Source organism: Patagioenas fasciata, chromosome 21 (assembly GCF_037038585.1).
Source record: "Patagioenas fasciata isolate bPatFas1 chromosome 21, bPatFas1.hap1, whole genome shotgun sequence".
Taxonomy (NCBI): Eukaryota; Metazoa; Chordata; class Aves; order Columbiformes; family Columbidae; genus Patagioenas; species Patagioenas fasciata.
Window position 1 is genome coordinate 1,242,651 of NC_092540.1, and position 125,949 is coordinate 1,368,599.

Sequence of the window (125,949 nt, forward strand, 5' to 3'; positions counted from 1 at the left end):
AAAGCGCCCAAGGTGGCTGGGATTCAGCTGAGAGGGAAAGAGAAAACATTCTGGCTTTGGGAGGACTCCCTTGGCCCTGTGTTTCTGATAAGCCACGGCCTCCCACGCTGGCTTCAATGGGCCCCGGGGATGGAGCAGTTTGTGGAGGGTGGGGAATGGCTCCAGCTGCACCACCGGCCTTGACCTCCCTGGGCTCCAGCTCTGCTGGGGCTCCCTGGGGAGCAGGTGGAGCCGCCAAGGGCAAGTGTTTGCTCTTCATGGGGGAGACAGCGGGTTTGCTGCCTTGGTCTGGGCATGGGCATCAGGAGTGTTTGCTGGGGGGCTGGTTCCCCGCTCCCATCCCAGCAGGGCAAAGAGGGGCAGGAGGTCTGTCTGGGGACAGACTTATCAGCAGGGCCTGTTGCGGTAGGACAAGAGGTGATGGTTTTAAACTAAAGGAGGGAGATTCAGGCTGGACATGAGGATTAAATTGTTGGCCCTGAGGGTGGTGAGAGCCTGGCCCAGGTTGGCCAGAGAGGTGGTGGATGAACCATCCCTGGAGACATCCCAGGCCAGGCTGGACGGGGCTCTGAGCAACCTGAGCTGGTGAAGATGTCCCTGTCATGGCAGGGGTGGGATGGGGGAGCTGGGGAGGTCCCTCCAACCCAAACCATTCTGTGATCCTGCGAGGGAGGGAGCGAGGTGCCGCCAGCCCAGCACCCGCCTTCTGTTTGCTCCTCTCCGGCTAGCGGGGCCGGTGTTTGGATAGCGATAGCAGAGGTTGCCAGCTGGTGTTTGCTCGGCGTGTTGGCTTTGTGAATGTCAGGCTGCGAGGTGCAGCGATGTGATCCTGCTCCCTGGCCTCCGCCAGCAGCTGCGGGAACGGTTCACGGGGTGCGGCGCGGAGGGGGACGGCGCCCGAGCCCCTGGAGCAGCCCGTGCTGCAGAGCCCGTGCACCGGGCTGTTCCCCCCGTCCCGGGACACCCGCGCTGTAAAGCAGCAATTCCAGCCCCACCTGCGGGGTTTCTTGGGGTTTTCCCGGTAAATATTTGCACTCTGTGTGCCCGTCCCAGAGCCAGCACCCAGCAGAGCTTGGTCATCGCCACCGGGTCACCCTCTGGAGCAAACCCCAAGCTGCCCGTGGCCAGCACCCGGGGACCCTCCCGAGTCGCCGTGGGTGTGGGTGGGCATTGCTCCTCGAGGAAAGTTTCTCCTCTGATGATGTGATTAATTCCTCCCTCCCACCACGGACGCCCGCAATCGCATCTATATCCGTGCCTCCCCACTCCCCGTCGGCTGTAAAATATTTATAACCCCCTGCATTAGGGCTCTTCTTCTTCTCCTTGCCTTTTTTCTCCTTCCATGCCTTCCACCCGGCCCCCCAGCTCCGCGGAGCTGTGCCGCACCAGGAACCGCTTCATTTCAATGTAACTCAGTGAGCGGAGAAGCTGTGAGGAATAATTTAGATTTTGCTCAGGGAATGCAATGCTTTTTTTAATTGCAGTCATCTGCATCTTCTTAGCAATGTATTATTGATGGTTATTATTCAAATAAAACAGTTGTTTCTTTTCGTTTTCTCGGGGATGCAGTTGCCAGCGTTTATGGTTTTATCGTCTGTTCTTAATTTTGGGAAGAAGTCACCTTTTCATCTTTTACTTTTCCAGCCACCTTTGCCAGGTCTCTCCCCGTGCCGGGGGGTGTTTGGGGGCTGAGTTCTCCCCAGCTTTGCCCTGCGGAATCAACACCAGCAAAATACCAGCAATGCCCCCTTCATTAGGTTGCCCAGGGGCCCAACGTGCGGTTTTAACATTGGGTTAGGGGAGGCTTAGGCTGTTTGGTACTAGAATGCTGAAGCCTGGCTTTGTGTGGCAAAGCACGTGGGGGTGGAGGAGATGGGGCTTTGTTGGGGCTCCACATGGTCATGGTCACCCAGGCTGGACCAGCGGCATCTCCAGCCCCGGGGGAGATGCCTCTGGCACCAAACAGGCTTTTTCCCTCCATCTCTGGAAGGAAGGCACCAAAGTGGGACTCGGGAGCCCGGGTGCTCCTCCGCCTCCCCAGCTCCGGGACTGACAGCTTGCGAGTGATGGAGAGCGGCTCTCCCGCGCTGTCACTTCTCTCTCTCCTCTCTTTCAGCACTACCCACCGCGTTGTCACTGCCGGCAGCAGGGACTTTCCTCAGTCCCACCGAGGTCCCGGAGGTGTTACCGTGATGCAAACACCGAGTACAAGGTTCCTCCTTGATGTGAGGAATGAAACGAGGTCAGAACTGGAGGGAGAAATGTTCATTTTGAGATGGAGCTGGGGATCCAGCTATTTCCCTCTGACTCTCCAGAGGGGACTGAAGGGTCCCCCAGATCTCAAGGGGGGATATTTGTGTTGCTCTAAGCACAGGGTGCCCTGGGGGTGCCCTATGGAGAAGCAAGGAGCCCCCACCGTGCCAGCAGCCCTGGCGAGGCTCCATCGCATCCCCGCGACAGCATTTCCCCTCATCCTGCCCACGGGTGCTGGGGAAGCAGCAGCTCGGAGGCTCTTCCTTACAAATATTAGGGGTTTAATGACACGCACTAATAGACCCAGAGCCTGTCGTGGCTCCGGCTCCGAATGGGAACGTGTAGGGGTGGGAGAGGAAAAGCACCGTCAGTCACAGGGCTCCCAGGGAAAACACAGCGTGTCTGGCAGCTCCAGGCGGCTCCGTGACGAATTCCGTAGGTAAGCGAACAATTCTGTCTCCTAATTACATTCATAAAGCAAAACCGGGCCCAAATTTCTTCTCTTTTGCTTTTTATTTCCAGCCCCCCTCCCCTGATGAAGTAGCTGCTTAATTAGAAATTAACAGGGCTGTTAGAGTAACTGAGAGCAGAAATGGTCTAGGAGAGGTTTATTAGCAACAGCACGGCAATGGGTTTATTAGCAATGGGTTTATTAGCGATGCCATGGCTGCGGGATTTCTCTGGGCTGCAAAGCTGTGGGGAGCTACCCTGGAAAAGGGGAAAGCCCAGGACCAAGAGAGGCAAAGCAGGGAAAATACAGAGGGAACTGGTGTGGACACAACGGGACCCTCCCCAGGGTGTGCTCCCTGCTCTGAGCACGAGTCTGAGCCTCCCAACAGGCACCTGCGGGCACTGAAGCTCAGCAACACACGGGGCTGGGCAGAGAGAGAGAAAAGGGGAGAAAGAGGCAGAAAACCCCCCAGACCCCTTTTGCACAGCTGCAGGCGTCACCTGGGAGCATCTCACGGCCACCCTGCGGTCCCCCGCCTGTCCCTGCCCCGCGGGAGGGGACCCGAGCAGCGGGACCCCCCGCCAGCCCCCATCATTTCCAACAAAGCCTCTCCCACAGCAGCGACTGGGGGTTTATTTATCCCTGAGCACTGAAAGTCAAATTACTGGCACTCTCTCTCCCTATATTTAGCCCTTGAATGGAGAGAGATTTTACAGACGCTCGACGCTGCCTTGTGCTTAAGAGTCAGTCAGTGTTTCCATTAGAAACCCTGGGGTCCAATCCTGCGCTCTGCTCCCGGCACCATGACAAAAACCTTCCCCGCTGACTCCAGCGGAGCGACTCTGGGTTTGTACCCACGGGGATGAGATCAGGATCTGGCCCCGGGTTTTGATGGGTTTGTAACTTGGCTGATACAACTTGCCTGATTCAATTCATTTTGGGCTAAAACTCCACCTACAAGTTCCCAGCCTGGGAGACATTAAAGGCAAATTATTGCGAGGTTTTGTACTGGTTTTAAAGGGGAATCGTCAGTTAAGGCTGATTTTTACAGAAGAACCTGGTGGACTGATCTTGTCTATTTTGGGGTTATCTATCTTACGGTGCTGCTGGTCTGTTCTAGGCCAGGCGCTGCTCGCTGCTTTGCTCACGGAGCGCCCAGCAGAAGAGCATTTGGGGAGGAAAACAAACTATATCAAAATATGGATAAGAGCGGAGGTTCCCATCCCTGGCCGTGGGCCGTGGTGCTGCCGGTCACGGGGGAGCCTTTGCTCCTTTTCCCAAGCAGCTGAGAGATGCGACCCGGTCTCCTGCATCGCTCTGCCTGTGTGCAACAGGAATCGAGTGGGAAGAGCCGGCAAAGAGGGTTGAGCAGCGCTCCGTGCACCCCGGAGCCGGGAACATGAGCTCTCCGGCCGTGGAAAGCGAGGTTGTCCCTGTGCCACTTTGCTGCGGCGCATGGGACGTGTCCCAGGCGATGGTCCCGCTCCCGCTGCCGCCCCGGCCAGCCTCTGGGCCTTTCCTCCATGTGCTTTTCCTTAAATGTCAAATGGAAGGGGCTTTCAGCTCCGTGTTTATGGTTGCTCTCGCTGTAATGGAAACATGGCAGGCAGGGGCTGCTGAGCACCAGCTCTGTAATTGCAGCCTGCCACTGCATAGGAAGCACGGTTTTTGAACGCATTTTGGCTGGTTCCTCCAACAGCAAGTGCCCGGGCTGTGAAATCTGCCTTTTCCAATCCCAGCCGAAGCCCAAGGAGGCTGCAGATTCTCAGCATTTCTGAGAGCGCAAATTGCCCTGTTAACAACAGGTTCCCGGAGGCAGGAAGGCTGATTTCCTTTCGGGAGTCCAAATCCAGATGGTCAGAGATTCCTTCCAAGCTCAGAAAAACCTGTTTTAAAAGGCTATTATGTCTCAATGGCAGTTTCGCATCCCAGCGCAGTGGAAGCACTGTCTGCCGTCTGCACCGCCATCTATTTTTCAAGCTGTTTGCCAGTCACCTCGACCCAATGTGGTCAGCACTGTCTGCTTTCCATTTTCGTGGAGGGGGAGCCGGGCACCCGCTAAAAGCCGTGTGTTTGTTCCCATTTTCTGCAGTGGGCGAGACACGGAGCCGAGAAACGGAAGATGCTTGAGCTTGTTTCGGGATACAAGGCTTGCTCTCATCATGAGAGTCTCCAGCCTTGGAGTCTTTTACGTTAAGAAGGAATAACCCAAAGCCATTCGGTTGACTCCAAACAGCTGCCCGTGCACCAAAACCGCGCGGGCCGAGCGAGCAGCTCCGCTCCCTGCCAGCCGGATGGCAGCGATTTTACCGGTGCACGGTTTGGGTAGCGGCTCTGCAAGGCCGGGGAGGAACTCCCCCGGCAAAGGGCCCAAAGCGCTTGCTGTCCCAGCACAACCGGCCTCCTGCAGCACCGCGTTGCCCTGGGACTGCTCAGGAATGCAAAATTATTGAGGTGCAGGCCCTCAAGGGGGGAAAAACAGCGTTACAAGCACTAATTAGGGCTTGTGCGTGCACAGATGTTCCACTGGTTTAACTTGAACCGGGTTGCGTGCCCAAACGTGGGGCTACAGACAGGATTAAGGCTGATTTAAGGTTGCCTACACCCGGCGCTGCTGCACCGGTGCCGCGCCGTGCTTTCGGTTCAGCCGCAGCGTTTCGCACGCTTCAGGCACGTTTTGGTGAAGGTTTTTCTCCTTTTTGCTTCTAAAATAAAAGGGTGAGGGTCGGATCTGCCCGGGCGAAGGGACGATTCTTTATGCTCAGCCCTCTGCGGCTCCAGGAGCGCGTGTCCCCCTCCCGAGTGCTGCTGTCACCCGAGGGACAGTCGCTCTTGGGGGATGTCAGAGGGCTGTGCCCCGCAGTTTGTGGGGCTGGGCACACCCCAATGGGCACACACCAGCCCCCCATGATCAACCACAATGGCCATGGGGAACCCCAAAACCACAGAGCCCATGAGGAACCCCCAAACCACAGTGCCTGTGAGGAACGCAGATTTTGCCACTGCTCACGGTGCTTTGGAGTGGGAGCCGCAGCACTGGAGTGGGGAGGGCTTTGTGCATCAGGATACCCCCGCTTCTTAGGGTAACTGTGCTGCCCTATGCGGGGACCCCCCCTGCCTGGGGGTGCGTGCACCTCGCTGCCGTGGGGAGGTACCCACGCTGTTGGGGGGTACACACTGCAGTGCCGTGGGGAGGGCCCCACGCTGGCTAAGGGCTGCATGCACAGGGGGCCCCCATGCTGCTTGGGGGTGCATGCACCACCCTGCCCGGGGGGGGGGGTGGTGTCCCCAAATTATCTGGGGGTGCATGCACCGTATTGCCATAGGGGTCCCCATGTTGCACACACGGTTCTGCCCGGGGGTCCCCGCGGTGCACCCACAATTCTGCCTGGTTGGGGGGGTGCGGACCCCGCCCGTTCCCTCCCGTCCCCCTTAAGCAGCCGACGGGGCGGGCCCGCCACCTTAAGAGAGCCCCTCCCCCGGCGGGCTGGGACGAGCCTTCCTCGGCCGGGCTCTGCAAGGCTCGGCTCGGCACGGGTTGCCATGACAAGCATTTTCTCCCGCTAGCTCCGGGACCGCTCCTCCGCCGCCCCCCCCATCACCCCATGGCCAGCCGAGGGGGCTCCGCCGCCAGCCGGGCGCCGTGGGGGCTTTGCCGGTGAGTGTGGGGTGGGGGTCCCGTGGGTGATTAACGGCTGTTTGGGCAAAGCAGCGATCGCACGGCCCCACCCGCGGCGGGTGGGGCCGGGGGTTTAAGCACCCGCCGCGGGTGGGGCGGTATTTTCACCCACTCCAGTCTCTCCCAGTATGTAGCGTTTTGTGTACTGGGGTGCAGCAGGTGGGATTGGGAGGGGGGGTTTCCCGGGTGGGTTGGTTGCCCCACGGTCCTTTTGCGTGGGTGGGGGTGTCTACGAGGCCCCCAGTTTCCGGGGGTGGGTGGGAACGCGCTCCGGTTGTATCATGCAACTTGTTGCCTGCCCTTGATTGGGGGGGGCGTGGGGCTCCCAGTCGCGCGTGTTTTTAGAGGGCAGCGTGTTGTGGCCATGCAAGGGGGGGGTAAAGGAGAGGGGGGCAAGATGCGACCACCGTCTGGGTGATGCCACCATCCATCCCAGGCCACGCTGCAGCTTGGCACTGGTGCTGGAGGGAAGGGCGGGGAGGGGGGAGCGCTTTGCGGCAGCCCCAAGGACAGAGAGGGGGAAGGTGCTGCGTGGGTGGCTGTGCCCACCCGTGGGGCAGCGAGGGGTGCTGGTCCCTGCCCGGAGTGGGGTGAACCCGGGCGGGGTGTGCGTGGGGCCCGATCCGGACACGGGAGGGGTGGAATGGCAGAGGGGAGCGAGTGGGGGGGGGCTGCTGGGTGTTTGCCCACGCCAGGGCCAGGCACGTCCCCTCCTGCCTGCAGCAACTGGGCTGATCAAACCCACGGGAGGAATGCAAAATTAAAAGAAGGTAAAAAAGAAGCAAAGCAGAGAGGCTGTGGCCCACATGGGCAGCAGGCAGAGCCTCTTCCGCCTCCTGCCTCCAGTGCTCTGCCTGCATCCCAGCGCTGCCCGTGCCATGGGCTGCAGCCTCCCGGCGTCCGTCCTGGGGGGACACGGCCGGGATCGTGCCCCTCGGGGGTTCTGGGGGAGCCCGCGGCACTGGGGGGTTGTGTGGGGCTGGGTGGTCCCTCCCTGCTTTGCCGGAGATGTTGAGTGGGGAGGGAGCAGAGGAGGGACAATAGGTTATTGTGCTCTTATCTCTGGAGACCTGAGGTTGGGTGGGGGTTTGGATTGCAAATCTCAAACCAGTGCAGCCTGTTTGTGCCCGTGGACAGGCAGCCCGGCCAGGACAGGGGCAGCGGGCTGGGCTGGAGGTGAGTGCTCAGAGCTGGGGCGCCCAGAGCTGTCCTGGGGCTGGGGGGCACCATTCCGCGCCCCCACCTCAAGCGGGCACGCCGCCTGTGCTGTCGGCTGCTCCGGCGGGCAGGCTCTGCGCCCGCTGCCTGCTCTGCCTGGCTCCAGACAGTGTCCTCAATCTTTCGCTTCCTTGAGCACCGAAACGCACCTAAATTATTTAATCATGAGCGAAGAGAAGCTGACGCCCCCGCGCTCCGCCAGCCCCACCCCGCAGTGGCATGGGGTTCCCTTCCCGGCTGGGTGTCCTGCGAGCTGTGCCCTCGGTCACCCCAGGAGCTCCCCCTGTCCCTGGGGATGGCACGGGCTGGGTGCGGGGTCAGGGCCGGCTGCAGGTGCCCCCCAGCCCCAGGTAGCGGGTGCTCTGCCAGGGCGAACGGAGGGAGCTGGGTGGTCTCAGAGCCTCCCAAAACCTACGTGCCCTTTGATCCCCCAAAGCCTGTTGGCAGCGGTTGACTCAGATATGTGGGTTTGCTGCCCTGTGCCAAGGCGGGTGCTGCACAGGAGGTGCCTTTGCCAGGACAGTGGTGCCAGCAGAGCTGGGCACTGCCCGGGGCAGCGCGGTAGAGCTTCCCCGTACCCCCACACCCCTTGGGGTGCAGGTTTGTCCCACCCTCGCCAGCGGGGCCGCGAGTGCTGCCCAGGGAGGGGACACGGGGGACCTCTGCGAAGCCTGGGCTCCCTCCCCGCGGGAGGGGAGGTGGTGCAAGCGCTGCAGGTAGAGGCTTGAGAGGGCAAAGGGTGGTGTTGGGCGGTGGTGTTTTTTTTGGTTGAGATGATGACGGAGGGAATTCCCTGCCGTGGGTCCGGCTCTCGTGCGCTCTGCGTGCGGAGAGCCCTGGCTGTCGGCGTGTGCCGCGGCCGGAGCGTCACCTTGCGCCCCAGGAGCTGGGACCTGCCCGCTGGAGCCCCCCGGGGGCCGGGCAGGGAGGGCTGAGCTGTGGCACCGGTCCTTGGGCAGGGTGAGTAAGAGCAGGGAGGGACGGCTGCTCCTCTCTGCTATTGTTTTGCAGCAGAAAGAGCTGGGGTGGAGCTGTGCCTGGAGTTCCCCCTCTTCCCCAAGGCCTTCCCCGGCTGCCTGCGCTGGGAGATGAGTCTGCTCCTTCCCTGCCTGCGCCTCGCAGGGGCTGCGGGTTCCTTTGGCTTGTTGTTTTTCCTTTTTCTTTTTTTTTTTATTAATTCCCTGCTAGGCCCCGAGTGGAGTTTGCCCGCAGTGTCTGCTCACGCCTGTTGCAGCAGCGCTGGAAGGAGCGCAGGGGTTTTGGGGGCACGGGGCGCCCGGTGCTGAGCTCTGCAGCAGGGACTCGCTGCCGATGCTGTTCGCTGCTGCTCCCCCGGGAAGGACCGGCAGCTGCTCCGGTTCCTCCTTGCCCAGGGCCCCTCCCTGCCGGGGATGGCTGCGCCACGCTTGGCAAATCGCCGCTGCTCTCTGAGAGCCGGAGGAAAACCTGGGTTAAACCCCCGGCGAGCGTGGGGCGGGAACCCCGCTCTGCTGGGGGTGCAGCCGTGCCGGGGATGAGCTCGCCGGGCAGGGACCAGGCTTGGGGTGGGAGCCCGGGGGAGGAACGCGGTGATGCTCGGTGTGACCGTGGCAATGGGATGCAGATCCGTCAGTGGGGAGGCGGCTGCTGCAGTGCAGCACCTCCTGGACGATGCTCCCCACCTCGGTGATGCTCCCCAGCCCCTCGGTGCTCCCCACCTCGGTGATGCTCCCCAGCTCCTCGGTGCTCCCCACCGCCCATGTCTGGCTGGGGACTCCTGGGAGCGGGTCTGGGCAGGGTGAGGGATGCTGGGCGATGCCTGTTGGCTCCCTGGAGCCCTCCTGCTCAGGGTGCATGGTTCCAGCAATGTTGTTTCTGTTATACAGGTGGAGATGTGGTGTGCAAAGGAGGAAATAAATCGGTGCGGGTGAGCTGGGAATTTGAACCTGTCCCTCTCCTCCTTGGGCTGTGCCTGGGAGGGGACAAGGACCCGTCCTGTGGTGCTGGGGAGAGCGATGCTCCTGGCTGGGGAAGTGGTGTTGATGGTGGGAGGCTGGTCCATCTGTCTCCAGCCTCCTCCTCTAAGATCAGTCCCTGCGATGAGCAGTGAGCGGCTGAGGAGAGGGCCAGGCAGGTGACAAGGTGACAGCACCGTGCCCCTCTCTGCCCAGAGCTCTCGGCCGGGTTTCTCAGTGGCACTGGGATGGGGACGGTGTTTCGGGGTGCAGGCCCAGCCCTGGGGTCCCTCAGTGCAGCTGGATGTGGGAGCCCCATTCCCTGCCACCACCTGCCAGCGCTTTCTGAGCCCGAACTAATGAAACACTGACTTTGATGTTTTAATTAGTTGCTTTTGGCTTTAATGCAGAGGGATAATAGAGTTTCCGTGGACTTATAAAACCTGCCCCTCTATTTGTTCATTAGAAAAAGGGAAAAAAAAAAAGAAGCAGCTAACCCTGGATGGAGAAAGGAAGAAAGCAAATGCCTGAGACATGTGGAGCACATGACAGCCCTCTGGTGTGTCACCCACCTGGATGGTGACTCTTTTAAAGCACTAATTAAGCAACTTAGATCCTCCGAGAGCTCTCTGTGAGTAACAGATGAGTTGGGTGTCCTCCTGCATTTGTGAGCTTCGGGGAGGCGTCTCGGATTTACCCGGGCAAGCTGATGCACAGCGACGTGGCCCTGGGGGGTTGGGAATTGGGGCCATGGGGTCCTGGCCAGGAGCATCATCCCTGTGCCCACAGCACCTTGGCAGCGAAGCGAGGGGCTGGCACCGCTCTGGGATGCGTGGACATGTCACCGCAGCCCTGGCAGATGGAGGGGGACGTGGGGACCCTGGCGCAGGCGTGGGCTGGGATGCCAAGTGCTCCCGGGCTGGCTCGCGGGGACATCTGTCCTTCTGCATTGTGCCATCCCGTCCTAAGTGCTGTATGGAGCGGGGGGAGCCGGGCTGGGGAGGGGGCGCCGTGCAGCTGTGCCACCAGCTCCGCGTGGTGTCCTCGGCCAGAGTGCTGCGGTTGGATCGCTCTGGGCACGGGAAGGATGATCCTGCCGGGCAGTGCCAAGGGCTGGCTCGGGAGAGCTCCTGCGCTCAGCAAACCCTTCCCTCCCTACGGCACGAGGGTCCGCGGTGAGCCCGTGGGGACGCGCCGGTCCCCTGACACAGGGAGTGGGACAGTCCCCTGCACCCCCGCCCATGGCGGGCACCCGAGCCGGGACATGGCAGGTCCCCAGGACAGGGGCTCCTTGCCAGGGCGGCAGGAGCCAAGTCAAAGCTTTGGCCGGTTGTCCGTGTTTTATGCTGACGGGGAAACTTTTGCTTCTACGCTTCCATGGCAGGGATGAGTCGGCAGCTGGGCTGAGCCGAGGTGCCGACAGCCCGAGGAGCCGAGTGCTGCTGCTGGGGGGCAAGGCTCCATCCCCCCCTTTTCTTGGTTTTATTTTACGCGCCACCCGTGCGTTTCCCCGGGGCGTGCGGGCAGCAGCGAGCGGCCGCTGTGCCTGGGCAGCGCGGCGCGTAGGAGTCCCTACCCGGAAGAGTTTGTCCGGCGGGGCCGGGGAGGGAGGAATCCGATCCCTCCTTTTCCCAGGCTGGGATCCCTGCTCGCTCCGCGGCCCCGGCCGCTCCCCGGCCTCCGCTCCATCCCGGCGAGGGCTCCGCGCCGCCGATCCGCCACCGCTCCACAGCCGCTGGCGTCTCCGCTTTGTCTCCTGGAAAGGTCAGCCCTGCCAAACTCACCACCATCCGTTAAGGGGCCGTAAATAAGCCAGATCCTTCTGCCGTGGGGCCGTGGCAGCCGCCGGCTCCTGGGCTGGTCCCGGCATCCTCCTCTTCCTCACCAGGGAGAGGAAGGGTTCGTGTCGGCGGAGGGATTGGTGATGCCAGGCGGGCGCTGAGTGCGGGGTCTGGGGGGTGGTGGGTGGGCTGAGGCCCGAGGCATTCGCTGCAGAGGTAAAAGCGGCGAGCCAAGGGCTGCTCACGGGCTGCTGCCTTCCCCCAGCTAAAAATAAGCTGCCAGCCCTCGGGGTGCTGCCTCTGCTCCCACCGGGGCCGGGGGTGGGCAGGGGGCGAAGGCGGAGGGGATGGGATGGGATGGGATGGGGCGGCGGGGGAGCTCGGCTCCGGGGTTGCAGGGCTCGCCTGGGCTTGGCGTGACCTTTGCTCTTTGAGCATCGGATCCAGTGATCGGATTTTCAGGTCTGGGCTCAGATTTCGGACAGAAGGTGTCTGATTTTCAAGCTGGTTTCCCGAGATGCTAATTAAGGACCCTGCTGCAGCAGCCGGAGCTTTACTGTCCCTTCGCCACCTCTCGCTTGCCCGGGGGGTGCTGATGGCCCTGGCCAGCCCCCCCCGGTGTGCCCTCGGCTTTTCTTGCCCTTTTTTCCTGCTTGGAAATGCTGATGCTTCGTCTCTCTCTGCTCCAGCCCCCCGGAGCCGTTGTGGCGCAGTGTCACGGTGCTCCAGCTCTTCGTCTCCCTTCCCACTGTCTCAGCTGCTACTTAAAAGTGACCCCGGGTGGTTTGGGCACTTGGCTGCTGCAAACAGGTCTCGGGCTGCATGGATGGTTTTTAACGGGTGTTGGGAAAGCCGCTGTCTCGCTCGTGGCATCTTGCAGGCAGCTGAGGGACACGAGGGCGAGTGAGAAGGTGGCTCAGCCCTCGAGCATCTTCCCATCTCATCCCCTCTGTGCAGACGCTGACGCTCCCACTCTGGCGTTGGTTCTGCACTGGGCTGTTCCCCGGGGGGACGATGGCTCCAGGCACAATCTGCTGGCTGTGAAATTCAGGGCAGGGTGTCTCATGTGCTACGTGGGGCTCCCAGCTGAGCGTGGCACCTGTGTGTGTGCCGGGAGAGCCGCCTCGGCTGCGTACGGACCCGTGCCGTGCTGTACCACTGCAGCTCCGGCGGTGCCGAGCGTCCCGGTGCTGCCCGCTCCGCAGGGGCTTTGTGCCGGTGCTGGGCTCTGCCGTGGGCACGTGGCTGTGCCGGCAGCGCGGCCCCTGCCGTGGAGACAGCCTGGGGGTGACCCAGGCCGGGAGGGAGCTCGTGCTCCAGCGTGAACCCAGGTTAAATATTACTCCTGCCTCTGGAGCGGGGAGGCTGGTGAGAGCAGGGAGAGGTTGGTGCGAGGAGGGAGTTTGCAGGGAAATGGGGGCCGGCTGGCTTTGCGGCTGTGCCGGGGCTGTTTGGTGATGCCGGCAGCCGGTCGTGCCAGGCTGGTGATGGAGGAGTGCGGCCGATCTTCCCTGGGTGTCCTGGTGCAGATGTGGCCGTGAGTCACATCATCCTGGTCAGGAAAGCACAGGGACCCAAAACTTTCATTGGAGCAGCTGCGCAGGGTGCTGGTGGCCCCGGGGCTGGGTCCCCAGTGGGTCCCGCTGTCCCCAGCCCTTATCGCATGGGAGCAGGGCTGTGCTCACCACTGGGGTGCATCTGCAGAGCTTGGGGGACCCTTCTCATAGCCAGAAACCCCCGTGTCCCAGTGTGAGCTACGAAAGCTCCACAGCCTGTGTTTTCCAGTGTGACTTGTGCCGGTTATTTTTAGTTGTCCAAATTAAGCTCGCCTAAATGATGTCTTTTGAGGTTTATTTGAGGGAGGAGGCCTGAAGTGGTGTTATTTCCCAAGTGACGAATTGCTCTATAAGCTGACCCCAAATGGACTGTCCAAAAAAGCGAAGGGAAGGACCAAACCAGCTGACTGTTTGGGCAGCGCTTCCTCCCCGAGAGCTGCCGGGCACCTGGGGGTGTTTGCCGAGCGAGCCGGACGTCTCCTGGGGGAGAGAAAGCAAAGCAGCCAAGACTTGCTCACCTCCCCATGGGGGAGAAACCAGCCGAGCCTCATCCCGCTCCCTGCTCCCGCGTCCCCAGGGATCCGCCGTGCAAACGCGTGTCGGCTCCGCGGGGCATTCAATCCACAGGCTGCTCTTCCCAGGGGCAGCTTGAATTATTTGGTGTGTGCTGGGTGCCAAATGGAGCCGGTTGTGGCTCCCGGAGGAGACGGCTGTTCTGCCTGATGGAGGAGGAGGCTGGAGCGGTGGGTTGGGGGGTTGAGGTTTGCTCTGGAGGTGCCTGTTTTGGGGACGCTTGCCTGAGGGTGGTGGAGAGGTGGCTGCGCTGGTACCCAGCACATGCTCAAGCGTTGAGTGCAGCTCGTCCCTTGGGTGCAACCATGGGCCAGGGCCAAACCCCTTCAGCAAGGTGCTCCAGCTCTGCTGCTCAATTCCCTTGCGCTAACTCCTGACCCGCTGCCTTTCGTCTCTTTGCTTCCCTTCTTGGTGTTGTTTTCCCACTCTTTCCATCTCTCCCCATCCATGCCCGCCATCTGCGGACACACTCGCCTTCTGTGCGCCCGGTTGCACTTCGCTGGGCACCACTTTGGGTGTCGCACAGCGCCGTCACCCAGCACTGGCTGCAGGAACGGCCCTTCCTCCTCCTCCTCCTCCTCCTCCTCCCCGCAGCACCGGGGTGTTTCTCTGCAGGGCAGCAGCCGGGGAAGCCTCTCGCTCCTGCAGTTGAACGTGAAATGCATCAAATCCTTGCAAGATGTTGCAGACCGCGCTTTGTGCAGCACGGGGGGAGCTTGTGCTGCGTGCAGGTGTCCTCTGCTCTCCGTGGGCAGATGGAGCCTGGAGGTGTTTCCTGCCCTGCCTGACCCTTCCATTCAGGGGACTGTCCCTTTTCCCTTTGGAAAGGACAATGAGGGATCCTCCCTTCCTCCTCCCGCTCCCCCGGACGCAGCTGCCCACGCTGTTTCTCAGCCCCTGAGACCTTGCTGTGCTCCATCCCCGCTCGAGGTGATCCCTTTGGGGAAAGAATCGCTAAGAACGGACCCAGAAAAGCAGGCGGGGGGGGGGGCTCCCCAAATCTCAGCCTCCAGGACTGGCTGTGGGGGGCAGAGCAAGTCCGAGTGGTGCTGGGGGCCCCCGAACCAAGCGATGAGACTTGCTTTTTGCATTCCCACTGTTATGCAGAGAGCAAACACCACCTGCCCTGAGCTTGCCTGGGCTCAGAGGATGGTGGGAAGGCTGATGGAGAGGATGGTGAAGGACCAGCCGGGGAAATGTGGGGGCAGAGGAGCCCGAGCCGTGGGAGCGGAGGGGATTAGAGCTGCTGAAGCGCCCTGGGTAGGACGCTCGGGGCAGGGGGTGGAGGGGGAATCCTGCCCACGCAGAACCCAGGCACCGAGTGGGTTTTGCCTTTTCCCAGCTGGGTGACGAGCGGCTCAGCGCCGGCAGCGCGTCCCAGCACCTCTGTCCCCGCACCCCAGCACCAGCGCAGTGACACTGGGGAGCCCCTGGGAGCCGGGTCCCATCGCCGGCCGCTCGCTTTGCTCCCCGCAGATCGCCTCGCTCTGTTTGCCTGCCTGCTGCGCTGCTTATGCCAACAAAACGCCCCTAACACCCGGATTGCGGCGGTAATCTCTGCCCTATCGCTGCTAAAGCTGCTATTATCCCCAGATTAGCGGTGGTGCTTAGATACCCACCTGTATAAATGCCGGTGATAGGCAGGGACTGTTCCAAAGCCGCCCACGGCTCCTGCGCCTCCGGGTGCAGCCAGGACAAAGTGGCTGGTGTCCGGCTGTCACCTCGGGTGACCCCGGGGCCGTGCCGGGTTCCGCTGTGCCACGCGGGGCTGGTTTCTTCCTCTTGCTTTGGAGGCTGGGCGGAGATTTTGGGGGCTGGGGTGATTTTGCTGTGAGATTTTGCTCACTGGGGTGGGTGTGCTGGGTGGTGTGGGCCCCAACGTGCGGTGGGGTGTCCTTGTCCCCGTCGCCTCTGCTCCCCATCGCCTCTGCTCCCCGTCGCGTGTGGTCCCTGCTCTGCAGTGCCTTTGCATGGACTCAACCCGAGCTTTGACCTCTTGGCCGGATTGCGGTATTGGTGGCATGGCCGTGGCTCAGCTCCGGTTTTGGGGAGCGGAGGGGATGGTCCCCAGCTCCCACTGGGAGCAGCGCACACCGTGCCTGTGGGGACATCGGTGCCGGTGCCGTCGGCACCAAGCGATGCAGCAACCCCTGTGGCCGGGCGCTGAGCCAGCCTCTCCACAAGGGCTCAGCATAGGTAGGGTGACTTTTAAATATATCAACACTTAATTAAAGCACGTTAACGGTTTTACAATGCATCGACACCCAGCGCAGGCAGAGGACCTAATGACGCCGGGAGCGCGTTAGCTGGCTGTGGGTTACCTTGGGGCTGTGGCTGGCGCTTGTGGGAAGTGCAGCTCTAACAAAGAAGCTTTGAGCAGATCAGGTGCGTGTTTTCCCTGTGTTTTCCCCGTATTTTCCCCATCCAGCGTGACATGACTGCCCCTGCACCCCCTGCCCTGGGCTGGGGCTCCGGCTGCAGGATGTGGGGGACGGGGACCCCGGGACCGTGCTGTGACACTTTGTCCCACCCCTGGCTCGGATCAGCTCTTCCTTCCCCTGCCCCTCCCCGTGCTCTCCTGGCCCATCTGGCTCTCTCCTCGTATTTATTGGGACATATTTTCCAGGCTCTGATTTGCCTCTTCTGCAAAGCTGCCGCTCTGCCCAGATTTGATCTCCTGATGATATCACGGGCTTTGCTCTGCAAGGGTCTAATTTGGTGCCCGGGATGCGAGCTTTCTTCTCTCGTATAAATATTGCCTTTCGGTCCTCTGCGTCTCTCCCGCTCTCCCTCCCTCCCTTTAATTAGACTTCTTACTGCATGGAACAGTTTGCAGTTATATATGGAAAACAGCCTACACTTTCCCAGGAGCGGGGCATGTCGGGAAGGGAAGCGGCGCGCGGCCGCCGCGCTCTCCCTGGGAGCGCCCGTGTTTTTCCGATCGCGGACACGCTTTTTGCCGCCTTTATTTTGTTTAACCCTTTGGGGCGGGCAGGGGGCTCACGGCCCCCGCTGGTTGCTTCGTCTTCACCTGGAAAATCCCCTTTCTGCTTGGATTTTTAAAGGAAAAGGCTGGGCAACCTTTTCCTGTGGTCTCAAACTCGCCTTCCCCTGCCTCAGTTTCCCTCGCTATGAATGAGAGGGGGACTTTTTAATTATTATTATTATTATTGGTGCTGCTTTGTGGTGGTTTTTATTTGGTATGGGCTCTTCCTGCTCACCGAAGCGGGGCAGGATGAAGCCGCTCATCGCGGTGCTTTGGCAGAGGAGGTTGGTGCTGCGCTCACCCCGGTGCCTCCGTGGGTGCTGGGGTGCTGTGGGGCTCCATTGCAGCGTCACGACACCCCAAGGGCTCAGCCTCTCCTCCTGGCCTCCAGAAGCAGCAAATGCTTCTCCCAGCGCTGCTGGGAGGAAGTGACGGGACCTATTTTAAGCCCCCGGGGATGTTCAGGGTAGGAATCCCCTGTCCCTGTGTAAGAATGCTAAAAATATCCCGGCCGTACCCTCGTGTCCTGGCCGATCGCTCGCTCGTTCCCTGGGTCTTGTTTGGCTTGTGAGACTCCCTCGTGCTCTGTAGGTTGGCTTTTGCCTGCTGGTTTTTGCTTTATTTCAAGCCTTTGCTTCCTGGGCAGGGTGCAGAAAGGTGGGCGCTGGGATCCCCTCCCTGCTGTAGCGCTCAGGTGTGGTGCTGCCTCGGTTTCCCCATCTGCGCGTTGTCCCTGCCAGGGAGGTGCTCGTGGGCTGCCCTGCCCGCTGGGCGCCCGCAGGGGCACCTGAGCTGCCCGGAGCATCCCTGCCTGTCCCCTTTGTCCCCTCGGTTTAAATCCCATCCTCGCGCCCTTCCCTGCGGCTGCTCCGGCCGCTCCGTGTGCCGGAGGCTGGGGGGCTGCAGGTGTCGCGTTTGCTGGGGTTTGCTGTCTGCGTGCTGGCACATTCCTCCGCCGCCGCGCTACCTTGTAAAGCACAAAAGAATAATGAGAGGAGCTGGGGTGATTTAGTGCAGGCGCCGGGAGAGAAATACCAAGGCCTTAGATGGAAACATTCCCCTTGACAGCTCGCCTGGAGACTCCCTCTTTTTTTTTCCCTCTCCACCCCTCTGAAATTCCTGGGCTCTGCGCTTCTCTGTGCACTCTGTGCCCTCCGTGGCCCGGGGAAGCCCCAGGGGCAAGGGCAGATTCCTGAGCCCCTGACACGGGTGTGCAGGTGGCTTTGGGCACATGGATGTGTCCCGCTTGGGTGGCAGGAGCCGGGGGCTGCCCTGGCAGCGGGTTTTGGGGAGCAGCGTGTTTTGGGGAGCAGCACCACGGCTCACCGCATCCCCGGTGCTCCACGCCTCCGCAGCGCGCCCTCCTGCCTCCAGCCTCTTCCCTGCCTTTCGCTGGAGCTAATTGCTGCCTTGGGCATGCAAAAAACCCAACAGTTTTCCTACCTTTGTTAAGAGGAGGTGAAATACTCACACAAACGAAGCTGCGGCAGCTGTAATTAGCGGCTGATGGCAGCTGCTGGCGTTCCCTGCGGAGTGGCCTGCGCAGGGAGATGCACTTTTGGAGAAGGTCGCCTCTGTCTTTCACTTGTGCTTTCCCCGTGGCCTTGACCCCTGGTGACATCCCTGCTTTTGGTCCCCGCAGCCCAGCGGGAGGCAGGAGAGGAGGAGGAGGATGGTGTGAGGGTGTAACGCAGCTCGGGGCGGGATGGTGCTCTTTCTTCCTCGTCCATGGTCGCTTCAGCGCCGGTGTTCGTGTGCTGTGCACCCTGCGTGGGGACGAGCGTGCAAACCTGGCTGGGGGGTGGCAGCTTGTTTGGGGACATGAGCCCTGACCTGCGGCGGCGCTGGGCGCGGGTGCTGGCGGTGGCTGCGTGCGTGGAGCTCACCGCGTGGCCCTGCCGCGCTCTTGGCGCCCGAGCGAGCGGGGACGCGTGTGCCTCGGCGGAGGCGCGTGGGAGAAATACTACGGGCTCTGCCGCCCGTGGGCTGGTGCAATTCATGCTGCAGCAGCAGGGGAGGGTGGGGAGCTGGTGACGGTGACACCCTAGGGCCGGCAGCTCCTTCCCGCGCCTCCGACAACACGTGTCGCTCCACGGCAGGGACCGCGCGTGACAGCGTTACACGTTGCCTACGGTAACCGGGTGCTGTGTGTGTGTGTGTGTGTGTCCCCCTCCCACCCTGGCGTCACCTCCGGCGTCCCAGCGCGCAGACGGGGGGTGCGGAGGAGTCGGCACCGCGTGGGAGGTTGGGAATTTGGACTTGCGGCCGTGGGGCCGGTGGGTCCCCCCACGGGGGTGCGGGAGGAGGAGGGGCTGCTGTTCCCGGGTGCTGCCGCGGGGCAGCCGGTGGGGCAGTGCAGGAGAAGCCCTGAGCTCCTGCTGACCCCACAGCGAATTTCCACTGGAGTTGGTGTGTGAGCGGTGAGAACGGCGGATCCCGGGCTGCGGCGTCTCCCCTGCGCTGTGCACCGCGACTCGCTTTCCCTGGCTCCGTGTTGCTGCCACCGAGCCGTGCGAGGCCCCAGCACTTCCTGGGTGTTTGGCTGCTTCCATTTCCAGCTGCAATGCCCTGGGGGGCACGTTTAGTCCCCAGAGTCTTGCAAAATGAAGGCTGGGAGCTTCTTCTCCCGCTGCATTCCAAGGAAAATGAGAAGGTATTGCAGTGGTTGAGGTTTCTCTCATCCCAGGATTTTGGCTCGTGCGTTGACCCGTCCCCGTGTGCAGCGCCCTGGGTGCCGCGGCTGTGGGGCGCGTGTGGCTGGGGTTTCCCACTGGGGAGGGAAATGCCGCCGTCCCCTCCCCGGGGCGCAGCAAAGGAAGCGGATGCCGCGGTGGGAAGAGGCACCAGCGAGGAGGTAACGTCCTGTGGGTGACGCGGTGCCAGCCCAGGGGAGCCCCAGTGGGGGACCATGGCTGGTCCCTTCCTCTCCCGAAACACCCTTCGCCAGCAGCAGCGCTTAACACGGCTCTCGCGGTGATTTTCCTGGCAGGTGCAGCCACCCCCATGGCTTTTTGGCCGCCTCTCCCATCAGAGCATCGCAGCTCCCAGCAGTGCCGGGGTCCATGGGAGGAGAGCCAAGAGATCTGCAGCATCTCTCCCGGGGTGTTTTTGGATGAGCGGACAGGGAAAGGTGCTTCAGGGCCATTACTCTGCTTTAATTGGCTCCTTTGGCTTTCGGAGCCCTCGTGCCCGTGTAAGTCGGTCTGTCCGTGCGGCTGCGCTCCGTGCTTGGCGCCGCTTCTCCACTGGGGACCCAGCTCAGCTTCAGGTTTCCAAAGAGAACGAGAACGTCTGAAACCCAGGCCAGGGAGGGGAATTTCGGGGTTTGAGGTTTGGTGGTGTTTTTTTTTTTCCCTCCCCATTTGGCAACATAAACAGCGTCCCTGACAGCTTTACACTGAGTTTGCCATGGCAACCTACAGCAGCCGTGTGCTCCAACACCCCAGCCCGGAGCAGAAGAGGAGCCGGACCCGTCGGGTGCTGCCCGAGCGAGGGCTGGCGTGGGGTGGGGGTGGCGCCTGCCCCATTGCGGCCGGGCAGGCCTGGAAAAGGTGATAAACTTTGATCCAAATAACCTGAGGTTTGCTCAGTGGGCCTGATCCTGCCCGTCCGGGTTTGCGGTTCTGGGCAGGGCTGCGTGTTGCTTTTCTTTGCCACGGTGCTTTCTACCCTGGGTGCTGGAAGTTAAGCAGGAGCTTGGTTTTCTCCCTTTTTCATGGGTGAAATAACCCGTGAGCTCGGTCAGGGTTTGTTCCATGTCTGCTTATCGGCCGGGGTGCCCCCATTTGCCTGCGGGGTCTGGGCGGAGTGCGCTGAGCTGCTCAGGGATCAGAAGTGGCATCAGCAGGACGGCTCGTGGCTTGGCTGAAGGTGCCACATGTGACGTGTCCAGCTGGTTTTTCTTCTGTATTTTCCTTCTTGTCCCTCTCCGAGCAGCCCGCTCTCCTCTCCCCCCCCCTCAAACCCAGCGGGTCCCTCTCCTCGTGCCGGCAGCCGCTCCGCTGCCCGCGCTGGGGGTGCCGAGCGCCCCTGGGCTCCGTCGCTGGCCCGCGGCCGCTCTCCCCAGCCAGGACGGAGGTGTAATGGAGCCGTTTATTATTCCGGGCAGGTTTGTCTGCAGCACCGCATCGGCCTCGCCGCTCCTCGCCAGCGCTCCCTCCTTCCCGCAGCCTGCACGCTCCTTCCCCCGGCTGCCCCCCGCTCTCCGGGTCCAGGGGGTCCGTGTCCTTCCCCACCGCCACCCCCCAAACGCCTCTTTGCCTGCAGGGACCCTTGTCCTGCTCGGGGACGCGGTTTGGGATGTGCCAGAGCGCTGCTGGAGGATGGGGACGGATCCTGCCCAGCCTGTCCCGTGCCAGCACAGTGGGGCAGAGAGGGGCCAGGAGCGGGTCTGTGACCCCCGGGCTGGGGCTGCAGGAAGATGCTCCACGCAGGTGGCAGGAACCTTCCACGGTCCCTCCTGCGTCCCCAGGGCCAGCGCTGCGGGAGGGAAGGAGCCTCACGCCTGGGCACAGGCTGGGGATGATCGGTGCCCCGTGGGCTCCTTCAGGGGTAATTATGGGTTTGGCCATTACAGCATTAATTAACTGTCTTTCTCTTAACCTCTGAGCTCTCCTCAGAAGATGTTAGTTGCTATGAAAGAGGGGAAAATTAGTGTGTTGAGGTGGGGGGAATTATCCTCTTTTTCTCTTGATCAGCAGGAGTCTACTTAATTGGAGCTGCCGTCTCCTACCTCCCGCTGCTGGCAGCTTTCGTGCCTTTAAATGATGGATGAGCTCGGCTCCGCGAGGAGCTGTGGCGTGACCGGTCATGGGCAGGGATGCTGGTGCCCCAGCCGGGGCTGTGATCTCTGCTTTATGGGGCAGCAGCAACGCTCTGCACCGAGAGTGCAAATTTGGGTGCCCCAGGAGCAGCGGGGGGAGCCCGTCCCTGTGCTCCCGTCCCTGTGCTCCCGTCCCTGTGCTCCCGTCCCTGTGCTCCCGTCCCTGTGCTCCCGTCCCTGTGCTCCCGTCCCTGTGCTCCCGTCCCTGTGCTGCCTGCGGCTGCTGGATGGGACCCTCCTGTGCTGGTGGCATCACTGGTGTCCCTGGACTTCAGTTGGTGCCTGTTGCCTCCTGATAACGCCGAGAGCCGCCCTGGGTGCTGCTGGTGGGAGGGGAGCTGCTTGCAGGGGGGGGTTTGCTTTTTGGGGGTCTTGCTGCCCCAGGGGTTGTGAAGCTGGTGTGAGCAGGGCTGGAGCTGAGGCTGTTTGCTGTGGGGTGGTGCTGGGACGGCTCCGTGGTGACCTGGTGCCCGTCTGTCGGGTTGGCGAGGGCTCGTGCATCCCCTATGGGCCTGGGAAGCAGCAATAGGCGTTTTCCATCCTTCTGGTCTTGTCTGGCCACTCGCTATGCTGCCTCTGGACCTCCGTCTCGGTGCTAATGCTGCCTGAGTGGCCATTCCCCTTTTGTTATTCATTTAGATCGCTCTAGGAAAGACTTCATTTTCTCACCCTAAAGAGCCTCCCTTGCAGGCTCTTTGCCTCCGCAGCGCTGGAGGGGAGCGGGGAGCATCGCTGCTGGCAGCCAAGCTGGGTGGCACCTTGGCCAAGAGAAAACCCTTTCCCACTGGAAAACCCTTTCCCCGGGGGCCGTGCTGCTCCCTCGTGCCCGGCTGGCTCGGGGACGCTGCCCGTACCTGCGGCAGCGCGGTGAGCCGGCGCTCCGGCCGGGACCGCAGCCTGCCGAGGAAGCAGCTGTTTTCCGCTGCCGAGATGTATTTTTAAACTGAAGCGAACGGGAGCGTTTTTCTGGGCCGGGCAGCTGGGGTTGAGCGAAGAACCACCTGGACGCCCTTCCTGCCCGGCCCCGTGCGCTGCCGGAGCTGCGGCCGCCGGTTCCCCCCGCGGCACAGCCCCTGAAACACCCTGGGCTGTACCCAACCCGTCCGAGCTCCCTGCAGGGCCAACTTCTGCTCATCCAGGTTTTTTGGTCAGATCATGCTAATCCCCGGGGCTGGGTGAACAAGCTGGCGCCTCCAAACCCCATTATTTCTGGTGGGTGCTGGCTCTTGGGTGCACTGCTCCTGCTCGCCCGTCCCATGGGGTGTGTGTATTTATTAACAGGCCTCCTAATGCCGGTATTCTTGTTTCCCATCCTTGTTTTTGCAGCTCCAGTTGCTGTGGTATCCAGGGAGCCCTCCTCCTTCTGTGGGAGATGCACGCTGGTCGTTGCTAAGGTCGCCTCCGCGGTAACATGCACATCCTGTTTACACCTTTATCCGGAGAAGTTGGGCTTGGTTAGAGGCACCCGCTGCACCTGGGCAGTCCCTGGGGAAGGGACAGCGCCGAGCATCCCCCGCCGGACCCTCGAGGGAGGGCACTGAAGGAGCCGCCAGCCGGTGTCACCGTCACCGCACCAGCGAGATGACGAACAACGTGGCCGACCACCACCCCGCGAACTCGGTTGCCGAAGGCAACCATGAGGGGGACTTTGGTTGCTCCATGGTGGAGCTCAGGAACCTCATGGAGCTGAGGAGCGCCGAGGCGGTCGCCCGGCTCAATGACTCCTATGGCGGCGTGCAGAACGTCTGCAAGAGGTTGAAGACGTCGCCAGTGGAAGGTAAGTGACCGTCCTGTGGTCTGCGAGGTGGGACCGCCTGCTCGGGTCCGGCTGGAGCTGTGCGAGGTTCGTGCTGCTGGCTGGAGGGTGGCGGCTCAAATCGCCCTCCTGGCGGAACTCGGAGCCTGGTCCTGTGGTGTCCGTCGTGAGTCTTGTGGGAGATGGCTCCCTGCATCTCAGCAGAATGGTCATTTAGGGTAATGAAGGAGGAATAAAAAGAGAAGCAGCATCTTCCTGAGGGTTGCCCTGAGGCGCAGCCCTGCATCCCTTGGGAGGATGGAGCGAGGTGGGATGCGGGGCTGACTGGCCAGAAGAGGGGTGCATGGGGGTTCCTCTCCGCTGCCCCTGGTTAATGACTTACAGCGCTAATGACTTACAGCGCTAATGACAGGGCTGTGTGCTCTCCGGTGAGGGCGAGTGTAGAGGTTGGAGCGTGGCTGGGCACTGTGGAGCTCGTTTGCGGGGTGTCAGCATCTCGGTCAAGGGATGGGCAGCCAGGGGGTCGCTGCTGGGGACAAGGACGTACCTGTGGGCTCCCCGGATCCGTTGGGCTTCTCATAAGGACCTGGCTGGGTGCTTCTGAGCATCCCAGGGCTGAGCGGTGGCAGCGATGCCTGCCTGCGGGTGGCAGGTCAATGTTGGGAGGCTTTGGTGGCAGGATGTCCCCTCTCCTCCCTGTGGCCTGCGCTGGCACTTTGGGACCCTGGTATCGAGGGGAAAGTGCTGGGGCTCCCAGTGCTGCACCCCTTCCTTGGCACTCACAGGGGTGCGGGGGCTCAGAGCCCCTGCGTGCAGCCCCGAGCGTTTACCTGGGGCTGGGACGGCGCTGGCAGGATTTGGCTGTGCGCGGTGGGGACGTGGCTGCCCCCGGCCCTGCAAACTCGCGGGGTATTATTAGTGCCGTAAGCTGGGGATTAGCGTGTTTCCCAGCTGTGAGCGGGACCGGGAAGGGGAGACAATATCGGGATGTCATTAGAGAAGGGGGGGGAGTCCCGGTGGAAATACCAAGTCCAGGGCGCAAAACAATGTGCGTGGCCCTGCCAAACTGGGAGCGCGTTGTTCTGGGGGTGGGAGGAGAGGAAGGGGGGAGCGAACCCGAAAGGCTCTGCCTCGGGCTGAGGGTGAGGCGGGGGCTGTCCCGCCATCCCAAGCCGCTTCCAGCCTCTGGCTGATGTCGCCGTATCTCATGTCCCCAGCGTGTCCCTGCCTCACCCTCTTGCTCCTTTGCCTGTCCCAAACCCCATCCTATTGAGCCCAGATATCAAAAAAGGCTTTGGAGGAGCCACGTTTGCGCCGTCCCATGCCCCGTGGCAGCATCCCACGTGCGTCCCACAGCACACGCCGTGTCCACCCGGGCCCTGGCGCCGGTGTGAGTCATGCCGCGCTGCTTCGCCACATTTTCCATCCGTCCCGCCGCAGATGTGGGGCGGGAAGTGTTCCCGCGTGGGCTGGGAGATCCCGGGATCATCACGCCGGGTGGGGACGCCCGGGCTGCTCTGCCAGCGCGTCCCCTCCCTGCAGCCGCGGGGTGTTGTTGCAGCAGGAACGGGGGTGCATGGGGGGCAGAATGGGATTCATCCTGCTGCGTCCCCCCAGCTGGGATGCAATGGAGCTGGTGGGGAGGCCTCAGTCCCCCGGGGGGGCAGTGCTGCCAGGCTGCTCCAGGCACCGCGCAATGTCCGGTGCATCCTGGTGCATCGCGGGAGCTGGCAGCAGCCCCACGGCGTCTTAAGGTGGAGAGGGTGGGGGGTCGCTGTGGGGCTCGGTTACTGCGGTGCTGGGCAGGGGAGGCCACTCTCACCTTGCACCCCATCAGCTTTTTAATGGCTTTAATGCAGGGGATGACTGGGGTGTGGGATGAATTGTCACCTGCTGTCGCTGGCCCCTGCCCTGGCATGGGAAGGCTGCTGTGCTTGCAGTCCCCGCCACCTTGGGGCAGGGGCTCCCCCTTTTGCTCCCCCTCTCCGAGGCTGCTGCGTGCAGCTGGGGGGAGCAGCAGCCCAGCTCGGGGGTGTCCTGCCCCTCTCCTTGCTCCCACCTCCCCCTGTTTTCCACAGGAGCAGCCCCGTGTGCCCCCCCAGCTCCCCACTGTCCCAGACCCCGCGGCACGTCCGTGGGGCTCGGCCGAGCTCGGAGACGCTCCCGCTGCGCCCAGTGGCTCTGAGCGGCGGCGGCTCCTCCGAGCTGGCAGGAGCAGAGGGATCAGGTGGCTCCGGCAGCTCCGAGCGCCGCTCACGGTGCCAGATTTACGGCTAATTTGATGCAGCATGTAAACAAGCCGGCCAGTGCCAACTGGCATTAACTGGCACTCGGGCGCTTCGCGAGGCTGCGGCAGCGGGGAGAGGCGGCTCGGCGTGCGCGCTGTCCCCTGCCCCGAGGTGACAGGAGCAAAGCCTCGGCTGCTCCTCGCCTGCACCTCGTGCACCCCCTGGAGCTGCTCCTTCCGGAGCTCCCGTGGGTGCTGGTGGGGGTTGCGGGGCAGCTGGGGGGGGTTTCCTCATCTCCATCTCTCCCCACTCCAGGCCTGTCCGGGAACCCGACCGACCTGGAGAAGAGGCGGCAGGTCTTCGGCCAGAACTTTATTCCTCCCAAAAAGGCCAAGACGTTCCTGCAGTTAGTGTGGGAGGCGCTCCAGGACGTCACGCTGATCATCTTGGAAATCGCAGCCATAATCTCCCTGGGCCTGTCCTTCTATCACCCTCCGGGCGGTGACAATGAACGTGAGTCCCTGTGGTCCCCGCGGCGTGGTGGGGTGCTCGGTGGGGACTCTGCAGGAGCCTTTGGGACAGGTGCTGTCTCCAGAAGGTCACCCCCTTTGTCCCTCCACCCTGGAGCAGATGAGCTCACCCATCAGGTGGTGGTTTCTCCCCATCCTTGGGGTCCTTGGCATGGTGCCACCCATCCCTAGGGACCTGCGCCGGTGGCCATGTCTGGACACAGTTGTCACCACGATGTGACTCAGAGCTGCTCTTTCGGCTCCCCCAAAAGATGCTCGGAGACCAAGGGGCGTCACCCACTGTGTGACTGAGCGAGGGCGTTGGGCGAGTGTCCCCTCCATGTCCCCGAGTCGCTGGAGGCGCAGGGAGACGGTGACTCACGGGAGGGTCACGCAGCGCAGGGCGGGCCGGGTGCTGCAACTGGAAATAGAAACCAGTTGTCCCAGCTCCCACCCCGGCTCCCTCAGCCCAACCTCTGCCAAAAATGAAAAGTGAAAAAAGCCTCCGGGGATGTAGAAACGCTCCTGAGAGCAGGGGAAGCCCTTGGACCAGCCCAGGGAGCAGTAACTGTCTTCCAGGCTCTGCTCTGTGTGTGTCACTTGGGGAAAGCGGGTGTCTCTGTGCGAACGAGGTTTTCCGTCTGACCGCAGTGTGCGGCCAGTCGACGGGCGGCGTGGAGGACGAGGGCGAGTCCCAGGCCGGCTGGATCGAGGGGGCGGCGATCTTGTTTTCGGTGATCATCGTGGTGCTGGTGACCGCCTTCAATGACTGGAGCAAGGAGAAGCAATTCCGGGGCCTCCAGAGCCGCATCGAGCAGGAGCAGAAGTTCACGGTCATCCGCAAAGGGCAGGTGATCCAGATCCCGGTGGCTGAGATCGTGGTGGGAGACATCGCGCAGATCAAGTACGGTGAGTGCAGGTGGCGGTGGTTGGGTGTCACACAGTCACAGATGGTTTGGGGTGGAGGGACCTCCCCAGCTCCCCCAGTGCCCCCCTTGCCATGACAGGGACATCTTCACCAGCTCAGGTTGCTCAGAGCCCGTCCAGCCTGGCCTGGGATGTCTCCAGGGATGGTTCATCCACCACCTCTCTGGGAACCTGGGCCAGGCTCTCACCACCCTTAAGGCAACAATTCCTTCCTCACGTCCAGCCTGAATCTCCCTCCTTTACTGGGAGATGCTCCCGTGCCGGTGCTGGATCCGCGCTCCCCTTGCTGCTCGCCAGCCCGGAGCTGGAGCTCTGCGCAGCTTTGTGTTGCTTTAGCAACCTGCTGGTCTCAAAAATGACTCATTTTCACAACCATCTCCTTGTTGGTGAACACCTCCTCAGCAAGGAGACGTCGCCGTTGGGTGAAGTAGGTCCTGCTCCTTGTTTACTGGGCGGGCTGCTCCCATCAGGAAGGAGGTTGATTCAGCACAGGTGGTTTTCACACAGGGCTTTTTCTGCCTGGGTGGGTGATGGGGTGGTGTAACGGTTTGGATATATTGGGAGCCTTTGAGAAGGACCTGGTGTTGATTCAGTAAAACCAGGTAAGGGGAAGCACTGTCTGAGAAAAAGGCCTTAAAAAATGTATTTGTACACCAGTGAAGATTTTGGAGCTATTTGATATCATTTTTAATACCCATCTGTTGCGGCTTCTCCCTCTGGATTTGGTCTGAGACTGAGTTTTGGGTCATTTTACTGGCACACGAAGCCGCCTCCGGTGCCGGGGCTGACCCTGGACCTCGCTCCTGTCGCAGGTGATCTCCTGCCAGCAGACGGGATCCTGATCCAGGGCAACGACCTGAAAATAGATGAGAGCTCGCTGACCGGGGAGTCAGACCAAGTCAAGAAATCGCTGGAGAAAGACCCCATGCTGCTGTCGGGTGAGGATCCCGGGCTGGGTTTGGGAGAGGGGGCTGCTCCAGGGTGCCGTGTTGGGGACGGGATGGGACCCGCGTGTCCCGTCTCACCGTGGCCGCCCCGCTGTGCCAGGTACCCACGTGATGGAGGGATCCGGCAGGATGGTGGTGACAGCCGTGGGCATCAACTCCCAGACCGGAATCATCTTCACCCTCTTGGGTGCAGGAGAAGGAGATGAGGAAAAGAAGGTGAAGAAAGGTAAGGAGATTTATCAAACTTGCTTTTTGCCTTTCTCCCTTTCCTGGGAAGCATCTACCACTGCGCAAGCTACACCCACACGTGTGGGACGCGGTTAGTGCCCGTGACGCAGGCAGGTACGGTGAGCTCTGGGGGGGATCCCTCCCCGCTGCCCCCCAGCAGTGTGGGGACGGTGCTGCGTGGTGGCTGGAGGTGACAGACGCTGCCGGAGCAGCACGTGGCCCTTCGGAGCAGGGCTGTCCCCGGGCTGTCCCACCAGCCGCACGGTGAGCGGGGGTCCGTGTGCTCAGCCCCCCACCCTTTCTCTCTTTGAACAGGTAAAAAAACCGGAGCCCCCGAAAATCGCAACAAAGGTAACCAGCCTCTCCATCCTTTGAACCAGCACCACACTAACTACCGAGCATTCCTCCTTCCTTCCTTCTTCTCATCAGTCTGTGCTCTTTGCTGCTCCGGCGGGACTCTCGCCTCGTTGTCCTGGGAGAGGGTGCAATGGTCCCGTGGCCAGTGGCCCCGGCCCCACCGCGGGTGTGCGGAGCTGGGATGGGGCTGGCTGGTGTCCCTGCATGGGGCAGAGCCTTTGTGCAGGGAGGACAGGGCTCTTCCAGCAGCCTGGAGCTCTGCCAGAGCATCCCTGTCTTGGGACGAGCTGCATCCGTGCTGACACGAGCCACAGCTGTGACCTGGTGGCTCTGAAGCCCTCGTCCCCACCAGGAACTGCCCGTTTGCAGGGTTTGTTTGGGCACGGCTGGGGGAGAGATGTGGGTCCCCTCCTGCTGTTTCTGTGCTGAAATGTCCCCTGGGGCTTGGCCAACGTGACAGTTGCACCCTCTCCTCCCATGGCCTCGACTCCGTGAGCGTCTCCTCGCCAGTGTTTCTCACCCTGTTCTTTGCAGGCTGTGGAGGAAGCCCATTTCTGCACCGCTCTCTCCACCTCTCTCTCTCTCTTTCTCTCTCCTCTCAGCAGTTTGAGTTTCCCTCCTTCCCGTCAGACTGTGTCCGGGTGCTTGTTTTGTCCGTGTTGGCTCTGTTGTAACCGTGGAGGTGTCCGATGTGGAGCTGCTGTGAGCTCTAGGGTGTCTCGAGCCATTGAGTGGAGTCAGCCAGGAGGGGACAGGTCCTGGGGTGTCCCTGGGCAGCTTTGGGGCCACTGCTGCTTCTCCAGCCCTGACGGCTGCAGAGGAGCCTCCTGGGGGGGTTCCCCACCCTCTCCAAAACTTCCAGCTGCCCTGGGTCTCCCTGGTGCAGACCTTCAGCTGGGCTAGACCAGCTATAGCGACTGAAAGCCTGGTGCTAAAACCAGGGTGGACGGCTCAGGGCTGGGATTCAAGGAGCTGGCTCATCCCTCTTCAATCTCCATCTGAATTTCTAACCGTCCCCCTCCATCTCACCCCCTCAGCCACTCCCCTGGCCAGCGATTCCTGCCGAGCCGCCCACAGGGAGTTGTGGAGGCACCAGGGGGACCGGGGATGCTCACTGGGGACCGGGGGGACTGGAGCATCTCTGGGTTCAGCCTACAGTGCTCCCCATCTGCTGCAGGGTGTCAAACAGCCCATGGGGAGGCTGGAGGTGACCTGTCCCCACCCCAGAGCCAGGCCAGGGCGTTTCTTGCAGGGCTGTGACCAGGGGTCGCATCACCAGTGTCAGCTCTGAGGATCCTGTATCCGTGGGGCTGGGGTAGAGGGCAGAAAGCTGCCCCGTAGAGAGGTGGCAGGGCAGGGACACGAGGTTTCCATGTGCTCAGACGCGTGTGTCGTCGGGAATGGTTCTTGTTCTGGGATTTCTCTCTCTCTCCCACCACCATCTCTCTCAGTGGTCTCCTACAGGTTTTCCCGGTCTCTCCTATTCACACGTGGTGTCTTGTTTTGCCCTGGGCTGTAGCTAAAACTCAGGATGGTGTGGCCTTAGAGATCCAGCCCCTGAAGAGCCAGGAGGGGGTGGAAAATGAGGAGAAAGAGAAGAAGAAGGTGAAGGTCCCCAAGAAGGAGAAGTCTGTGCTGCAGGGGAAGCTCACGCGCCTGGCGGTGCAGATCGGGAAGGCGGGTGAGTGGCCTCCGGCACGAGATGTCACCCAGCGGCACGGGGAGAAGGGACTGTCCCCTTCCCCTGCGTCCCCTCACCTGCCGCTCTGTCCCGTCTCCCAGGGCTGATCATGTCGGCCATCACGGTCATCATCTTGGTGCTGTACTTCGTGATCGACACGTTTGGGGTGCAGGGGCGGCCCTGGCTGGCGGAGTGCACCCCCATTTACATCCAGTACTTCGTCAAGTTCTTCATCATCGGTGTCACCGTGTTGGTGGTGGCTGTGCCCGAGGGGCTCCCGCTGGCTGTCACCATCTCCCTGGCCTATTCTGTGAAGGTGAGGCCACGACGCAGCGAGGTCACAGGGGACAGGATGGGGAAGTTCAGGCTTTTGGTTCTGACTCTCCTGCTCGTGGTGCCTGTTGCAGAAAATGATGAAGGACAACAACCTTGTGAGACACTTGGATGCGTGCGAGACCATGGGCAACGCCACTGCCATCTGCTCGGACAAGACGGGCACGCTCACCATGAACCGCATGACCGTGGTGCAGGCCTACGTGGGGGACACCCACTACCGCCAGATCCCCGACCCCGAAGCCATCCTGCCCAAGGTCCTGGACCTCATCGTCAATGGCGTTGCCATCAACTCAGCCTACACATCCAAGATCCTGGTGAGCTGGAGGGCCACAACCTCCTTTCTTCTGGCCTCCCCGCTGCCGGCCATCCCTGCAGCTCCCATCCTGAGGTTGAGCATCACTTTTCCTTTCCCTCCTTCCCCTGCAGCCACCCGAGAAGGAAGGGGGGCTTCCCCGGCAAGTGGGGAACAAGACGGAGTGCGCCCTGCTGGGCTTCGTGCTGGACCTGAAGCAGGATTACCAGGCTGTGCGCAACGAGGTGCCGGAGGAGAAGCTCTACAAGGTCTACACCTTCAACTCGGTGCGCAAGTCCATGAGCACGGTGGTGAAGAACGGCAACGGCGGCTTCCGCATGTACAGCAAGGGAGCCTCCGAGATCATCCTCCGCAAGTAACTGTCCTCCCTTGCTGCGTGGTCCCCTCCCCGTCCCCTGGGCTTTGGGCTCTCCGTGCACCGCGGAGCTGTTCTGGGGGCTGTGGGGTGAAGGGTGCCCAGCCGCTGTGGAGCGGGGAGGTGAAATCAGGAGGTGCTGCCATGCAAGGTGTTGAACTCTCTTAGATTGGCTGTAGGGAGCTGGGGAGGGGGCTGTTTTGGGGCTGGGGAGTGGGTCGCTGAGCTGACAGCGTGTGCCACCAACCATCTCCCTCACCCTCCATCCCGGTCCTCCGTTAGGTGCACCAGGATCCTGGACAAGAATGGAGACCCTCGGGTGTTCAAGGTGAAGGACCGGGATGAGATGGTGAAGAAGGTGATAGAGCCCATGGCCTGCCACGGCCTGCGCACCATCTGCCTGGCCTTCCGCGACTTCCCCGCCAGCGCCGAGCCCGACTGGGACAGCGAGAACGAGATCCTGTCCGACCTGACCTGCATCGCCGTGGTGGGCATCGAGGACCCTGTGCGGCCAGAGGTAGCGAACCCCACGCCGTCCCCAGCCCCGTGCCTGCGCCAGGAGCCCCTTTTCCTGCTGCTCAGGACCACGAGCCCCTTATGAAAGCGGAGCAGCTCCTCTGTCCACCCCTGCAGTGCCCTGCGCTGCCAGCTCCCTGCTGCGGGCACTTCTTTCCTATACCCGGACAAAATGACCTGGTGTTGGGGCATTTCCACCCAAACTTTCCACCAGCTGCTACAGGGGGCTGTGCACAAGCCAGACCGGTTCCACGTGCGGTTGAAAGGTGGTTGGAGACACCACGTAAGGGTGCAGAACCGGGGTGCCCTGTCTGCACCCCAACTCTGTCCTTGTCCCCCAGGTGCCGGATGCCATCCTGAAGTGCCAGCGGGCAGGGATCACTGTCCGGATGGTGACGGGGGACAACATCAACACCGCCCGCGCCATCGCCACCAAGTGTGGCATCCTGCTGCCCGGGGAGGACTTCTTGTGCCTGGAGGGGAAGGAGTTCAACCGGCTCATCCGCAATGAGAAGGGAGAGGTGGGGGAACAGCCCGAGTCCCGCTCTGCTCTCCAATAGCCCCAGCGCTGCCAGGCGCTGAATCCCGCTGGGTTTTCCTTGGATAAACGCAGCTGGTCCCTCTGCTTGCTGGGATCCTCAGCCAGAGCAGCCGCAGGGGTGTGCGGGTGTTTGGAGGCCAAGGCGCTGTCCTGTCCCGCTGGGGTTGCTCTCCGCTGGGGCAGAAGGTTTTTGGGGGTCCCATCTCTCTCTCACGCGTGTTTTGTCTCGCAGGTGGAGCAGGAGCAGCTGGATAAGGTCTGGCCCAAGCTGCGGGTGCTGGCGCGCTCCTCCCCGACGGATAAGCACACGCTGGTGAAAGGTGGGTGCCCCCCAGCTCTGCGCCTGCCGCATCTCACCGGTGTCTCGTTCTGCTCTGCCCGGCTGCCTTCACAGCGTAATTCCTGCTGCGAGCCTGCCCATGGGGGTTATTCTCTCTGAAATGCTCGTCTCTGTTTCAGGAATTATCGACAGCGCCGTTGGTGACCAGAGGCAGGTGGTGGCGGTGACCGGGGACGGGACCAACGATGGCCCGGCTCTGAAGAAGGCCGACGTTGGCTTTGCCATGGTACCAGGCTGTGGGCTTTCCCTGGGGGTAGCTTTTGCTCTCTGGGGTGGGAAACTAACGGCACACTTGGCTGTTCTCAACACTTAAAGTATTTCTATCTGAGATGGATCTTGCAAATCCCAAGGGAGCTTCTCCAGGAAAGCACCAGGGACCCAGCTCCTTTCAGGCATCACTTCGGTGCCTTTAATTACTGCAAAGCGAGCGCCTCTGTGTGCCAGCGGTGGGAACCGCAGAGAGCCCAGCTCCTGCAGAGCAAACCGCGTCCTCCTGGGGTGCTGCAGGTGTTGCTGGGGGGGCTGTGGGGCTGCCATCCACTTCACATGGGGTAGAAGGCACCAGGAAGGCACCGGGGCTTCACGATGCCAAATGCTTTCCTCTTATTTAGAGGTCACAACTCTTCCTTGCAGCAGAGATGCCCGGGCAGGGATGCCCGTGTTTCCTGGTATAAGAAGGGCTCTGTGTTTATAAGCTGTTTCCCAGCTTTGCTGCACTATGGTCCCTTCTTGGCACTTGGTGACAGGCTGTAAAGCTGCTGGTGGCTCAGAGCTGTGCTCCAGAGCCCACCCGGGGTCTGTCCTTGAAATCTTCACTGTTCTGGAGCCTCCACTCGCTTGGGTGCATTGGTGCACCCACAGCAGCACTCGCCATCCAACGCAGGGCTGGCTCCGGGGGATTTTTTCTCTCGACGCTGTTTCTGGGCAGCCAGCAAGCGTGGAGCTCACCCCGTGACTCACCCCATCGCTTTCTCCCTGCTCCTCAAGGGCATCGCGGGCACGGACGTGGCGAAGGAGGCTTCGGACATCATCCTGACGGACGACAACTTCACCAGCATCGTCAAGGCGGTGATGTGGGGACGCAACGTCTACGACAGCATCTCCAAGTTCCTGCAGTTCCAGCTGACCGTGAACGTCGTGGCCGTCATCGTGGCCTTCACGGGCGCCTGCATCACGCAGGTGCGGGGCCGTGGGGCTTGCTGGGGGGAGAAGGGAGCTCCCGCGGGATGAGGAGTGACGAGAAGGGCAGTTTCAATGGCACAATGTGGGTTTTTTCCCCTCTCTCTGCAGGACTCTCCCCTGAAGGCTGTGCAGATGCTGTGGGTGAACCTGATCATGGACACCTTTGCCTCCTTGGCCCTGGCCACGGAGCCCCCGTCCGAGTCCCTGCTGCTGCGCAAGCCCTACGGCCGCAACAAGCCGCTCATCTCGCGCACCATGATGAAGAACATCCTGGGGCACGCCGTGTACCAGCTCACCATCATCTTCACGCTGCTTTTTGCAGGTGAACTCTCCGGCCTCAGGGAATGGTGGGGGAAGAGGAAAGGGGCAGAGTCCAAGCCCCATTCCTCACCAATATTGGGGACCCCCATTGGCCAGGACAGAGCTTATTTAGTCCTGGATGGGAAGTGGAGGGGTGTTAAGGGAGAGGATTTACGCTCAGGGTGCGGGGCTGCTCCGGACCCCTCTGGGTGCAGAGGCCGTTTTAGCCAGGGCAGCAGCTTTTCAACATCTTTAGGGAAATAAGGGTTCAGTGGGGTTAGCATGGGGACTCCAGCTGGGTCAAGGGAGCTTCAGCAAGAACCTGGGATCCTAATTGCACCTCCAGCAGCGCAAAGCAGAAACGAGGAGTGGGATCTCATTTTCCCTTCCCCATCCCCTCCCCAAAACGCCTGGTCTGCTTAGGGGAGAAGTTTTTTGACATCGACAGCGGCCGAAACGCTCCGCTGCACTCCCCGCCCACCGAGCACTACACCATCGTCTTCAACACCTTCGTCATGATGCAGCTGTTCAATGAGATCAACGCGCGCAAGATCCACGGGGAGAGGAACGTCTTCGAGTCCATTTACCGCAACCCCATCTTCTGCACGGTGGTGCTGGGGACGTTTGCAGCTCAGGTGAGGCTGCGGGGACAAGCTGGTGGGGCTGGGAGGGGACCGTGCTGCAGGTGGGACCTGTATCCGCTGCAGTCACTGCCCACAGCTCTGTCCTGTGTCCTTGTTCGTCTCCAGCAGCTTCTTGGTGATGCAAAACCTGAATATTGGGGTGTAGAGTATGTGAAGAGATGCCAGAGCGGGCCAGCCAGCGCACCTCTGGTGTCCTGGGCAGTTCCTGGCCTGGATGTGGGGTCCTGCTCCTCTGTGATCCCAGGGAAGGGAGGAAAAGACGTGTGGCCAGCGGAGATGTCTTCATTCCGTGGCTGTGCAGCCCATGGAGCTCCCCTTGGGTGACTCGTTCTCTCCTGTGCTCTAGATCATCATCGTGGAGTTTGGTGGGAAGCCCTTCAGCTGCTCCGGGCTCACCCTCAGCCAGTGGTTCTGGTGTATTTTTATTGGAGTGGGGGAGCTCCTCTGGGGCCAGGTAAGAGCCAGTCTGAAAACAATAGTATTTGCTTCCACACCGCAGCCCTTCCCTTCCCACTCCCTCGCTGCCCATCTTCTCCCCCAGTCTTTATTCCAGGCAGCTCTGGAAGGGGGTGATGCCCCATCGTGGCACCACAGCACCGGTGAGAGCCGGAGCTCCCTGAGTGACCGGTTCCCACCCTGCTTGCAGTGGGGCACATCCACAGAATGACTTGGGTTGAGAGAGACCCTCAAGATCATCGAATCCAACCGTTAACCCAACCCATGTCCTGAGAACCTCATGTCCGTCTGTCCAACCCTCCAGGGATGGTGACTCCAGCACTGCCCTGGGCAGCCTGTTCCAATGCCCCAGAGCCCTTTGGGGAAGAAATTGTTCCTAAATCCAACCTCAACCTCCCTGGTGCAACTTGAGGCCGTTTCCTCTGCTCCTGGCGCTTGTTCCTGGGGAGCAGAGCCCGACCCCCCTGGCTCCAAGCTCCTTTCAGGCAGTTCAGAGATCAGAAGGTCTCCCCTCAGCTCCTGTTCTCCAGCTGAACCCCCCAGGTCCCTCAGCCGCTCCCATCACACTTGTGCTCCAGCCCCTCACCAGCTCCATTCCCTTCTCTGCACTCTCTCATGGGTGCTGTGTCTCGCCTGCACCCTGGCATCTCTCATCCAAGCTCATTGCAGGGATGCTCTGGTGGTGGCTCCGTGCTGCTGCAGCCCATGGGCTAAGGAGCCGCTCTCTCCCCACCTCTCCCCAGCTGATCTGCACTGTCCCAACCAGCCGCCTGAAGTTCCTGAAGGAAGCTGGACACGGCATCACCAAGGAGGAGATCCCAGAGGAGGAGCTGCCTGAAGATGTGGACGAGATTGACCACGCGGAGATGGAGCTGCGGCGCGGGCAGATCCTCTGGTTCCGGGGTCTCAACAGGATACAGACACAGGTACCGTGGGGCGGCGGGTCCAGGGGGGCTCTTCCTTCTCTCTCTCTTTCTTTCTCTTTCTTTCTCTCCAGGGGCTCTGTGTGGAAAGAGGCGACGGCCGCTGCTCGGAGGATGCCATCGCCTCCTGGGCTAGACTTCTCCCACCACCTGTGCCTTTGGTTGGGGAACCAGGACAGCCTGGTTGTTGGGGACGGCTCGGGCTGTGGAGGCTCACCGGGCCGTTGTGGCGCAGGGCAGTGTCCCGCGGGCAGGGGGCTGGATGTGCTGCCCACGGGCCCCTCGCACAGCAGAGGAGGGGGCTCAGGAGCTGCCCTACGTGTGGGACTGTGGAAGCTGCTCCTGGTCAGTGCTGGGACGCTGCTCCCAGGGATCTGCCAGCAACAGACCCTCCTGGTCTCCCCCTGGCTGCTCTGTCCTCCCCCATGGCCCTTTGGCCAAGGGCTCTTGCCACCCCTCCCTGCCAGCTCTCTGGAGCTCTTGTCCCTGCAGCACAGAAGGGGGGGAGAATCAATCTCTCTATACGGTTTTTCCATATGTTTCTCTCTGACTCAGTTTTTCCTGTAAGGGTGTTTTTTTTCCCCCAGACTGCTGGCTGGGCAGGGCAGGGCGAGCTCCCTGCACCAGGTCCCTGTCCCTCGGCTTTCCCCGAGGCCAGGGCAGAGCTGCCCCGTGGAGGGGACACTGTGAGTCCCCACTGGCTCCTGGCCCCCAGGGCTGCTGTGTTACCTCACATTCCTCTTCCTCTGGGGCGAGCACAGCAGCCGTGTTGTGCCCTGTTAACTTTACTTCTCCTCTGTGAGATGCTGCCTTGATGGTTTCAAGGTGAGGTTCAGCCTTGATCCCCACCAGCTGGGAGTGGTGGGGGGCCCAGGGCAGCGCTGCCCGCTGGGGGTGCTGAGCTGCCAGCTCATTCACAGGAAAGATGCCCTGGGAGCATCGGGCTGGTTCGGGAGCATTGGGCCGCTTGGGAAGCGGTCCAGATGTGTTGCATGCTTGGTAGATACGAACGGCTGCAGTACCGGTGAGCAGGTGTGCAGCCGGAGCCTTCGAGGTGTCTCCGTGCAGCTGCTGGGGACCTGGGCTGGAACCAGCTCTTGCAACATGCAAAATGCTCCTGGACGTTGGGATGCCCTGGAGCCTGGCTGGTGGCTCCTTTCCTGGCTGCGGTGCTCTGCACATCGAGCAGAGCAGCCGGCAGGTCCAGCCCGAGTGTTTTCTGGATTTCTGTCCCGAATCAATGTGTTTGAAGCGAGAGCCAAGGACTCTTCCCCACGTGGGGAAAAGATAGTCCCTCCATGGTGGGAGATGGAGCTGCAGCGTGTGAAATACCTGCAGGGTGAGCAGAGCTGCCGGCGGGTCTGGAGGGGTGTCCCAGGGCTGTGTGCTCTGCCGGTGATGGGGACAGGGACAGGGAAGCCACAGTGACTTGTGGCTGCTGCCCGGGTGCTCCGGCCTCGCTGTGCATCCGCAGGGGCCAGTGGCCCATCGCCAAGGGGCTTCCTGGCTGCATCCCTGCCAGCTCTGCTCCCCAGCCCTGCGCAGAGCCCGCGAGGGGCAAAACCTCCTCCAGCCCCCAGCTGCTGCGGGAGCTGCGGCTCCGCGCTGTGTCCCAGCGCTCGCCCCCTCGACCGTACATCCTGGGAGGCTGAGACACCAGAAACCCTTTCCCAGTGCAGTTTTCTGGACCACCGGCTTCCAGCTCGCACCTCTGCCCAGCCTCTCTCTCTCTGCTCCTCCTGCAGATTGTCGGATAACCTGAGGTGTTTCCTCTGTCGCTCCCTCCCAGCGCAAATCTCTTTCTTGGTGGTGGGACGGTCCCTGCCCTCTCGTTCCTTCGAGACGTGGGGAGCACAGGGTGGGGGGCGCTCTCCTCCCCACCTCTCCGTCCTCCTCCTTCCTTCCTGTCTGTGTGTCTGCCCGCCCTCCCTGCTCCCTCGTCCCCATCCCCTCTCCCTGTCTCTGGCCGGGGCGACGCTATCTCACTCTCTGGTTCTTTGCAGATGGACGTAGTTTACACATTCCAGACCGGCGCCTCCTCTTTGCAGGGAGCCCTCAGGAGACAGCCTTCCATCGTGAGCCAGCACCACGATGTAAAAAATGTTTCTAGCCCAACCCATGTAGCTCTTTCCTCCGTCAATTCCACTCCCACCACTTCTGCTGTTGCTGCTGCTGCTGCATCTCCTCCTGCGGGCAGTGAGTGATAGTCTATTACAATGCATGATTCTAATAACCACAGAGAGCACCTGCACCAACCTAACCCAGCCTGTTCTCTCTCCCTCTAAACCTTGACTCGCACACTGATTTCCAAAATGAAGGATGGGGTGGGGAGAGCATTTAAAAAACCAATAATTTTTATACTGTTGTATATTTAACAAGTTGACGATACTCTCTGGTCCTTCCACCCCAGTCCTTGTTGCTTCCTCCATTTGTACCTCTTCTCCTCCTTTGCAGGGCTGGTGTATGAGCGCACCCCCACGAGGGTGCAAAAATTGGCAGCTCTTGTTAAAAGAGCAACTAAAAGCATTGCTGTGAATAGAAAAAGCAACTAAAAGCCGCTGTTTCGCGGCTCTGCCCAACCCCAGGAGCCCCGGCAGGGCAGGGCTGGGCTGGGCAGAGGCGCCGCTTCCCAAAGCTGTGCGGCTCTTTGTGGGCCGAGCGGTCGCTGTGCTCCGGGGAGCGCTGAGCCGCGCTGCCACGCTCCCTGCACGCTCCGTGCATTGCACACAGACCAAAAGGTGCATTTATTTGCTCCTGGGAGCCCGGGTGGTGTGCGAGAGCAGCCGGTTGCTGCGGCTCAGCTGGCGAACAGTGACACATCAGAGCTGCTGGTTTGTAAGCAAAGCAGCCTCCCCTGTCCCGACTTGCATGCGGTGCGGGACGGCGGAGCGAGCCCGCGCACGTCAGTGTGCCCCTCGCTGCCCCGGAGCCCTGCGGGGACGGCACGGGGCTCCATGGGTCCCTGGTGTCCCCGCCGCAGCAGCTCCCGGGTGCTTGTTCCGCGCACGCTGGTGCTGGGCGGGCGCAGAGACACGCGGCGCTCTGCACGCAAACAGAGGTGGATGAGGCCAGTGGCAAAGCCGGAGCCTGGCGTGGGTCTGCAGCCCAAGGAGAAGCCCCTTGTGGTGCTGAGCCCCTCTCCGCGCTCCCGTGAGCTGCGCAGACGGGCTGGCGAGCGCGGGTTCTCTCTGCAGGGCTGTGCCAGGCTGTGAGTAGGTAGCGTATCTTTACCGGATAATTGGCTTTTTTTTATTGCACAGTCATTTTCTGTGTTCTCTTCTTATTAAAGAAATACCCTTGGTGACTTGTTGAATAGCTTTCAGTTTCCACTGTTTATACACTGTGGGAGAGAAGAGAGAATTTCTGATAATTTTGTTTTCTCTCTATTTAGCCGACACTGATGCTCGAATTTTTTTTGTTTAACCCCGAAGTTCCCGAAGCAGCACAGCTGCCTTCTGCTCCCGGCCGCATCCGTGCACCACCAAGGCTTCCTAATCGGAAGAAGACCCGCTTAGAGGGGTCTCAGGGCACTGGGCTTGGGTGGACAAGACCAAAATGCAGGATTTTTTGCAGTCTGTGGATTAACGTTCTCCCCGATTTGCAGCAAGGGAATAGATCGCTTGGATAGCTTGTGCCCTTCCAGGCAGCAAACAACTCTACCAGGAGCTAACCCAGGCCGCTAAGTCTTCCCTCGGTGTTCTGCCTGGACTTCTCTCTGTTTCTCTGCCGCTTCCCTTCCCTCTCTCCAAGCTCCGCTTCCCCCCATATGGATTAACGGTGTCCCTCTGTCTTCCACTGCACTTCGGTGGGGCTGGACCTCGCAGCCCCTCCTGCTCTGTCCCTCGGGGATGGAGGAGCGGGAGGTCAGGGATGACCCTCGGGACGTGCCGTGCAGCGCTGAGCTGGTCTCCGTGAGGGTCCAGTGCTGGTTTGAGGGAGCTGGGCAAAGCAAACCAGGGTGAATGGTGGAGCCTTCATGCAGAAGATGTAATTTCCACCTCCGTGTGAGCAGTGGGGTTTGCCCAGCACGTTGCGGTGCTGCAGGGGTGGTGTGAAATGAGAATAAATGCCAAACTTGGAGGTTATGCAGGTTGCAAAGGTTTCAGATGGAGAGGAGGTGGAGCTGAGCTTTCAGCTTGCTTGGGGAGAATTTCATTTGTGTTTGCACTGCCTGGCTCATTCAGAACACATTTCCTTGCTGTTACCTTCCTTTGACGAGGGAACAGCTGAATTAATTTATCAGCAGTTGCTGGCAGAGATGGTGAAATGGAAGAAAACCTGGGGAAGGCTGCAGCACAAGTAGTGGTGGAGCTGCGGGCAGGGACGGGGCAGGGTCTGGACTCAGCAGTGTTGAGGTGGTGGGGCAGGGACAGCGTCTGTGGAGCTGCTCCTTCCCCTGGGCTGGGACCAGACTGCTGAGTTGCTTTGGCATCACAGAGGCTCTCGGTAGCTTGTTTGGGTTGGTTACACTTGGCTTAGTTGGTTTTGCACACTGATTTTAGGGGTCAGTGCTTGCAGTTGCAGTTCTCAAGATGCTGATGATGTGACAGATGGGTGGAAGGTGGCCCGCTTGGCGCTCTCCCATGTGTTGTGCATCCACGCCAACCACTGCATTTATCCAGGATCTTACTGTGTCATTGGTGCAGCGAACACAGCTCCGAATTGCTGTTCCCACCTACATCAACTTTCCATTTTCGCAGGCCAGCTGGTGCTCGGGCATCACGGGGGTACCTGGCCCACGCTCAACTCATGAGTGTCTGTCATCCAGCTCCCGTGTGCGTGCCAGGGCTGGTTTGTTCCCAGCAGGATGTGCCGGGGGTGCCCCGTCGCTGCCCCACGCGGTGCAGCACCACCTCTCCGAGCCAGATGGAGAGTGGACTCAGGGCATCCCTCATGAGCAGGGAAACCTGAGGCATCTTGCAGGTAAAACCTCCAGGGTTGAGGCATGAGGCTCTTCTTCTAGTGACTTCTCCGGTTTGGTTTTGTGAGTGCCATTGGTGCTGAGCCCAAAGATCCGCAGGAGGCTCCCGCTCTGGTTGGTGACTTTCCTGCCAGCCTTGCCCGTGTCCCAGACCGAGGGGACGGTTTAACCCGGCTCATCTCAGCAGGGGAAGGGCTGTCGCCTCTGCTCCCCCACCAGACCTGCAGCCCCTTCGCCAAGAAGCGGCAGAACACGCACGTGGTTTTATTTGCAAGGAGATACTGAATGGTTCTCCCCGCAGCAGCTCCGCGCGCTCCTTGGCTGGGTGCTGAGGAGGCTCTTGGGGTGTCGCGCAGGGACGCTGTGGGGGAGCACCCCCTTCTGTGGGGTCTGGGGATCTCCCTTCAGCGCCCACAGGGACACTGACAGCAGGCGGGGGACGTGGGACAGGGCTCCGCGGGGCAGGGATAGAGCAGGACGGCTGGCGCTGCCACGGGGACATGTTCCTGTCCCCCTCACCGCCTGGCATTGCTGAACAAAGCTTCATGGTGGTCTGGAGCGTTTCCTCAGAGAGGAGTTGAGCAGATCTGGTCCAAAATAAGCTCTGCTTAACAGAGCAAAGACTTCTGTTGCTCCTGTAAAACACGGGAGAGCTTGTGCGGGATGCCCGGCGCGTTCTGCCGCACGCGTGCGGGTTGTCGAGGTCGCTCTGGGGCGCGGAGCTTTGCCGCAGCCCCTGCCCCAGCCTTGGCTGGACCTGGCGCTTGTCACCCATCCCACCAAACCACTGTGACTCGGCTGCGAGGGAGGGTGAGGTCTGGAGGGGCTCAGGGCTGGATTTCCAGAGGAGCCGGAGGGAGCAGTGAATCCACTGCTGCCCACCATCCCGACTTGGTCTCCAGACCAACCCATCGCTGCCCACCATCCCGACTTGGTCTCCAGACCAACCCATCGCTGCCCACCATCCCGACTTGGTCTCCAGACCAACCCATCGCTGCCCACCATCCCGACTTGGTCTCCAGACCAATCCATCGCTGCCCACCGTCCCGGCTTGGTCTCCAGACCAATCCATCGCTGCCCACCGTCCCGGCTTGGTCTCCAGACCAACCCATTGCTGCCCACCGTCCCGGCTTGGTCTCCAGACCAACCCATTGCTGCCCACCGTCCCGGCTTGGTCTCCAGACCAACCCATTGCTGCCCACCATCCCGGCTTGGTCTCCAGACCAATCCATTGCTGCCCACCATCCCGGCTTGGTCTCCAGACCAATCCATTGCTGCCCACCATCCCGGCTTGGTCTCCAGACCAATCCATTGCTGCCCACCATCCCGGCTTGGTCTCCAGACCAATCCTGCTGGTGCTGCGGAGGCGGCAGAGCCGTACCCCGGTTGTCCAGATGGGCTCTGCACCTCCTGCTCATGGCACGTTGAGCCCGGCTCCTGGTGGCTCTCACGGGAGCGCTGCAGGGCCAGGCTTCCAGCAAAGATTGGGACTGTGTTTCGTGCAGAGCACCCAAAAGAATTGGCTGCCTTTGGAAAGCGCTGGATCTCTGCAGCATGTGGGTGTAGGGAAGGGTCCCGGAGCAGCTGTGAGGGGACGCTGGCACGGAGCTGCCTTCCTTCTTGCATGTGTACCTGGTCCGGTGTCAGTGGCCATGGCATCCACTCGGACCTGCTGCTTCACGCGGGCTTGGAAAGTTTGTGACGCCTTTTTAAAGCCCGCTCCTTTCTATAGGCCTGAAGGTGGCACAGAACACACACACATCGCTCCCCCGGTAGCGTTTTTTGCCTTGAAGTGAACCCACTGTTTGCCTAACCCACCTCTTTTTTGAGTTGTAGTTCCACTTTTTATGTCCTCGTTTATGCACACAGATACGCGTGCGCACACGTAACGACAACTAATACATTTTGGCTTCCATCCATTCAAAGTGATCTGGGTTTTGGTTTTTGTTTTTTTTGAGGTTTTTTTGTGTCTTTTCTTGCAGCTTCTGAAGCCGCCCCATAGTCGGTGGGTTCCCCATCACACACCTAGTGCCTGAGTCTGCTCCATGTCGGCCCTCCTAGTTCACCGTAGATCTCTCATTTTGACTCAGTTGTCTGTTCAGTGGTGATGTTGATGTTGTTGTTGTTGTGCTTTTTTGTTTTACCGTGTCTTGATTTGTTGTTTTATTTCTCCTGGGAGCTCTGGCCTCTCGTAGCCGCTACTGACCCTTCTTTTGTTTATCCCGCACGCTCCCCGCTCCGGCAGATCAAAGTGGTGAATGCGTTCCGTAGCTCCTTGTACGAAGGCCTCGAGAAACCCGAATCCAGAAGCTCCATCCATAACTTCATGACTCACCCGGAGTTCATCCTGGAGGAAGACGAGCCTCGAACACCATTCCTTGACGGCGCTGAAGACGACCCTGAGACAGACGGACTCAAAAAGCGAGGTGGGGGTAGCCTGGGTGGATCCACACCCCTCAACAGAAATAACAATGCAGTGGACAGCGATCAAGCTGAGCTCACCGTCCCGGAGCCCGACAGCCCCTTCCACAGCTTGGAGACATCGGTTTGACCTTAGAACTTGGAACCCCCCTCCTCCTCCTCCACCTTCGCCCTGTGTGATATCGGCACCAGTAACTGATCACACACTGCGGTCACTTCATGGCAAACTGCTCATACGTATATCATTCTGGTGTTTCGGTTTAGGTTTTTTTATCGTTTTTTTGACCATTATTTAGCAGTGAGAACCAGAGTACCACCATGCTGGGTGTTGGGAGAGCGGCTAAGCCAAAATCGTGCATCTCCATCCCCGATTTTCAGTGGTACTCGCCCAAGCGAAGCAGACAGGTTGTTTCCTCTCCAAGGGTTCGGCTCCATGCGCCTGTAGGGGGTTTTCACTTTGAAAAGAAATGCATGTTCCAAGCAGGTTCCCGTTGCTGTAGTCTTACACGCACGCTCCCAGCCGCAGGGCTGGGCTGCACTTGTGACTTTTGGTTTTCCACTTGTGGTTTTTTAGGGTTTTCTTCTAATGTTGGGGTTTGTTCTTCGCTTGTGGGATTTTTTTCCCCCCAGCAGTGGGAAGGGCGGGGGGGGTAGTGCAAAAATGTAAAAATAAACACCAAAAGCCAGCCAGGGGAAGGTGTTTACTCACAGGCTGATGGCTACAGGGATGTACACCAGTCTTCCACCTTGAGAAATGGTACCCAGCCTCTCCCGTTCTCCTCTGTGCGCGCACACGCGTTTCTCTCTCTGTTTCCAGATCGGTAGACAAGGAACTTGGTGACTTGGCTGTAACCTTGCTGGATGTAAAAGAGTCTGTTTATTTCTACAAAGCAAGGTGGAGGTGAACTGGCAGTGGAGAAGTGAAGAAAAGCCCCGTGGTTGTGAGAAACAGGGCTCCCTCCTGGGGACCCCTCAGGGCCGCATCTGCGCTGCTCTTGAACAGCTGGGAAGTTGCTGGTGAGAGCCTTGCAAAGCTTTAGCAGCTCCAGCCAGCGGAGCAGAGGGACTCCTGCCCCTTTTGTCTGTCCTGTTGGGTTAAATAACTCGGGTGAGATGCTGGGGAAGCCAGAGGATGCTCCGGCTCTGCTGGGAGCGTGGGCTCGGTGCCAGCGCACGGTCGGCTCCCGGGCGCCGGAGGGGATGAGTCTGGTTGTCTCTTTCGGTGGGGTCGAAGGGAGGACCCTTGGTTTCCGTAGCGCTTGTGCAGCTGCTTTGCCAGGGGAGGTGATTCCTTGCAGAGGCGGCAGGTTGGCTTCCAGGGGACATGGTTCCTCGCAGAGGCTGCAGCTTGGCTTCCAGGGAAGGACCCTTTTTTGAGGGTCGTCTCTTCGCCCCGCGTTGTGCTGCTCCTCCCGCTCCTGTTTGGCGAACGCCCTGGGGTTTAGGTCCCCGGTGTCCTGGGCGCGTTGGCTCTGAACTGCCCCTCCTGTGGAGCTGCGCAGGAGCAGGACCTGGCTTTGTTGGGCTGAGTTTCTCCCTGTGGGCTCCCACCGGTGTCCCCGGGTCTCTGCTGCCTTCTCCTCATCCCCTTTGGCTCGGGTGGGAGCGGGGAGAACCCGGTGTAGCCTGCTCACCCCATCCCTGCCCAGGCGCCATCCTGGGAAGCAAAGGGGTCTCAGTGAGGGGCTGGCTGGTTGTTTCTTGGTTGTTTCCCTTTCCTTTCGGAACGCACAGCCGACTCTCCCGTGCCTTCTCCGAGCACTGCCTGCAGCACCGCCTGCCACGCCAGGGCCACCACTTTGCCAAGAAATTAAGTGTTCCTTAAACAAAAAAAAAACCACGGCAGCCGCAAACCAAGTGTCTTTGGTTTTGTTTTCTGTTCCCAGCCCAGCACCCACTCGTCCCTTCCTTGGGGTGGGAGGAGGGAAGGACAAAATGCCCCCGTTGTGTGAGGAAAGGTCCTTCTGGCGGGTGCGGGCTGGGCGCCCTACACTGCCAACAGCATGGGGAAAACGCCACCAAATGCCACCACTGCCCCTTACAACCGCAAAGCCAGAGTCCCAGCCCTGCCCGCTCCTTCATATGAGCCGCAAAGACACCCCAGGGGGGGTTTCCCTTGGGTTTAGACAAACGGTGACAGGACAGACAGGAGGGGCGGCTGGGGGGGTCGGGTCTGTGCCAGAGGTGACATTGCTTAAACGATCACTTTTTCTATTTTAAATACGTGCAAAAAAATAAAGGGGGGGGGGAATATGTTGTTCTTACAAGCTTACGTAAATATTTATTAAATAGTTTGGGGGGGGAGACACACACCAAGTTTTCTTTTGATATTTTTTTAATACCTCAGACCTGTTACAAAAGACTTAAACCAACAAAAAGCCAACTTGGGAGGCTCTGCAAGTCCCTCCCCGAAATCTGTGACCGGCAGCTCACCACAGCGCTCCGGTCGCTCTTTAAGTTGATATCTTCTTGTTGTTGCTCCAGTTTCCATATTAGGAGGGGGAAGAATAATGATATATAAATATTATGCAAAAAAAAAAAAAAATCTATAGTTTTCTTTAGCTCAGAAACTGATATTTTTACGTCAGCCATATGTATTTTGTTTAAAGACAAAGAATAAAGGGCGAGTCCCGCGCGTGGCACCGGGTCCTGGGTCCCGGGGCCACCGTGCGCTCAGCGATCGATGCCACCGCCTCCTCTCCTCCGAGCAGCCATCTCTACCAGACGCTAGTTGGATGACACAGATGTTTTTTTATATAAATTATATTGGTATGGCCGGTTGCTTGAAGTACAAACGTTTCTTGTGCATACATCTTTTCTATAAAGTATTTTTTGGGTTGTTGTTTTTTTTTTTGTTGTTTTTCTATTTAGTTTCGGTGATATACTGGCAGCAGGTGACTATTGGGTTAAGTTATTGAGGACGTTAGGAAACAATTGGGGGAGATTGGTGCTCTGCGCTGAAGGGCATGAGCGGCAGCACGGACTTTTGGGGACTCTGCAACATGCCTTGAAACAGGGGGAGATATATATATATATATATCTATATATATTTTTCTTTTCTTGCTTTGTTTGAACTGCCACGAGTGCGCCCGGGGACAGTGCCATGCCAGACAGGAATCAAGTCATACCCTGCGAGCCGCGTTAACTTGCCTTGGAATGCTTTGTTATTAAAACACTCTGAACGTGATTTTGCATCCAGTTCTTGCTGACGGTAGGGTCTCTGGTGGTGGTTTTCTGTTAAATAAATCGGCAGATTGGTACCAAAGACATTACACCACGTCCTGTGTGCGTTGCCCAACAGGCATTTTTAGGCATTTGCATTATGTGAGAAAGGTTTCCTTTGGTTTGCACAGGGGTTATACTTAATTTTCCAAGGTTTTGTGCAATAAGCTTCGAGGGAAATTTCGAAACAATCTCAAGAAGGAAAAAAACTAAACCAAATTTTAGCATGGGCAGCCTTTGGCTTTCCCCGGCCGGGCTGGCCCGGAGCGCTCGGGGCCACGCGACCTTGGGGTGACCAGCGAAGCCCCGTCCTGGAGCTGCCCCCTCCCCGCTGCCATCGTCACCTCCTGGCGAGCGCGGGGACCTCGCAGCGGCGCCTCTGGGGAAGGACACGCGTACCGGCCACCGCTCCCCACCGCCGGCCACCGCTCCCCACCGCCGGCTCCTCCGTCGCCCCGTGGAGCGTCCGACCCGTCCATCGTCCTCGTGCGACCCCCCCCGTCCCGGTGCCATGGGGTCCCCGCTCCTGCCCGACCCGCGGGGCAGCGCCAGCCCCGTCCTCGGCTGCTCCTCACGCCCAGACCGGCATCTCTGCTCTACAATGGGAAATACACCTTTCATTGAGCAAAGCCCATGGCTAAAACCGCCTTTAGTTTATTTCCTCCCCTTAAATAAATAAATATATATATATATACAGTATTAAACCAACATTTGTGTGTGTATATATATTTATCCGATGCTCTCGCCACAAAACTTTCTTTTTGAAGAGGGCGCGCAGATCTGAGTTTTTTCCTTTTTTCCAGTAACTAAGTATAATAAGCACTGGTATTTTTGTATAAAAACAGAAAAAAATACAAAACAAAAGACTGAATATTATGTGGTATGCATGACATTACAACCAAGCAAACAAACAAATGGTGGTTTCAAAGCAATATGTACCCTGGTGTGTTTGCCATATCCTAGAGTCCGGCTTCAAGTGCACCTGATCTGTATTGCATTTTGATATTAATCTCTATGTACAATGTTTTGCATGTAATTTATATGGTTCTTGGGAGAAACAATTTTGGAATGGATTGTCAGTTGGCTTCTTCTGAGAAAACAGGCTCCGAGCAGAGATAATAAAGTGGAAGCAGAAGAGTGGTCGAGGGGGGAAAGGGGCTACATGTAGTGAAAAAGGAAAGCGTGCTGGGGCGGGGAGAAGGGCGACGGTTTGGAATCAATAAAGCTTTGGCTGTTGAGCAGAAACAATGCGCAAGTGCATCCAGAGAATAAAATGTGCCCACGTGTAAGTGTGACGTCCTCAGTGTGTCCACCAGCTGTGAAATCCACCCGGGTGAAGGGCTGGGCGTCCGGGGGAGCGCCGAGGGGTGGACGGAGGGATGGGGACCAAACGAAGCCCCCTTGGCGTGGGGTTTCTCCCTGGAGAGGCGGGGGCTTTGTCTCCAAGCCAAGTCCAGAGCTGGCGGTCGAACGCCATCCAAACCGCTGCTCCCATGAGCAAAGATGTCCCTGGTCCCCACGATGCACGGTGGAGGTTGTGATCTCCAGCTCCCCGGGGCTGGTTTGATCCCAGTCCTGCCTCCGTACTGAGGCTGTTTTGCCTCCACAGAGGCGCTTTGCTCAGAGAAGGACAACGGGAAATAAAAGCGATCGGCCTCTGAAATGCGCTCGTCCCCGCCAGGTTGGTGGCACTGGCTTATCTCCCTGGCTTATCTCCCTGGCTTATCTCCCTGGCTTCGGTGGAGATGCGGTTGCTTCTCTGTGTCTTTAATCACCCCGTGGGTGGAGAGCGTGGTCCATTAAACCCAACAGCCACAACTACTTCTTTTATTTTAAACGTAGTCCAGGCTGCGTGTAAAGAAAAAACCCAAATCATAGGGTTTTAGAAGTCATTTAGTGAGACAAATGGCTGTGCCCCACAATAGCAGGCAACTGATCCCCACTGTCCTTGCTACCAGGTGGACGTTCACTGCTGCCACAGGGCAAAATGGGGGAAAACGGGACACGGGCATGGAGAGGAGAGCAGAGGGAGGTGGGCTCGGTCCTTAATCTGCCATGAAGCCCCAGCAAGCTTCCAGCTTGGGAAGGGTCATCCTGAGGCAGCACCCAGCAGCGTGAGGGAGAGCGGGTGCCATGGCGGGTGCCGCACGAGGGCAGAGGTGGAGGGGAACGGGCCGCTCTCCTGTTCGCCCCCCAATAAAGGGCTTTGTCTGGCGTTAGAAGCGCTGGCGGAGGGAAAAAAGGACCAGAAAAAAAGAGAGGAAAACAAAACCAAAAAAACACGCCCGCCCCACTTTGTTTATGGTCCCGCCCGCGCCGCTTTTGTCGCTCCGGTGGGCGGAGCCCGCACGGAGCCCCGCCCCTGCCGGTTTCAACGGGCGGAAGTTCGCCCCTGGTGAAGCCGTTGGGCCCGCCATCTTGGCAGCGGGCGAGCTGAGGTTGCCCGTATGTTCGGCGCCATCTTTGAGGCTGGCAGCGGGGAAAGGCGACGGCCCGAGCAGCGGATCGAGGCGACGCGGCGGCAGCTGCGGCGGTCCCCTGGGGTTCGGTAAAGTCCCAGCTCGCCGGTAACTAGAGCCGTTCGTAGACCGCAGGGGCGGGGAAATGGCCTCTCGCCAGGCCCGGGTCCCCTCCGCTCCCCCGAGGGGAAGCAGGCCGCGTCCCCGCGGGCCGAGCGGCCCAGGCCGCGTCCCCGCGCCCTCCCCGGCGGGGTGTCCGTGGCCACCGGGGCGCGGCGCGTAGGCCGCTGGGGTCCCCTGGGGCAGTGCGGGCCCTCCGGTGTGAGCGGTGGAGGGGGTGAGGTGTTCTCCCGGCCCCAGCCCCGGGGCTGTAGAGCGGGGGAGCCGCGTCCCTGCGGTCCGAGGTAGGCCCGAGGTCCCCGCTGGCCGGGCCGCTGCGCTCCCGTTTCCCCCCCCGCCCTCTTCCATACGGCTCGGCTACGGGTTTTATCAGCCCCCCACCTCGGTCCCCTTGGTCCCTGGGGAAACGGAGCCGTTGGGCAGACCCCGGAGAGGTTGGGCTGGGGAAACTGAAGATCCCAGTGCAGGTGCCTTGTGAGTGTACGTTATTTTGGGTTAAAACCTTGTGCCTCCCCTTTGTAGCAATGCGCATAAGGGGCGTGCGGTAATGTAGTCATCTGACAGATTGCTCCTCCGTCCCCCAAAGGAGCTGCCTTCGGGATCTGACTAACTCTGGATGCACCCGCTTGTCATCTTAATTCCTCCTTTAGGTTGTTTGAAACAACCCAATTGGATGACGTGGGGTTTTTTTTTTGTGTTTGTTTGTTTCTTACAAATTGGATCTAAGAGGTTTCTGTTTTCTTACGTTGGTGTTTACACCGAAAGCGCCAAAGTGATTTTTGCTGTTGCAGGGATCAGTGTGGGGAGCCCGCAGGTTGTTCCCAGAACTGGTGCTTTGAACTCTGGGCCACGCTCCGACATCAACCACCGTGTTATCTGATTGTAGGAAAGGAGATCTCCTGGGGGTGGGGGATTTTGAAACGATAACGGAGCCACCACTGTGGCACGTATTTGAATTGGACACACGTATTTGAATTGGACACACGTATTTGAATTGGACGCACGGGCTGAGTAGATAGGTTGGGTTTGTTGGGGGGTGACCAGGTGTTCCGGGAGGAAAACTGATCTGGAGAAAACTTCCTCTTGCTGTTGCTTCTCGTCTGAAATGGCACCCTTCCAAACGGCCACTTCCAGGGGAAACCAGCTCTTTCTGAGATTTAACAAGGCATCTAGTCGAGGAAGATGAATCCTCATAGTCATTGGTGCCAGGCGCCAGCACTGATTTCAGAAATAGAAATATAATTAGTGTTTTATACTTACGTAGATCTGTCTCACCTAAGAGTAGGTGTAGCAGCTTCTGCAGTCCCCTTAGTATGGAATTGATTCCCATTTGAACACCAAGGAGGAGAAGCTGGTGGACAGAGAGAGCGACAGGAGAGCCACCCACTAAAAATAGAGGGAAGAAGGGGTTGTGCATTAAGGGAAAGCCACTACGTTAAAAATTGGTGCTATCTGAAAATTTTGCGAAGGATTTGGGACCTGCAGGAGCTGCTGCTCCTGTGTGTGCTGCTGTCACACCTGTTGCCCCTGAGTGGATGGCGGGAGCTGCTCACTGAACGCGGAACGGTAAAGCCAGCGCTGCCGCCTGCAAGAACAGCAACGACTTCCAGCGTGTGGGACTTTGGATCTGTGGTTCACAGAGGAGAAGCCGTGGACTGCAAGTGTTCCTGCGTGGACGAGAGCTGGAGCTGCTGGTGCTAACCTGGGGCTCAGGAAACGCTCCTGGATTTTTCTACTATTCCACATGATTTTTTGCCCCGTGAAGGTGATGTACTGAGCACATCTCCACCTTGGGTGTTTCTGTTCCATCTCTTCCTACTGAGCATGTGCTTGTTAGGAGAAAAGACATAAATCTTAACCATGGGACTCAGAGACTCCAAACTACATATTGCTGTGAAATAACTCCGATGTGACAATGCACGTAAATAACAGATAAACAGCTATTATTATAAATGTGATTACTGAAGACTCTTTTTCTTATTTTTAATGCCACCATATTGGAAGTTCATACAGATTGCGGCACTAGACACTTTCCATCTATAACTTGTCTGTACAGTGTTGGAGAAGAAACATTTTTTGTGGCTTTGGAGAAGGCACAACACAGAAGCACAGGTTGAACTGTTGATATGTGGAGCGGATCCAGCCATGGACTGGACGGTGATACCTTTAGATATCCTGCACCAGCAGGAGTCCTTTTTAGAAAACACCCAGCTCCCTCCCGCTGGCTTTGCTAAAACTTCTGCAGTAGGAAGTGTCCTACAAAACGAAGTTACCAAACTGACATGTGGCTTTCCCTTAATTCCCTCACCCCGTCCTTCCCAGCTTCCAGCAATTAGGTATATTTTAAAATTAATGACTCAGGACTGAATCAGGAGCACTGAGAACAGGTTAGCAGGCGCTTGAGAGATTTGCTTGCTCATTCTTCTGAGGCCCATTGATCAATTCTTCACAACTCCAGCCTTCAGACTGTCTTCACAGGATCACCTGAAGCAGGAAATAGCTGCTCAGTGAACCTCTCTCTACCTTTTATATGTTAAAGTGATCTTAAAACAGTAGCAGGTGGAGCAGCACCCTCCTGGGAGGGAGATGGGGCGACTGTCGGCTCATTCCAGTGGTCCCAGTGTCTGAAGGGCCTGCGGGTGGAGGCCGGGGGAGCTGCTGTTCCGAGTCAGGTGCTGCCATCTGCCAGGTCCTTCTGCTTTGCAGAGCACATGGAAAGACTTTCAGATCAAAGTGTCACCGTCGCTCTTGGACTGGGAGACAGGTGAAATATCTCAGGCTTGAAACTGCTTTTCTATGGAGTGTTGGGCTCGAATCCAAACGCTTTGTCTTGGCCTCTTGAGTAGATCCCTGCTGGAGAGGTGGCTCTGAACAATTCCTTCTCTGTCTTGGTGTGTCAAGCTAAGGTCAAATCTGTGCTGAAGCAGCGTCTGATCTGACAAGCGCTTCAGTTCAGGGTCGTTCTTGGGCAGTTACAGGAGCAGCAGGCTGGTCAGCCCTTTCAGGAACAGATTGATTTGCCTCATCTGAGGGAAGAATGTCCGAATTGGGGTCTCTGAGGTGACACATCTCCAGATGGAGCTGCTCCCGCCCGCCAGGGGCAGCTGTTCTTGTGTCTGTGGTAGCTCCTGGCTCTGGCTCTCATAAAACACGATGAAAGGTGACCCTGACTCAGGAAGCCGAGACGATCGTCTGCTCTAACCTTTGCCTTCTTGGCTTTGCTCTGGGAGGATCTCGGGTGCTGTCTCAGAGCACGCCCCCAGTCCATGTTCAGACAGCATTTAACAGCTAGAATTGACCCAAACAGATGTCAAGAGTAGAAATTCTGACTTTCTGCTTCAGCTTTGGCCAGCGTAGATCCAGATTTTCCTATGGAGAAGGCATGTTAGCGGGAGGTTCTTCTGACACGGAGCTGTGTGGTTCGCGGGCACATCACAATGCTGTTCCGTAGTTCCGTGCGGAATGAGCCGCAAACCAGCGGTACAGGCAGGTGAAGCAGCAGCGGGGTTAGAACATGCAGTTCCTGGTGCTCTTCCTTGCCATCTTCCTGTCCTCAGAAACAGGACTGTTAAGCATCTTTAATATTTTAGTAAGAAACTGAAGGCACAAGGAAACTCAGCAGGAGGGTATGCAGATGAAATGTGACCACCGAGCACCCGCGGGTAGGTGCAATAACGCTTCTCTCGTTCGTTAGGGTGCAACAAAAAACATAATAGTTCCCTTCTAGCTTTTCGGTAGCAGCTGGGCGGTCAGACCAGGGGCCGACCGGCCTTGTTCCCGCGGTACCACGACGCACAAGCTTGTAAAACAAACCAGACAGACTTGAATGGCGCTATTTCTCTTCCCTTAGCAGAGGTCAGGTCTGTGGCGCTTCTTGGCGTGTTTTTCCTACCCGGCTGCTGCACCTGTAATGATTTTGGTTTGTTTTTTTTTTTACAAAATGAATTCAAAATCTCTTAATGCAAAGAAGAAGAGTTGGACGCTCTGAGCAGCTCCCAGCAGAGCTGGGCTGAGCGCACCAGAGTTCACCTGTGTTCAGGCCTTCCAGGGTTGGTTCAGTTCCTTCCCGTTCGGCACTCAGGTTGCCATGTTAACTGATACCGCGTTAACAAATAAGAAGAGTTAACCTTTTTTAAAGTGAAAGGACTTTCATGGAGTTTAGAACTTTGAGGGGGTTTTTGGTTTGGTTTTTGTAGGAAAGTTTTGCTTTTTCCCATTTTTAAACAAGATCCATTCGAATTCTGAGCAGCTCCTGGAGTCTGCTCAGGATGTGGAAGGGAACAACCTGAATGCTGAGCTGCTGGGACATTCAAAAGATGCAGTAATGTTGCATGATGCAGGTGTCTCTCCCTCCTTAGGGAAATAAATGCCTTTTTCTAGAGCCAGAATTCCCTCTGCTTTGGAGCTGGATGCCTCTGCTCAGCAAAGCAGCGCTCTTTGATTGCCGTGTTGGCTTGTGCAATCTGAAGAAGTCACACTTGAAATTCAATACAACTGTCAATGGTGTTGGGAACACATTTGGAAAAATCCTTCTTGTCAAATTTCCTACGTGAGGGAGCACCGGTAACTTTTGGAGGCAGATGCACAGGGGTCTGTGTGACACACAGGCTGGTTTTGAAGGTGCTAAAGGTCAAGCGTGAATAGAGTGAATAGTCCCATTGATACTGAAGAAGGGAAGGAAACTTTGCACTTAACTCCTGTTTTTATTCCCTTTGTCAAGCAGTCAAAAGCAATAACTAATATGCGAACCCAACTTTTCCTCTCTTTATTTTAGATTTGGGAAAATTACCTGCCAAAAAAAATATCCTGGAAAATTCACTAGTGTTTGTGTGAGTAAAAGGTTCCAACCTTTTATTATTAACTCGTAAGAACTATTTCATTCGGTTTTGTCCAAAAGAGTCAGAAATAGTTTGCACGGAAATATGCAGCTTTTTAATGCAAGGGATCAGAATCACTTCAATCTGAGCTTGATTTGGTCCCCTCAGTATCACATTAAAAAAAAAAGAAACCCAAACCTGCTTGTGGCTCAATAAAATCAGTTTCCGCTCTGGTGGCACCAAAAATCATCAGCTGAATTGGGCACGTTGTCAAAGCTCCTGCGATCTCGCAGCGATGGGTTGTGGTGGAGATGGGTTGGGGAGCAGCATGTCATGCGGCGTTTGCTCTGATGGAAAACGGGAACAAATTATGTCCAAAAATCAGAACGATTCCAAATTCTGGGGCTGGTGCCACTTGCAGAGGGAGCGATCCCCTGGGCTCGGGTGTGCTCATCCGTGTGCAGGGCCACCAGGTACGTGTGGACACGCAGGTGTGCGCTGGCCCCAGGTCACTCCTGCTCTGGAGCATCGGCCTCCAAGGCGCGTTCATCCAAATCTCATGTACAACTTTCATTTTTGCCACTTCCCTCGAAACGAGAGGCTTTCTGTGCAAATAGCCAAAAGTTCTCCTTTTTACTCTCACCCTTGGTGCCTTTCCCATCGCTCACTTGCGTTGTGTGTGTATGTACATATTTGTGTATTTATACGCACAGGTATGCTTTTGCTGTACAGGTAATAAAGACGGGGGAAAGTTTTTGTGTTTTCTTAATAGGTGAAGAAATCTTGAAGACCAGAAATTGCAACTTACTGAATTTTAAATTAAAAAAAAAAAAAAAAAAAAAAACAAAAATCAAAACCAAAATTGTCCGGCTGTGGAAGATGGAGCCTCATTTTTGCAGCCACTTTGAACCACAAGTTCATCTTTAAATACCCCGGGGTTTTTTTGTTGGCTTTTTTGGTTTTCGGTTGTGAAGAGCTCACTAACCTGGCTGTCTCCAGTCTGGCAGTATTCACACGGACTTGCTTCCTCCGGTAGTTGTCAGATGGTTGAATTGTGGAGGAGAGGTTCCCTTGGCAATGTGAGGAGGAAAATTCTTCCTACCCCTTTATTATCAATTCATGGATTCAGTGTTGGTTCGGCCTACAGGAGAACTTACCTGGGAGTCTTTGAAGATCAGTATCTGTGCTGAAGTTGTCCAGGTGGGTGAACTTGGATGCTCCCTGTGCTTGGAAAATGTTTAATATGTAAATTGTATTGTATAGAAATGATCAGTGCACATAATTAGTGATTGACCGATAACTTGAATGTATGACCAGTTTTGAAGGAGTGACTCTTCTGTTGGGCTTTCAGCCACACGCAGCAGTTTTGGGTGTATTGCAATGATCCCTAAGGGTCCAGAGAGAACACTTGCTGAAAAAACACCCAACTTAGTGTTGGGATAGTTTTGTGACCAACTGACTTCAAGACATCGCCACCCTCTAGAGACTAATTTGATTAGTGGGAAGCGGCTGTAAAAATGCCTATTACTTGATTATTTCTCCTATATTCACACTTTTCTTTAGAGTTACTCTTAAAAAGAAGATTTCACTGATCGAGCCAGAGAAGACTCAGAGTCCAAGAAAGTGCCGCCAGCTCTGGCCAAGAGTGGAGGAAGTTCCTGCTGAGTGAACCCTTGGAACCTGCGGGTTCTAAGAACGTACCCGTTATGTCGAACCAAGGGGATGACTGCTACTTCTACTTCTATTCCACGTGTAACAAGGTCTGTTTGGGTCTCTTTTGCTTTGGGTTTGGTTTTTAAGAGAGGGGGGGATGGAGTGGGAAGAGATGAGTTTTAGGCTGTGCTGTTTGATTCTCCGCTCTGTTGGGTTCCTCGTGCCAGGGAGACAGCTGCTCGTTCCGCCACTGTGAAGCCGCTCTGGGGAATGAGACCGTTTGCACCCTCTGGCAGGAGGGTCGCTGCTTCAGGAACATCTGCAGGTTCAGACACATGGAAATCGATGTGAGTGTTTGCCTGAGGACGTGTGCTCACGCTAAACTGCCGAAAGCTTTGTTCATCGCTGTAGGTGGACTGGGTGTGCTTTTTGCTGTAGAATGGTACCGATTTCTATTGCTACGAGGGGGATGGAAGGAAATTGGGGGAAGAAAGATCAGTTTCTCAGGTATGTGTCAGCAAGATTAGGTGCTGACATTATTTTCTTAACCGAAGCAAAAGCAGCCACACTGATGAGACTGCTTAAATGCGCTGTGGTAGTGAACAGCGTGCGCCGCGGTGGCCTCTCAGGGCTCTTCTGTCCTGGATCTCTTCAGACAGCGTTGATTTAACCTCTCTGGGTAGTGCAGGATGGGGAGGGGAAAGATGCCCTCCTGTCTCTGGTGTGTTGTGAACCTGCATCCCTTTGCAAATCTAAGGCGAGTGTTACCACGGGCTTTTCTTTCTTTCTGTCCTCAGAAGAAGCGCAGTGAGATTCCGTGTTACTGGGAGAATCAGCCGGTGGGCTGCCAGAAATCCAACTGTGCTTTTCATCACACAAAGGGACGTTACGTTGACGGACTCTTCTTACCGCCAAGCAAAAGTGAGTTTCCTAGGTCCTTTCTCTTGAGGTATTATATAGTTATGTTCAGTATTACTTATGAGTGGGTACAATGCTGTAGAAGGTGCTGAGTAGCTGTTGATTTTTGAGTGTAGGGAGAAGCCTGCAGTCATAGGCTCTCAGCTAAATGGAATGTACTTTTGGTGGTTAATATTTTCGTTCATGCTCAGCTGCTCTGTGGGATCTTTGCCATTCAGGTTGCTTTCCCCTCATTTAATCCTTTCAGGGTGGTGGGATTGGTGAGCTCATTGCTCATGGTGTAACCAGGGGTGGGGAACAGGAGCCTGAATTCAGTAGCCAGGTGGTTTATCTCCTGATCCACCGTGGCTGTGCGGCGAGTGCAGCGTTGAGGCGGAGGTTTGAAATGACCGATGCTCCTCTCCTCCAGCTGCGCTTCCCAGCCCACCCGAGTCTGCCGAAGACGACGTGAAAATGGCTCAGCTGTCACTGCAGCAGAACAAACTGTCGGTCCAGTCAAACCCCTCCCCGCAGCTCAGGGGGGTGATGAAAGTGGAGAACTCTGAAAACGTCCCGAGTCCCACACATCCTCCGGTTGTGATCAACGCCGCAGATGATGATGAAGATGATGATGGTGAGCATTCGTTGCTTATTGAAGGCACTTCTATAACTGAACGTATAAATCACAGAATACCTGAACTGTGTAGTGGTTAAAGCTACAGATGGGAGTCTGGAGTCCTAGATATTTTCTACCCAGTGTAGCTCTTTCCCTTACATGAGTTTGCCACATCAATATAGCTGCTTGAAAACAATCTTTCTTTTCTATAAATAGTTGTTTGTAGTTAAGAATACAAACACAATATGACCCATGGACTGAAATGTCATTGCATGAGCTACAGAAACATGAAAAATCTTGTTTGATCTCCACTGCATCACTCAGTAGGTTCATTTTTGCCTTTCAGACCAGCTTTCTGAAGAAGGAGATGAAACTAAAACACCAGTCCAGCAACCAGCGACAGAAGCCCATAATGGATTGCGGATAATTTCCACTAGGAAATCCAACTCGAATACAAAACAAGGTATTCTAACAGCTGGAGTAGGATGGGTTGGAAGGAGAACTTAACAATTAACTCAAAAGCAATATGTTCTAAAAGTACAGTAGAACACAGGGTAGCTGGGTGGAGTCAGTCCCTTGGTCGTGTGAATGTTGTGTGTCCCTTGGTCAGACAGGTGAACTCCTCCTTGTTTGCTTTTCTAGAGTAAAATAGAGCCCCAGGGTGGAGTTTAAACGGCTGGAAATGTGTCCTTTCAGCCTTTGTGGAAAGCCACATCTAACGCTAGAGGAATCTAATATCGTGTAGATGGATTAAAATGCTTAGAACTGCAGGCTTTCCCCTGCATGGGAGGAGGGCTGAGGAAAGGTGCTGATCGTTACCAAAATACCATCCGTTCCATGGCTTTTTCACTAAGCGGGAGTGTTGACAGGGTTTATTCAAAACATTTCCGAAAGGCTCTGAGCTGTAAGAAGCTGAGGGTCTGTGCTTTTCAACAGAGCCTCGCTATTCATGAACTGTTTTGTGTTTTCAGATGACAATTTAAATTTTGGAATAAAAACACTCGAAGAAATAAAATTGAAGAAACTAAAGGAAAAAACAAAAAAACAAGGTGGTGAGTTAATGTACTTTCTTATCCCTCTGTTCACCTTCATCCCTTTTATTCTTACCCCTCTGATATTACCCGGGTAGCTGACCGTGCATTGGTGAACACAGTGATTAGCAGAGGAAAGGGGGTGTTTTTGCACGCTGGGTGCAGACGGGGCGATGCTGGCGCTGGGAGCCTGCGCGACCGTTCCCCGTTCAGCTGGGTTGAGCTGCTCTGGCACGCAGCCCCTGCAGCTCCAGCAGCTGCTGCTCCGCATTGGGATTCCAAGGGCAGATCAGAGGGAAATTGCTCATCTCTCGTATTCACGCGCGCTCATCGTTGTATGTTTGACAGTAATGAATAACTGATGGTTATGGTCTTTGTTTGGTTGTTTTTGTTCGATTTGCTTGCTCTGGTCAGAAGGTCCTTCAGGAGATGCTGTTCATCCTCTCCAATCTCGGACTATTCCTGTGCCAGAAAAGGAAAACGTGCGCACGGTGGTGAGGACTGTGACTCTCTCTACCAAACAAGGTAATAGTGCATGCATCGTTTCCATTTCATGGCTCCTGAACCAAAAGGTTAAGTGATAATTAAGATAATTCAGACGTGTTAGTCTGCCGGTACTGCCTTTTCTAATTAAAACGATGCTTTTATGCGTAAAGTCCCTGGTTGCGTTGGAAACATTTGGCATTCATAGGTACTCGGTTTGTTGTGTTGCAATAAAAGATCAAGAAGTGGTTTTTATCAGCCTAATGTTAAGCCACAGCTAATCGTGTATTATCACCATCCTACAGACTCTCAGATGCGCTTAATTTGACTTTCGTGTTCTTGAGTGAGGTTTGTGAACGAGCTAATGCGTTGACAGCAGGTGACAGAGTTAGCGTTTGGGGTACGTGCAGCAGAGACAGAGGCTGAAGTTAAAATGAGTGTCAGTGTGCAAAACGGGGTAACTGAGGAAGGGGAGACCTAGAGAAGGTGACATTGTTCAAGTAGCCAGTTCTTGAAGCGTTGAAGAGACTGGTAGTGGCAGCTGCAGACAGCGTGGGTGAGTCTGTGTGTGAATGGTGGTGGTTTGTTCTGCACAAATTCCTTTTAAATGCAAAAAATGTGCAGAACTTGTTGTCGTTGGTTTCTGTAGTTTGGCTACCAAAAGGATGACTCTTTTGGGACGTGGGCTGGAAGGGCAGTGCTCTCACTGCCTCCTGGTTTCTGTGCACTAAAGAGGTTGGGTTTTGTTTCAGGGGAGGAGCCGGTGATCCAGCTGAATCTGGCCGAGAGACTGGGGAAGCGGAAACCGTCCACAGGTGGGAGCTTCTCGTCAGCTGCTCTCTGGGTGCCCCATCTAACCACGACTGTATTTAAGGGCATTCTTGTTGAATGTGGGAGGAAAATATGTTTTGACAGAGACCTGTATTGACTGCAGAAATGGCAAATTTTGTTAGCAACCGAAAGGCAAATACAAGACAGTCTCCCTGGAAGAGTTGAAGGTTGTGGCTGACTGTTCTGAAATCCTCGTCCAGAGCAGTGTTCTTAACGAATTTCTTGTTTTCTCTCCTTTTGAAGCTGTTAAAAACGTCCTTCCGCTGAAGCGCAACCTTGCTGAGAGGCTGGGGAAGAAGATAGAGATCCTGGAGAACGCCGACAAGGCACCCAAGCGAGGTACGGCCGCTGGGCGTTGATTTGAGGCACACATTTCCTATTTAGGTTTTCTGTATGTCCTTTTTTCTCATGGTTCTTTTGGCCTGTTTTTGGGGGCTCAAGGTAACTTCGAATCCCAGTGAAGCGATCTCCTGTCTCATTTTGAAACCTGGACACAAAATTGAGATTTATGCGGTTTCTCTAACTTTTCCTGTTCTGTCTTGCAGTCCAAGTCCCCAAGTCTCTGAAGGAAAGGCTGGGATTGCCCTCTGAACAGCCCAGTACAGAGACAGGTAAGAACCGGGTATTAAAGGTCCCATTTTTCTTTCCATGAACAGCCCTAGAAGTTAATTTAAAATCCTGCCTGCTTGCTGTTGCTCGAGTGCTGCAGCGTCCGTGCCGGTGGCCGCTGTCAGACCTGGTTTAGGGGGGTGTTCTCCACCTGCGCCTCACCCCGTGTTCCTGCTCTGAGCCCTCGGGAGCTGCAGGATGCTCACAAGTAGAATGAAACCGCTGCCAGGAGCAGGAGTTTGGGACAATGAGGGAGAGACACGGGCTGAGAAATAACAAAATAGAATAGACTCGTGTGTTTTGGGTCACAAGTCCCTCTGGATAGCACTGGTTTTCAAGATACAAGTGGCTTAAAAGAGGAGGAGAGTATTAAGCAGAATGATACTGTCCTAAGATGCATTCTTGGGAACACTCAGACCTTGTTTTCCTCTGCACTCATACAAACTTTGGAGATTTTCAGTATTGTTGGACTCTTTAAATGTTGGTGCTTCTTTTTTTGATGGTAACAGAGAAGGCTGCTAAGCCAACAGGGGAGATCCATGTGAAAACGCTGGAGGAAATTCGGCTTGAGAGAGCTAATCAGAGACGAGGAGAGCCCCAAGCAAAACCCCAGACCGAGGGACGCTGTAAAACAGAAGATCCCCCCTCGGGGACAAGACCTTCCCCTGCAGTTCGCATCAAAGCCTTCTCAGGAGCCCCAGCTGAAAGGAAGCACAAGCGATTGGAAGAGGAGAAGCAAAAACCAGAAGAGGTTCCTGCCAAGATTAAAGTGGAGAGCGAGCCCAAGAGGCAGAGCGCGCTCGTTCCATCTGCGCCCAGCAAAGCGCAGCTGGCAGAGCCGGCCGGTAAAGCCAAGGCAGCAGGGGAGGTGCGAATTAAAACCTTGGAGGAGATCAAGCAGGAGAAAGCTCTGCGGATGCAGCAGAGCGGGGAAAATGTCCCAGCTCCACCAGCGCAGCCCGAGCCTGCCCCGAAGGGGAGGAGGTTGTTACGGATCACAAAGCTCACAGGTGAGGTGATGGTTTGGTACCTGCCCTGGTGAAGCGCTTCGCTTATTGAGCAGATTCCAGGACTTGCTTTCCTTTTTCTTTCTATGTATACTAGAGGATAAAAGAGTTCAAGGCTACAAAGCCAAAAGGCAAGAAAGTGCCAGAATATGCAGCCGTGTTATTTTCCATGCGTTTGTTGGTTTTCCCACTGGAAAATCCATTCATTGAGGAGCTTGGTAGTCTTAATTTCTCTGTGCTGCTTTTTTCTGCCATCTGATAGTGCAATTGAGGGAAAGGGAACTCACATGCTGCATGGATTGCTTACCGGAGCCTTTCCACTGTCCTGTTGTTAGACGTGAGGAAACAAACACACCAAGGAAACACAGTAACCAGGTTCCTTTATTTCTGCTCTTGACAAAATATTTTGTTTTGCTTGTTTTAAAGCACCTGGAAGAGAAGAAAAGAAGGTGGTGGAGTTGAACAAGCCTCCCAAAGCCGTGTCTGCGCCTGCAGAGGTGGGTCCTTTATGAAGACATACAATTCATACCATTTCAGATCTGAGGGGTAGTAATGTGCTCTGTTCCACTCGGAGCTGTTTTGGTGGGATCGCCACTAAGATTTTCTTCATAAAACCTCCATAGATTTTTCTCCTATTAGTCCTTTTGTTTCTTCCCAGCCCTCTGATCAGAGTGCAACTAATTCCAAAGTTCAAGTGAAGAGCCTTGAAGAGATAATGAGGGAGAAACGGCAGCTGAAGCAGCACCAAGAGGAGAAGGTGCCGAAGGAGGCGACCACTGTGCCGTCTCCTGTGGAAAAGGCGACCAAGGGTCAAACTCCAGCATCAGGGAGTCCTGAAGCCAGCGCGGTTTCAGGGGCAGCTTTTCCGCCCGCAAAGAGAGCGTTGGTGAGATCTCCAGACGATGGGGTCGAAAGCCCAGGCAAGGATGCTGCTGGGTCCCCAGGGAAACAGGCAGCGCAGCTTCTGGAGCGCAAAGTGAAAAGTAGGTGCTGACTGTGTGTTAGAGACTCACTTTGGGTCTTGTGGTGAAAGAAAGACAGAAGATGACACATTTTATCTTTACTCCTTTTTATTGGCTTGTTGGCAAACAGAGTTGGTCATGTGGCAAATAGTACTGAGACTCTGGGAAATGGCAGGAAGAGGTTTAACCAGAAGGGTTGTGGGACTGTTAGGAAAACCTGTGGGTTTTTGTGTTCCCCTGAGACAGAGCAAGATTCTCAGTTCTCTCCCCCTTTGCTCCAGCCAAACCCAAGGTGAGCCTGAAGCCTTCGGACGGGAAAGCCGCCTCCCCCACCAAACAGGCCCTGAAACGGAAGGCAGCTGAGAGCCATCGCTCGGCCGTGGCCGCTGTGAAACCCCTGAGTGCTGCTGGCGGGGACGCCAAGGAGCCGGCAGCCAAAAAGGCAGCTGTGGTAAGGACAGTGGCCGAGGCAGCCGTGCATCCTCGGTAAAACTTACACCCAAGTGAAAAAGCAGCTGTGGTAAGGACAGTGGCCGGGGCAGCCGTGTGTCCCCAGTAAAACTTACACCCAAGTTTAACCCTTCTCTTGGAGAAAAGGTGGAAAACAGAAACATTCTACAGGCCTCTGTTCCCTTCTAAACCCAAAAGTGTCTGCAGGGTGACCGTAGCACCTTTCTGCTCTTTGTGAGATGAACGGCAGCATTTCCGTCATGCTCTGCTGTGCTTTCTCTGTGACGTGAAGGATTTTGTCCATTAATGCTGTGGTGTTCTTAAAAAGGACACCAGGTCATTAGCGAACAGCAGTGAATCCTCCCTTTCCCCAGGAGCGCCCCGCTGGGCTGTTTTGGTTGAGGCTCAGCGGTGCCAGAGAAGCAGCGGCGGAGGAAGAATCTGTTACCCGTGTATCATAAAAACTGGTTTGCTGTTTCCTAGGCCGTCGTTCCTGCCTTGCCAGAGAACAGCCTGGTCCCCACGCCCGGGAGAGAGAAACCCAAAACCAGGTAACAACCACAATTTGTTCTTTGTTTTGGTTGGTGTGTCTTTCACATGAAGCATAAGGTTAGGTTTGGTTTGGTTTTTTATTCACAAATGGAAAACCTGGAGTCTTTAACGCCACAATCAAACAAAGGAACAAATAATCTGATTTTCTAGCTGCTAGCAGGAATGCTTATTTAGATTCTTCCCTTAAAATGCTGCAGATTGATACAGCATTTCAGTAACTTCTTGTGTTTTCTGAATGCTCACAGGGGTTGACTAATGAACCTTTTTACAGTCAAATTAGTAAAGGCGGCAAAGCGTATGTGGCTACAAAAATGGAACCTCCTTTGCCAGATGTTCTGTCTTCACGGATGAATCCCCAAACTGAACAGTGTACCTGCTGATGCGCTGACCTCTCAAAGTAGCCACGGGTTAATTGAATAACAATCCCTGTGTAAGGTCGAGGTGTAGGAGAGATTAACTGTGGTTTCAGGAGCAGCTTTGCAGAAGAGGTCTCTGGTTGAGGAGTCCCGTGCACTGATTTGCTCTTTCTTGTTCTGCCAAGTCCTGAAGCGCAGCTGGGGAGCCCGGCGGCCCCCGCGCCGCCCTCGGAGGTCTCCGGCTCCAGCTCCTCGCCCGCGGCGGTGAAGACGCGCCGGCTGAGCTCCACGGGCGCGGGGAAGGCGCCCCTGTCCGTGGAGGACGACTTTGAGAAGCTGATTTGGGAAATCTCAGGAGGCAAACTGGAAGCAGAAATTGATCTGGACCCGGGAAAGGACGAGGACGATCTCCTTCTGGAACTTTCCGAAATGATCGACAGCTGAACTGCAGAGTCTTAAGGTTAAAAAAAAAAAAAACCAACAAACAATTAAAACTCTCTATTTTGTTCGATACCCAGAGGTGATCCCTTTCTAGCTGAGGCTTTACCGTGAGTCTTAAAGCACAGTTGAACTGATAGAAGTGGCAGCATCTGCACTTGGTTGTCCTGAGTTTCCCTGCTGGTCAGAGTCAAGGTCCTGTGCGTCCCTTCCGTAACCATCGGTGACGCCTTTGACAGCCAGAGGACAAAGCACTTGTTCGTTTGGGGACAGAAAAGCCCGTCTACAAACCGCGATGGTTGCGAACTGATCTACTGATCCTCAAGGCTCAGACTTCCTTCCTCCTCCTCCCCTGGCAAAACTCGACGTTCAGCGTGTTTCACAGTTTTGGAATTCTGGTTTCTTGGACAGTTGCTATCTAAAGCCTGGAGTTACTATGTCAACTCTTGAGTTTTATTTATGTATGCTGTTGTTTTTGACTTTAATCTTTTGGGGTAATTTAATGAAAATGTTGGGGCGGGAGGGAGCAGAATAATTAGTATTTTGGACCAAACGTGCTGCCAAGGGTGGTGGTTGGGGTCAGGCCATCCAGCCTTACTTTGAATTATCAGGGATGCTCCCATGTCGGTGTGAAAGCCGCAGCACTCCCGCAGGGCTCCACCACCCCCTCCCGTTTTGTTCTCCTGTACCAAAGCTTGGGGGGGTTGGTGCTTTTTACTGGTGTGAACAGGATTTGGAGCAGGTGGTCAAGATTCCTCTCGCAGTCTGCAGCAAATTGGTCAACTGAAAATTGGTTTAAGTGCCTCTTGGTTCCCAGAATCACCCCCCCGAGCTGCTGCCTTTTGCTGGGAAGCAGCGGCTGTTCAGACTCGTGTTCAAACGCTGGTGGTTTGTCCGACCTCCTGATGTCCGTCCGGGAACCCGGTACCGCTGCAGCCCCCCCGCTCTCCCTTTTGGGCATTTCCCTGCACCCCAAACCCACCCCTGCGGCTTTGGCTCCGTGTGGCGATACAAACTGGAGGTTGCTGGTCTGCCCCAGGTGTCAGCTGGAATTTGTGACCCTGTGGCAAATAGAGATATTTTGCATTATTAAAGTTTTGAAGAACTTCTCTCTTCTGCCTACGCAGGCGTTTGCTGTGGGCAGAGGAAAAATCGGTTGTTTGAGTTCATTTTTCAATAGTCTGTCTTTGGAAGAAAACACTGGTGTGCTTCCATTCCCCGCTGTGATGTCTCAGTTCCCAGAGGGAAATTCCCAAATTCAGACAAACTGCTCTTTGGCCCCAGCCCGTTTCTCCTCCCTTTTGCATCAGCTGCTCGCACAGGGCGACCTGGGGGGAGAGGAAGAGCCCGCGAAGAGGAACGAAGAGGAAGAGCCTCCGCTGCCCGGCTCAGCCACCGGAGCCGGGATTTGCCGTACACGTGATTTCTGTAAATATTTTATTCTGCCATTTTATATTTGTATTCTATTTAAGGTATGGTGTTAAACGTAGTCTGGCCTCCTCCGCCGTCACCGGTAGTTGAACTGTTCCACACGACAGCAGCTCACAGTGTTTTTAAATAAACCTCACCCAGGAAAGGTGTCAAATTGGTCATTTTTGGGGGTGGGCGGGGCCACAGAGAGCAGTAGAGACGATGGTCCTCCAGGCTTCCTAGAGCGGCCGGGTCCGCCAGTTTCCCACAGCTCCCTGCGCGCTCCCGCCGTGCTCGGCGGCTTCCGGCGGCGGGAGCGTGTGGCGCGGCAGCCATGGCGTACCGCGGGCAGGGCCAGAAGGTGCAGAAGGTGATGGTGCAGCCCATCGTATCCTTCCTGCGGCGGGGAACCGGGGCGGGCGCGCCTGGGGCCGCGGGGAGGGCGGGCGGGGCGGGCGGGGGAGACGGAGCTGCCGTGCGGGCCCGTGAGGCGCGGCCGGGCCGCGGGTGCCGGTCCCCGGGTGCCGGTCCCGCCGCGGGGCTGACTCACCGGTTCGTGTTCCCGGTTCGTGTTCCCGCGCTGAGTCCTTAACGCGCCGCTGCAGAACCTGATCTTCCGCTACCTGCAGAACGTGAGTACCGGGCCGGTTCGTGCCGCGGGCGCTGGAGCCGTTTGTGCCGGGCTGGGGAACGGGCTGGTCCGGGGCTCGGCGGTTCCTTCTCAAGGAGTTGCCTTTGGAACAGGCGGGGGGGTGTTTTCCTCTGTGGATTTAAAATGTATTTTAAATCGTGTGCTGTTCCACGTCCATCAGTGAACACAGAAATAGTGCAATAACTTAAAAATACCGGAGGAAATAACTGAAACCACGCGTGAAGGTGACTCCGAGTGCTACAGAACCATAGGGGCTGTTACTGGAGAGGGTCAGTTAACACATAGGAGAGAATAAAATCGCTGGGAGTGTTTATGCCGCTGTTTTGCTCTCCTCCTCCACCGTTTTGCAGAGGTCCAGGATCCAGGTGTGGCTTTACGAGCAGGTGAACATGCGGATAGAAGGCTGCATCATTGTGAGTATCAGCGTGTCCCCTTTTCATCTCTTTTTGATTGTTTTTTCTTAAATTCGAATTCATAAGACTATTTCTTCTTATCAAGAGAAGCTACCATGGGGGTTTGGAAATATTTCACACCTCTTGAGTGAAGAGTCTTAGTTGTCCAGCCCACGTCAGCACAGCTAACTATAGTTTGTTTCCGTGTTGCTGAAGCTTAGAGGGGGTGGTTTAGCTCACTGACCGCTTTTGTTGCTGATTTTTAGGGCTTCGATGAATACATGAACTTGGTGCTGGATGACGCAGAGGAGATTCACTCCAAAACAAAATCGAGGAAGCAGCTGGGTAAGTCAGTGCATCCGTGTCCCCGGGGCGGTGGCTGAGACCCGGTGCCGTGGCTGTTCCAAACAGCAGCCCTTGAAGGCATGAAACATGCGCAGAGCGTTGAGTTGGCAGCACAGGGTGTAGATACCGTCTCGGTCGCGGTTCCTGCTGGGTTTTGAGCTGGTGCTTTGGTTGAATGTGCAGAGGGTCTGCCTGGGGCTGGTTTTTGTCTGTCAGTCGTGTGTAACACCCAGGGACTGCACTGCACTTCCCCTGCAGCCAGGGAGGCTGGAGGGACCTGTCCAGCTCCTCACTGGGGCACCTCCGAGTCGGGGAACAACCTACCTGGGGGTATTTAATATTTCCCTCCCGCTGATGAGGATAATCAGCAGTTTGTGACAAGTATGACGTGTTCGGACTCTCAGTGGGGACAGAGCGCTGCTCAAACCCCAAGCGCTGCAGTGGAGATTGTGTCGTCTGATCCATTGGTGTGTGAATTGTGGAGCCAAATCGTGTGGCCAGAGGGGAAGGGACTCTGTCACTGATAAAAACCCGGTCATTTGTCGCGTTACTGGGAAGAAACTCGGTTGTCGTGCAGGTGTTGTCTCACAAGCGCCTTTGCCGTTGGGAAGTGTTTTTTGAACACAGGTTATTGTCAGAGTCTGGGATGTCTCTAATCCCCCGTTTTCCTTTCTCTGTGTTGCAGGTCGGATCATGTTAAAGGGGGACAATATCACTCTTCTGCAAAGCGTTTCTAACTAGGGTTTGTTCTGCACTTGGAACAAAGGCCGCGGTGCTTTGGAGTGGATGAAGTGCTAGTGGGAGCAGGACCAGCAATAGGTGGGAAGTTACATGGCACTGGGAGCCATGTGCAGGCTTGAGAACTCTGTGTGTCTTTGTGCATGTAATTCTTCTTTTGTAGTTTGAAACAGTGCATAATGTATTTCCCAAATAAACATTTTTCACGTAAACTGTAGAGACCAATTTGCTTGTTTTCGGCCTCCTGCCCCTCTGTGGGTAGAGAGCGGGGAGAAGTGGCTCCAAAATGATTGTTGCCATGGGTCTGTGGGTTCGGGAACTGCGTGAGGTGGACAGGGGGGCTGGTCTGGGGTGCTGGAGCTCGGTGGTTCTGCAGGACAGGCTGGGGGCTGCGGCGCAGGAACCCACCTGTGACAAACCACACCGGGAGGCGTGCTTGGAAAGAACGCGTTTTCAGGGTGGAGAAGCACAGAGGGCAGTCGGTTTGGATTTAATCTCGAATTTCGTGCTGCTTTGGGCAGAATCTCCAGATTGCACCACGGCACTGTTAAATAAGTTGGGATACCGGGTGTATCAGTTGGGGTTTTATCACGCTAGTTTATTATTATTATCTTTTTGAGGATCGGGTTGTTCTACTTCGGTTTCCATGAGAGAGCTGAGATGCTTGTCGCACAAACAGAAGATGGGTTCCCTGGCTTAGTGAGGTCTCTGTGTCCTCTGCTGCTTTGCTGATGTAAAGAAAGACTAAAAAATAAAGGTTTGGGCTATAATTGTAACTCAGGTTAAGATTACCCGGATGGAGAGGAATGAACCTTGATACGCAGGCCGCACTAGAAATCATTTAATAAGCTTTCAGTGTTTCCGAACTTAAATTTGTGTATCATCTTAAGGTTGAACATTAAGAAATTGAAGATGGAGGATTTCTTGCCTCAAAGGGCAGGAATCGATGGAGCCAGAATGGGTTGTCTCAGCAGCTCGGGTGTTGTGCTAATGGGGAATTCAATTTACCCACCCGCGTCTTTGTGTTGCTACAGAGAGATGGTGCCTGGAGCCTCTGTAAAAACACCCCCTCTGCCAAGTAAGGCTGGAGTAACTCTGAAGTAATCCTTTATTTCCCCAAGCGTGTGTAACTTTTCACTAATAGCCTCTCAGAAAGAGGTTATTTGATGGGATGTGTTGCATCACGTCTCTTGGCTTCAGTTTATCCACTGGAATAAAACTGGCTGGGAGCCTACGGACGTCTGTCTGTCCGCTTTGCACGTGGCCGGCAAGGGGCTGCTTTGTGAGCAAAGTGGGACATTAGGAGAGAAAGAGCTGGTTCTTATCAGCGGTGCTGCCACCGCCTCCAAATGGAGCACTTGAGGGCCCCGTAATGCCTCCTGAAGCTCCTCTGCTCTTCGATATTATCAAATTAGCGCGGATGAACGTCAATATTGGAGCAGGTTGATGATGGGAGGAAGGAAGTCCAGGCTAATCAGCTCCGCAGCATCTCATGATAAGGCACTGAAATAGGCAGCAATTACTGGGGGGGAGTTGCAGAAGAAAAGGGGACGCTCCCCAGCAGGAAACCATGAAAAGTGCCGGAGCGTCCCGGCGGGTGTGGGTGTCCAGGAGCAAACACTGCGCCCTTGTTTGAGGGGCGCCTTGTGGTCCAAGAACAGCTTCTGGGCACGACCAGCGCACAGACCCGGCACAGCAACAATCCCGGCTCTGCCGAAACCGCCTTCCTGAGGAACGCTCGTCCGTCCTCGGGAAAACCACAGGGCTGACTCATCAGTGCTCGCTGATTTTTGTTACGCCTGAATCCTTGCAGTGTCCTGAGCGTTTCCACGCCGCAGGCAGCGAGGAGGTGACGTCTCATGAGCCGCTGGAACCGCTCAGTGCCACAATGAGACTCCAGACCGGCTGCAAAAGAGCGCGGAGGACAGAAGAGGGTGCTCTGGGCTCGGCCAGCTCCCCCGGCCCCTCCAGCCCCGCGTCCTGAGCCCGGGCAGGAACACACAGTCCCCGGTGCCTCCAGCAGCTTTACTGGCTCCCAGACAACCTGGAAGAAAAGCAAACCGGGCTGTCTGTGTGGCGGCCGGACGGGGCGCCGGGATCTCCAGGGCACCAGCACCTTTGCGGCTCCTCTGCACCCAGGGCATCCTGCGCCGGGGATGAGCAGTGAGGGTCTGGTGAGGAAGAACAAGGTAGAGTGACCGCGGCTCTCGGGCTCGGTGTGAGCAAACCGCCCTGGCTTGGCTTGCTGCCGCCTCGCAGCCTGGTGCCTTCTGCTTTTTGGCAAACTGTGGGCTTTTTTTCATAACATGCAAAGTCCTTTCCCTCCGGTGCAGGGCGGAGGGTGCAGGGAGGGTCACGGGGGGGTGGAAGGGCGCCTTTTGAAGAAGGTGCCTTGGGTGGCATTACGAGGAGCGGCGCAGCGCGCTGGGTGGTTGCAGGGGGTGTCATATTTAGCACAGACACCGCGCTGCAGCGTTCACACGTCTCTCGGAAGCAGCGTCCCTGTGGCGGGGTTTGCCAGAGAACGTTTTCCTACCACCAGCAGCACTCAGGTACCTATCTCAACCCAAAACCCAGCTGAGGGTGGTTCTAGATATCGTGTCACCATACCCCAGTGTCTGCTTTTAGGAACGGAGCTCGCTCTTTGTTAAAAAGCAAATGATTGAGACCCGCTTCTGCACACATGATGGCCCAGGGAACACGAGACAGAGCTCTCACCGTGCGCTGTTCTGGTTTGAGACCGTGGTGTTGATTGAGGCCACCGGGTCACAGCCCACGCGGGTCCAGGTGGGGCTCTGCAGCAGTTGATTTCTTTTCTTTCTCGGAAGCGTTTTCACCTTTAGCAGCGCTAGAAGATACTTTGAGTAAATATTTGGCCTTTTTCTCTGCCTGTGGCTTTGGGGTTCTGGGAACAGGCTGCATTTCTTCCCTTTCACGCCTGGGAATTGCTCGCCCTGGCCGGCCCTGCTGCGGATGGGACTCCCCGTGCTTGTGAGAGGAGCAGAGCAGCCCTGCCTCGCCAGAGGGACACGGGTTGGTAGGACGCAATGGTTTGTAGGGCAGTTTTTCTATATGTTGGAACCGAAAGCTCTGAGCCAGCAGCTGTCTGCACCTCGGTCCCTTCTGGCTCTTGAAAGGCCTTTCTGTGTATTTACTCGGACTGCGTGGGCCTGCTGAGCATACAGTGAGGAAAAGGGGAGGTGGGATTTGCGGCTGCGTGGGCTGTACCGGGGAAAACCACCTTTCCAAACCACCTTTCCAAACCACCTTTCCAAACCACCTTTCCAAACCACCTTTCCAAACCACCTTTCCACCCTTGGTCCTGCTGAGCTCCCTCCTCCCGAAGCCTCCACACCTCGAACTTCAGCGCACGTTATCTGGGACCTTATTTCGAGTGCTGGTATGTTTTAAGGAGCCCGTGCCTAAAAATAATAGCACCAAACAGACACCAGTGGAAGGTCAAGGACTCAAAGGCTCAGAAGCTGTCCCCTCAGGGCAGCATTTAAATATGGAAACCTCGTGTGGAGGGTAGAGGCAGAGCAGCCCTGCAGCACCGCAAGCCTCGCTGAAACTCCCCGCCTGTTCTCATTCCAATCCCCACGGGGTGGGACCATTTCGGGTTGTTTTTTGCCGTTTTTCTCCCCGGGCAGTAAACCCGGTCCCCTGTTTGCCTGCACACGGGGTCGGTAACCAGCACCAGCACATGGAGGAGGGTTTGCTGAGCAGCCGTTTTGCCCTTTCCCCCCCCCAAAATCCCCGCAGAAGTGCTCTCCTCGCAGGCAGCGCCAACAAACTGGCTCCAGCAGGTTTTGTTGGTGGCACTGCCCTCCGTTGGCAGCCCACACACAAGGTGCCCAGCATGGTTACCCCCCCCCCGGCGTGCCTTTTCACATTCATACTCACCAGGGGCATCATTACTATTGTTTGTAACATCTCTTGGAAAAATGAGTCATGGGCACCGTGCCTGCGCGCAGCAGGAGACGCTGCCAGAGCAGCAGCAGCGCCGCCCCCCGCGCTGCCTCGCATTCCAGGCAGCCCCCCGGCGCAGAGCCGGGCGCCGGGGCCGCCGCGCTCCTGCCAGCGCTGACCTGGGCTGCGGGAGCCGTGCTTCCCTAATTCCTCACACACGCACACAAAGAGCCTTGGACGGATTTCAGCCCAAGGTGTCGCAGCAAACTCCGTCGCCCAGAAGACGACGCTGTTCCCTGAGCTGCGCTGTTTAAGCCCGGTTTTCTTGCACTTGTCTTTGGGCCGTGTTCCTACCCAGCACAGTTTTCTGGGCTCCCCCGGCAGCGATACCAGTTTGCAGCAGAGATGTTGTTATTTATGGCTCTGCTCCGCGGGGCAGGCTGTCAGCTACCTGTGGGATTTGGGGTGTAGATGTGCGAAAACAAAGCCACAAGATAGCTTCAGGTTTGGGCACTGTATTTTACTCACATGTATTTATTAAGACCTGAGACAACTGGGTCCTATCCCAGTTTTTGTGATCTCACCGGCTGTGGGATCAGGTTTGCAGGACTTTCCTTGTTGCAAGGGCCGGAGCTTCAAGAGCGGACCGAGCTTTCCCGCCGGCCTGGCTCTTGTTTTCAACATTTTCCTTTCTCTGCTGTTCTTCAGCCTCGTGTCTGTGAAACAGGAGCAATATTGAACAGTCCCCAGGGTGCGGCTGATGGAGCGGCGCGATGTCCTCGGCCGAGCGGCACCGCGCTGTACGCCGACCTGCTGATGGAGCGGCTCCCGCTGCCTGTGTGGCCCCTGCTGCCCCCGTGGTCCCTGCTGCCCCCGTGGCTCCCGCTGCCTGCGTGGCCCCTACTGCCCCCGTGCTCCCTACTGCCTGTGTGGCCCCTGCTGCCCCCGTGGCTCCCGCTGCCTGCACGGCTCCGGCTGCCAGGCCCTCTGCCATGGCAAGAGATCTGAGTTATCTGGGGACGTGTCTCTCCTTCCCGAGCTCCCTGTCGTGTGGGTTCAGAGTTAAACTGCTCCACCGGTTGTGTTTTCACCTTGTAAACTGAGCTAGAAGCAGGCCAGGTCTCATTGGAGAGGGATCTTAAAGGGTTCCCGTGTTTCGCTTGCATCTTGTACATTAAGATGCTACAAAAGAGAGGGGCAGTTTGAACACCCCCAGCATTTGACCCAGACCCCCGTGACCCCGCTGCACAGGGACACCCAGCGCGGTGCTTTGTGTCAGTGGCACCTGCAGAGCTGCTCTCTGCTTGTCACCCCGCGGGTCATGGGCAGCCCAGAGCTGCTTTGGGGCCCCCCGCCGTGTCCCATGCAGGTGTGGGGGACAGGAGGGCAGCGGGACCGCGCGTTGGTGGCGCTGGGCCGTGGAGCTGGTGCAGCCGGGACCGGCATCCGCTCTCGAGCAGGCTTTGTTCTCGTGCTGCACCCCTGCCTCCTCCCTGAGCGCTGCATTTTGGAGCCCATCCCTTTATCGTAAATCAACAACAGAGCTAATATTCATATCGAGGAAGTGAGATAATATCAGAGCCCAAGGTGGGCTCCGAAATGGGTGCGTGAGGCGCGCACGAGTTTGGGGGCAGAGGGAAGGGGGGGCTGCGGTAGGAGCTCTTTATCAGAGAGGAAATTGCAGTATTCAAGGGGGAGAGAGCGTGTGCACGTGGGTCTGTGTGTAAATAACACTTGCACACTGCAGCGGGGTCCCCAGGGGAGGGTCCCCTTGCTGCGTGGTGGGGAGGAGGCCCGGGGGAGCAGAGGGATTTGGTCCGGGGCAGGTGCTGCAGCAGCACCAAGACCCAGCGGCTCTTATCACACCTTCCCTGTTCTTCCCAAACAGCTTCTGTTGATCCCCAAGCAAATCCCTCGGTGCTTTTTCCAGAAATGAACCTTAGAGGCGTTTGAGAAGCAAGGTCTACCCTCTTCGTGTGATCAGTGGGAATTCCCAGGATTAAAACATGCACAAACAAAGCCAGGTTGAGTTTATACCTTTATCAGCTGCTGTTGCTTCCCTCTCTCTGAAAAACCCAAACCCTGTTATTTGTTCTCGTGTAGCTGAGCTTGGCCTGGGGCTACGAACGGCCTGGGCTGGGCTTTGCTCCCTCCGAGGGTGACAATCCGGGGCTGGGCTGGTGGGGTGGGCTCAGCTGGGGCTGGAGGTGGCTCCGTGCTCCCCCAGCTTTAGCATAGCACCCGGGTTTATTTTGACATCGGAAGGAGCTTATGCAGATAGGTCCTGGGGTGCTGCACAAACAGTGGCAGGAGGACTCGGGGCTGTGTTGTCCCTTCCCAAGTCCCTTTGATGGCACCATGTGCCTTTCCCTGGTGCTGGTGGAGAGGTCGGGCTTTGCAGCAGACAACAGCAAAGGCCTCTTGCTCTGGGTGCCTGGGGGACACGGGTCTTTCGGGGGGGATGCTTTGTGATGAGAGGAGGCAGCAGTAACGCAGGGATGTTGCAAGGCGGCCACGGTGCCCTGGCTGCGGATGCAGAGAGGGGAGCACCGGTACCGGGCACTGGGAAGGCAGTGGGACCACAGCCACATCTCGTGGGAGCCTGGGCACCTCCATCCAGCCGGATGGTCCTGGCAGATGAGCCTTCAGCTCCCACTGCGAATGCTGGTGGGTTTTCCCCTGGTACGGGTTTGCTGGAGCCCGCAGGGATGGAGACAGCGACCCCGGCCCCTGTGGGGTGAGCCCCCTGCACCACCCCATCCCGCGGGCTGCGGGGGGTCCTGTCCGCGCTCCCCGCTCGGATGGGTGGTCCTGCTGCCTCTGGCCGTGCTGTGCCGGGCTGTGCCCTGGCCGGTGTGGGCACAGCGGGCTGCAGGGCGCCGTGCCTTTTTAGGAAGGGTGGTGGGGCAGGAAACACGCCTGCCTCATTATTCAGTGTCCCACACACAGAGCCTGCCTGGCCATCGGGAAACCTCCATCCACGCGCGGCTGGGATCTGCAGCGAAAGCAAACAATGGGATCCCCAGAGACAACAATGCCCCATTGTCCTTTGAAGCCATAACAATGAAACAATAGGACACAGTCTGCTCCCTTTATTCCCAGGCACGCCCCCCCACAGCCCCAGCCCGCGGCCCCGGGGCCGCCTGCGTTCGGGGGGCTCACACGGTCCCCGAGGACCCACCGCGGCTGCTCGCTGTCCCCCCATCCCTCGCTCGCGGGGTGAGTCTGGGGGGTCCCCGTGGCCTCCCCGTCCGCGCGGGTTGTGTGTGAGAGGAGGAGGAGGTGGTTTCCAGCCGGCTTTGATCCTCGGGGTTTCATCAGCGGGAGGGATGGAAAAGTCCCGTTAGGTCAGGCGGTGCGTGCCCGAGAACAGCGGGGCTTTGTTGTCTCCCGGGATGGCCACTTGTCAGCTCTCGCCGTCACCGCGCTCCGGGAAGGCTTCCTGGTGTCCTCCTGCTCCTGGGGACAGACACGGCCCTGGTGGCTGTGCCCCCCTGGTCGCTGCAGACACCCCGAATGCTCTGTGGGCCGGGGAGGAGGCAGGAGGGGAGAGAGGCAGTGGGAGGGGATGGGGTGCAAGGGGTGCCCAGTGTCCTGCAGCCGCTGGGGCACCTCGGGAGCCTTTGAGCTGTCCCCAGATGGCTCTGCGCTGTCACTGTGTCTCCCGGTGCATCCAGCCACCGCACGGACCCAGCCCTCAGCTGCTCCTTGCTCCCCTGTGGTCCCCCAGCTGCTGGGAGCAGAGGGGTGAACCCGCTCCCCGCTTTGCTGCAGCAGCCCTGGCGCTGGTGGCTGGCGGCACGGGGTGGCAGGTGCCCCAGGGTCCCTCTCGGAGGGCACCCAGGCAGCGTCGGGGAGATGCTGGGGGGCACTGGGCAGTGGGAACGCTGCTGCGAGGCAGCTTCGCTGTTTCCTGCCATTGAATGCTGTCCTTGTCCCCTCACTGGCTCCCCAAAAGCAGGGATGGGGACAGCCAAGGTGGAGTTAACCAGGGGCCACCAGTGCCAGGGCTGCTTGACCGGGCTGGGATCCCCATTCTGTCTCTGGGGGTGACACCATCGTGTCTGTGTCAGCATCCTCGGCTCGTCAGCTGTGAGCGAGGCAGCGGTGACCTGGGGTCCTGTTTGTCCTTCTCCTGGTGCTCATTTGTCACAGAGGGAAAGGAGAACGTGGTGCCAGGCTTGGGGACATGGGGACCCCGCTGTCCCCAAAGTCCACCTCTCTTTCAGAGGCGTGGGAGCTCCCAGGGACATCCCCCCAGCTTCTCCCCGTTACCTATGGGCAGACAAACCCACCTGAATAGGTAATGAACGGAGGAGAGAAAAGAGCCCGGAGTACATTGTGTTTCCAACGGGCCGGGAACAATTGCTAAATACAAATCACACAGAGAAAAGGGGGAGAGAGAGAGACAAAAGAAAGAACCCCAGCACAAAGGAGAGGAATGAAATGGTAAGTAAAGTCAAACAAAAAGGAGCCGGGCTGAGACAAAAGAAGGGAACAATATCCCCGAGGCAATAGGCTCCTGAACAATGGGGACAGTGACAGCGGCACAAAGGCACACTGTTTGCAAGTAGACGTTATCTCACACAGCCACTGGCAGGCCTGGCCTTGGCGCTTCTATTTTCAGGGATGCTTTTGTGCTGCGCTGAACAATATTCCTTGCATGGCTGCAGATAGAGAGATGAGGGGGGTTTGGTTCTTTTTTTTGCCTTCCTGGTGCCAGCTCTATAATAAAACCAGGTTCAGCCCTTCGGAGAGCGAGGGGGTGGGTGGGCAGAGCCCATGCCAGGGATGGTGCAGCCTGGCTGGTGGTTGAGCATCGGTCGCTGTCACCTCCTGCCAGCGCCAGGCAGGGACCCCGGCACCGCTGGGCACCCACGGCAGGGCCAGCGCGCCCGTGCGAGCCGGAGCCCATGGCTCTGGGCTGGGGTGTTTGATGACTCACATCCAGGGCTTAGCAACCCCGAGCTTTGCATTCAGCCAGCTGTACTCGCAGGCCGGTAACCAGAACCGGGCAGACCAGAAATGTGGCTTTTCTCAGCTGCTTTTGTTTCAAGCGCTTGGATTTTTAACCTCTGAGGTGTACGGGCAGGGACGTCACGCAGGGCACTGGTCCCCAGCATCCCGCATCCTGCATCCCGCATCCTTGGCTGGTGGAAATCGGCAGCAGCCCCTCAGGATGTGCCATGGGAGCGGGTGCGTGGCTGCTCCATCAGTCAGGCATCCCAGCCCGTGATGGAGAGCTCGCGATGGCTCATGGGCTCTAGTGGAACTGATGCAGGTTTTATCCAATTCTTGGCTGGAAAACCCCCTTTTGGGGCCATCCTGGTGCCTCCCGATGTCTGGTCCTGCCTGGTAATGGGCTGGCGGTGCTCAAGCCCGGGGGCCAACACATTTCCCACCAGCGCGGGGTTGTTATTGCAGGGCACATTATCAAAGCAGCGCATCTGCAGCACCCAGACGCTTTCTGATCCAGCTGGACCCGTGCGTTTGGGCAGGGAGCGACGTTCCCACAAGGTCCCTGTCCCTTCCCTGAGATCCCAGCACACTCGTGCCCTTTTCCCCTCTGGTCCCGCACTCTGAATCCATCCCTCCCACAGCACCCACCGCCAGCGGCCACAGAGCGCGGGGACGTCACCCAGTTACTGTAAGTGACTCGGGAGAGGAGAAGTCAGGGGGGTGCGAGGCAGAGTCAGAGACACCCGGTATCGGTGCCGATCTCCCGAGACACTCAATTTGGCAGAATGCTCAGCTCTCACTTGAGAAGCTGTGTTTCTGATATCGATCATGCTATCTGAGGGTACATCCTGTTGCTAAGTTTGGCTGCTTCCTCCCTTCAACAGCTGTTGTGCAGCTACAGCTGCTGTAAACCCACGCGATGGGGATGGCGTGAGCACCGGGGGGGTTTGGTGCTCGGGTAAATGGATCCCTGCTTTGGTTAGGCTGTGACGAGCAGGAACGATGCAACATCTTGGAGGTGCCGTGGTGACCAAAGTCGCATCCTGCCCTTTCCTGCCCTTTCCTGCCCGGCCAGTGAATCGTGCCACAACCAGATGCTGAGGATGTGGCGCTGGGGATGGGGGGGAAATATTTGGGGTGCTAAATCAAAGCGAAGTGTCAGCGTCTCGTGTTGAAGTTGTTCTCAGGAAAACGGTTTCCTAATCCTGACCGCCCGGTATCTGATTCTGCGGTTGTGTGTGCACACGTGCTCTGAGCTGTGTCTCGAGGTGCAGAGCGAGCGCAGGAGCAGTCACTGTCCCCAGGCTGGAGCCCTGTGCGCTCTGTGGCTGCGGGAGACGCGTGCCCGCGGTGTGTCCTGCCCTGCCGGCCGTGGGAGCTCGGCAAGCTTCACAAATCCCCCTTTCCAAAGGGTGCCCCAGCGCAAACTCACCAACCCTGGGGAGCTCGACCCGCTCTGTTGGGGCAGCAGCTCTGCCCTCCTGCTTCCCCCAGGGTTTTCCAGGACTGCAAGTCACCGGTTTCTGCATTTCAAATCCCCAGGGGCAGATGATTCTCTTTGGTCTTCTTGGCAGCAGCTCCTCCCCACTCCGGGCAGCCCTTTCTGACCATCACCCCGGCCTCGGGGCTGGGGACGGGACATGTTGTTCATGCTCTGCCCGCCCGTCTGTGCTGGGAATTTCTCTCTTCTCCCGAGCCTGGTGGGCAAAACCAAGTCTGGCTCTTTCTGATATGATTTTGCCAAGTGGGAGCTCTTTACTGCAATTAGCTGGTATTTAAACCCTCGCTAACCCTTAACATCTTAATGACAATAATAATGATGCTCCACACGTCCTGCAGTGCCACGCATCTAAAGATTACACTCGCTAATTAATTAAGCCCCGACCCCCTCCCACTTTCCTCACTGAGCAGAAGAAATCGCTAAGAGTCTCTTAAGAAAGGACATAAAGGCAGGGAAATCCAGGCACCAAAACAAGACAAATGGGGATTTGAAGACAATTCGGGCCGGGCCCATGTGACCGAGGAGAGGACCGGGCAGGAGAAAGGATGAAAATGCCAAGCACAGAGCGGGGAGAGAGAAAACAACCGCCAGCTTAAAAACCCGGGGACAGAAAAGCACCAAGATGAAGGGAGTGACAAAGCATCAAAGGGAAGAGAAACCAAAGGCGTCAGAACAAAGGACAAGCTGGAACAAAGGACCGAAGAGGGGAGAACAAAAGCACTAAATAGAAAACAAAGGCAGGGGACAAGAAAAGCCCCTCTGTGGGGCTGGGGCGGGGGTCCGGCCCGGCGGGAGGTGGGTGGCACGGGCGGTGCTGCGGGTCCCGCCGGAGCCAGCGCAGGCACTGGGAGCCCAGTTTTGCCTTTGAACGGGAGGGAGGTGCTGGGCTCGGCCCCCCCAGGTCCCACGCCGTCCCGGGCGCAGCGTGGAGATCGGCAGCATCCTGGGGACGTGGCGTTGCCCTCTGGCCGCGGTCCCTCTTGTCCCGCTGTGTGGTCCAGCCACCCCCTCTCTCCCCATGTGTCTGTCCGGCACAGCCTGCTCAGCATCACCCCTCTGTGCTCCCCGGCACAGCCCCCTGCCCCGTCTGCGCCCCAGCCCCGCGGCATGGGGACAGCTGGGGATGCTTTAGGGACACTGCCAGCCCCATGGTGTGGGGACAGCTGGGGGTGCTTTAGGGACACTGCCAGCCCCACGGCGTGGGGACAACTGGGGATGCTCTGGGGACACTGCCAGCCTGACTGCGTCCTCCCCACCCCATGGCTTTCCCCTCGGAGAGGCGCCGTGGGCCGGTGCCGCGTGTGTGGCTGGTCCAGCCTGCTGGGCTGTGCGCTGAGGGGGGACAATTTGCGCCGCCCAGATTAAAAACAACAGCGGCCTTCAGGTTGGGAATAGAGATTGGCAGAGACGTGACGCTGCTTTGTTTGCTCTCCCCGTCGAATCCCAGTTTGGAGCTGGAAGTCCCCGCAGGGCTGTTGGTGCACACGGGTCCGGCTGTGTCACGCGTGCCGCTTTGCGGGGGGATGCGGCGGGTACCCCAGGATCACGCAGCCGGCGCGGGGTGAGGATGGTGACGGCGGACGGGACCCTGCGGAGCCGTTGTGCTGCAGCTGCGGCCGGCGCTCCGCTCTGCCCGCGGTGCTTTGGCTGCTTGTAGCTGCCCTGGGTTTGGAAGCAGCGGGTGATTCCAGTGTCTTTTGGAGGTGCCAATCTGGCAGGCACTCGGGCAGCCGGAGAACAACTTAGCGAGAGCCACGGGCTTTCTGAAAATCCCCCTGCACACCCCAAATGTGACCCTGCTCCTGGGTCTGTTCTCCATCGCCTGTTCTCCATCACCTTCCCCTGAGCCGGGTGACAGCAGCTCCTCCGTGTCCCGCCCGTGGGCAGCGCTGCCCAAAGCCACCCCCTCCATTGGAGGGGCCAGGGCAGTGGGGTGCAGGATTTTGTCACCGTGTCCAAACACTTGCCACCGCAGCCTCGTGTGCTGCGCCTGCCGCAGGAGAGTTTTGGTGATTTCTCAATGTTCTGCCCGGGTATTTCTGCTCAGGCAGCAGCCAGAGCTCACCTGCGACCTGAGCCCGTGCCAGCCCAGCTCTGCCTTCCTGCAGGATCGTTTTGTGCTCAGTTTGACTTTGCTTTTTGGAGGAGCTCTCTCTGAGCATCAGCAGAGCGGAGCTGCTCCGAGTGCGCTCCCCATAGAGCAATCCTGGAACATCTTGGTTCTATTACGCCCAGATTAGAGCCTGTTACGCTGCGGGCAGGCTCGCTCGCACAGCCCCGGCTCCCTGCAGTAGCCGGGCACTGCCAGCGCCGCGGAGGAAGGCAGCACGGAGCTCCCAGCTGCTGGAAACGCCTCTGAAGTGGCCAGGATAAATTGTGGTGTTTGGGTGGAAATAATTGGTAGCTTTAATTCCTGGAGCTCACCCACCAGCCTGTCAGGAGCCCACGAGGACGGGCGCCAGGCGGGGAGCGGCCGGCGTGGGGAGGTTTGGGACGTGCTGCTGTCACAGCCATCGGTCCTCGGTGCGCCCGGCCGCACCCCCACCCCGAGCCCCGAAACCAGGAGTGTGGGGCGGGCAGGGACCCCAGGAGCTCTGCAGGGAAAGGCAGCACCTGGGAGGCACGAAGGGGGCGCCAGGCAGTCACGACAAGCTGCCCGTCGCCTGGGGACCGGGCAAGGCAGTTTGGTGGCCCAACTGTGTCCCTCAGCCCTCCAGACCATGAGAGCCGGACACAATGGGGTGAACTGAGGACAGCCCAGAGCCGCCGTGGTTCCACAGGGTTTGAGCTTCCTCGTTAGCATTGTCATATCAGCTTGGGTTTAATGGGCTGCAGATGTCTGTCTGTCTGCCCGTGCGAGACCACAGTGTGTGTGCGCTGGTCTGGCTCCGCGGGAGCTGGTTCTCACGGCGTGGCGGGGACACGGTGCCGGCCTCAAAGGGACGTGTCCGGCCTCGGAGCCCTTTGGCCACGGGCTTGTCGCTGGATGTGTGGGTTCCAAGGGACCCTCTTGGGTCCCCTGCTCACCCCACCAGCCCAGCACAGCTCCTTTCTGAGCCCACCGCCCCACATGGACTTGGCTTGCAGAAGGGACACTGCGGGGACACCCGCTTCCCATGCGTTATCATGGGATGCACAAGGCCTGGGCCAACCAAACAGCCCCGGGGGGTGCGTGGCAACGACTTTTGAGCAACAGCAGCACCTTCATCTTCATCTTCCCTGGATTTTCACAGCGGTGCGTGAGGCGAGTGAGCCCCAGGGGAAGCTGGCAGGACCCACGCAGCTCGCTCCGCGTTTGCAATCGCTTTGCAGCTTTCCCAGGCTGGTGAGGAGCAAAGCACATGCCCATTTCCAAACAATGAGCCTGCTTCCGCGCAGGAAGCAAGGTCGGATTTGTTCTCCCTGCTTTGCCCCCTCCAGCCAGTTATAAAGGGGCCAAGCCATTGTCTGAACCATTTCCATGACTCAGTCACCAGTATCCTGCGATGGGGAGGCTGGAGCTCGCAGCCAGCACAAAGCAGGAGGCGCAGCTCTTGTGGCCAGCGGCTCCGCGAGCTCCGCGGCAGGGTGGGGGGCTCGGGAAAAGGAAGGCGAGCGCTGGCCGTGCCTTTCCCCTCCGTGCCCCCTGTGCTGGCGGTAGCGGGATCTTTGCCCCCACCAGCTTTCCTGGTCCCTCCACCCATTGTCCCGGCTTCCTTCTGCTGCGGGAAGCGGGGAGGAGCGGGCTGGGAGCAGCGCTGGTTGTGCGCCCGGGTGCAGCCAGGTAGGGAGAGATGGGGCAGGAGCTGAGTGAATTGGGTGTGGAACGACAGGGACTGTGTCTGCACCCTCATGTCCATCCTGACACGTTGTCCCCATGGTCCTGGGGACACCCAGCAGGTCCTGGGGAGGGTTGGAGAGAAGGAGATGCTGCTGGTGGAGCTGGTGTGGCTCAGAGGAGGACATGGGGAAGAGCAGATGCAGGGTGGGGACAGGACCCAGGGATGTGTGGGTGGTGACACCCAGGGATGGGCCACCACCTCCTGGTGCCCATCTAGGAAGTGATGCTGGACCCAGGGGACCATGTGTGGCCGGCACCTGGGGGCATCTGGAGGCACTGGGCAGGGAAGGCCACCATGGCAACCACAGCCACCATGGCCACCATGGCCACTGGGGACAGGGAGGAAGGAAAGGAAAGTGAAAGTCCATGGCTGCTGCTCCAGCCTGGCTGTTGCTATGACGACACAAACAAAGCTCCCGCTCCCTTTTTTTGGCTCAGTTGCCCGGGTCCTCGGCCCCTTTGTTAATTGTTTCCCTGTCCAGTTTGGGGGATGCGCCTCCCGCCTCCTCCTGCCCCCGGAGCGGCTCAGGGGCCTCGCTGGGGCAGCCGCAGCCCCCGATCTGGCCATGGGCTCGCCTGCCTGCTCAGCGCTGGCTTGGCCACCAATAGCCATTTCCCTTGTGTGACCTTGTGGGGTCTTCTCCCAGGCTGGGAGGGGGGAGCAGAGAGGGGCTGGTGGCTTTGTGAGGCTGCCTGGCTGCCCGTGCATGGGATGGCACTGGGGGAAGGTGGTTCCCGCACTGGGAAGGGGATTCCGAGGGGCTGGGGGGGCCCGTGTGGCGCAGGGGGAGCTGCTTTTGCATCCTGCCCTGCTGTGGGTTCGGTACTTGCAGCACGGCCCAGGGATCGCCGTGTCCTCGCTGGGCCTCGGTTTCTCCATCTGTGAAATGGGAACGTTTATCACTGAGCCGCTCTGCACACTGAGGTCTGCGGGCAGAGTGTTTGGGCTTCTAAACGCTGCTGTGCTTCGTGTTTAATCCTCGGGATTAAGATGCTGGGTGGGAAACTCTCCCGGATGACTTCCTGCCCAGCTCTGCCCGCTGCGTCCTGCCTGCGGAGCCCTCGGCCGGGCTGGGGACTCGAGACCCCGGCTCTGCGCATCCCTGGGTGATGGACACAGGGCGGGGGGGGTGTGCTGGGTGGGTTTGGGCTGTGGGAGCCCGAACCCCTCCAGAAACCCCGTGTTCCCGTTCGTGCGTGGCTGCTGGGGGAGCCGGGAGTCCCGGGCAGCAGAGCCCTCGTCTTCTGCTCCCGGACTGGGTGAAAACAATGTTTGGAAAAAAAGCAATTCCCATGGAAAAAAAGGACAGTGTGGGGGAGGAAACGGCTTCGACTCAATGGGGATTTTCGTTGGTAAAATGTAAACAGTTCTCCTTCAATGTTGACATAACATTTTAAAGATTTCATTATACAAAAAGGACTGTTTGTCAACATTTGTTTGTCCAAGCCAACCTCCTGGCTCTGCAGCTGGAGAACTGCTCTGAACGAAGCGGTTTTGTGCTTTTGGGAAGGTGGGTGACGGCATTCCCGGCAGAGCCCTTGGTGGGAGGTGGGGTCTGTCACTTGGTGTGCCGTGGTTTTGGGGTTCCCCCGGCGCTGTGGGCTGTGCTCTCCACCAGCCAGGCATCGATCCCCCTTCTGGGATGGGGTAGGACCGGTCCCTGCACGGATGGGGGTCCCGGGGTGCCTCCCAGGACTCCTCCGAGTCGTGCCTCGGTCTTTGGGGGTGTCTTGGCCCCTCCACGTGATACCAGGGGAGCGGGTGGGAGCAGCCCGGGGGCTCCCGGCGGTGTCACGCGTGGGTGCCCGGCGAGGCAGGGGGTCCCGAGGGGAGGGGACGGGGCAGAGGGGCCGCCCCGGAGCAGGCTGCTGGCTGGCTGGACCCGTGTCCCTCCTCCTCCTTCTCCTCCCCTCCTCCTCCTCCTCGCTCCCTCTCTCCGCCCGGCGCCGGGGCAGCTCCCACCGGAGGCGCTGGGGACATGGAGCGGACCTGAGCCCGGCGCGGCGGCGGAGCCCGCACCGGCAGCGGCACCGGCGGCGGCACCGGCAGCGGCACCGGCGGCGGCACCGGCAGCGGCACCGGCAGCGGCACCGGCAGCGGCACCGGCAGCGGCGGGACCCGGCGGCAGCGCTGCAGCGCGGCGGAGCAGTGAGTGCGGCCGGGGCACGGGCGGGGGCACGGCCCGGGGGTGGCACAGGCATTGCCGGGGGGGCACCGACACGGCCCCGGGGCGGCGAGCGGCCTCTGCGGTCGCGGTGTCCGACCTCGGCTGGGCTGAGCGGGGCTGGGGGGCGTCTGGCAGGACCCCCCCAAAGCTCCTTTGGTTAAACAAGAGAAGGAAAAAGGGAAAGGGGAGGTGCGGAGCCCGCTCCCCACACAGCCCCGTTCCCGCTGCAAAGTTCAGGGGCTGCAAACTCTCCTCCGAGCGCCCCCCGCGCCGGTAGCCGAACCGGGGCGAGGGAGAGCCCGGCAGGCAAGGGGATAAGCCACGGGCACCCCCGGGGGACACAGGACCGGCAGGCAACGGGTTAACCCACGGGTGACATCCCCCCAGCCTTGACCTGGCTGCCAAGGGTGGCCACCCTGCAGCCCCCTTCCCGGGACCCCCGTCCCGCTCACCCCGGGGAGGTTTCTCGCCTCCTCCCGGTGGTCACCGTGGCTGCCGGTGGAACCTCTCCCCCTGTCCTGGTCGAGGATGACAGGAGACTGTAGGGCATAGTCTGGAAGCCCCCCCAGACACAGCACTGGGGGTCACAGCACAGACAGACACTGTGCACAGACAGACAGACACGCTGTGCCAGCACAGATGGGCACAGCACTCGCTGTCGTTCCCAGCCCCCAGCACACGTGTGTGTCCGCAGGGCTTGGGGCTGTTGGTGGGACCTTAGGGATTGGGGTCCCCAACTTGTCCCCCACTGCACCCTGGGACAGATGGGACAATCCTGCCCTGTTGTGCATCTCCCGCTGCCTTTTCGAGGTGTGCTCAGCGGGAGATGCGATTTCATGGCTCCAGCCTGCCCCGGGGAGCCATGTCCCGCTGAACCATCTCCATCCCACCAGGAAAACCGGCCGTGGGTGCCACTCATGGGCGTTTGTCTGTCCAAGAGGGGCTGGCGTTGCTCTAACAACCCGCAGCAACAGCGTCGAGATAACGCGTGGCCAGGGAGAGGGTTTGGGACCGAGATCAGCGCTAAACTCTGTCACTTGCTGGGACTTAGGGGCGGATGAACCCGGTCACTGCGTTTACATCCTGCCCGGCAGCCATGGCGGGTCCTGCCCGCGCCCCGAGTCGCGTGTCCGACCCATCCTGGGGGGATTGGTGTCTCTGGGGCTGAAGCTGCTGCGCAGTGAAGCCCCCCCTGATATCGGGGCTTGTGCCGCGGGGTCCCACACTGTCCGGCAGCCCCATGGCGCTGTGGGTGCGGCACAGGGGATTTGGGGGGTTTCACCCCTCGGGTGCTGGCAAAGCCCAGCTCAGGGTGCGGCCCCTGCGCAGAGCTGGGTGCTCATCCCTGGGAACCCCACGGTTAAACACCAACAAAGTTAGCGGGGAAAGAGAGAAACCGAGAGTTGGGTCACCCAGGGAGCCGTAAAAGAGGTTTTTGTGTGAAATGCACAAATAAATACCAAGCTTTGCTTCTTGTCACCTCCATCTAATGATCTGCAGTCTACCACGCAGGGGTTTGGTGCCGGTGAGGGATGCTGCCCAGGAAAAATTACAGCCCGTGGCCGCATATTGTTGGAGTCTCGGTTACATCTTGTGAGGTACCTTCAGCGTGGAAAACACTTGACTTCCAAAGCAAATCTGGAGTAATAGATTTTAGGAGTGAAAAAGGACCATTAGCTCAGCTAATGTGATTTTCTCCATAGCACAGACCAGATAATATCACTCAGTTACTCTCCTATTGAGCCAATAGCTCCTGTTTGTAATTCATGCAATTTCCTTTTAGTTCAATTTAATTTTGTACAGAATCCATTCTGTTGACACTGATACAGTACATTTCTTCTTTTTTTAAAGCCTGCGAATTCATGGGCTTTGTGTTAAAAAGAAACGCTGTCCCCTGACAAACGTGGGCCGGCTAGAGACACTTTTCTAAATCATTTGCGAGTGACACATATTTACCAGCATCTCCCTTCGTGCTGTTCATTTGTTTCACTGCCCTCGGCGTCTCATCCGGCATCTGGTGCAGGAGGCAAAACCCCTTTGGAGCACTCATAGGTAGGAGAAGAGATCCCAAATTTATCAAAATGCATTTTCCTCTAGATGCGAAGCTCCTTGGGCAGCCCCTCTCTGCCGTACCCGCCTTGCTTTTCTTACCCTGCCAAATGGGAGCACCCGAACCCCCTCCCCTGGAAAGTCCTTGTGAGGAGCAAAGTTTGTTCCAGCGGGGTGCGCGATGCCCCGGGGGCACAGCTGGGCTTTCTGTCTCCCTGCCGAAATGTCCATTTTCCACGGGGGAGCTGTGCCCTGGCACGCTGGGCCGGAGGGAGATGGAGCAGATCGTAAACTTGTTATGTGCTGGCGGGGTTTTAATTTCATTCATGGGCTCCAGAAGCAGCGTTCTGCTCTCCGTGCAGGGAACACAGGAGCACAGTAAAGCTTAGTCTTTCAGTGGGTTTATTTTTACACTCGGTACTTGCTGGTGGGCTCCCCGGGCGCTTGCCCAAACCTGCTGCTCTTGCTGTTTGTCGCGTTCCTGGAACCGAGATGAGCTGGGGCCGAGCAGCCGGTACAGCGGCCGAGCCGGTCGGGGTGAACGGTGGATTTGCGATCTGGTAGCAGCGTGTTCTGCACTCCCAGGTGAGTGTTCGGGGCTGGTTTCAGGGGGTGCTGGGGGCTGTGCCCCTACTGTCCCTGGGGTGTGGGTCCCACCCGTGTCCCATGTCCGAGCATCCTCAGGACCGCGGGGCGCTGGTGCTGCAGGTGGTGGAGTTTGCTGGTGGCAACGAATCCCGGTGGGATGCTCAGTATGGACCGTGGGATGCGCGGTGTGGACTGTGGGATGTGCAGTGTGGACCATGGGATGCTTTGCTGGCTGCTGGGACATCTGGGTCACCTCTGCTGTCCCCAGCCCTCCCATGTGCTCAGCGCAGCCCTGGCTGCTCGGGGATCCCTTGCGCTCTCCAGTGTAGGACAGAACCAAGCAAACTTGGCAGGGTTTTGGTGAGGTGCTGGCGGGCTGGCATCGCAGCCGTGCTGGCGGCTCCGCTCTCGGGGGTCCCTCACTGCAGACCCATGCTATTAAGATGTGTACTCCTCATTTTCCTAAAAGAAATGCATTATTTTCTGAAAGCAACCCACCCGCGGGCAGGGCAGTTGCCACCTCCAGCCCGCGATGCCGTGGGGAAAGCCGGCTGGCCTCTTTTGTTCTCTCCCGTGGCCACGCTGCTGAACGCAGCATCGCTGCAAACTGGGAACTAGGAATGCAATATTTTCCCTCAGCTAGAAAACAGTGATGGGTCAAAGCCGCCTCTTTTTGTGATGGAGGAGTCGGCTCAGCAGGAGGGAGAGCCCAGCAAGCCGGGCAGCCCCGGGGTCGGGCGTTCCCCGGCTGGGGGTCCCTTGCAGCATCGGGCCACCCCTGACCAGCCAGGGCTGGGCTCTCTGAGCTTCTGCTGCTTTATTTTTCACAAACTCTGTGGAGGTTTTGGTTTCATTGCACCGCTGGGAGGAAGATTTGGGCTGGTCAGAAAGTTTTGCGCGATGCATCACTGATTTCCACTCTGGTTTAACACAGTAAAAAAAAAAAGCAAACATGCAAAAGGGAAATAAATTAGCGCGGCTTGTGACAGTTCTGCTGGGAAAGATCTCGGTGCCTTTGCCCCAGCTCGTGCCTTTGGGGGAGGAACTGCAGGAGCGAAATGTGCGCGCCGGGGCAGAGCTGCCGGGGCTGCTTGTGCGCGGCTGAGAAGTGCGTGGGCTCCTCCGGCTCCAGGAAAGTTGGCAGGGGCCAAGGCATCAACTTTTGGAAAGTTTTCTGCCTCTTGGACGCCCTCTCTCCCTCCCACTCCACGTCCACCTGCTCCAGGGCCACATGTCCCCGCCTGGAACCGCTCCAGCCCCAAACAAGGGCCCTTGGTGTGCCCGGGGCCACGGGCTCGGCGCTGGGGGGAGGCTGTGGAGCCGTGGGAGACACGGGCGGCCCCGCTCCTGTCGGAATCCCCCCAGCCACTTGGGGTCAGGAAAAACTACGAGTAGGGGATGCAGTGCCTGGATTACCCCGACAAAGCGTTTGCACCAGTGCGCTGGAGCACATGGGTGAGGTGGAGAATGGTGCTGGGGACACGGCTGAAACAGCGGCGTCCCCTTCGCCTCCAAGCACCTGCCAGCACCTTGGTCCCCAAATGGCTCTGCAGCTGCTTTTGGCTCCAATGTGTTGTTTTTCAAGGGGAAAGCGACTTCTGCGAACGCCGTCCCGGAGGGAAACTCCTTCCCTGCCCCTGGCCCCGCTCCTGCTGCAGCCCTGCAGCTGGAGAATGCGAATTGGGAGATGCATCTGAAACGTTTGAAATTCTGCCTCTCCATAATTTAATGCTCCATTAGCACCCAGGCCCGCTCCAGGCGTGTGACCCTTATAAAAGATGCAGTCTGGTGGCTGAGGAGACCGGGCAGCCCCCCCCGCTGCCCCCAGGTGTCTTATCAGAGAGGAATGAGATAATGTGGCTCATAATTAAAGCTGCCTGCAGACCCCTGCACGCACCCGCTAGCCCAGACCTAAATCTGCTGGCCAGAGTTACTGTTTTTGGTTCTCCCTGGTGAAGGCAGCTCGTGACGGTTCATTGTCTGTTGGGGAGGAAAGAGGATAAGATTATAAATTAAATATGGCAAAGAGAATTAACGCAGGGCAGCAGCGAGCCCATGGGGTGTTGGATCCTCTTTGCCCGTGCAAAATGGGGTTATCACGAGCTGGGCTGAGCCGGAGTCTAATGGAGGAGAAGATGTAGGAGCAGGTAGATAGAAAGAGCCGATGGCATTGCCGGTACCATGCTGGCAATGCCGTTCAGTGCCTGGCAAACCGCTCGTGTGAAGGAGCTGAGCTGGGTGATGGCGGCGGTTGGGATCGTGGTGGCTTCCACCTCTGCTCTGCTCCCCAAACCGGCCAGTGAGGCCATCGGGGAACCAGTCCCTGCTGTACCAGGGGCCAGTCTGAAGTGCTGGGCAACCCGTGTCCCTTTGTCCCCACTGTGTCACTGCGGGATGCAGAGAGGAGAAGCTCCGATGGGGACAGGGCAGGATCAGGTCTGTAAGAGACAAGCAGGTGTTGAGCACACAGCTCATCCCCATGTCCCGACCTGGGGACATGAGGGTGCCTGAGGCCGCTGCAGCAGCAACGGGGGACCCTGCAGAGCTGGGACAAAGCCTGTGGGACACCACGAGGTGGCTGTGGGGACATGTGTGTGTGCAGGGAGCTGGGCAGGAGCCCCTCAGCTTCACCCGCTCGCTAAAAGTGAGCTGATGTGGGAAGGGGTTAGAAAACCCGCTGCCCTGGCCCAGGGCGGCAGCACTGCCTGCCCTGCCTACCCTGCCTGCACTGCCTGCCCTGCCTGCCCTGCCTGCCCTGCCCGCTGCCTGCCCTGCCTGCCCTGCCTGCCCTGCCTGCCCTGCCCGCTGCCTGCCCTGCCTGCCCTGCCTGCCCTGCCTGCCCTGCCCGCTGCCTGCCCTGCCTGCCCTGCCCGCTGCCTGCCCTGCCTGCACTGCCTGCCCTGCCTGCCCTGCCTGCTGCCTGCCCTGCCTGCCCTGCCCGCTGCCTGCCCTGCCTGCACTGCCTGCCCTGCCTGCCCTGCCTGCTGCCTGCCCTGCCTGCCCTGCCCGCTGCCTGCCCTGCCCGCTGCCTGCCCTGCCTGCCCTGCCCGCTGCCTGCCCTGCCTGCCCTGCCTGCCCGCGGGGCGGAGGGGAATGCCAGAGCCCGGCTTATCTTTTGTCTGGAACAATAGAGGGCTTGGCCCTATTGTTCTACCTTGCACGCCCAGCGGAAAGCGGCTCCCCTGGGGCAGGGGCTTGCACACGCGTGTGCCCGGCTGCTGCAGGGGGGTTGACGGGCAGGGCTGGCAGGGCCACCCTCCCAAGCGGTGCTGCCTGGCCCTGCGTGGGCGCTGCTGCCCGTGGGCAGCTCCACAGGTGAATTGCCCAGCGGGAGAGGCAGCTGTTGGGACCTTTCCTGCTCTTTTCCTGGCTGTGACACAGGGCTCGGAGGAGCCGGAGGGTCAGTTTGAGGAGGTCCCCAGAGCAGGCTGTGCCTGGGCAGGCAGGAGGACTCATCCTGGGCAGAGGCAAAGCAGCTTTTGCCTTTTCTGGAGGCTCCTTTAAGCTGTGCAGGGGACGCGGCACATGGCGACAGGAGCTGCCAAAGCCAATCGCTGGAGGGAACAGGCTCGGGGACCACAGGGGAACTGGGGATACTGCAGGGGACACACACACGGGTGCCACCGGGCACAAAGAGCCCCTTGTGCTGTGGGACACAGGGAGCCCGGGCTGGCTGGGGGCTGTGGGAGATGGAGGCGCCTCTGCCCTGGGCTGTGCTGTGTTTTTGGGTGTGCAATGAAGAATATCCGGTAAAGGCTTGTTCCCAAACCTCTTTGCTCCCCCAGAGGTGAGGAGCCCGACCCGGAGCTGCTGCAAGACCAGGATTGCATGGGCTTTAGTTCCTCTAAGGGAGAGGGGAGAGGAGTGAGGTGCAAGCCCAACCTTGCAGGACGGTCGCGGTTTGGAGGGTCTCTGCAGCTGGATCTCTTGTGTCCTGCAGTGCGATGGGTGGTAGGGGACCCCCAGAGCCCAGGGTGTCTCCCTGAGCCTAAAGAGCAATAAAAATTGCTTCCTCCTATGATTTCTGTCTCACAAATGTAGCACAACAGCCGGCCCTGGGAGGCGATGCCGGTTGCAGCTCCATGGCTGCTGCTGGAGGATGCTCTGGCTCATCCGTGGGGTGCAGAGCACGGGGGCTGAGCTGCCTCCCGCGCCCTAAATCAGGGGTAACACCGTCCGAGTGACCGGCTTAGACTAATAAGGAGAAGTCAAGCATTTTCCTTGGGGTCTTCACCCATATACAGCCACGACGCTCAAGCGCAGCAGGAGTGGGGTCGGGGCTGCCATTCATAAGGGTGTGATGATCTGGGGTGGATGATGGACGGTGTCTGGCACCCAGCACCAGGTCCCATGGTTCCCCGTGTTGGGAGCAATTGAAGGAGGTGCCGGGCAGGTCCTGGCGAGGTGGGTGAGCCCCATCTTGGGTTTTTTTGAATTTTCGAAGCAGGAGAGGAAAAGGGTCGGATGTCTTCGTCCCTCCGTCATGCGATAGGAAAGTATTGTTTACGAAGCAGCCGAGTCAAACGTGCCCTCCGCTCTGCCTGGAAACGCTGAGTGAGTGAAATCACACAAAAACGACACCGAGATCGGCCTCCCCGATAAGCCCGAGGCCGCTTTTGGGTGAGGGGAGAACAGAAACCGCGACGAAAAGGAGGGAGATGTGCTAACTGTGCCGTGCGCGCCAGCAGCGCCCGGTTGGGTGAGTGGTCCCCGTCCTTTGGCTCCCGCCTCTCTCCCCATTTTTTGGGAGGGTGACTCTTTATTTGCTCTGAGTTTTTAACGTCTTTCCTGTAATCGATGGGTTTATGCAAGGTGGTTCCATTGGCGTGTAATGCGACCAAGAGAGGAAGGGTGGAGGAGAGGAGGGCAGTGAGAAGGGGGTCTCTGAAAATGTTAAGACTGTGGGGTTTGCGCTTTTCCCTGAAGCGTTTAGACCTGCAGGGAAGGGGAATTTCTTCTCCCAGCACTTCTGCCTGCGCTGCTGCTCGGAGCCGAGCAAAGTGCTGCTTCTTAATGATGCTTTTAACCGCGCAACCGTCCCTGGGCAAGAAACCCATCTGCCTGCAGAGCCGGGGATGGCGCGAGGAGGTTTTTCCTCATTGATACGTCTCAGTGAGTGGAAGAAAACAAAGCAAACGAGCCAGCCCGTGGTGCAGACGGTGTAGTCTTGCGGCCAGGAAGCGGGAATGACCAGCGGGGTCCCGGCCGTCGCGGGGGCTGTCGCTGGGGTTGTTCCTGCACCTTCTTCCTCCGGGCTTCGCACGGATTTAAATGATTCCAGCGCTGCGGAGTTTCCTCCACTTCCCTGATGAGATCGCTCCCTGTCTAATAAATCTCGCGGCCAGGAAGTTCCACCTGAGGCTCGGCTTAATTTTTCCCCTGTTTAAAACCCTCCCAGCGCTCATCCCAGTAAAGGAAAAACGTGTTTGTGTCGTGGCTGTGAAGGCAGTGGGTCCGTGCCAGTTTACACCCGCCGAAGGATCTGACCGCCTCTTTGTATTGGATTCCATGATTTGGATGGTTATGAGGGTCCCGGTTGGTTTTCTGCCGGTGTCCCAATGCAGCTGGGCTGGTGGGGGGTGCGGGGGGTCCCAGCAAAGCCCTCGTGCTGGGGACAGGGGGCGGCTGGGCCACCCTTTAGAGTTTTGCAGCAATGTGGGAATTATTTTGTCTCGTTATCATGAGCGGCTTCGCTTTCCCATTCCCCCCCGAGCATTTTTACCTCTGTCTTGCAAGTGTTCCCTTAAGTGAATTTAGCAATTAATACGTTTGGGGTTTGGTTTTGTTATTTCCCCTCTCTCCCCGAGTTTTGAGCAGCAGGGTTGATCTGATTTCCCCTGCTCTGCCGGGGTACAGCAGAGACACACAGTTCATGGAGAGGGCCCGCAGGCCTTTGAAGAAGGCAGGTTGGGTTTTTTTGGGGTGGAATTAGTAAATGTTATGTGAGCTGGTTGTAATTACTTTAGGGTTAAATCTTCCAAGAGCCGTGCGGTAACAGGAGACCCGCGTTGCTGCTTTTCACCTTGGCAGATGGCGAATTGATGCTCCCCTCGCAAGGAGCCATAACGCGGCCGTGCAGCAATAGGGACCCTTCCAAGGACCAAGGGGGACAGCAGGACAAGGGTCCCACACCTGGGTGGAGCGGGGACAGAGGGGACCGGGGCGGAATTGGGGTGCTCGGGGGGCACATGCAGGGGGTGACGCGCTGCTCCTTCCTGTGCCGGCCGTTCCCGGGAGTTTCCGTGATGCTGATGCTCGCGGTGCTGTCACCGCAGCGTCACCGCTTCGCTCTGACCCGCGGAGGCGTTTCTGGAGGCCATTTATCCTTTAGGGGAGAGAAATTGCCTTTAGGGAACTTCTTGGTGGACCAAGGCCGACCTGTTTTGTGCAGACAGTGGGAGATCCCAGCTCCTGCTGGTGCCGGAGCGTTTTCCATGGGACCCCAAGTCTCGCCAGGATGCAGAGGGGTAGCTGGGGCCTGGGGGGGCTCGCAGGGATGGTGAAGGAGCATCGGCTACGGCTGGGCAGGACATGCCTGGCAGCTCCCGTGGGCATCATCCTGCCCCTGCTGGGCACTCACTGCTGCCCCTCTGCCCCATCACCCTCCCCAACCCCCCAGCTGCCAAAGATCTCTCTTCTCGGCGTTGATTTTGCAGCTTTTCCGGCAGCGCGAGCTCTCGGCAGCCTTCTGGGCAGATGGAGGCTGCGCCTTTCTGCGGCGGCACCGGCGACAGGTGAGATGTTGAAAACGTGGCATTTGAGGATGCACAAAGCGTCAGCTCGTGCCCCCCCAAACGCAGCGCGTTTCCGTTGCCGCAGCACCCCGGTTTGTGTGTGCACACCCGTGACACATCCCGGGGGTCACACGTGTCCCGTGAGTGCCGCTGCTCCCAGTGGCCGCTGTCCCTTGGGGACACGTGGAGCTGTGGCTCTCCCGTGGTGGCAGCATTTCTAGGGCGTAATGCTTCATATCCAGGTGCTTTCTGCATTTTAAACCTGCTTCTTTTCAGAAGCGATAAACCCCGGGGTTTGACACTTTGTGCTGCGTTTCACATACAGCGTGTGGCCAATGTGTGGGTTGTCCCCATCCAGAGCCCAATGTCCCCGTGGCCACCTGCCTTCTCCTTCCACCCCAGGGAACGACCCACCGTCACGGGATGTTCCGCATCCCCGGGGAGGACGGCAGCCCCGTGAACTTCCCCCTCGGCCGTCCCTGGCCACCCCTGCCCGGGCATGGCAGAGGAAACCATCCATTCTTTCATGTGCGAAGGCACGCTGGGCGGAAACACTTGGAAATGGCCCCAAAAGGACATTCCAAGTCTGGCAGGAAAGCGGCCGGCTCGTCTGACAGGAGATGGGCTATTGTCTGTCTCGGTGGCCGGCCGGGATTCCTCAGGCCCTGCTTGGAAGCAGAAAGCGTCCATGTGTGCCGTATTTTTTCCTCTGCCCTGTCTCTCCCGGGGGTGCCGGGGGCCGCGAGCGCTGCACGTGGCCGGTGCGTGCGCGGCGGCGGTGTCGCGCTCTCGGCGTTGCTGTGTGTGCTCGGACAGTGGTTTTCCTCGCGGGTTTTTGCCCCGTGTGGTTCTGCCTTGCCGGGGTTGGTTCCTTGGTGGCGGGATGGGGCTGCTCGGGATGGGTGGATGCGTTTTGGACCGCCTGGGCAGCACCCAGGGCTCAGCCGCGCTGGGCACGGCGCTGCTGTAACCCGCGAACCTTTCTGCCCTAACTGGCTTTTCCACCCCTTGCTGCTTTGTGCTGGGGGAAGATGCTGGCAGCGCCTTCTCTGCAAAGCCAATGTGACTGGGAAGAGGCTCGGGGTGCAATGGGGGTCTTGGCATCTCCCGGTGCTCCGGGTAGGGGGGGTTTGCTGGCACCTTGGCCCCACCCCAGCCTTTTGGAGCTGTTGTGCTGCAGCACACGCGGGGCAGCCACAGCAGGAAGGGTGGCACGGCCACCGCCAGAATGGCAGGGTGCACAGCTCTGGGGCTGGAGTTTGGAGGTGAGGTGAGCACGGTGACACCTGCAGAGTATGGGCTGCTGTGGTTTTCAGTGCTTGTAGGACGCGACCCCTCATCCTCCCCAAAACGCTGTGCTAGGAGGATGCAGCCCTGTGCTTGGACCCTGCTCCATCACCGAGGACTCGCAGGTCCATTTTGGCTCTCCAGGCTGGCACTTCACATCCCAACGCCATTCCCTCCTTTCCCCTCCGTCCTGCATTAAACGGGAAACATAAAAGGCAAAGATCTGTTACGCTGCCCGCGCCAAGGCAATTGTTCTGTCCCTATTGTCTGCCACAGGCAGCCCCGGAGCCCAGCACCTGAGCCCGGGAACCAGCCCCGTAACAAGATAACGGCTCTGCTTTCTCCTTTTTCTTCTCTCTCTTTTTTTTTGTTCAGCAAACTGTATAATAAACCCACAATGAGGCTCCTTTCAAACAGGCCCCTATTAAAGTACCGGCCCCATTTTGAGAGTAAACTTCCAGTGGCACCGGGAGGTTACGTCCGATAGAGAGGTGACCTGCGGGGGAGCGGGACGGTGCTTCTCGTGCCTGTGTCACCGCGAAGGCACCGGAGCGTGGCGCTGTGCTGCCTGCTCGCTGCTGCCGCCCCGCGCCCCGGGCACCCAGGGAGGAGGGGCAGACCAGGGATGCACTGAGCAGCGGGGTTTGCCTTTAAAAACCCCCAAAAAGCTGGAAAAAGGAAGCAGCTGCGCACCCACATCTGCAGGTCCTGACTTGGGAAGGCACCCAGGGCAAAGTGCTGCAGCCACCGTGTGTGCGTGCCTCAGTTTCCCCACCTGTAGCGTCTCCGCTTCCTCCCCACCAAGGGCAGGCGATGGGATTTTGGGTGGGCGATGGGTTTTTGGGTGGACGATGGGTTTTTGGGTGGGTGATGGGTTTTTGAGTGGATGATGGGTTTTTGGGTGGACGATGGGTTTTTGGGTGGGTGATGGGGTTTTGACTGGACGATGGGGTTTTGACTGGACGATGGGTTTTTGGGTGGGCGATGGGTTTTTGAGTGGGTGATGGGTTTTTGAGTGGACAATGGGTTTTTGAGTGGACAATGGGTTTTTGGGTGGATGATGGGTTTTTGGGTGGACGATGGGTTTTTGAGTGGATGATGGGTTTTTGGATGGGTGATGGGGTTTTGACTGGATGATGGGATTTTGAGTGGACGATGGGTTTTTGGATGGGCGATGGGTTTTTGGATGGGCGATGGGTTTTTGAGTGGACGATGGGTTTTTGAGTGGACGATGGGTTTTTGGGTGGACGATGGGGTTCTGGGTGGGTGATGGGGTTTTGACTGGATGATGGGGTTTTGAGTGGACGATGGGTTTTTGGATGGGCGATGGGTTTTTGAGTGGACAATGGGTTTTTGGGTGGATGATGGGTTTAGGAGTGGACGATGGGTTTTTGGGTAGATGACGGGTTTTTGGGTGGGTGCTGCCCGTGCTTGGGTCGCCCTCCCCGAGGTGAGCCGGGGTGACACGGGCGGTGCCACAGGGCACGGCCGATCCCGGCGATGATGATGATGATGGCGATGACGGTGCCGATGGCGGGAGGAAGGCCACCGGCCCGGCCAGCGCGCGGGTTTGTTCAGCGGAGGGCGAGGGAACTGAGATTAAAAAAAGCCCCGCTAAGATCAGAAAGGCTGGCGCGCACAGTGCCCTATTGTGGAGCTGTCACACTTCCCTTTACTTTATTGCTTTTGTCCAACACCCTATTGTTCCACTTCCTTTTGTCCCCTATTCACAGCCCTGGCTTTTCATTACCCAGCCGGCCTTGTTGTTTTCGTTTCTTTTGTTTGAAGTTCCTGAGAGGAAGGTTTTATTTTCAGCGGTTTGATTAATTCGCAGCTTGAGCTGGGCTTTGTTTGTTATGTAATTGCCGCTCGGCTCAGCCCCCCACGCCCCAGCCCACACCCCCAGCCTGGATTTTGGGGGGTCCCAAGGAACTGTTGGGGTGTGGGGAGGTGAGAGGGAGTTTGGGGGTCCCGGTTGTGGGGTGCAGGATCACACCCATCACACCCACCTCAGCATCCCCTGCGGTCCCGCAGCCCTGATCCCGGCTCCCGGGAGCAGCCGGTGTAAACCCCTCTACAACCTCCTTTTCCCGTTATTCCTCCCTGAAATACGAGCTTTGGCAGGTTATTATCCTATTTTTGCTGTGTCCCGAGAAGGCAAATCCCCATGAGCTCGGCTGCCGGTGTGAGCACAGTGACATCCAGCCATGTCGGGCTTGTTTCCCTGGGGATCTGTCAGTTTAGCCCCAGGTGTGCAACATGTGCACATGGGGAAAGGTGAGACCACCGCCCCTGGAAAACCAGCAGCACAGGGCACCCCAGTATGGGGCCAGGCTGGGAACGGGGTCCTGCAGCCGGGGTGCCCCATGGCCGCTCTGTGTCCCGCAGGATGTCCATGAGGAGCCCCGTTTCTCCTGCGCTGGAGCTGGATGGAGCGGGCAGCATGGTGAACTGCACCATCAAGACGGAGGAGAAGAAGGAGAGCAGCTACGAGTCCACGCCGGGGGCTGCCCCCAGCACCGAGCCCCGGCCCAGCGACCCCCCAGGGCCACCGCCACGGGAGGGCACGGCGCCCCTGCCCCTGCCGCAGGTGGGTCCCACCGCGGTGACAAACACGGACCCCGGCCCCTGGAAAAGGGGGCGGTTGTTTCCGCGGGTGGTTGTTCCTCACCCCAAGGAAACAAAGGTGAAACGTGTGGTCCCCCCAAGGCTTTTCTGGCCGTTGTTGATGCTCTGGGGTCAGCCCAATTTGAGGGCTTTGCCTTTGGCATGGAGCCCCCCCCCCCACCTCCAGACACACTGCATCCCCTCCGCCTCCCTTTCCCATTGCGCTTGGGTTTTCTCTGCCCCTGACCAGCAACCTCAACCCTCCTGCTCCCTGTGCTGCCTCCCGGTGGGGACAGGGGCCAGCGAGCTGGGCAATCTAAATAAATAGTCAAAACCTCCAGAAAATGCGTCTTTGTGGCATAAAGAGCAGAGATGCTCTCGCACCAGGCTGGGGATGTGCCTGGCGGAGCGTGGTGCAGCAGCCGGCCGGGCAGGGCCAGCTCCGCGCATCCCGCCAGCCCAGCATCTCCTGCCCGGAGACCTGGGGACGTCCCCGTCCGCAGGAGCGGTTGCCAAGTGACGCTGTGTGTGTCGCAGGAGTCCCGCTCGCCCGCCGGTGATGCGCGGGAGCCCCGGCACTCTGCCTTCGAGCCGGCCGGCAGCGGCCAGGAGAAGCTGGACTTCAACAAGAACTTGAAGGAGGGTAAGAAAAGGTTCTGAGTGGCCTCTTGGGATCCTCCCTAACTCCCTGGGTATTTTTGCAAAGCTGCGGGGTGGGACGAGCAGCCCCGTGGTGCAGAGCCCCGCGCTGTGCTCACCCGGCTGTCCTTCCTCTCCCCGGTCCCCGCCGGCGTGCACAGTGATGCCGACCATCGAGAAGTTACTGTCCAGCGACTGGAAGGAGCGGCTGCTGGGCCGGAACAGCGCTGAGTCCAAGGAGGTGAAAGGTGAGGGAGATGTGCCTGCAAGAGTAGGATTTGTTCTTTTTTAACCAAAACGTTAATTTGATTTTTTGGGGGTTGCCTCTGACTGCACATGTCCAGCACTTGGGGATCTTTATGCCCCTTGTGCATTGGCCGTTCCCTGGCTGTGCATCACCCACCAGCACCCAGGGGTGGTGGAGATGCTGTTCCCCCTCCCCGAGCCCTTCACCTGAAGCCTCTTGGTTTCCTCCAGGAACCCAGGAGAGCCTGGCAGAGAAGGAGCTGCAGTTACTGGTCATGATCAACCAGCTGTCCACGCTGCGGGACCAGCTGCTGACGGCGCACTCGGAGCAGAAGAACATGGCCGCCATGCTCTTCGAGAAGCAGCAGCAGCAGATGGAGCTGGCGCGGCAGCAGCAGGAGCAGGTGGGTTTGGGTCCCCATGGGCAGCGTTTGCCAGGGACCATCCGTCCCTTTGGGGATCCCTTTGCAGGACCAGGACAGGGTCCCCTGGGAGTGGAGGGGAGGTGGCTTTGGCATTGGAGGCAGCAGGAATTCTCTGCCTTGTGCCCCTCCCAAAGACTCCTTGTCTTGCCCCCTGGTACTGGGAGGACAGGGACCAAAGGAAATGGGAATTACACTCCTTAAAGTAATTAAGCCACCCTGGGTCCGTGCTGCCGGTGCTGGCGCTGCCGGTGCCACCGCTGACCCCCTGTCTCCCCTCTGCCAGATCGCCAAGCAGCAGCAGCAGCTCATCCAGCAGCAGCACAAGATCAACCTGCTCCAGCAGCAGATCCAGGTAAAGGTGGGGGACACCCCATCATGTTCCCCTTCCCATGTGGGGTGATTGCAGCCCCATCACATGCCAGCTCGTGTCCCCTCCCAGGGCCAGGCAGGGTGACCCACAGCAGTTCTATGCTCTCTCTCCATTCATGCAATCACAGATGGTTTGGGGTGGAGGGACCTTCCCCGCTCCCCCAGTGCCACCCCTGCCATGAGCAGGGACATCTTCACCAGCTCAGGTTGCTCAGAGCCCCGTCCAGCCTGGCCTGGGATGTCTCCATGGACGGGGCATCCCCCACCTCTCCGGGCAGCCCATTCCAGTGTTTTACCACCCTCAGTGTAAAAAACCTTCTTCCCCCAGCAGGTCAACATGCCCTACGTGATGATTCCCGCCTTCACCCCCAGCCACCAGCCTCTCCCCGTCCCTCCTGACTCCCAGTTAGCGCTGCCCATCCAGCCCATCCCCTGCAAACCAGGTGAGCGGGATTCCCCCTGGTCTATCCCAGCCCTGGGGGTGGCCTTGTCCCCCCAACCCTTGTCCCTCTGCTCCCCGCAGTGGATTACCCGGTGCAGCTGCTGCACAGCCCCCCTCCTCCCACGCTGAAGAGACCCACCGGCTCGGGCCACCTCCAGATGCAGGTACAGCCCCACAGCACCTCCATCCCCTGTTCTGGGGTGCTGCGGGGCTGAGCTTCATCCCGCCCTCCCCTCCGGCACAGGAGACCTCGCAGCCGCTGAACCTGACGGCCAAACCCAAGAGTTCCGACCTCCCCAGCGCCTCCAGCTCGCCCAGTTTGAAGATGAGTGGCTGCCAGTCCCTCACACCGAGTCACGGGGCCACCAGGGACCTGCAGAGCAGCCCGTCCAACCTGCCACTGGGTGGGTTCCCAACTGCCTTCACTGATAGAATCACAGAATCATTTTGGTTGGAAAAGCTGCTCAAGATTGAGTCCAACCATTCACCCACCCCCGGCACTGCCCCATGTCCTGAGAACCTCATCTCTGTCCATCCAACCCTCCAGGGATGGTGACTCCAGCACTGCCCTGGGCAGCCCCTTCCAATGCCCCACAGCCCTTTGGGGAAGAAATTGTTCCTAATATCCATATCCTCCCCCAGCCACCTCCCTGAGTGGGCACCTGCCGCTCTGTATCACCCCCTCAGGGCACATAGTTGTGGTTTCTGGGGTGCTGTGGGGTGTCGGAGGAGCGGGTGCTGATGGGTGCCCATCCTGCTGTCCTGCCAGGGTTCCTGGGCGAAGGCGATGCCATCACCAAAGCCATCCAGGACGCGCGGCAGCTGCTGCACGGCCACAGCGGAGCCCTGGAGGGATCGCTGAGCAACCCCTACCGCAAGGTGAGGCTGCCCGCCGGGGTCCCCGTCCCCCTCGCCGTCCCCCATCGCAGCCAGAGCCGGGTGTCTGCCCACGGGCAGGTTCCTGCCTCAGAACTGGTTCCTGACTCTCCGCTTTCCCACAGGACCACGTCGGGATTGATTCTTCCCCCGGGAAGGAGCGGATGGAGGAGACCCCCGCGCACCGGCTGGACGAGGCTCTGCTGACCTGCGAGATGGACGGTGAGATGGACGGGAGCACCGTGGGGTGACCCCCCCAGCTCGTCCCTTCCTCCGGCTCCTGACCCGGCGTTTCTCTCGCAGGCTCCCGGCACTTCCCCGAGTCCAGGAACAACAACCACATCAAGCGGCCCATGAACGCCTTCATGGTGTGGGCAAAGGACGAGAGGAGGAAGATTCTGCAGGCCTTCCCGGACATGCACAACTCCAGCATCAGCAAGATCTTGGGTGAGTGCCGGGGATGGCAGCGGGGGGCTGGAGCAGGACCCCCCAGTGCATCCCCACAGGGGACCGGCTGCTCACTTCGCTCGTCCTCAGCCACCATGGATAGGGGACACCCCCAGGATGATGCTACTTGTAGCACCGCTCTTGGAGATGGTGAGCGCATCTCACCCGCCGCCCCGCCAGCAGCAGTCCCGCTGTGGCTCTCGGTCACACCAGCCATTCCCCGTGGCCGTGTTACTATTAAAAACCAGCGGTGCGGTCAATTGAACTGAATCTCGAGGGTCTCTTCCAGCCCAAACGATTCTGTGATTCTATGACCCCTCTCTGCGCAGGCTCCCGCTGGAAGTCCATGACCAACCAGGAGAAGCAGCCCTACTACGAGGAGCAAGCCCGGCTGAGCCGGCAGCACCTGGAGAAATACCCGGACTACAAATACAAGCCCCGACCCAAACGCACCTGCATCGTGGAGGGGAAGCGGCTGCGTGTGGGCGAGTACAAGGCGCTGATGAGGAACCGGCGGCAGGACGCCAGGCAGGGCTACTTGATAGGGTAACACACCCCTTCCCCCCAAGCAAGGGGGTCCCCGAGATGCCCATGGAAGGGGCTACCCCGGGGAGCACCCCGACACCCCAAGCGGTGATCGCGTTCCCCTGTCCCGCAGGCCCCAGGGCAGCCAGCTGCCCCCCGGCTCCTCGGACGTGCTGTACCCGCGGGCGGTGGGGATGCCGCTGGCGTCCCCGCTGGTGGAGCACTACCTGCCCCGCGGCGCCGAGCCCGCCATGCCCGTCATCGTCAACACCCGCAGCCTCAAGGAGGGCGACGGCGGCGGCGACGACGGGCACTTGGTGGCCGATGGCGAGATGTACCGCTACAGCGAGGAGGAGGACTCGGAGGGCGAGGACAAGAGCGATGGCGAGCTGGTAGTGCTGACGGACTGAGGGGGGCTGGCGTGGCGGCTGCCACCAAAAAGGCGGTGACAGCATCCCCCGATGGGACGGGACTCAGCCAACCGGCTGGGCTGGGAGCAGAGGGGAGCTGCTGCCTGCCTGCACGTGGGTGCCATAAAGGTAGCACCCAGTATTTTGGGGAGGGTGATGGGCACTGCATGGGGCCATGGCTGGGACATGCCAACCCCACTGGGCAAGATGGTGGGGGCACAGGGAGCTGAGGCCACCTGGCCTGGGGATGGGGTGCCACAGCTGCTGAGCTGTCACCCCCACGCAGCCACGGGAGGGACCTGAGGGTGTCAGGGTGTGGGAAAACCTCCCGAGCATCTCCCAGCCCTCCCGCACCCGTGGGGCTCTGCAGAGTGGCTGCCACCCCCGCTGCTGGGGACACGGGATGGGGACACGCTTGTCCCTTGCTCAGCCCGGTCTGACCTCTCTGCCGTGTTTCCCACTCGGTCTTTAGAGCCTGCCAGCAAATTCCCACCCAGCCGTTTTTAGCTCCTCCTGGCCCGAGCACCAGTAAAAGCTCCAAGGAGCCCTTTGTGCTCCTGGCAGCTCTGGCCCACTTTGTAAATAAAGGGGGTGCCTGTACCCCAGCCCTCGCCAGCCCCTGTCCCGGGCACAAGCCCTGGCCATGGTGGGCACGTGTCCCACCCGTTCTGGGCACCTCTCCCCGCCATGCCCGGCTCTGCGAGCTGCTATGGTGACCTGCACCCCAAAAACAACAGCCATAAAACTAATGAACAAAAATCGAAAAAAATTACCTGGTTCTGATCGGAGCTCAGCCTGGAGGTGTCAGGGGCGCAGCGTGGCTGTGTGTCCGGCAGTCCATGCAGTGTCCGGCTGTCCATGCGCGGTGTCTGTGCACCTCCCTGTGGCAACAGCCAGAAACAGGCACGGTGGCTCTGGCTGCAGCCGCAGCCTCTGGTCCGGCACCGTGGGGCCACTGCCGGGGTGCAGGAGGAGCTGGGGGTGTCCAGCCCCAGGGTGGGGGTGCTGCAGCATCAGGACTCGGGTGCTGCTCCCCTGCACCCCAGGGCTGCTCGTGGGACAGCGTTTATCCAAGGGGGCATCCCGCCTCCTCTCCTCTCTTTCCCTTCATCAGTGCTTTATTTATTCCCCCCCATGCTGCTGGGGCCGGGGTCCCTGGGGAGGGGGTGCCAGCTCCCAGGGCGGGGGGCTGGATGCAGATGTACCCAACAAAGACGCAGCTCTTCCTCTCTTTTTTTTTAACTTCTCTTTTTTTTTTTTTTAAAGACTGTAAATATAGATAGAGCTTTATTTTGTTAATAAGATGATGAGTAACTTAACCTGTATATTTCACATACTTGTTTACAATTGCCCCCCTGCCCCCATCCCTTGGCACAATAAAGATGACTTTTTGGAGCAGAGATCTGGGTCTGGACTTTCCCAGCCTGGGCTGGGCTGGGATCTCTCACCCCAGGCAGTCAGATCATAGATGGGGGTGCCTGTTCCCCCTTCCCTGCCCCTCTTCCAGCACAGCCCCCTCCTAAGGCTCTTGCTCCCTGGGATGTTTTCCCCTGTGCCATTTCCAAGCCCTTTCTCCTGCCCTGCCCGCCCACGGGGGCTCCCAGGCTGCTCCCCTCTCCTTCCCACCTCTCACCTGTGTTTCCTCAAGGTGTCACCCCAGTGGCTGCAGATTTGGGGTTCACCCTGTTCTGGGGGGTGCCCGCTGCAGCCATGCGCTCCAGCCTGCCCTGGGGGGGCTGCCAGGACACCCACGATGCCCATGGGGGAGCAGCTCCGCAGGAGGCTCTTGCAAACCACGGGGACAAGGACAAGCCACGGCAGCTGCTGCCAGCAGGGCAGAGGCAGCGAGCGCTGGGTGCAAACACCCTCCCGGGCTGAACGGCTCCTGCTCCCCTGCAGCACCCCAAGGGGGGCTGAACCCCCAGAAGAAGGGCTGGGTGCACCCCAGATCCTGTGGGTGCTGCCCCTGCTCCAAGTCCTGCCCCAGTCCCCACAGACCTGCCATCTCCCATTTCCAGCTACCAGCAGCTTTTATTTTTGCACCAAACGAACACAAGATGTAACACCAGTCCCGGTTCTTGCTGGGGCAGGGTCCTGTGCCCGTGTGGAGGGAACGGCCACCGCGTCCTCGAACCCCTCGCTGGGCAGCCAAGGCAGGGGCAGAGGGGTCCGATTCCACCTCCCAACTGATGCACAACCACTGTCGAGAGCTGGACGGTGCTCAGTAGGCCAGGGTCACCCTCACATTGCAATGAAGCTGTGCCCGGTGGGTCAGCCCCATTCAACCTCCTGCCGGGGGGTCCCACGCAGGGACACAGCCTCGAGAGGGCCTGGGGGAAGCAGGGGAAGGCAGAGCTGGGAGCTCCAAGGGAAGCCGCGGTGGGACAGGAAGGGGGTGCAGGCACCCAGTACCCCCAGCACAATCCTGCTGGTCCTGAGCCCACGCGGCTCACGGCCATCGCTGCCCGTGCGAGGCGGAGCGCAGCAGCACTCGCCCCTCCTCGAAAAGGGTCCCGTGTTCAGGGGCGGCTCCAAGCCCAGGATCAATATGGACCCAAAAAAGGTGCTGGTTTGGGGGGTGGGAGCCCCAGCAGCACTGGGCGAGAGGGGACAGAGGGAGCAGCGAAGGCAACAGGCACAGCGTGAGCAGCAAAAGCAACCGGGCAGCTCTGGGGGCTCCTGAGCAGATGGGGCGACCCAGTTCCCCCCTTGGAACAGCACAAGGGGAACAAGCTGGGTGCCAGGCCAAGCAGCACAGACCTGCTGAGCACCAGGGCTCAGCGTTAAGGCGATGGTAAAGGCTTCCTCACGGAGGCAGGGGCCTCTCCGAGGCCATGGTCCTCTCCAGCATCTCATGGTCCAGTTTCAGGTGTGTCCAGCGTCTCCTTTAATCACTGGGTCCGAGCTCCTCCGCCCCGTCCCACCGGCAGGACCTGCCCTCGCCCCCGCCGGGCTGGGGAAGGGGCGAGGGGGATGCGAGGGCTGTGGATGCAGCGAGTACAAAATAGCTCAGGGTCTCACGGAGCCGGAGACGCTATTTGGAGATCTGCAGGGCTGTGACCACCTGCTTCATCTTGAAGTACTGTTTAAACCTAAGCTTTGCATATCTGCCAAGAGAGGAGACAGGGACAGACATGAGACACTTGTGGCCCAGCCCTGTGTCCCACATGGAGGGACGACTGGGATCCTTCTTGCTCCAGTCATTTAACACTGGGAGCAAATGTCCCCCGGCCCCAGTGGACTCACCTTAAGAAGTTAAAATCTATGGTAGAATATTTATCCTGGATGAGACCCCAGCATGCCCAGAGGAAATGGGATGCCTGCAGCAGAGAAAACAAGGACCAGAAATGGACACAGCACCCCTGCGCCTCTCCTGCCCGAGGGCTCGGTGCCTCCCAGGTACAGCCGAGCTCCGGCCCCGGAACCCCCAGGCTGGAACCTGCAGCCCCATCCTCACCCGCTGAGCTGCAGCACGAAGCCCCAGCTCCCCCAAAAATCCACTCCATGTGCAGCCCCCGAGAGAGCCTGGGTCCTTCCTGCCTCCCCACTCACCAAAGAAAACTTGTTCACTTGCACGTAGAGAACCTGCAGCTCCTCCTCGGACACCCCCGTTCCTCCCCGCTCCCCCTGGGTGAGCTGCTTGTACGCCTGCAGGTAGGAGCGCAGCCACTGCAGCTGTGTCTCCTTGCCGGGGTAGAGCTGATAATCCACCTCCTTCACACCTGCAAGGGAGCGGGTCATGGGATTGAATTTAAAATCACCACCCCTTGTCCTGTTGCAACAGGCCCTGCTCAGAAGTCTGTCCCCTTCTTTCTTATCAGCCCCTTTTAAGTACAGAAAGGCTGCAACAAGGTCTCCCCAGAGCTTCTCTTCTCCAGGCTGAACACCCCCAGCTGCCTCCTCCATCCCCAGGGTGACATCCTTTGGTGACACAGGGAGGAGCCCAACTCACCTGCGAACTCATTGAAGTGGTTTCCAATGTCGTAAGCCTGGTAGTTGTAGCCAGTGTACTCGTAGTCTATGAAGTGAACGTGCTCTGCAGGGGGAAAGGCGGGGGCTGTGGGGTGGACCCCAGCCCTGGGGAGCGGGGCGAGGGACAGACCCTCCACCAGGCACGCGAAGCCACTGCCACCGACCTCGTGTGCTGTCGTAGATGATGTTCTTGCAGAGCACGTCGTTGTGACACAGCACGACGGGGGATCCCAGCTGCGAGAGCGTGTCCTGCATCCAGGCCACCTCGTGTTCCAGCATCTCCAGGCTGGGCACGTCCTGCTGGAGGCTGGGGAGGGGATGGGGGGATTCACTTCTGCCCACGAGAAACCTCCCTTGGGAGCACAGGGGCAGCATGGCCCTTGTTTCCCCATGTATTTCATAAACAAACTCACTGGTGACACCAAGTGAGGGCTAACAAGGTCATTTTCGGTGGGGTAGCCAGGTTTGGTACCCAGGGCGTCCACTGGCAGATGCTGACACCTGCATCCGTTCCCCAAACCCACCCAACCAGCCACCGAGCGCCCATCGCTCAGTCCCAAAGCACCCGACAGAACCCAGGCAACGGGAATGTTTTGGTCTCTGCCAGGCTGTGTGCCCTCTCCCCAACCTCACAAGTTCCAGTTCCAAGAAGAGAGCTGGTTAATGATTACTTAATGAGCTGCACCGAAGGTGCAATCGTGGGTAAAGTCTGCCTGCAGCTGGGTGAGTACTGAGAAAAGCTCCATGTCCTGCCCCTGCTGCTCAGGGAACAGGTTAATTATTCGCTTGCCTCCGGGTTCATTCACCTCCACCACCTCTTGGGGCTGCCCGCGTCCTTCCCAGCCGTCCCAGCTCTCACCCGGAATGAACCCCGGCTCCCAGAAACGCGATGAGCTGGTTGGAATTGGCAACTGGCTGCTTTAATCTATCCCGAGTTTCCAACATCCCCTCTAACGTCAGCTCAACCTTGCTGTTCAGATCCTTGCCATGAGAAGGGCTTGAGCTTCGGCTTGTTCTAGGGAGGGCTTAAAAGCCAGGCTAGATTTGCAGGGAGGGGGATTATTACAGCAGGTGAGAGCCGGATCCTGCCTGGGCGCCGTACAGACCCAACCCAGAGCTGTCCCTGCCCCGGATGGGCAGGAGGAAACGTGCTGAACACAGAGATGCTCCTGGGCCTTGGCCAATGAGTTCACTCACGAGGGGATCGTGATCCAAAGGTGCCCACACAGCCGGATCCAGCCCCGACCCCAGCCCCAATCCCACTGAGGCTTTACCTGCACACTGGGGCTCTTCCCCTTAGAGATGGGCGGGCAGCGGATGCCCAAGCCAGAGCCTGGCTCTTTGGGATCCCTCTGCCTTTACCTGGGGTTGGATACCTTTGGGCTGAGCTCCGTCTTCACGAGGGTGAGGTATTTGTGCAGCTTGTGCCAGAGGATGGGCTTGCGGAGGCTCCCGCTGGCGTGGATGGCGTGGACCCGGGCCATCTCCTGGGCCACCAGCCTGGAAGGAGGCACAGACCAGGAGGTGGCCGTGCAGCACCAGGGCTCCTCAAAACCAGCCCCAAGACATCTCCAGAGGGGTTCCCCAAGAAGCCACGTTTATAAATGCAGGTTCAGCACAGCTGGAACTCCCCTGCACCTCAGCTGCACATCTCTGAAACATTTCAAGATCCTGTTTGGGTCAAAATTACAATAGCGTTCACCTTGCCAGGGCAATTTCAGGGAACAGCCGTGGCTCTCATGCAATCTCTAGTCACCAAAAGCTGATGCTTTAGAAGCACAGTGATAAATCTGGCTGCAGTTTGGATCATTTGTCCCGCAGCACCAGCCGGGTGCTGCACATCAGCTCTGCTCCGGAGCAAAGCCAGCGAGGGGGAGAGCTGGAAACGCAGAGCAAACCCCTCACTGGTGTCCCCATCCCGCATTTCCCCCCGGCCCTGCACACCCGAGGACGTGGGGGTCCTGCACACCTGAAGATGCAGGGGTCCCGCACGTGGCTGGGCCCCAGCGCAATGCCCGGCAGGAACTGGTAGCAGAGCCCGTTCTGGAAGGCGCAGTAGAGGTCGGGGGCGCAGCCGTGGGCACGCAGCACCTGGAAGTTCCTCAGCTCCGTCTCCCGGTCCACGAGCAGCTCCGTCTTCCTGCCGTAGACACGGACCAGCACCGCGTCCGCCATGCCCTCGTCCGTGTAGCAGGCAACGAGCTTGTTGGTGATGCCATCGGTGAAGAGCTGGAGGGGGAGAAGGGCGGCAGAGCCGATGTCTGTCCATCCCCGCCACGCCAGCCGGGGATGGGGGACACCCCTGTCCCACCATCAGACCCAGGGAAAAAGCAACGTGGCAAAAGAAAGCATGAAGCCACAATGGCTGCAGGAGCCGGGAAACCTCCCGTGGCAGGTGCACAAGTTTGTAAGGCCTCGAGGATCATGCACCTATAGGGAGGTTGCCGGGGGCCATGGGCACAAGGCTTCAGCTGCACCACGCTGGCGGTTTGGGTGGAAATCCTGCCATTTTTCACCCGGGAGCTCAGGAATAGCTCGGGCCAGATGTGCCGCCAGCACGCTTGGCACCCGGCAGCTCCGGGAATCGCTCCCAAACACCAAAATATCAGCGCAAATCTTTGGCAGAAAATGAAAAAAAAAAAAAAGCAGCAAAAAAACCAAACAACCCAACAACAAGAAAAACCCAGCAGACAAGACGGAGCAAACACCACCACCCCATCCCCTCCTCCCGACCCTCCCCGCGGGCCGCGGCGCTGATAGGCAGGGACGTCTCTGCCGAGGACGTCTCGTGTCATTGCTCTGACGGCTCCTCGCAGATGGAAAGGGAGTTTTGTTCTCCCGTCGCCCCGGCTTGGCCGCCTGCCCACGCACACGCAGGGGCTGCGGCTGCGACCGCGCTCCCCTCCCCTCCCCGTCCCGCCGCGATCGCAGCCGCCCCGGTGCGCCGAGGGGTTTGGGGCTCCATCACCCCATGGGAAGCCACCACCCAGGCAGGATGCTCAGCCCCATGCGATTCTTGCTCGGCACCGGGGTGCTGCTGCTCCCCACGACAGCAATTTCTTTATCCCGTTTGGGTTAGCGGAGCAGGTGTGATGCTGGTGGAGCGGGAGGGGGGCGAGGGCACATGCTGCAGCAGCAGTGGTGCTTGGGGGTGGGACAGCTAATTTTAGACACCCCACTCAGCAATTCACGCTCCCATATAGGATGCCTATATATAGGGCTCCCCGTGCAGCCTCCCGAAGGAAACTCAGAGCACTGGAATGAGATGCCCGAAGTCAGACGGCGCTGACACCCCTCGTTATACAGCTGGGGTGTTGGATTCGGGGTGAGCACGGCGGGCAGTGAATTGGGTGCCACGTCCCCTCGGGCTGGCTGCGTTGGCTGAACCTTCTCAAGCAACAGAGCTGCTTTTCCCAGGGCAGATAATCTGTGTTTCCACCACAGTGCCACGCTCAGCTCTCTCCTCTCCTTATCCTGTCAGGCCCCAGAGGCCAGAAATTCAGCAAGCGGAAGGTGTCGTGGCCCATTCACGTAGATGTTGCACCCTGGGGCTGGTGCCCTCCACGAGCCACATGCACATCGGCTGCAGGGAAACGGCTCCGTGTTGGGATGCTCAGCACCACCTCGCCTGTGAAGTCCTCGTGCTGCTTTGTTTTGGTGCTCAACAGCCTGATCAGCCCTTTCCAGCGGGTTTAACGGGATTGCTGAGCCTTATTCCCCCTGAATTCCAGGCCACTGTCTCCGGAGACCCACCCGTGGTCCAGGAGCATCCTGCACACGCGCACGCAGGGGCTCGTCTGCTTTGCAGGTGGCAGCTCCTCCAGCTCCCGAGTGCAGCAGCTTGGGTGATGCCCAGTGCTATTCCTCGTGGATCCGAAGTGCCAGCAGCTATCAGCAGGGCCACAGCAACCAGTGCGATCCACACCAGGAGCCTCATGACAGTTAAATGCAAAGCAAGACCCAAACCCTGTGCTGAAACGAAGCCACTCCATCCAACACCCTGGTGCTGTGCAAGTCCATGAGACCCCTCGGCATCCCCAAAGCACCGCCGTGTTGGCTGCCTCCCCGTGCCAGCTTGCAGCGGGGCACCTTTTTCCCAAAGTCGGGCTAAGAGAAGTCCATCCATGTGGAATCCTCACAGGGGTTTGGCTGCACGTCGCTGCTGCTCTTCTTATCAGCAGCTCAGGGATGGAGGAGTGCGTGGCTGCCTGACTCACCGGTACCGTCCGTGCCTGCTCGGTATGGAGATGCTGCTGCCCAGCGACAGAGCTTAAAGGAGGAGAAGCAGGAGCCCTGGAAAGTGGGCACAACCTGGAGCACAGAGGGCTGAAGACCCCAGCAAGCAGAAGGCAGGCAGGGGAGGCCAAGCACCCAGACCCTTCCTCCCCATCTTCCACACCCTGCCCCAAGTGTCCAGAGATTTTTTCCGTGTCTCCGTACAGCCCCTGCAAGCAGCTGGTGCAGCGGCACCGTGCAATGAGGTGGTGTGAACCGGGCACCGCTCCAGTGCGCCGAGGAAAGCGAACAGGGTCACTAATGGGAACCAGCTGAGGACCAGAGCACCGCTCCGATCCCTCCCAAACAGCCCTCGCAATAGCAGCTCAGGGAAACGCAACTGGAGATTCCCCCCACTGACAACTCCTAAGTTTTTCTCCCTTTTTTTTTTTTTATTTAATTAAAAACACATGCACGTACACACAGGCTGCTCTTGAACACTGACCCCCTCCAGTGCCTGGACACGGCCTGGATACCATTGCCACCGAGGTCTGTGCCCAGGACTGCATAGAGCCCAGGACATTTCCTGCCCCTACAACTATGCACGCGGAGGAACTCTAACTCCAAGCTTCCTGCCTATTGCCATCTGCCCTTTCATATGTATTTTCCTGCAGCTTCTTGTATTTAATTACACTTGGCTATTAATACATTTTTAATGACACTCCAGGCACACAGGAAGCGTGTGCCTTCAGAGGACATGCATACACACGTATAGACGTTTACATGCACCCAGCTCCGCCACCTCTACACTCCCGTGCCCACGGGCAGGAGCCCGGTGAGGGCACAGACACCGGCAGCCCCGCGTTTACACCCAGACCTAGCAAGGAGGGGGACGGGAACTCTGGCAGCTGCCAGCTCCACAGGACCAGCTCTCCCAGCAAAGCCCAGTGCCGAATCCCAGTTCCCATCCAAACCTGTGCACAGCCTGGCAAAGGTGCAAGGCCACCGGCAACCCAAGCGAGACCTGGTCCAGGAGCAGCTGCTCCTACGAGCAGGCACCGCAGCACAGTGCGGGGTGCAGGGTGCAGGTAGGGGTGCAGCACCTGCAGGGGGGACCCCGGGGGGACCAGCAGTGCAGGCTGCATCCCCCCAGCATCACCCACCTTGGCAGCCTCGAGGGACCCTGGGGACACGCATTCACAGTCACTGCTCAGTGACTGCGCGAGGGGTCCCCAAAGCCTGGTGTCACACCGTCACGCACCTGACTGACCCTTGTTACGCTCTGAGAGTGGAAAGGAGAGCAGGAGGGTGGGATGTTGTGCACTGCTTTGCAGCTCCTACAGCCCCCCACAGTGGGTCCTACAGTCACCCTCACACGGACCCTATAGACCCGCCCGAGTGGGCTCTATAGCTGCCACAGGGTGGACCCTATAGCATTTCGGGGTGCACCCCACAGCCCCTTGGGCGGACCCCGTGCACCCCCGGCTGGGCTCTGCAGCCCCCTCGGCCGGTCCCCGGTGGGGTTCCCCGCAGCCTCCCCCACCCCGCCGGGTCGTACCTTGGTCTTCACCCTGCCCGGCTCCCAGCCGGGTCTCAGCTCCCGCATGAGCCGCAGCGCTCCGGGCAGCACGTCCCCCTCGTCCACCGCAATGTCGAGGAGCGGCACAGCCGGGGGGGCCCCGCCGCCGCCCCGCTCCGGCCCCGCGCAGTCCGGGCAGCGGCCGGGCGGTCCGGCCATCGCCAGCTCCGCTCGCCCGGAGCCGCGGCCCATGTGCCGGGGGCTGCCGCGGGGCCGGCGGCCGCGGGGAGGAGCCGCTCGCCGTTGGGAAGCCATGAGTCACCGGCCCGCCTCCCGCCCGCCTCCCGCGGCAGCGCCCGGCCGCATTGTGAGGTCAGCGGGACCCGCACCGGACCCGCACCGGACCCGCACCGGACCCGCACCGGACCCGCACCGGGACCCGCCCCCAAGGACCCGCACGGGGACCTCACCCCAGGACCCGTCTCCCCCGGGATCCGCCCCGGGACCCACCCAGTGATCCGCTCCAGACCCGCACCGGGATCCACACCTGTCCCCGCCACCTCATCCCCAAAACCCCTCAGTGATCCCGGGGGCTCTGCAGAGCTCCCACCTCCCCATCGCTTTGGGATCAGAAGGATGGGGATGCCGCGAATGGGACGTGCTCCGGGCTCCAGGTCCTCTCTGGACTGGCCTCTCCAGCCCCGCTACCATCTCACGCATCAAGCGCTGACCCCTGGAGGGGATTTGCAGGTGGGCTGGAAAGACATTTGATAGTTAAAGATAAAATATGACTCGCCCGTTGGCAGAGCCCCCCCACAGCCCGCTAACACCGCTCCAGCCCCGCTTATTAGCAGAGGAAATAGCAGCCGCACATGGCTCGGAGCAGGGAATGCCCCCTCCAAAGTTTACAGCTGCCTGAGGCTGAAACCAGCTCAATGGACCATGGAGACTTGGGGAAAATCATTTCAGGAAGGGGGAAAAAATAAACCAGCCAGTTCCATGTGTTTCTAAATATAGAGTGAGCTCCGCCAGGTTTAATAGGGTGGTCATAATTGCTCCTGCAGCAATCACAAGCGTTAATACGGGGCAGTCGCGGGTGAGCGGTGCCTCGCAGCCCGGCCTGACAGCGGCCACCAGGAAATTGCCCTGGCACAGGCGATTAGAGGTGTTAATAGACCGGCCTAAGGGGCCCGGGAGCAGCGCTGCAGCAGCCCAGGCGTTTTTCCCTCCTGCTGCTCACAACTGTGTTGAATAGAAACAGAACTGGATCCACAAACCCCATCCTATTTTAGGCCAGCCTGACCATTTCCCAGCCGAGGGTTACAGGCAGAAGCCATCATGGGGACTGGAGTCACCTCGTGCTTTTCCAAGCTCACATCCACCCGAGCCTTCTCCAGACTGGATCCTTTGTGGTGCAGAATAGCACAGAGGAGGCTCAGTTATTTCCAAGCAGAGCTTTCCTGTGGTAGGAAGGAAGGGAAACGCTGGATGAAAGCGAGATGCACCGACCGCTGGGGCCCCTTCCCTCCACCCTCAGTCCCCAGGAGCCGTCACCACTGTTCTCCTTGCCCCCGTGCTGGAGGTGATGGAGCAGTGCTGCAGCAGGCAGTGGCAAAAAACAGGGAACATTGCTGGGTGCCTCCAGTTTCCCATCCTTGGAGACCCAGGGTTGCGCAGTCCAGCATTAAGAGGTTTAAATGCTGTGTGGCTGCAGAGACCCTCCCGGGAGGGCCAAACATCCGCTCAGTGACATCCTCTCCACCGCAAGGCTGCGCTGGAAGGGTCACAGAGCAGCATTTGAGTGCTGGCAGGGGCATTGCTCTCCCAAACACCTCTGCAGTCTGCGAGGCAGCTCCAGGCAGCGCTGGGAATTCAGCAGCAGCCGTCACTGGGGGCAGAAATGAGGATCAGAAGCTGCTGTGAGTGACTGCACTCAGATGGTGGCTTGCTCCAGGCTCTGCTCCAGCTCCCGAGCCTTGTGCTCCACTTTCCAGGCACATTTCCCAGGGCTGTGGACCACGGCAGCCACAGACCTGAGCCTCCAACTGGAGATGAGAGTGTGTCGCAAACCGCTTGGTGTTGGGAGCGCTTGGATTCCCAGCTGCTGGGCTGCGACTCAAGCGCTGCAGCTCTCCCGCGGCACTGGAAATGTCAGCGTCTGGCTGGGAGCACGGGGCTCGCAGCTCCAGCGCTCCTGCTGAGCACCTCCGCACCCGGTCAGCACAGAGACAAACCCCGAGCTGTCAGCTCGAGTCAGCGCGGCAAGGAAAACAGACCCAGCAACCAGGGCAGCAAGAGCCGCCTTCCTGGTGAGACCAAATCAGCCCCGCAGGCACCTTCCCCTCCCCAGAGAGCAGCGAAGCAGACAGACGTACAGCCCTGTCCCTCTGTCTCCAGCAGTGTGGTCCTGAGCCCCACATAGGAAGGCAGGTCAAGGCATGGGGAGCCCACACAGCGCTGCAGAAAGGGCTTGTTTGCTGTTTGAAAAGATCCCAATTTGCCTACACGTAGATGCTGTGGCAGCAGCTGGGAGGGAGTTTCACTCTTACGAAACAGGGAAGGAGAGAAATGCAGCGTCTGCTGTGATGAACCCCAGCAGAGGGACAGTTGTTGTCTAGTCCTCTTAGTAAATGTGCCCAATTTCTCCCTTCTGCAAGAATAAACAAGCACCCAGCATCCTGTTGCTCTGAGACTCTTTAATATTTAAGTCATGGAGAGGGGCAGGGTTAACACCAGCTAAAACTAGCATTAATCACAGCCAGATTATTTTTCTCCCATTCAAACAACAGCACAAACTGTAACAGATGATCCCTCCTCAGCCTGTGACCTGCAAGTGCATCCCCACAGCAGCGATCCGCTGCATCCCGGATGCTCCGTCACACATCACCCTGCAAGAGCCTGGAGGTGCAACTCCAGACACAGGATCCCGCTCTGATTCCCAGGCTGAACACACTCGCTAGAAGATGCGCTTAAGGCTCAGCTCTCCTGGCAGCAGAGACTCTCGGGAAGCAGAGCGGGGGTTTGCAGTGGGAGAAGGTTTTGCAGTTGCTTCAGTACAGAGAGGAGGTGGCTGAGCTGGAAGGAAACGCTGTTCTCGTTTGCACTTCATTTCTTCTGGTGGTACTCCTCCCTCCAGGCTGGCTCCCCCGTTGCTCATCCCGGCCGTCAGCGGGCTGTGGCAAAGCCGATGCGGTTGTTGCGCCGGTCGAATTTGGTGTAGTAGTGCCCGATGAAGCTGGCGCCCAGGATCCAGAGGGGACCAGCTGGGGGTGGGATGTCCAGCCCCGAGAAAGCCACCACGCAGACGTCCTCCCCGTACTGGGATTGCTGCAAGGAGGAGGAGATCCCGCAGTGACGGAGGTGCCGGGAGGGAGATCTCTCCTGCAGCGTGCCCGAGGAAGGGCTGCGATCCCCACATCAACACCCCTTGCTCAGCCTCGACACTGGAAGGAGGATCCCTGCCTGCCTCTGTTCTTTACTGCTCAGCCCACATCTCCCCAAAACCACCCAAGGAAGCAGCGACAGGTCGGTCTGGCTCATCCGGACACCTCTGCTGAACAAGAGGGTTCGGGAAAAAACACAAGCAGCATCATTCTGGGGCTCATCTGAGCTGGGCTGGAGGAGCCAGGAGGGTGCGGGATGCTGCACCCAGAGATGCACCCCAAGATGCACCCAGCCCAGGGACAGCCGCCCTCCCGCCCCCACGGGGGCCGCAGCTCACCCGCAGGACGTAGGCTGAGCCGCCGAGCACGTACGCCTTCCCGCCCAGGTGGAAGGAGATGCTGGGCAGCTGAGGGACTCGGTCGCAGTCCACCACGTACTGCGGGAGAGGAGACAGCGCTGAGCCCCTTTGCTGCGGTGTGGGCAGGAGCGGGGCAGGGGGGGTTGCTCACCTCTCCTTCGGCCATTTCTGCTGCCCCGATGGCTTTCATCAGCACGGAGACGGGGCCGGCTGGGCCGGTGATGTAGGATGCTCCCGTGTCAACAGCCACCGAACAGCCTTCCTTGCAGAACAGGATCTCAGCCCCTACGGACACCCTGGGGCAGGAGGGGACGGGGGGACCCTCAGCCTTCCGTGGTTGCAGCTGTGCCCCCAGGGCTGTGTGTGTCCCATCCTTGTCCAGGGAAGTGGCCAAGCAGAGCCACACGCTGCTCCAGTGCCTCCGGAGCACAGACTCTCCAGGGGAACACAAACCTTTCCCTCGAGCGTCTCAAATGTGAAAGCCGAGCTTCATTGTGTGTGTTGGGTATTTTTTTGTCGTCTTTTAAATTTTTTTTTACTTAAACAAAGCAGAATTGTTTCAGTACCTCACGCTCCTTCCGCAGGACTGAAGGGGGTTAAACTCTTCCACTGCAGTTTCCAAGTGGAATCAGCCCACGGTGCCACCCCCTCCGCACTCCCCAGCCTGGCTCCTTTCAGAGCATCGCGCGGCTCTGTGCTGGAGGAACCAACCCCGCTCCCCTCCGGAGGGAAATCACCCAGCAAAACCACCGAGCGAGCACAGCCCTGAGCACCCCCTCCCCAGCACCCAGCGAGGTTTGCGGGTTGCTGGGTGCTGTGCACAGCGCTCCCCGCTCACCCCTTCATGCTGATCTGCCAGTAGCCGCTCTTGCTGACGTTCAGGTAGTGGAAGTCCCCGGTGTAGTAAGCTGGGTCGCTGCCTCCAAGGATTATCTCCCCCCCAGGTTTCAGAGGAGTGTTCCTAGGGTGCAAAACACAGGGCAGTGATTCCCCCTTGGCTGCTGTCCCCCAAAAACCAGTGAGAAGGGACCAGCCCCAGCTGGTGAGGCTCTGCTGACCCGGAGAGCAGCAGCGGGGAGCAGTTGGAGCAGAAGGAACCCCGGGTTAGTTCAGAGGGCTGTGCGTGCCGCGGGGAGGGAGAGCCGCATGCTGAGGTCTCCGAGCAGGTCGGTGCTGTGCAGAGCCCGGTGTGGGGCTGCTGGGTGTGTGAGCCCCACGGAGCAGCACCCGGGTGCACGGGACTGTTAGTGGGTGCTGTCTCGACAGCGCTCGTGCTTTTTCTCTTCTTACTTCGAAGCTCTGCAAAGAGAGAGATGCTCCATAAGCCTGTGGTGTGAGAGCAGCTCTGTCCCTGGGGTGCCAAGGGGACCCAAGCGACACCCAGACAAGGCTGCGGTTGCAGGCAGCGCCATTAGGCTTCATTCATTATTGATGGATCCACCTTCAGCTGAGGTAAAGAGCCACCATTCCCGCTTGCATGTGTTTGTGGGGCTGTTTGTCACTGCGCATTGCCAGGGTGCTGTACCTGGAGTCACTGGGGGGTGCTGGGGCTGGGGGACAGAATTCCTGCTCTGCCAGGACAGGCGCCCCACTGCTCCCATGGGTTTTGGTGCTGTTGGGAGCAGGGATGCTGAGGGACAAGATCTTGGGGCAAGAACTGAAAGGTTTGGCTGCTGGTGCAAGTTTGTCTTCAATAGATTTTAAAAATAAATATTATTATTATTATTTTCAATTTCCTGTAGACGAAACACTAGGTCCACTTGTGGCTGTGATTGCTCCAGCCCCACTAGCAGAGCTGTGCAATCCGACAGTGACAAACGAGGGGGAGCAGCCGCTCCCGCCCTCCAAGCACCCACCTGGCTCTGCCTCTTGCGCTGCCTCATTCCACCCCAGCCCCCCCAGGCACCCTCCACACCCCAGCCCAGCTCCCGCACCCCCAGTGCGGCTCTTTCCCGATCCCAAGACGTAAACCCAGCACCGCTGTGTTGTGATGCTTAAACCGCACAAAACAAACACCTCCCCAGCCCCGGCGCCAGCTCCCCATGAGTCTCACCGGCTGTAGTAGACAGAAAACACGTCCTCCTTGAGGATCTGCTGCGAGAGGATCCGGTCGAAGACGGGGGTGATGCCGTCGATGGCCTGGCTGGGGTAGCCCATGCCCAGCACCCCGTCAAACCTGGCGAAGATGAAGGGGAAGGCAGGCAGCGCCGTCGCCTCGGCAAACACCTGGATGATGGGGATGTCTGACACCTGGGGAGGGCGCGAGTGACCTTGCAGGGAGCTGGGAGGGCTAAATCCCCCAAGGACCCCCCCGAATCCTGGGTAAGTGGGGGTGCTCATAGGGAGCCAGCAGCTCCATGTCTGTGGATTGGGGGCACAGACTCACCATGACGATGTCCTGGCTGAGGAACCCCTTGACGCTCCCCGTCCCGTAGCGGATGGCGAAGCCGGTGCCGTTGGCTATGAACGTCCGCGACTTGGAGGAGTCGTAGCGGCTGTGGGAAACTGGGCACAGGGAGAAGGTGCATTAAAGAAGGCAAGAGAGGTGGCGATGGCAGGACTGGTTGAGGGTCTCTGCTCCCCCAGGCTCCACAGGATGACAAACCCACCCTGCGCCAGTGTCAGGCAACCAGAGAGCAGCAGACACCCCCACGCAGCGGTAAACCCACCCCAGCCCGCTTGGATCAGCTCTGGAGATGGAGGGACTTGCTGATGTTCTCTGAGCTGAAGCTGGAGGGGCAGCCCCCCCCCCGGCTCTGGCCGTGCCCCCATACTCACCACAGGCACTGTAGAGGGGGGAGCACTTGTAGGACGGCACCCACAGGTTGGCCGAGCCCGTGTCGAAGACCACTTTGAAGGTCTGTGCCGGGGTACCGATGCTGATCTCGCCGAAATACTGGGTCTGGAAGAGGCATCGCTGGGGAGCATCACTGGGGTGACGGCTCGGACAGGAGGGGAGGGTCACGCAGATCCAACCCCCAGTAGCAGGACCGTGTTGGGGTGACAAGACCCCACTCAAAGAGACACTCACGTCCAGGTAGTTGGTGAGGAGGGTGGGAGCCGTCCCGTTTCGGGGCCCGGCCGTGCCGCTGCGCCTGCTGCGTCCCAGCTCGGGGAAGACATCGGTCACCTTCATCCCCATCTCCCGCAGCGTCTGGCGGATGGAGGGCATCCTCCGCAGTGCAACCCTGCCGGCGGGACCAGGGCAGGGCTGGGGGACCCGCTGGAGCCACCCCCCAGCACTCCTGCCTTTGGAACTCCAGCCGGGTGGCTCTAGATGGCAGCAGCTCCCCGCAGCACCGTGGGGCTGCCAGCCCGGCCCCCGTGGGTCCCGTCCCACGGCACCCCCGGCCCCACACACACCCCCGAGGTGGGGGGATGTAGCATGGCCCACCCGTGCAGGGACCCCACGGGAGCTGGATGTTGCAGGATGCACCTACCGACACCAGGCAGCCACCCATGGGCTGAGCCCAGCCCTGTACTCCATCCTTGATTATCTGGGAGATGGGGTGATGCTGAGCTGTGCAGTGCTCAAGGTGAGAGAGGAAGAGGAGTGAGGAAGAGCAGGTGAGCTAGTGCAGGACAGAAAAGGAGGAGGAAGAGGGTTTCCCAGCACGGCTGAAGCAAGAGGAGAGTCCTTTGGTCCTCAGCACCCAAAACCAAGGGGAGACAGCGAGACCCACAGCATTGTGAGCCACCTGCAACACACTCGCCTGCTACCTCTGCAAAGCCTGGGCTGGCAAGGGGAAGAAGATGGTGGCCCATGTCATGGCCAAGACCACCAGCCACTGCTGCACCGTCCTGCTGCGTCCTGCTGGCATCGCGCTCTCCCGGGGCAGCCACCTCCTTTGCCAGCAGCTTTGCTGTGTCCCAAAGGGGAGGATGCTTTTATAGCCTGGGTTCCTGCATCCGTGTGGGTTTCCCCTCCCCACTGGCTGGGGGAGGGCTGGGGATCCCGTGGGCAGCACCACGCACAGGTGGCTGGGTAGTGGCTGTGACAGTCCCCACGGAGGTGGCACAGCTGGGAGACCCCCGTGCTCGGTGGGCACAGGTAACAAGCAGAGCTGTGAAGAGCTGGGAGCTGCAGAGCCGCGTTCCTTGCAGTTAGTGGCATTGCTACGTGTCAGCACCCGGCCATCGCCACCACAGTGTGCGCAGGGCACGGGCCAACGCCTGCTGGTGTCAGTCAGGAGAGCTGGTGGGTGACACCGACACAGGTGGTGGTGGCACAGGTCTAGATGGCAGTCTGGCCAAGGAGACGTCCCCGAGCACCGTTCTGCAGGGGAACAGGGTTTTGCCTAAAAGCCCAGGGAGGAAAAAGCAAAGGGTGCTCAGCCACAGCCCCCTCGGCCACACAGAGACCACCAGCAGGTCCCTCAGACCCCACTGCCCTTATGGGGCTGCTCAGCGCACAGAGAGGGGAAAACGCCCCATTTCCCCAGGCCAGGGTGCTGGGTGCCCTGTGGCTCTGAGCCCAGTGCTTGACCTCAGGGAACCTCGGTGGGAAATGACCGCAAAGGCAATAAAAACGTTCCTGGAAGAAACCTGACGACACACTTGCCCCTGCCTCGAACCCCCCAGCTACGCAACCACACCGGCATGCTCCTGTTGCAGATGGGATTTGTTTAGGGCACTGCTGTCACCCTTGTCCAGGGGACACTGGTGCTGGGGGTGAGGAGGACACCCCACAAAGCTTCCCCCCAAACCAGGGGTATTCAAAGCTTTGTTTCCCTGGGGATTCTGGCTGCGGTGTTGGGAGCGGGGCAGGCTGACCCCAGCGGGCACCGAGGCTCTGCCCCGTGGGTCACAGCCCCGCTCCCCCCACTCCTGACGTCTTTTCCCACGCCGAGCCCGGTGCTGCGTCACCCGCGGGGGCCTCGTGCCCCGGCGCAGGTTGCGTCGAGGTGCAGAGGTCAGGAGGCAGCAGCCCAGCCCGGGAGCCGCAGGGATGCGAGAAAGAGCCTGGCAGGGAGCCCGCAGACGCAAATCCCTCTTCCCGGGCATCCCGCGGGCTCTGCCCGCCTTGCGGAGCCCCGTTCCCCGAAGGAGAGGTGGGGGCTGCAACGTGACTTCCAAGGAAAGGGGCCACATCAGCGGTCCCAGGGTGTGGGACCGTGGGGCTCCGGCGTTTCCAGCTCCCCTGTGACCCATGGCCAAGAGGAGACACGTCCACAGGAGCCCCAAGGAGCACCAGATGCTCTGGGCACAGCTTTCCCCTGGGAGGGACAGACGGACTCACCTCCCATGGGGCGGGATGTGGCTGGGAATAGAGGGCTGCAGGTACCAGGGGAGAAGCAACACCAGCTCCAGTTCCCGAGGACAGCAGCCCTTCCCTGCCAAGGGAAGCCCTTTGGAAGGGAAACGGAAGCATCAACGGGCAAAACCAACTCACTCAAGCCCATCAGAGAAGCGAGGGCTGTTTCCCTGCAGTGGCCAGTGCAACACGGGGCCCTCGGATGCCCCTCGGCACAGGGCACCTTCCCCCGTGCCAGGAAAATCCCTGCAAGGCATTTTCCAGTGGCAGCAGCGAGCGGGATGAGCAGCTGGTGCACGGGAGCAGCGATGGATAAATAACCTGCAAAGGCAGCGTTTGTGCACAGGGTTGTAGGAACCAGAGGAGGAGGAAGGAGCATCACACTGCTGGCTTGGAGGGCAGAAGCCGTGGTGAGGGACCTTAAGGATGTCAGCCAGCTCTAGGATCACCCTAATTTATCCCCAGTCCTTCAGGAGACCAAGAGCTGCTGGGAGGATGCTGAACTCTTCCTATGCAACCTCGAAGTATCAGGCAGTTCTAACCAAGGCATCACCTCACCTGAATTTGCAACGACCAAAGGTAACAGGCGCCCAGGCAAGGCTGCAATCTCCTCCATCGTTCGTGTGGGAAACCTGCTGCGGTTTGCTGCAAAGGGCTGGGGGTTCGTAGGATCACAAATCCCACGGAGAGCAGCTCATCTGGGAAGAGCAGGTGGATGCTTTTAAGTCATTTCCCCACCTGCTTTCAAGGAGTCAAACGATTGAGCCAAGAGCAACTCAAGGAAAATGCTTTCCAGAGAGGAACAAATGCTCTCCTGCAAGATAGATGTGTTCCGCTTTAGTGTTGGGTTGAACACGCACTTTTCTTAAAATACACTTTGAAATATTAAGTACTTCCCTCTCTAAATAGAACCATTAGAAATTTTTACTGAATGGCCTTATTTCTTGAGAGATTTTTTTAAAACAATTAACAAAAAAAAGGTAGATGCGTTTCTGTCCTTCCCACACACTTTTCCAGTTTGTGAGTTTGTTGCTCGTAAAAACACATACGAAGATCCTTGTTCCGGATGGCCGAAAAGCTCAAGCACAAAAGTAACTTTTGGGAAGGACTTAGAGGAGGTTCTGGACGGCACCGACACCGGGGGAATTCGGCCATTGACGTCAGCACAGCCAGGGCTTCGCCCAAAGTGTTTGCTTAAAACCAGAACTGCTCTGGCAGGGCGCGCTGGAACTGCGATTTATTGAACCAGAGGGAAAACATTGCCCTGCAATTCGCTCCAGAAACGCAGACCGGGGAGAGCGGGGCCAGCTCCAGCTCGCTGCTGCCTGTGCCATCCCCGGGGCAGCTCCAGCCCGGCCCGGTCACTCCGGGTCCTGCTGGACACGTCCCCTGGTGGGACACGTCCTTCACTGCCACCCAGGGATGCGGCTCCATCCCGGTTGGGTTTCCCAGCAGGGCGAAGCGATGGGGACACGTACCCTGCTCATCCACGCTTGCCGCCGTAGGGATGGGGGTGTTGAACAGGGGAATCACGTTACTTCACATGGGATGTCTCCAGAACCAGTCCTCTTCCTGATGGTGGAGCCTTGGAGATGAAGCTTGGCCAGAAGAAGCTGTTGTGCAGCCCAGGTTTTCAGCTGGGGTGAAGCAAAGCCAGGAACTGCAGCTGGGCACTGGCTGCAGCCCTCGCTTACCTGTGTAACACCCAAGTTCCTGCTTCCTCCCCATCCCTCCTCCGCAAGCAGCTCTCGCTCTGCTCCAAACCCCTGGGCTTTGTCACCAAAGCTGGTCCTGACACCAGCAGGATGAACCCACCTCGTACCTTCCCCCTGCCCACAGCCAAGGTCACCTGAGGAAGCTGCTCGCCCTTTTTTTCCCCATAGAAAGCCTCCCACTGCGATTTGTACTCAAGTCACCTCCTCAAAACCAGCAGCTTCCCCTGGGCCAGACCCCTCCGGGGATGCAAAACAACCAAACCCAGCTGGGGGGCTGCCCTGCTTTATAGCTGCTGGGAGCTCAGCCTGGCTGCTGGGCTGGGATTTGGGTGCCCCCATGAGCTCCCCAGCTCAGCTGAGCGGTCGGAGCAGCTCCTGCTCTGCTCTCGCCCGTGCAAACCCACTGCAGCCCCAGCACCGCTGCGGCCCCTGCTCAGTGCCACCAGCTGCACCAGCCTGCGCTCCGATCGAGAGCGAGCAGGTTTAACTCAAACTCATTAATTAATTCTGGCGAGTTAAGAAGGGTATCCGCACAGGGACCAGCTTTGATGTGATTGACTTGCCTTAATTAAACTCCTGCTTGCACCCGGCTTTCCCAAGTGCTCACAGAAACCTGGTGCGCATCCATTTCGCTCGTGTCTCTGATCGCACAGACCCGCTGGGTTATCCAACCAGTTCTCTGGCTGCGCTCCTGGGGAGAGGAGTTTCTGCAGCCCGAACAAAGTATCTCCCTTAAAACCACCCGAGGTTCAGCCGGGTTGGCTCTGTGCTGACCCCGAGTCCTGCCGTGCTGGCCCCAGGTCCTGCCATGCTGGCCCCAGGTCCTGCCATGCTGGCCCCGGGTCCTGCCGTGCTGGCCCCAGGTCCTGCCGTGCTGGCCCTGGGTCCTGCTGTGCTGGGCCCAGGTCCTGCTGTGCTGGCCCCAGGTCCTGCCGTGCTGGCCCCAGGTCCTGCCATGTGGGCGAGCAGCCGCCCTCGCACCGGGAGATGCTCACCCGCAGCTCCCACCGCTCCATCCCACCAGCAGGTCCAGCTCTGCTCCCTCCTGGCCTCATCCCGCAGGAACCAGGTCAATGCAAACACGGGTCCTGGTCCATGACACTCAGAGATGTCATCACTGTAATGCTGTGGATTTGCTCCAACCCCCCGCTCCCACCCCAGCATCTCTCAATTAATTAATAACCCCGGATATGTCATTTGCTTTTTCATGGTCGCTGGGTTTGAAGGGGGTAATTTACTCTTCTCTGATCAGGTCATGAAATGTTAATGCGGTTTAATGGGTGTTTTCCTAACCCTGCCCTGCCCTCTCCTGCGACTGCCCGGGCTCTGCTTTCCACGGCCCCGTGGGACGCGTGGGAAGGCAGCGCCACGGCCACCGCTGTGACCAGGGCCTGTGGCCGGGGCAGCCGGGGCCATGGCCACGGGAAGGTCCCTGTGCCACCTCCAGCCATGGCCATGGGAAAATCCCTGTGCCACCTCCAGCCATGGCCATGGGAAGGTCCCTGTGCCATCTCCAGCCATGGCCATGGGAAAATCCCTGTGCCACCTCCAGCCATGGCCATGGGAAGGTCCCTGTGCCACCTCCAGCCATGGCCATGGGAAGGTCCCTGTGCCACCTCCAGCCATGGCCATGGGAAGGTCCCTGTGCCACCTCCAGCCATGGCGACGGGAAGGTCCCTGCACCACCTCCAGCTGCAGCCATGGGAAGGTCCCTGTGCCACTTCCAACCATGGCCACGATGCCTCTTGGTGACACCAGGAGATGTCAGAGCTGGAGCAAGCCCTGAGCCCCAGGAAAGGAGCACAGGCTGAGCTGGGTCTCAGACACACGTTTTAATTAAATCTTTCAACAGGGGGAGACAAAAAGAATAAAATAACGCTAATAATCCCAGAAGCCTGTCTGGCACCGCGTTCGGTCCCTGGGCCCTCGCTCACGAGCTGCTCACAGGAACCCCACGGGGCAGCGAGGCACCGTCCCCATGGTGGGGGTGGCTCTGGCCAGCCCCGAGTGTCCCGTGGCCGAGAGAGGTGACAGCTCACCACAGGACAGCCGGACCCAGGGCTCGCTCGTGATGTCCCGTCTCCAGCCATGTGGCCCGTCCCGCAGGTCACACCATGGAGCTGCTGTCTCCCACCTTCTGCAAGAGCTGCAACAGGCACAGATCCTGATCAGCAGGAAAATCCTGCAGAGCATCCCCGGGGGGTGTGGGGAGACCGCGGTGACCTTCTCTGTCTGATCCCAACCACGGTGACCAGGATCAGTGTCACCCAGGGACTGCAAACCTGCGGGGTCACATCAGCCCTGCCCAGCACCCTGCTCACCTTGCTCAGCACCGGGATGTTTACCAGCGCACCCAAAAACCCAAAAGCCACCGGGAAAAAACTCCTGTATCGAAACAAAAGCCTCTGTTAAGCTCCGTGCCAGGATTTTGCTGGGGGGCAGCAGGGGTTCTGCCCGGTCCCGCTCCCCCAACCATGCCGGGATGGCCGGGGCCGTGGGACCGACCTGAAGAGGATGATGAAGCCGTAACCCTCCAGCAGCATCCCCAGGAGCGGCCACCGCATGAGGACAATGAGGACGCCCCCGAGGAAGAAACTGGTGCCCTTCAGCTTTGGCCGCTGGAAGAAGAAGGTGAAGGTCCTCCTGAAGCCGATGATGAAGACCAAGCCGGAGAGGAAGAGGATCTGGGAGGATGAAGGGAGCGGGTCTGAGGAGTCCTGCCCAGACGGACCTTTTGCTCCATCCTGGGCAGCAGCACGGGCTGCAGGGAGCCCGGCCCCACCGTACTCACGTTCCCGAAGGCCAGGAGCACTGTGTCGAAGTACAAGAGCATCCCAAAAAGGATGAAGAAGAGGCCGAAGCCGACCAGTCCCACTCCGATCCCTGTGGAGGACGGGAGGGCTGAGGTGGAGTCTCGGGCACACAGCTCAGGTCCCGTCTCAGGTCATGGTCACATTGCCCATTTGCAGACATCCCACCTGCTCCAAGCTTGGGGGGGGCTATCGGTGCCCTAGAAACCCCTCTGGGCTTCCAGATAAAGAATCAACCACAAAGAAATAATACATGGGAAGACCATCTCCAGCATTTTCCTGAGTGGTGGCACACGGGTGTTGGAGCAGGCAGTGGTGGGGAGGCTGGAGATGCCCCCCGGAGCAGCCAAGCACCTGAGCTGCTGTTCCCGATGCAGACGGTGAGAACAAACCCGGCTCTGCAGGATCCCAGTGAACACAGCCCTGCCCGGTCCCCGCGTCCCCCCACCCCACAATGGGGTTCCCCATCGCACCCTCTCCCTGTTAACCCCAGCCAGCAGCTCCCAGCCCTGACTCGGTGCTGCGGAGCATCCCCGGGTGCACATCAGTCCCATGGGGACAGGCGTTGTCACCGGGCCACCCCCTGCCCCGCCGCTTACGCTGGAAGTCGCTCAGAGACACCATCTTGCGGGGCTGGGCGAGGGTGGCCGCGCTTCCAGGTGCCACCCGGCAGTGACCCTTGGAAAGCCCTTTAGTCCCCACGTCATCCTGCAAATCATTAACGGCCCGGCAGCGCCCGCCCCGTGGTGGCAGCACCTCTGCCGGGGGACACGGTGGCCCAGGGTGACACCAGGGGCTGGTGGCCATGGGTCCCCCCTGGGCGAGGACGGACAGGGGACGCAGGTGGCTGCGGGTCCCTTGAGAACACCCGCAGGGACCAGCTCCACACTCCCAAACCAGCGGCTTTCATCCCTCAGCTTTACACCAACCGGGCAAGTACAAATGGGGGTTTTATTGCTCCATGAGCAGCCACAGCAAAAACAAACCCCACTGGGAAAACAAACCCCCCAAACAACAGGGACAGGGAGGACACGGTGCCACCAGCCCTGGCTCGAGCCCCCGGCAAAGCGAGACCCCTTCCTGCCGGTTGAGATGCTGTAGCCACCGATCCACCATCTAACATTAAAATCGCTACCTGAGGTCACCTCTACACAAAAGACACCGACACCTCGCTGTTTCTTAGATACTTTTATTTCTCTACCACTAGCAAAAAATCCCAGAAAACAAATGCCCCCCTTCCCACCCTCCCCAGTGCATAAATAGATTTCCTCCCGATGCAAATCCTTTCTCGGTTACAAGTCACTGGTATATGAAGTGTTATGAAAAATAATAACCAAAATAAAATTAAGGTCGTTGTTTTTCCTTAAAAATAAAAACCAAACCAAACCCAAAGTAAGGAGCAGTGGGTTCCACAGCGGGGCACACGGGGGTCCTGGAGCACCAGGGGCAGGAGCACCCGGATGGCCCCGTCCCCTCGGGTCCCCAGAGATGGAGAAACTGCTGCCTGCGGGTCCGCAGTCCCTGGCTGCTCCGCCGCTGTGCTCGGG

General features: G+C 58.8%; 7 protein-coding genes across 38 annotated transcripts; 4 read left to right on the forward strand and 3 right to left on the reverse strand.

Annotated features, from left to right (window-relative positions):
• Positions 1–6,191: 6,191 nt before the first annotated feature.
• Positions 6,192–47,651, forward strand: ATP2B4 (ATPase plasma membrane Ca2+ transporting 4). 6 transcript variants are annotated; one of them, XM_065854281.2, is made up of 22 exons: positions 6,192–6,362; positions 22,580–23,030; positions 25,553–25,750; positions 26,398–26,655; positions 27,486–27,611; positions 27,721–27,846; positions 28,164–28,199; positions 29,725–29,886; positions 29,988–30,202; positions 30,294–30,536; positions 30,649–30,890; positions 31,173–31,407; positions 31,748–31,927; positions 32,180–32,267; positions 32,407–32,513; positions 33,275–33,466; positions 33,578–33,791; positions 34,193–34,404; positions 34,760–34,867; positions 35,613–35,795; positions 37,796–37,885; positions 42,959–47,651. In XM_065854281.2, the coding sequence occupies exons 2-22, from the start codon at positions 22,835–22,837 to the stop codon at positions 43,262–43,264; spliced, it is 3,717 nt and encodes a 1,238-aa protein (XP_065710353.1). In that variant the 5' UTR covers positions 6,192–6,362; positions 22,580–22,834; the 3' UTR covers positions 43,265–47,651. The 6 variants fall into 6 exon arrangements, with proteins under 6 accessions (XP_065710353.1, XP_065710357.1, XP_071673738.1 ...); XM_065854285.2 differs by having other exon boundaries at positions 37,796–37,988; positions 42,959–43,126; XM_071817637.1 differs by lacking the exon at positions 42,959–47,651 and adding an exon at positions 42,696–42,952 and having other exon boundaries at positions 37,796–37,988.
• Positions 47,652–48,793: 1,142 nt separating this feature from the next.
• Positions 48,794–65,213, forward strand: ZC3H11A (zinc finger CCCH-type containing 11A). 16 transcript variants are annotated; one of them, XM_071817640.1, is made up of 19 exons: positions 48,794–48,923; positions 53,710–53,764; positions 54,752–54,952; positions 55,316–55,512; positions 55,633–55,752; positions 56,203–56,326; positions 56,733–56,936; positions 57,265–57,381; positions 57,890–57,970; positions 58,364–58,474; positions 59,185–59,247; positions 59,507–59,602; positions 59,809–59,874; positions 60,382–60,882; positions 61,306–61,376; positions 61,538–61,862; positions 62,123–62,292; positions 62,775–62,842; positions 63,385–65,213. In XM_071817640.1, exons 4-19 carry the CDS (start codon positions 55,459–55,461, stop codon positions 63,641–63,643), a joined length of 2,430 nt encoding a protein of 809 aa, XP_071673741.1. In that variant the 5' UTR covers positions 48,794–48,923; positions 53,710–53,764; positions 54,752–54,952; positions 55,316–55,458; the 3' UTR covers positions 63,644–65,213. The 16 variants fall into 16 exon arrangements, with proteins under 16 accessions (XP_071673741.1, XP_071673742.1, XP_065710732.1 ...); XM_071817641.1 differs by having other exon boundaries at positions 54,789–54,952; XM_065854660.2 differs by having other exon boundaries at positions 54,900–54,952.
• Positions 65,214–65,306: 93 nt separating this feature from the next.
• SNRPE (small nuclear ribonucleoprotein polypeptide E) lies at positions 65,307–67,386 on the forward strand. Of its 2 annotated transcripts, XM_065854603.2 has the most exons (5): positions 65,307–65,435; positions 65,653–65,679; positions 66,050–66,112; positions 66,358–66,436; positions 67,122–67,386. In XM_065854603.2, exons 1-5 carry the CDS (start codon positions 65,382–65,384, stop codon positions 67,175–67,177), a joined length of 279 nt encoding a protein of 92 aa, XP_065710675.1. In that variant the 5' UTR covers positions 65,307–65,381; the 3' UTR covers positions 67,178–67,386. The 2 variants fall into 2 exon arrangements, with proteins under 2 accessions (XP_065710675.1, XP_071673749.1); XM_071817648.1 differs by lacking the exon at positions 65,653–65,679 and having other exon boundaries at positions 65,337–65,417.
• Positions 67,387–69,199: 1,813 nt separating this feature from the next.
• Positions 69,200–102,575, forward strand: SOX13 (SRY-box transcription factor 13). Of its 8 annotated transcripts, none has more exons than XM_071817603.1 (14): positions 69,200–69,363; positions 96,578–96,779; positions 97,334–97,439; positions 97,597–97,683; positions 97,913–98,085; positions 98,390–98,458; positions 98,804–98,918; positions 98,999–99,081; positions 99,162–99,321; positions 99,687–99,796; positions 99,919–100,015; positions 100,097–100,240; positions 100,570–100,786; positions 100,899–102,575. In XM_071817603.1, exons 2-14 carry the CDS (start codon positions 96,579–96,581, stop codon positions 101,173–101,175), a joined length of 1,839 nt encoding a protein of 612 aa, XP_071673704.1. In that variant the 5' UTR covers positions 69,200–69,363; position 96,578; the 3' UTR covers positions 101,176–102,575. The 8 variants fall into 8 exon arrangements, with proteins under 8 accessions (XP_071673704.1, XP_071673705.1, XP_065710479.1 ...); XM_071817604.1 differs by lacking the exon at positions 69,200–69,363 and adding an exon at positions 74,269–74,302; XM_065854407.2 differs by lacking the exon at positions 69,200–69,363 and adding an exon at positions 83,296–83,512.
• Positions 102,576–103,186: 611 nt separating this feature from the next.
• On the reverse strand, positions 103,187–111,211 carry ETNK2 (ethanolamine kinase 2). 2 transcript variants are annotated; one of them, XM_065854721.2, is made up of 8 exons: positions 110,921–111,211; positions 107,117–107,376; positions 106,510–106,647; positions 105,312–105,454; positions 105,128–105,211; positions 104,728–104,897; positions 104,422–104,495; positions 103,187–104,282 (listed from the first exon to the last, which is right to left on the reverse strand). In XM_065854721.2, the coding sequence occupies exons 1-8, from the start codon at positions 111,194–111,196 to the stop codon at positions 104,210–104,212; spliced, it is 1,218 nt and encodes a 405-aa protein (XP_065710793.1). In that variant the 5' UTR covers positions 111,197–111,211; the 3' UTR covers positions 103,187–104,209. The 2 variants fall into 2 exon arrangements, with proteins under 2 accessions (XP_065710793.1, XP_065710794.1); XM_065854722.2 differs by lacking the exon at positions 104,422–104,495 and having other exon boundaries at positions 103,187–104,157.
• A 2,348-nt stretch (positions 111,212–113,559) lies between these two features.
• REN (renin) lies at positions 113,560–118,471 on the reverse strand. Of its 3 annotated transcripts, none has more exons than XM_071817678.1 (9): positions 118,344–118,471; positions 117,655–117,811; positions 117,402–117,525; positions 117,010–117,128; positions 116,677–116,849; positions 115,462–115,584; positions 114,775–114,919; positions 114,603–114,701; positions 113,560–114,208 (listed from the first exon to the last, which is right to left on the reverse strand). In XM_071817678.1, exons 1-9 carry the CDS (start codon positions 118,442–118,444, stop codon positions 114,047–114,049), a joined length of 1,203 nt encoding a protein of 400 aa, XP_071673779.1. In that variant the 5' UTR covers positions 118,445–118,471; the 3' UTR covers positions 113,560–114,046. The 3 variants fall into 3 exon arrangements, with proteins under 3 accessions (XP_071673779.1, XP_071673778.1, XP_071673780.1); XM_071817677.1 differs by having other exon boundaries at positions 116,677–116,873; XM_071817679.1 differs by lacking the exon at positions 114,603–114,701 and having other exon boundaries at positions 116,677–116,873.
• Positions 118,472–123,565: 5,094 nt separating this feature from the next.
• Positions 123,566–125,086, reverse strand: GOLT1A (golgi transport 1A). Its single transcript, XM_065854680.2, has 5 exons — positions 125,002–125,086; positions 124,384–124,475; positions 124,098–124,276; positions 123,914–123,977; positions 123,566–123,738 (listed from the first exon to the last, which is right to left on the reverse strand). Exons 1-5 carry the CDS (start codon positions 125,024–125,026, stop codon positions 123,700–123,702), a joined length of 399 nt encoding a protein of 132 aa, XP_065710752.1. The 5' UTR covers positions 125,027–125,086; the 3' UTR covers positions 123,566–123,699.
• Between the last annotated feature and the right edge of the window lie 863 nt (positions 125,087–125,949).

What these genes read in the sequence shown, in the direction of transcription:
- ATP2B4 (XM_065854281.2), top strand. Translation starts at nt 22,835, where the DNA reads ATGACGAACAACGTGGCCGACCACCACCCCGCGAACTCGGTTGCCGAA. An exon ending in AGACCCCATGCTGCTGTCGG is followed by an intron (nt 27,612 to 27,720) that starts GTGAGGATCCCG and finishes CCGCTGTGCCAG; the next exon opens with GTACCCACGTGATGGAGGGA. An exon ending in CCTACACATCCAAGATCCTG is followed by an intron (nt 30,537 to 30,648) that starts GTGAGCTGGAGG and finishes CTTCCCCTGCAG; the next exon opens with CCACCCGAGAAGGAAGGGGG.
- GOLT1A (XM_065854680.2), bottom strand. Translation starts at nt 125,026, where the DNA reads ATGGTGTCTCTGAGCGACTTCCAGC. An exon ending in GTCTCTGAGCGACTTCCAGC is followed by an intron (nt 124,476 to 125,001) that starts GTAAGCGGCGGG and finishes CGTCCTCCACAG; the next exon opens with GGATCGGAGTGGGACTGGTC. An exon ending in GGCTTCATCATCCTCTTCAG is followed by an intron (nt 123,978 to 124,097) that starts GTCGGTCCCACG and finishes GTTTCGATACAG; the next exon opens with GAGTTTTTTCCCGGTGGCTT.
- SOX13 (XM_071817599.1), top strand. Translation starts at nt 96,357, where the DNA reads ATGAGCTCGGCTGCCGGTGTGAGCACAGTGACATCCAGCCATGTCGGG. An exon ending in ACATGTGCACATGGGGAAAG is followed by an intron (nt 96,467 to 96,577) that starts GTGAGACCACCG and finishes TGTGTCCCGCAG; the next exon opens with GATGTCCATGAGGAGCCCCG. An exon ending in CGCCCCTGCCCCTGCCGCAG is followed by an intron (nt 96,780 to 97,333) that starts GTGGGTCCCACC and finishes TGTGTGTCGCAG; the next exon opens with GAGTCCCGCTCGCCCGCCGG.
- ETNK2 (XM_065854721.2), bottom strand. Translation starts at nt 111,196, where the DNA reads ATGGCTTCCCAACGGCGAGCGGCTCCTCCCCGCGGCCGCCGGCCCCGC. An exon ending in CCAAAGGTATCCAACCCCAG is followed by an intron (nt 105,455 to 106,509) that starts GTAAAGGCAGAG and finishes TCCCCTCCCCAG; the next exon opens with CCTCCAGCAGGACGTGCCCA. An exon ending in CATCTACGACAGCACACGAG is followed by an intron (nt 105,212 to 105,311) that starts GTCGGTGGCAGT and finishes TTCCCCCTGCAG; the next exon opens with AGCACGTTCACTTCATAGAC.
- ZC3H11A (XM_065854656.2), top strand. Translation starts at nt 55,459, where the DNA reads ATGTCGAACCAAGGGGATGACTGCTACTTCTACTTCTATTCCACGTGT. An exon ending in CAACTCGAATACAAAACAAG is followed by an intron (nt 57,382 to 57,889) that starts GTATTCTAACAG and finishes TTGTGTTTTCAG; the next exon opens with ATGACAATTTAAATTTTGGA. An exon ending in TCTGGAGCGCAAAGTGAAAA is followed by an intron (nt 61,863 to 62,122) that starts GTAGGTGCTGAC and finishes CCTTTGCTCCAG; the next exon opens with CCAAACCCAAGGTGAGCCTG.
- REN (XM_071817677.1), bottom strand. Translation starts at nt 118,444, where the DNA reads ATGCCAGCAGGACGCAGCAGGACGGTGCAGCAGTGGCTGGTGGTCTTG. An exon ending in TCAGCCAGGACATCGTCATG is followed by an intron (nt 116,874 to 117,009) that starts GTGAGTCTGTGC and finishes CGCCCTCCCCAG; the next exon opens with GTGTCAGACATCCCCATCAT. An exon ending in GCTCAGCCTACGTCCTGCGG is followed by an intron (nt 114,209 to 114,602) that starts GTGAGCTGCGGC and finishes TCCTCCTTGCAG; the next exon opens with CAATCCCAGTACGGGGAGGA.
- SNRPE (XM_065854603.2), top strand. Translation starts at nt 65,382, where the DNA reads ATGGCGTACCGCGGGCAGGGCCAGAAGGTGCAGAAGGTGATGGTGCAG. An exon ending in TCTTCCGCTACCTGCAGAAC is followed by an intron (nt 65,680 to 66,049) that starts GTGAGTACCGGG and finishes ACCGTTTTGCAG; the next exon opens with AGGTCCAGGATCCAGGTGTG. An exon ending in GGATAGAAGGCTGCATCATT is followed by an intron (nt 66,113 to 66,357) that starts GTGAGTATCAGC and finishes GCTGATTTTTAG; the next exon opens with GGCTTCGATGAATACATGAA.